The 126,093-nt window shown below is 45.6% G+C and overlaps 5 protein-coding genes across 10 annotated transcripts; 1 reads left to right on the top strand and 4 right to left on the bottom strand.

Moving 5' to 3' along the window:
* Window positions 1–4,978: 4,978 nt before the first annotated feature.
* On the bottom strand, window positions 4,979–24,777 carry LOC139565330 (transcription activator BRG1). 3 transcript variants are annotated; one of them, XM_071385558.1, is made up of 31 exons: window positions 24,576–24,777; window positions 20,103–20,360; window positions 19,785–19,920; window positions 18,388–18,798; window positions 18,045–18,143; window positions 17,204–17,760; window positions 16,596–16,769; window positions 16,307–16,480; window positions 16,096–16,146; window positions 15,633–15,763; window positions 15,348–15,402; window positions 14,614–14,877; window positions 14,270–14,433; window positions 13,958–14,024; window positions 13,704–13,814; window positions 13,331–13,573; window positions 13,128–13,241; window positions 12,769–12,876; window positions 12,555–12,641; window positions 12,388–12,434; window positions 12,109–12,275; window positions 11,671–11,834; window positions 10,734–11,000; window positions 10,206–10,283; window positions 9,757–9,975; window positions 9,374–9,645; window positions 9,112–9,217; window positions 6,981–7,082; window positions 6,588–6,729; window positions 5,970–6,106; window positions 4,979–5,658 (listed from the first exon to the last, which is right to left on the bottom strand). In XM_071385558.1, exons 2-31 carry the CDS (start codon window positions 20,316–20,318, stop codon window positions 5,626–5,628), a joined length of 4,896 nt encoding a protein of 1,631 aa, XP_071241659.1. In that variant the 5' UTR covers window positions 20,319–20,360; window positions 24,576–24,777; the 3' UTR covers window positions 4,979–5,625. The 3 variants fall into 3 exon arrangements, with proteins under 3 accessions (XP_071241659.1, XP_071241657.1, XP_071241658.1); XM_071385556.1 differs by having other exon boundaries at window positions 9,112–9,220; window positions 16,096–16,143; XM_071385557.1 differs by having other exon boundaries at window positions 16,096–16,143.
* A 1,892-nt stretch (window positions 24,778–26,669) lies between these two features.
* Window positions 26,670–36,981, bottom strand: LOC139565331 (transcription activator BRG1-like). Of its 2 annotated transcripts, none has more exons than XM_071385560.1 (6): window positions 36,378–36,981; window positions 32,007–32,225; window positions 31,684–31,819; window positions 30,271–30,705; window positions 29,923–30,021; window positions 26,670–29,655 (listed from the first exon to the last, which is right to left on the bottom strand). In XM_071385560.1, exons 2-6 carry the CDS (start codon window positions 32,181–32,183, stop codon window positions 28,565–28,567), a joined length of 1,938 nt encoding a protein of 645 aa, XP_071241661.1. In that variant the 5' UTR covers window positions 32,184–32,225; window positions 36,378–36,981; the 3' UTR covers window positions 26,670–28,564. The 2 variants fall into 2 exon arrangements, with proteins under 2 accessions (XP_071241661.1, XP_071241660.1); XM_071385559.1 differs by lacking the exon at window positions 36,378–36,981 and adding an exon at window positions 35,601–36,342.
* Window positions 36,982–39,354: 2,373 nt separating this feature from the next.
* On the top strand, window positions 39,355–42,664 carry LOC139565314 (galactose-3-O-sulfotransferase 2-like). Its single transcript, XM_071385534.1, has 3 exons — window positions 39,355–40,907; window positions 41,189–41,506; window positions 41,704–42,664. The coding sequence occupies exons 1-3, from the start codon at window positions 40,789–40,791 to the stop codon at window positions 42,611–42,613; spliced, it is 1,347 nt and encodes a 448-aa protein (XP_071241635.1). The 5' UTR covers window positions 39,355–40,788; the 3' UTR covers window positions 42,614–42,664.
* Window positions 42,665–44,736: 2,072 nt separating this feature from the next.
* On the bottom strand, window positions 44,737–60,488 carry LOC139564808 (cysteine protease atg4da-like). Of its 2 annotated transcripts, none has more exons than XM_071384649.1 (11): window positions 60,371–60,488; window positions 57,320–57,560; window positions 49,891–49,974; window positions 49,587–49,760; window positions 47,542–47,818; window positions 47,373–47,440; window positions 47,131–47,279; window positions 46,943–47,021; window positions 46,780–46,856; window positions 46,402–46,521; window positions 44,737–45,870 (listed from the first exon to the last, which is right to left on the bottom strand). In XM_071384649.1, exons 2-11 carry the CDS (start codon window positions 57,552–57,554, stop codon window positions 45,685–45,687), a joined length of 1,449 nt encoding a protein of 482 aa, XP_071240750.1. In that variant the 5' UTR covers window positions 57,555–57,560; window positions 60,371–60,488; the 3' UTR covers window positions 44,737–45,684. The 2 variants fall into 2 exon arrangements, with proteins under 2 accessions (XP_071240750.1, XP_071240751.1); XM_071384650.1 differs by having other exon boundaries at window positions 47,575–47,818.
* Window positions 60,489–60,745: 257 nt separating this feature from the next.
* Window positions 60,746–121,210, bottom strand: LOC139564807 (microtubule-associated serine/threonine-protein kinase 1-like). 2 transcript variants are annotated; one of them, XM_071384646.1, is made up of 26 exons: window positions 120,251–121,210; window positions 104,545–104,576; window positions 79,768–79,865; window positions 79,572–79,647; window positions 78,978–79,050; window positions 77,015–77,251; window positions 76,444–76,653; window positions 75,740–75,841; window positions 74,190–74,322; window positions 73,879–73,946; window positions 73,389–73,465; window positions 72,875–73,083; window positions 72,612–72,750; window positions 72,354–72,486; window positions 71,567–71,732; window positions 71,352–71,453; window positions 71,001–71,123; window positions 70,363–70,472; window positions 68,916–69,076; window positions 68,473–68,744; window positions 68,144–68,374; window positions 67,697–67,926; window positions 67,387–67,509; window positions 65,195–65,331; window positions 64,863–65,050; window positions 60,746–64,739 (listed from the first exon to the last, which is right to left on the bottom strand). In XM_071384646.1, the coding sequence occupies exons 1-26, from the start codon at window positions 120,287–120,289 to the stop codon at window positions 63,067–63,069; spliced, it is 5,142 nt and encodes a 1,713-aa protein (XP_071240747.1). In that variant the 5' UTR covers window positions 120,290–121,210; the 3' UTR covers window positions 60,746–63,066. The 2 variants fall into 2 exon arrangements, with proteins under 2 accessions (XP_071240747.1, XP_071240748.1); XM_071384647.1 differs by having other exon boundaries at window positions 104,545–104,573.
* Between the last annotated feature and the right edge of the window lie 4,883 nt (window positions 121,211–126,093).

Here is a 126,093-nt window from a genome sequence, read left to right as displayed (position 1 = left end):
GAAGAAAAATAAATAGGATGTTAGTGAACCAAACAATAAGCACAGAACATGTGATCAGGTCTATCCTGATGGCCTTGAGGACTAATTCTCATCTAGTTTGTACTTGCTCTATCTATTTTTAATATTGATCTATCCAATGTCCATCAGTGTGCAATGACGCACCATCTCTTATACAAAACACAAAAATGCCACAGCCAAACGACTGTTTTTCCCTCATGGTCAGAGCAGCAACGCGTGACAACACAAATAATAGCAAAACAAGTAGTCAAACTGCTCTAGTTCTCATGGGTCTGCTGACCCAACCAGTATTAGTATGACATCCTGCCATGCCTCTGTCAACCAGTAACTGACTACAGCTCCCTATCTTATTTTGGATCTAATAGAACAAGCTAAAAACTGTAATCTAATAGTGGCTTCACATCAGAGTTGAGGATCTAGCTACACACAGTAGCTGGAAATAAGATGACAGGAGAAGCCAAGGCTTTGATGATGACAGCAAATTATATAGCTATTACCCTCTCCTTCTGAAGCAATGGTGTTTTATTTAGTAACAGGGAGTGGTAACACAGATGTAATCAAGATTATGTCAGGCAGATTTGGATCATACTACACCACATCAAGATGAAAGATTAACAATTCAATTTCATGTTACAATACCTTACAAAATAATCATTGCTAATTGGTTTTTACTCCAGGATTGAGATGTATTTCCTTCACATGGATTCTGAGAAAGCTAACATAATATTTGAGACCATTAATAGGAGTTGACAGTCACAGTCCTCTGGTGAGAGTGGGTCCTCTCAGTGACCGGCCCTTGAATAGCCCGCCATGGGGCATGAAAGCTTCTGAAACTGTGCAAAAGAGAACCACAGAAGTGCCTAATGAGACTGTCACTAATTATGCTGCCCTCACTGTTCCTGCTATTGGAATGCTGATTGAGCAGATATGTCTCATTGCAGGGAAAAGCATTCTTCAGATATCATCTATTCAGCTTCCTATAAACACAGTCCTTAAAGAGCAGAAACAAAGCCGTTAATTCAGAGTGGAGGTAAGGTGAGCATACTGTATCACCCCATCCTATTTTCACCTGAAACCAGAAAGTGCACCATCCCCACTGCCAACTAACCCATCTCTCCGCCCCCTACAGCATCTCACCATTTGCAATCCCTCCCACTGCAGCTTATGTAAACAATGAGGACAACAGTGGTGTAAAGTACTAAAGAAGAAATACTTTAAAGAACTACTTAAATCATTTTTTGGGGGAATCTGTACATTACTATTTATGTTTTTGACAACTTTTACTTCACTACATTCCTGAAGAAAATAATGTACTTTTTACTCCATACATTTTCCTGTACACACAAAATGTATTTGTTACATTTTGAATGCTTAGCAGGACAGGAAAATGGTCAAATTCACACACGTACTGTATCAAGAGAACATCCTATGATCTGGCGGACATCCCAAACAAAAATCCAAGTTAATGAATAGGACTAAATAAAATCAAACTGTAAATGCACTTTAAATAAAGTTTGATTTGATTTAGTCCTATTCTTTACCTTAGATTTTTGGTTAAGATGGAGACGTGAATCCAACATATCAATTATTAATTTTCAGACAAACTGGAAATAAAGACAGACTAAACCAGTGGCACAGATGGAGCTATCCAAGAAAAATATATTTCTCCTTCAAATTTTGATATTTGAGTGTTGATAACATTGCAAATGCTATATAAGCCTAAATAGCATCAATGATGATATATATAATTTTGTATTTAACTAGGCAAGTCAGTTAAGAACAAATTCTTATTTATAATGACGGCCTACACTAGTCAAACCCAGACAACGCTGGGCCAATTGTGTGCCGCCCTATGGGACTCCCAATCACAGCCGGGTTGTGATACAGCCTGGATTCAAACCAGGGTGTCTGTAGTGATGCCTCTAGCACTGAGATGCAGTGCCTTAGACCACTGTGCCACTCAGGAGAATATGAGTGATAAAGTATGGTCACATTTAATTTGCTCTGTTAAACCTACCCTTTGGAATGATTTTGTTAGCAATGCTGAATAAAAACACAACATGTGAAGTGTTGGTCCCATGTTTCATGAGCTGAAATAAAATATCCCAGATATTTTCCATACACACAAAAAGCTTATTTCTCTCAAATTTTGTGCACTAATTTGTTTACATCCCTGTTAGTGATCATTTCTCCTTTACCAAGATAATCCATCCACCTGACAGTTGTAACATATCAAGAAGCTGATTGAACAGCATGATCATTACACAGGTCCATGTTGTGCTGGGGACAATAAAAGCCACTCTAAAATGTGAAGTTTTGTCACACAACACAATGCCACAGTTCTTCCATGGGCTGCATACTCGCCAGATATGTCACCCATTGAGCATGTTTGGGATGCTCTGGATCAACGTGTATGACAGCATGTTCCAGTTCCCACCAATATCCAGCAACTTAGCATAGCCATTGAAGAGGAGTGGGACAACATTACACAGGCCATAATCAACAGCCTGATCAACTCTATGCGAAGGAGATGCATTAGGCAAATGGTGGTCACACCAGATGCTGACTGGTTTTCTGATCCACGTGCATACTTTTTTAAGGTATCTGTGACCAACAGATGCAGATCTGTATTTCAAGTCATGTGAAGTCCATAGATTAGGGCCAAATGTATTTATTTAAATTGACTGATTTACTTATATGAATGGGTTGTGATATGGGTATATGAATTGTCAATGGCTGACAAGTAAAATATTTGAAATTGTTGCATGTTGCATTTTTATTTCTGTTCAGTGTATTTCATTTTTCAGGTGGAAATCCCTCAACAATCATTCCTATGATAGCACATAGGTAGTAGTCAGTGACAAATACATTTTTTGTTTGGGATGAAGCAGGGCTGGGCTTGGTTAAAACCCTGGATGGGAGACCAAAGGGTAACTGTAGACGGAAGGGGTTCTGCCCAGCCTGTTCTTTTTTCTTCTGATAGTGGATATAACTTTGAAGATCTGACATTGTTTTAAAGGTATTCTACATATTTTATACACATTTTATCTATGTTGGAATTTGGTTACCATGATAACATAATCCTGTGGTTGAAATTTCACCCTCAAAACAACAGTTGATGACTTTTTTCAAATCCAATGTATTTTCCATGCAGATTCCACATCACAACACGTTGACAAATTACATTGGAAAAACGTTGATTCAACCAGTTTGTGTCGGCTGGGAATGAGAGTCGTTTCTCCCTCACAAGAGAGGAGACATGAGAGTCAGATCAGGTTCCTCCAATTGCAGTAGAGCCTGTTGGCCCAGTGATCCATCCTGACAGACCTGGGAAGCACATGCTGCGTAGACATCGGGTGCCTTGCACTAGATGCATTATAAAGTTAAAATGAGGAAAGCACTAGATTCTTGGCATGTAGCCTACTCTGATGTTTCACATGGAGGCCTTCACCTAGCAAAACATCAGTCTGTAGACTACAGGGCAATCCATCACCAACCAACTGGAAGGACTGCCATTATTTATTTGCCAAGACTTAACTGTCAAACTCCAGAAAACATATGGATCTAATATCTCAATACAAAAGCATGGTTATATTTCTAATGGGAGGGAAGCATATTGCTTTTAGAATTGTTTTACAATGTTCTGGCCTTGGACAATTGGATAAGGCCGAGATAAGCGATACGTTGGGTGGATACTGAATAATATATAGAAAATGACATTGTCCTCAAATGAGAGATTGTGTCCGACACTCAAGGTCACTTCTGTTGGAACCTTGCTATCCAGCTTTCTCTCATATGTCACGAGTCTTGGAGATATGACAATGTGAGACAACTTGTGCAGATACATGTTGAAACATAACCACTGGTTGCAGCACGTCTGCCTTGCCCTCCACTCAACCCCTCAAGACAGCTCACATCCATGACAGACCCCTTATTCATAACAGACCATCTCCTCTTCCTGCCTGCCTGCAGTGCAGTGAGAGGAACTGTTCCATTGGATACTTGGTTCTTCCACCCCTGTGGGGCGCCAGCTGTAAATCCTGTACACTGATCTGTTCTCCTGGTTTCAACACTCACATTCTTGTCCATCATCCATTATCTCTTCAGATTTCACCTCAACTTCACCACTTCTGACCATCATCCCTCCTAGCAAATAAGCTTTCTTATTGGAATGTATTTTTTATCGATGACAAAGTAAAAAAAACTACAAAATAAACTGCCCATGTTAACATAGAATAAGAAGGCTAGACAGAGGTTGGTCCCAGCGCAGTCAGAATCTCTGCCATCATGGTTAATGCAGTGACGGTAGCTCTTTAGTCACTTAAAATGAGTCGACAAACCATTTGAGGAGAGAACGGACTCCACTGCAGATCCATTCAAAAACATTCTACTGAAAAACGACTTTCCACACACAGAAAAAAGTATTTGTCCAGGTGTTATGACATGAGCCCATGGCTGGAACAAAGTAGTGTGAGGGGGAGCGGGTAAACACAGCAGGGTCAGTGAGTGACCTGAGGAAGAAGAAACTGGTGTATATCTGAGATCAGAGGCATGGAAGCCCTGGCAGGATCTCACACACGCCCAGAGTAACACTGTTTGAAATACAACTGTGTGAGTGCTACAAGCCTTTAAAAAGCACTGTGGCCTAAAATACATAATTTATATAATTCAGTTTATCATAGCAAACTAGCATTCATTTAGTAGTCAGCATGTTTACAGTTCAGACTCAAGGAGAAAATCTTAAACCTAAACATCAACAAAACAGCTCTTTAAACCATGGCTTTTCATCCAGAGGCATTCAGTACTGTTATCTGGTCAAGGTGAGAGGGCCATCTAGTGTACATACAAGATAACTACAATTAGTCAAAGATGGCTTAACAGTTCATTCCATTCAACACATTTAGGATACAGCAATCAATCATGTGTAGTGCATAAAGTGAATTAAGACAACAGCATTGAGGAAAGTTTAATTACGAGACGCCTTTATTGTACTTTTTGGAATCCAGTGACACAGACGTGAGACAGAGTCCCGCCCTTTCCTTCTCACTCGTAGCCGGAGGAAGGCCTAAGGGGGAACGTACCGTTATCTCACTTGTATTCTTAAATTAAACAGAGATATAATAGAACGACACACCCAGGTGCATTTCCACAGACCAAACGACATGCATTCAAGGGACTTAGAAACCACAGCGACTCCGGTCACACAGCTCCATCTCAAAGGAAACAAAACGACAAAACAAACTCACTTAAAAAGTCAGCAAACTCTCCCTATGGTCCACGATCAGTCTGCTAATCAAACCCTGTCCACCTTAAATCACTTCCAGGAGAAAACAACAAGGCAAAAAGACATACAGTCCAGCTATTCATACCAGGATTGCCTGCTTAAATATGTAAGTGGTTTTTTTTGTTATAATTTTTTTATTTTTTTATTGATGGTGTATTTTAATTATGGAATACATTTGTCTCACTAAAAATCAGCTCATCTAGGTAAAACTAGGCCCCTCTCCACTGGCTTGTCACCCTGCTATAGAATCTAGGTAAAATATATAAGTTCCAGTCGAGGGTCTCAGTGGGCCGTTGGTCCTCGCAGAATAGGAGTGGTTCAGTTCAGTTCTCCTCACTGCCGCTGGCCGAACCCACCTGGAACAGAAGGCCGAAGAAAAAACACTTAATCCTTCAACCCAATACAACATAGCTTGTTGATCACCAGCCTAGTCTACTGTAGACGTTTAAGATTTTTTTGTTTTTGTTTTCAGAAATGTTAAGTGTTAAAGTCAATTCAAATAAAATACTGCTGGTTTGAGTTACACAAGTTAATCAGTGTTGCTAGATAGCCTTCAGTGCAAAGAGCTCAGAAGAGGTCAACTTCAGTCAGGATAGTAGACAGCTTCGAATGGAAGCTTAAATTGACAGTTAAGTAGTGTCTCAATGTATTTGTGCATGTGTCTTACCTCCTCCTGTTCCTCCTCGCTGTCGTCGTCGCTCACTACAGGTTTGGCTCGGGAGCCACGGCCCCTCCGGCGCTGGCCCTTCCCTCTGCCCTCCTTCTCCTTCCTCCCCAGCTTAATCTTCACCTTCACTGAACGAGCTGAAAGAGAGGGAGAAAGAAAGAAGAAGCATGGACACAAATCCATGAGTATACAATTCTTCAAAAGTTCAACAAATTATTAAATAGTTTAAAGGGGCAATCCCTGATTGCAACATCTATTTTTGGAATTTTAAATTAATGATTTACACCCATTGATTCTTGAAGAATATAAGTTATAAATGCCTCATGTGCTGAGTTAAATTGTCACATTCCACCAGAATCAAAAATATAAACTTGTTTTACTCCTTTGTAAACAATGTAATTGTAAACAAACACTGTACAGCCTCAAAACATGGTTAAAACTATAATTATGCAATCATAGCTCAGTCTATGAATTTGAGAGTGGTTTCAACAGCCCCATCAGTCAGCTATTTACCAGACACTGGGGGGAGGGTGGGACGCATTGTTGTTAGAATGGCAGATTGCCCTTTTAACAGTGGACTATGACACTAAGTGCATATGTAAATACTGTAACACTCACATTCAGACTCAGAGCCTTCGTCCACCTCCTCCTCTTCTTCCTCCTCACTGTCCTCTCCCTCACTCTCCTCCTCCTTCTCCTTTTCAATCTTCTGCCTGACGCTGGTGAAGACTGACTGCAGTACGATGGAGTCCTCATAGATCTGGGGGGTGAGAGACGCCACAGAGAAATATAGAAGATGTCAGCAGCAGGGTAACAGGCTACTGTGACATTTCTTCAGAGTATGAGAGGTTCCATTCAATTCACCATAAAGGTTTTGACAAGTCTCCTCGGATCTGTAATACATTGGGCTGAAACAGGCCCTCCATATCCCAGCACCCACACAACGTTGTCTTATCATGCCCGACAACGGTCTGCCCTCCCCTCACTCCCTCCCTGTTGCCGGACACTCACCAGAGAGCCCTCCAGGTTGAAGGTCTGAGCGTTACTACACAGCAGCATCACATCCTTCTCCAGGTCATTCAGGCTGCGGTACTTATGGCTGCGGATCCTCTCCTGGAGGGAACAGATGAGAGGACATCAGAATAGTCATCAGACCAGCAAAGCACAACACAGGACAGAGAAGATCAGGACTAGACAGCTAGATGTCACTTGTCAGTCCCCTAACCTCCCATAAGAACTGTTTTACTGAATGCGATTCCCTAGTCGATTCCTGCGATGTCTAATACTAAAGAAGTCTCGATGTATTGCTCGCCTGAGGTAGATTACCTTATGATAAGCTGTAGACCACACTATCTACCAAGAGAGTTCTCTTCTATATTATTCGTAGCAATCTATTTACCACCACAGACTGATGCAGCACTAAGACCGCAATCAACCAACTCTATAAGGTCATAACCAAACAAGAAAACTTAAATGCAGGCAAACTTAAATCAGTTTTACCACATTTTTACCAGCATGTCACATGTGCAACCAGAGGAATAAAACAAATTCTAATACCACCTTTACTCCACACACACAGATTCATACAAAGCTCTCCCCCGCCCTCCATTTGGCAAATCTGACCATAATTCTATCCTCCAGATTCCTGCTTACAAGCAAAAACTAAAGCAGGAAGTACCAGTGACTCACCAACTGTCAAGTGTCTTCACTGACATTTTCAACATCTCCCTGAACGAGTCTGTAATACCTACATGTTTCATGCAGACCACCATAGTCCCTGTGCCCAAGGAAGCGAAGGTAACCTAAATGATTACCGCTCCGTAGCACCCACGTCGGTAGCCATGAAGTGCTACCCACCTGAACAAAAAGAACACCTATGTGAGAATGCTGTTCATTGACTACAGCTCAGTGTTCAACACCATAGTGACCACGAAGCTCATCACTAAGCTAAGGACCCTGGGATTAAACACCTCCCTCTGCAACTGGATCCTGGACATCCTGACGGGCCTCCTCCAGGTGGTAAGGGTAGGCAACAATACATCTGCCACGCTGATCCTCAACACTGGGGCCCCTCAGGGGTGTGTACTTAGTCCCCTCCTGTACTCCCTGTTCACCTACGACGCCAACACCATCATTAAGTTTGCTGACGACACAACAGTGGTAGGCCTGATCACTCACAACGATGAGACAGCCTATAGGGAGGTGGTCAGAGAACTGGCAGTGTGGTGCCAGGACAACAACCTCTCCCTCAATGTGAGCAAGACAAAGGAGCTGATTGTGGACTACAGGAAAAGGCGGGCTGAACAGGCCCCCATTAACATCGACGGGGCTGTAGTGGAGCGGGTCGAGAGTTTCATGTTCCTTGGTGTCCATGTCACCAACTAACTATCATGGTCAAAACATACCAAGACAGTCGTGAAGAGGGCACGACAAAACCTATTCCCCCGTAGGAGACTGAAAAGATTTGGCATGGGTCCCCAGATCCTATAAAAGTTGCAACTGCTTGGCATCTGACCTTAAGGCGCTACAGAGGGTAGTGCATATGGCCCAATACATCAGTGTGCCAAGCTTCCTGCCATACAGGACCTATATAATAGGCGGTGTCAGAGGAAAGCCCATAAAATTGTTAGAGACAACAGTCACCCAAGTCATACTGTTTTCTCTGCTACCACACAGCAAGCGGTACCGGAGCGACAAGTCTAGAACCAAAAGGCTCCTTAACAGCTTCTACCCCCAAGCCATAAGACTGCTTAACAATTCATCAAATGGCCACCGGACTATTACATTGACCCCCCCCTTCCCCTCCATTTGTTTTGTACACTGCTGCTACTCACTGTTTATTATCTATGCATAGTCACTTCACCCCTAACTACATGTACAAATTACCTCAACTAACCTGTACCCTCGCACACTGACTCGGTACCGGTACCCCCTGTATATAGCCTCGTTATTGCTATTTTATTGTTATATTTTATTATTTTTTACTTTAGTTTATTTGGTAAATATTTTCTTAACTCTTCTTGAACTGCACTGTTGGTTAAGGGCTTGGAAGTAAGCATTTCATGGTAGGGTCTACACGTGACAAATAAAGTTTGATTTGATTTAGTCTTATAACCGATACATTAATGGGTTAGCGCCATACCTTAATCTTCCTGAAGTCGACAGGCTTGCGGATGAGCTCGTAGTACTCAGGCAGCTCCTTGCGGGATGGCAGCTGGATGAAGACTTCACTCAGCTGGCGCCCATTGCTGCTGTGAAATAGGAGAACAGGAAAACTCTGGGATTAGTCCACCTCAACATGCTCTGCTCTGACCATTCCATGACAAAGTAGGTTGTCTATGTGTTTGTTGTCATGTGCTGACTTCACTGAGTTGTCATCCAGACATAGGAGCCCACCAACTCACCCGTCCTTGTACTTGATGACAGTGTCCACCACTTTCTTCATCTTCTTGGTGAGGGATGGGGGGTTAGGGGACAGTTTTTCAGCCGGAGGGCGCCCGCGTTTCTTGGCCTTCTTGACCTCCTCGTCCTTGTCACGGCTGCGACCACCACCACCACCGCTGGAGCTGGGTGTGGCCGGGCCGGGCATGTCGTCACGGTCTCGCTTGCGCTTCCGGGTCGTCTTCTTGTGACGCACCTCCTCCTCGAGGTCCTCCAGATTACCGTCCTCTATGGCCTGTTGGAGGGGGAACCACACATCAGCATTCCAGGTCATAGACCATAGATCTGTTATAGGACTCAATTATTAGCTAAAATCTTTTTCAACTACAACAGTTGGATAGCTGACCTTGAGCCACTGCTTCTCTGTGAGTGAGTCGCTGTAGTCCACCTCCTTGCGCTGGCGAGAGCCGCGACCAAACATCTTCTCCTCCTCCTCCTCACAGGTGAGCCTCTCCACCTCGGCATCATCCTTTATGATCCAGGTGGGTAGCTCGTCATCCTCCATCAGACGGGGCTTTCTCTTGGGGTTGCGGGCATCCTCACGGCGCCGGTCCAGGTCCATACGCTGGAGGGGAGAGGGGAGGTACAGTGTAAGAAAAGAGGAAAAAGAACAGTTGAAGAATAGTAGATTTCCATCGTAAGTCTATGCATGGATGTCATTTTATCAGACTTGAGGTTGTGTCAAAGCCTCCAACAGGGCAGTCTTCAGTCTAGAGATTGATAGTGAAGCCTCCAGTTGCCTCAAGCAAGACTCAGACTACATTACTCTAAATCTTGAAGAATTATGGGACTGACCATGAACTGGTCAAACTCCTCCTCGCTCCTGGCAATCATCTGGTTGACGGTCTCATCATCAGGCACCTCGTCCTCCTCCTGTAGACAATCGAAAGGGTGAGCACAGGGCTGTTAGTGGTGCCTCAGAGCCACGTCTCTGAACTAGAATGCTTATCAGTTATGTTAGTATCATATAAAGTGCATTGTAACATGTAGCGCGTGATGTATTGGAGTGAATATCCTACAATAGGTGTGATGCATACGTCTACCAGGAAACCACTGCTCCTACTAACTGTCAAGTATAGATAGTAGCCTTCCTAGCTGGAAGTCTGTTCTATGTTATTGAAAAAGAGCTTCATTAAATAAATAAAAAGTAAACATTTTTAAAGAAAAGGCAGGAAGAGGAGAAGAGGGGAAACCAAACCTAAAAAAAGGAACAGCCCCTAAATCCAGAAGGTAGAGAGGAGAGAAAAAAGTAAAGAAAGGTTAAATGGTAGGGAGGCGTGTGGGTGGTTGGGTAGTGTGGTGGACGGTCATGATCACACCCACCAACGCCCCTCCAGCGCGCCAGCCCCCCGGGGCCCCGACCTCGTCCTGTTCCTCATGCTCCAGGATGGCCTGCAGGAAGGCACGACGCTCATGACTCGACGACTTCTGGTCGAACATGCCGGCCTGGATGACCTTCTGGTCCACGTTCAGCTTGTACTTGGCCGCAGCCAGGATCTTCTCCTCCACACTTTGAACGGTGCAGAGACGCAACACACGCACCTCGTTCCGCTGCCCGATACGGTGGGCTCTGTCCTGGGCCTGCAGGTCCTGTACAGGGGAGGGAGAGAGAAAGAGAGGGGTGAGTGATCAGAGTTAGGGGGAGGGCAGGACATGGGAGTTGGCTATGTTACCTCACAAAAATCACCTCAATAGCCACTAATCCTAGCTGTTTTCTAAATATACAGTGCTCAAAAAAATAAAGGGAACACTTAAACAACACAATGTACCTCCAAGTCAATCACACTTCTGTGAAATCAAACTGTCCACTTAGGAAGCAACACTGATTGACAATACATTTCACATGCTGTTGTGCAAATGGAATAGACAAAAGGTGGAAATTATAGGCAATTAGCAAGATACCCCCAATAAAGGAGTGGTTCTGCAGGTGGTGACCACAGACCACTTCTCAGTTCCTATGCTTCCTGGCTGATGTTTTGGTCACTTTTGAATGCTGGCGGTGCTTTCACTCTAGTGGTAGCATGAGACGGAGTCTACAACCCACACAGGTGGCTTAGGTAGTGCAGCTCATCCAGGATGGCACATCAATGCGAGCTGTGGCAAGAAGGTTTGCTGTATTTCACAGAAGTGTGATTGACTTGGAGGTACATTGTGTTGTTTAAGTGTTCCCTTTATTTTTTTGAGCACTGTATATCAATAACTCCAGTGAGATTCCTAGATCAGAACACTACAGTAGACAGTAGAGGGTAATGAGCTGAACCTGATGTGGGTTCCAGTCGGAGTCAAAGATGACCACAGTGTCAGCAGACTGAAGGTTGAGGCCCAGCCCGCCGGCCCTGGTGCTGAGCAGGAACACAAAGTACTGAGAGGCGGGGTCATTGAAGGTCTTCAAAAGCATCCCACGATCCTCAGCCTTAGTGGTTCCTATGGAGACAAAGACCAATGGTGTTAGTTACCAGTTTCCACAGGACAACAGCAGGAGGGATATGCAAATAACATGAGCTCAGCTTGTGATCGTACATCAGCCTCCCCACACCACAATGTTGAGCCATTGTGTTCTAGTAAACTGCATACTGTAAGTACAAAACAAATCCTACACATAGTACTGTATTTCTCATAGTACAAAATAGTTCTGGAATTTGTCTTGAATTAATTTTCCCAGCACCAGACTAAATAACGTTCCTATCCCGCCTCTCACCGTCCAGACGCAGGTACTTAAAGTTGCGCCAGCCAAAGTAGTCCTCCATGATGGTCATGGTGGAAGTCATCTGACAGAAGAGCAGGACCTTGTGGTCGGTGACCATCAGCTTGGGCAGGATACGGTCTAGCAGCTCAAACTTCCCAGCGGCGCGGTACAGGTCAGGTCTGGAGGGAGCAGGGGACGAGAACAGAGGGGTGGATGAGGGAACGCGCCACACATAGCAAGATCAACCACAGCACCATGAAGCATCAACATGCAACGTCAGCAGATGCTTACCCAGACACTACGCCTCCAGTGAATCCCAAATGCTCAGAGAAGGACTCCTGTGAACAGACGAGTCACAACTATTCAGTTAAAATGAGAAGCTTTAACCACAATCTTACACTTCAGTCAACATCTCTTCTCAATTCATGGAAGAGTTGAGGTAGGCCCTTGCACTGTACCTCGATCTGCTGGAACATGTAGGGATGGTTACAGATCTTCCTCAGCTGCATGATGGTGTTCATCAGGGTCTTGGTGCCTCCTTTACCCTGAAACACGACATGCCGCACTTAATCATCCTGTAGTACCCATCTAAACAGCCCAGTATAACTGACCCCCAGTCAGTTGTTAGGGGGTGTATGGAGAGCAGTGAGCGGGTTCTCTACTCCTCCTTACCTTCTTGTCTTTCTCAGAGCCGTCGGTGAGCAGCACACCCTTAGCCTGCATGTGTCTGTACAGCACTCTCTGCAGGGCCGACATGTCACACTTGATCACATACTCCACCTGGGACACACACACACACACACACACACACACACACACACACACACACACACACACACACACACACACACACACACACACACACACACACACACACACACACACACACACACACACACACACACACGGAGAGAACAGGTTAAAACATTGCATTGATTGGACAGATATGAGTTTAAAGTACTGAAAGAATCAATTGATTGATCTTTATTGTCCTTGGAGACTGAAAGCCAAGTGATTGACAGGAGTCAGACCTTCTCAGGCAGCTGGGACTCCACTTCCTTTTTCAGTCTGCGCAGCAGGAAGGGGCGGAGCACTTTGTGCAAACGACGGATAATCAGGATGGTCTCTTCCTCGTTCAGATCCACCTAGGGTCGAGAGAGAGGGGGGTATGAGTCCAGCCATGATGACCCCAATGTCTCCAAAACACCCCTCTCCACAGCCCTGACTAACTCACCTTCTCTCCGGTCATGGCGAAGGGGGCGTTGAACCACTGCTCGAAGGTTGTGCAGGACTTGAAGATGGTCGGCAGCAGGAAGTTGAGCAGGGCCCAAAGCTCCGGCAGCTTGTTCTGCAGCGGGGTGCCGGTCAGCAGCAGACGCCGCGGGGCCAGGTAGTGGGTGTTCAGAACCACAGTCAGCTTACAGTGGTGGTTTTTCATACGGTGGCCCTCGTCCACTATCATGTACTTCCATCGCAGCTGAGAGGGAAAGAGTACAGGGGCGTGAGAAGTTGAAATGGAAGTTTCCATAGGTTTACCTGTCTGACTTGGGCCATTTCTAAGGCGGTGTACTATTTGCACAGGGTGATTTGAAGAGGTGGGTCCCTACCTTAGCCAGCACTTGCTTGTCTTTGATGATGTACTCGTAGGTGGTGAGCAGTACGTTGAACTTGCCGCTGCGCAGGATGGGGAGGAATGCCCGGCGAGCTTGTGGGGAGCCCTGGACAGAGACATAGTAGAACACACATCAACTTTCCATCTACAGAACACTATAATCAAAGGATATTCACATGTACATGCGGACCACCTACTACGCAATTGTCAAACTTCACCCTGGAAGAAGCGTTGAAAGGGGCTACTCACTTTGTAAGAGACTTTTACCACAGATGGAGCCCACTTATCAAACTCATACACCCAGTTGGACAGAGTTCTGAAAACAAAGACGGGAGATAAATTGATAAACATACACTTGCTCTGTCCACCTCAAGTAGCACTGACATAACACAAGGTAAAAATATCTATGACCGTGGAAAATACCCATAACAGCCCTTCTGGGCTTGTATCTGTATAATTACAGGAGAAAATCTCGATTGAAACAACAGAAATAGTGCATCAGTTCCGGTCCATAAAGGAGCTGAGTACCAACTAGAGGAAAGGAGAGGCAGAGGGACTCACGAGAGGGGCACGATGATAAGGAAGGGGCCGTTGATGCGCTTGTGCTCCATGAGGTAGGTGATGAGGCCAATGGTCTGGATGGTCTTGCCCAGACCCATCTCATCAGCCAGGATCCCGTTCAGGTTGTTATTGTACAGAGACACCAGCCACTCCAAGCCCTTGATCTTAGAGGAGAGAGGGACACAAACCAGTCATTCTACTGTCTCACATGGTCATCAGGTGTGTGTGTCATCTCTTCTTTTTTGACACGTTACTTCTTGTAAGTATTGTGAAAGGTAATGACACACTACAGCATGCATTGTGTATGGGAAATCATGTTACTGTGACGTGGGTAGACTGTGTACCTGGTAGCTTTTGAGCTGCCCGTTGACCAGCAGTGTGGACTGTTTGTCCACCGTCTCAGTAACGGCGTGGGCCACAGCGTAGTAAGACTGCAGACCTCGGGCGAACGCCGCCTCGGCACTGTTATACTCATCATCCACATCCTGCTTGGCTCCCTCGATGATGTAGCGGACGTCGACCTCGTTCACGTCCTCTGTGTCGGGGTCTGGGATCTTCTTTTTCTCCTCGGTGGGAGCCTGGGAGGGCTGGGGCTCCTCCTCTTCCTCCTGAGGTGAACGGAGCAAGAGGATGGACTCAGATACAGATGCCACACAGCCTGGCTCAAATTGTCTCAGCCAAGGTCAAGTCAAAAGACATGTTATCGAATCAGAATAAAATATTCTTTATGGAAACTAGAACACGGCTTGTCCCATGAACTGGTCAGGATTAAGATTAACCTGGAAAAGATCTCTGTTTCAGTAAAGATATTTACAGCACAATATGTTTGATTTACATTAATATAAGCTTCATAGTACACAATGCAGAGAAAGGGTTACATTAGTTTGGGCTTGGCAATGGCTTGGTTTCTGATAGCCCAAGGCAAGAGTGGTACGCCTCTGAACAGACTCCATATGCAAGGTCTCATCCACGGCGGTCTGCTTACATTTATTTAAGGCGACTTGAGGTTTACGATATACATATATTAAAAGGGGAAAGTGGGGGGTAAGGAGAGCATTGTGGTCTTTAAGGTATATACCTCCTCTTCCTCTGAGCCACTGTCCTCGCTGTCTGAACGAGGAGCCACTTCATACCTGCAGGAGAAAAGTTTAAATGATTAGTTGTGATGCCTGATGTCATTGTTTTGAGATGACAGTGTTTATGTACTTATGGCTAAGCAACAGTGTGAAAGGCATTTAGAATTGTACAATGTTCATCCTTTCCAAAGGAAAATGGTATTTCACATTCCTCAGGCTCTCGTGTCGTCATTATTCCCACAGTCGGGTAAACAAGCGTGTCTCCTAGCTAGCTGTGTTTAACTGACCCAGGGTTCATCTCCAGCCAGGCGTCCAGCTGGCCAGCCCGGGGCGCGTCCAGCCCCGTCAGGATCTTCCCACTGTCTACATGGATCACCTTCACAGGCAGGTCACTCATCTGACTGGTCTCATCCAGAGGCTGAGAGTGGAAGAGGGAGTGAGTGAGAAATTGACTGGAAACTGTGTGATATATTACCTGTCAATATGATCATTTCATGGTAAATTAAACAAGTATTCCTGTGGCCTTGTGAAAAACAGGGAGCCTGGAAACAATGCTACTTTTCAGTTTCTTATCAACACATCATGAGGCAAATGGCCTATTAGTTAAAATGTTGAATGATGGGGCTTACATTCATTCATTATATTGTCCTTCATGAACTGATGGCAGAGAAGATGACTTTGTAAAAAAGCTTGGTGGGAAATTGTCTGGATTTTATCGTACCAAATCTTTTACTGGGATCTGAAACTCACCTCTCCGTCGGGTCCCAGGGAAAGAGGCTGGCCCTCCCCACTCTCTGGCTTCTAGAGAACATGAACATTAGTTTCTCATATTGCAATGATAGGCTCAACAACGGAAACACGGGGGGCTGCATATCGCAGTAAAACACAAGGTAACACAATACAACAAATGGAACTTCAGAAAGATGCACTTTCAACATTTGTCCTTGGCCTCATTCTTCACCTTCTTCTTCTTCTTTTTCTTCTTCTTCTTGTCCTTGAGGGCCTGATCAGCCTTGTGAGCTCTGACCAGATCGGTGAGGTTGGCCACGTACTCGTCTGTCTGCTGCAGCAGGTAGGCCAGACGCTTGTCTTTCTTCTGGTCAATGAGCTTACGGTAGCCCTCCTCATCTTCAGCCTAGGGAAGGACACACACATTGTCGACAGATGTTAGAGGCATTGGGTGTGAGAGTAGATCTATGGATATTTAATAGTGAGTGTGTAAACGAGCAAGCAGCTGTGTGGTCACTCACCATCAGCCTCCTCATTCTCTCCTTCTCAATGCGCTCGTTCTCCTTCTTCTGCTCGCGCTCGGTGTTGGCATGGTACGTGGCCACAGCTTTGGTGGCCTTCTGGAGCTTGGCTGTGATGGAGCGGTGGTACTCCTTGAAGTCCTTAGCATGCTGCAGGATGCTGTTAAGGTATTCCTGTACAAAAACCTCAGAATATTAGTGTCTATACAATACAACGCAAAGCACTGGAGGTCTTACAGGAATGTGAGGATCACCTGACATCTAGGTTGGGAACTTTAGCCCCGACCCCTCTGTGTACCTGGCTTTTCTGTCCCGACCCCTCTGTGTACCTGGCTTTTCTGTCCCGACCCCTCTGTGTACCTGGCGTTTCTGTCCCGACCCCTCTGTGTACCTGGCGTTTCTGTCCCGACCCCTCTGTGTACCTGGCGTTTCTGTCCCGACCCCTCTGTGTACCTGGCGTTTCTGTCCCGACCCCTCTGTGTACCTGGCGTTTCTGTCCCGACCCCTCTGTGTACCTGGCGTTTCTGTCCCGACCCCTCTGTGTACCTGGTGTTTCTGGCCCGACCCCTCTGTGTACCTGGTGTTTCTGGCCCGACCCCTCTGTGTACCTGGTGTTTCTGGCGTCGTTTGCGCTCCTGTTCAATCTTCTGTTGCTTCTCCAGTTTCTCTGTGATGCGGGCCTCGCGGAGGGACTGGCGTTTGCTGCGCTTGTAGGCCTTAGCGTTGAGGGCCGTCTCCAGGGCCGTGTCACGACGCATACACACCACTACCTCCTGACGCAGCTGTCTCTGGAAATTTAGCAGCCTCAGGGCCTTGAGCTCGATGTTGGCTTTGGTGCGCAGGTCTCCGGCCAGAGACCCTGGTAGATGCTCCAGCTCCTGGATACGGTGGGTGATACGAGCCTGCAGCCTGTACTCTCTCTCCTGGAGTATCTCCACTGGGTCCAGACCACGGGGCTTCTGGATGGGCGTGATGCGGTTCTGTTTCTGGTGTAGCACCATGGGTGGGGGCTGGGGGGGCTGCCCAGGGGACTGGGTCTGGGGGGGCATGACCGGGGAGGCAGCAGGGGGCACGGAGGGGGGAGCAGGGGAGGGTCTCCCAGTGGGCTGAGGGGGAATCAGCTTCTGGGGGGCACTGGATGGAGCAGCAGCATTCACCATAGGCCCTAGAACATATGGCATTGAAAGAGTTATTAGTTCTACCATTGATTATACAGTGTTTTGGTGCAATTATTATCTGTTTAATATGTGTGTATTACTTGTTTATTTTTTATTTAACTAGGCAAATCAGTTAAGAACAAATTCTTATTTACAATGACGGCCTACCTTTGTGATAGGTCTGGTGAAATTATCAGCACAGGAAAGAGAAGAACATGGACTAAAAACACTATAGACTAGTGCCCTCTCACACACATGTGAATCACTGCCCAGGTGTCAAGAGGAGGCTTACCTTCGGGCCATTGTTTAGGGGGTCCATTGGTGGGCTGTCCCTGCATACCAGGGGGAACACCTGAGGGTCCTGGAGGAGGCATGTTCGGGCCTACCATTCCTGCAAGACGACATTAGAAATGATCAGACACTGCCTGGGCATTCATGCCTACGGAAGTCTAGTTAACGTAGAAAATGGTGCCTGAACTGAGAACATGTATTCAAGTTTCACCACCAGGGGTCCCCGTTCAGCATTCAAATTATATATTTTCTTTGTGTGAGAGACAGCATTTGTGTGTCATTCATAGGGTTGCAAAACTCATTGACAGGCTGTGTAGCATAACTTTGTACATTCCCCCCCTCACCATGAGGTCTGTTGTAGTTTGCTGGTGGCTGTCCAGGCCCCGCCCCAGGCCCAGAGGAAGGGGGCATGTTGGGCATCCCTGGCTGCTGCTGCATCCCTGGCATGGGCCTCTTGCCCTGCACGGCCATTTGCAGGTGGTCTGGCAGGGGCTGGCTGCGAGCCAGCATCTTGTAGGCCATGATCTGGGCCCTGAGCTGGTGCAGCTGGTTTTGGTTGAAGGGGGTGGGTCCACCTGGCCCAGAACCACCACTCGGACCTGGGACCCCAACGCGGTTCTGCTGGCCCATGGCCTGGGGGTCACCGCCCTCCATGGGGACACCTGGGCCAGAGGGCATCATGGGGCCGGGGGGAGGGCCGTTGGCTGGCACAGGGCTGGGAGAGTGCTCAGAACCCCCCAGTGGAGAAGGGTAGCCTGGGGAGGAGAGACAACAGAACAGGTGAGAAAACTCATCTTCCCTGGGAATGGTAGGGCATGACTGTCCCTTTAACTGAGAACAGTGGGAAACTGATTTGAATGACTAAAATAATGGCTAGATACATCGAAAATGGTGGCGAAATGGATGCTAACAGACCAGGAGAAATGTTAACCAAATAAAGACTGGTATTATGATTATGAGCTGGACTGGCGATACAAACACTTTACAAATCAGTCTCTAACAGACATGCACACATTACAGCTGAGCCTCGCGCTTTGTACATATTACCTCAATTACCTCAACACCCCCGTACATTGACTCTGTACCGGTACCAACTGTATATAGCCCTGCTATTGTTATTTACTGCTGCTCTTTATTACTTGTTAATCTTATCTCTTACTTTTTTTAAAGGTATTTTCTTAAAACTGCATTGTTAGTTAAGGGCTTGTAAGTAAGCATTTCACTTTAAGGTCTACCTACACCTGTTGTATTCGGCGCACGTGACAAATACAATTTGATTTTGATTTGTCACCAGTCAATACAGGATAGAAGAGTCAACAGAAAAACACCCTCTCCTGTGTTACAGTATTTCAACAGCCCCTCTGTCCCTCTCTCCTTGGTGACTGAGTAGTTTTGTAGCAGACAGCTGCCACCGACATTGTCTGAAAGGGGAAGCCTCATGCCCCGCCCCTCCACTGAGCGTGTGCTGCTCACGCTACCCAACAAAACGACAGAAGTGAAAGAGGAGAAACTAGCTGGTTGAGTTCACAGTACAAGTGCACACGCGTCTACACGAGTTAGCATTCTCTTCTCAGGTAATCAGCTTTAAAAACAATTGTGCTTAACTCTAAAATCATATGCACCATATTTAGATCATATGGAAAGCTAATAAGTTAACCTTTTGTGTAAAGCTCCTTCAATAACGGAGTCAATGTTTCCTCTATCCTCTATGCAATCTAATCAGTACCCCATGGTATGGTACCTTGGGAATGTTGGTCCATGGGGCTAGGAGGGGGTCCCATCCCAATATGGCCTCCACCTGGTCTCATGCCCATGCTCTTCATCGGTCCATAGCGAGGGTCATCAGACATGCCCTTCTCATGCATGCCTTCCATAGGCTGGGAGGAGACAACACACATTAATACATTGACATAAGATTGTCCTACTTAGATAGCACATACATTTCTTATGTACAGTAAAGGAAGAATAGATGAATGCTAATCTAGTATAAAAAAAAGTTGTATGTATAAAATGTTACCACATACATTACATTTAAGGATATGCCCATTGTCTGTCTTACTTTGTGCATCTGATGCATATTCTCCTGAGGATATACTGAGGGCCCCTGTTGTGGGTGGGAGTGCCCAGAGGCTGGGGGACCTGGGCTGGGTCCCATCATGCTATGAGCAGAGCCCGGGGAAGGGCTGGGGCCCATCATTGCTCCTGGAGAAGGCCCCGGTCCTGGGGAGGGGCCCGGCCGAGGCGTCCCTCCCATGGGGGGGTCTGGGGTGGACATCTCTCAGCTGAGTCTGAGAATGTGACAGCACCAAGCTCCACTCTGCAGAGAGGACAAATTACAGAAGATAGTGAGCAAATTGTAGGTGACAATTTTGCAATATTTGTTTGCGTTTGTTGGCTGTACCTGCACCAAATCTCCAGTGGTTTTCCTTCATAGCTTATCTTTTTTTTGGCAATTTTATTTCCATGACGGATCAAAAAACATGTTGTTTCCTCATGACGCTTGTCCCTCTGCAGCAGACATATGTTATTATAATTACATTTTAAGGCTTGTATGAATATCCTGCTTAATATAATATTTGTGCCATTATCACAAATCAACTGCATTATACTTAAATACTTCAACCAGTAAAATGGCTCTTTGGCTAGCTTTTGCCACAGCATTTATCAATGAGCGTTAGGATTCTAGCTAAGAATTGATGCACCCAAAAAAGTTATTTTGCAAAGACGACAACCAAATATAATCTTAGCAACTTCTCAAGCAAGAATCAAAAAATAATTGTAAGCGTATGAGAACCCCAAAAAGTTATTTTGTTCAAAAGTAATAAAAAAGTAAATCTCGGCTATGTTGAATGGGCGCAGATGGCAACAGATTCTTACTGCAGCCAAGAGACACACACATCTGTGTGTAACGATAGTGTTTCATGTACTGTAAAAGGGTCTATAGAATCATGAGATTCACAATAAATATTGTATCGGCACCTAAGTATCGTGAGGTCCCTGGCAATTCCCAGCCCTGGTGCGTACCAGATGATCTCTATATAGCCATCATCCACAAATGGACTGTGTTCTCTGAGCTTTGGGTTCTCGGATGTGCCCAAATGACCCAAAATACACCAGCTGGTCTGAATAACAAGATCCAATTCTCAAGATAGCCTTTTTGTAGTCATTTGAGTATGTTTTGTGTTAATATGCACAGCTGGCACAAAAATACACAAGTCGGATTAGAAAATAAGACACTAGACTGGTAGAACCTGAAAGCACAGCTCACACATCTCCTGAGTTAGTTAATTTGAAAGCCAGTTTCTGCTTGTCACAAGGTGGCAAATTTTGTCAAGATATTAGCCCAAGCATTCTCAACTTAAGACAAAAGTAGGAGCGTAGGCAAAAACACAGCAGCCACACTGACTCTCGAAATGGGGCCGCCCCAGGGGGGCGTGCTTAGTCCCCCCCTGCACTCCCTGTTCAGTCACGACTGCATGGCCGCGCACAACTTCATTAAAGAATGAACATGGTCCACACACACCAACACAGTCCCGAAGAAGGCATGATAATGCCTCATCCCCCACAGGAGGCTGAAAAGATTTGGCAAGGGCCCTCAGATACTCAATAAGTTATAGTGCTGCACCATTGAGAGCATCTTGACAGGCTGCATCATTGCTTGGCATCCAAATGCAAGGCACTACATAGGGTAGTGTGTAAGGCACAGTACATCAGCCGACCTCCCTGAATTCCATGACCTCTATACCAGGCGGGGTCAGAGGAAGACCCTAGAAATTGTCAGACTCCAGCCACCCAAGTCATAGACAGTTCTTTCTGCTACTGCACGGGAAACAGTACCAACGCTGGAACCAACAGGACCCTAAACAGGGCCCTTAACAGTTTCTACCCCCAAGCCATAAGACTGCTAAATAGTTAACCAAATAGCTACACAGACTGTCTGCATTGACCCCCTTAAGCACTAACTCTGACTCATGATATACACTGCTGCTACTGCTTATTATCTATCCTGTTGCCAAGTCACTTTACCCCTACCTATATGTACATAGATATCTACCTCAATTCCCTCGTACCCCTGCACATTGACTCGGTACAGGTACCTCTGTATATAGCCAAGTTATAGCCAACGGGTTCCAAATGGTCAAGACTATCTATAGCCTATTCTTACTGCCAGATCTGTTTTCCCCTATCAGCCACTGCATGTGCTTCAACTGTTTTGTTTAAAATGTATTTAGAGGCCTGTGAGCTAGGGTCTCTTTTTAAAGGAGAGGCCTATAATAAAAACAGTTATAAAACACAAATAGAATTCTACAATTATTCCGCAAGACACCAGTACCAAAATGATAGCCTACATCGCAATGCCTACAAGTTGATGGCCCATTGTTTTATTTGGATAGGCCTAAATTAAACATTGAATTATTAAAATGATAGGCTACTTGAGAATTTAGATACCTTTGAATACACACATGGATTTCAATAAACAAACATAAGACTGTTCTATTCACTTTGATTTAGTTCCTATTGGAACTCAGACCATAAACAGAATGGATGGCATACTGACTGAACTGAATGATGAATTAAATGTTGGAATGATGAGTTGCACGCATCGTGCATGCTCTGCACTTTATTTGGCTAGTAGGCAAATAGGCTTACATTAAGGTATAATGAGTATGGCTGCATGCCTCCAGAAGGGCATCTTCTGAGGCTGAGGGGTGCTTTTCCTAAGGCGCATAGTGCTGTGGTGCTGCATGGAGATCACAAGCTCTTCAACTGGGCAGCTGTCACACAATGGAGGGAATAGCCTACATGGAGACTACTTAAGACCACTGCAACAGAGTTATTGTAAAGTGTTGGAATAAGATCATGCTAGACTTAGCCTACGTTTAACCTCTCCCATGTTCATTTTAAAGGCCACATGTTCATGACCCGCTGCTACTGCTTATTATCTATTCTGTTGCCAAGTCACTTTACCCCTACCTATATGTACATAGCTATCTACCTCAATCCCCTCGTACCCCTGAACATCAACTCGGTCCGGTTACCTCTGTATATAGCCAAGTTATCATTACTCATTGTGTATTTTGGCTATTCCTCGTTATTATTTTTTATATTTTTCTCTGTACTGTTGGAAAGTTAGTCTACACCTGTTCGTTGTGAAGCATTTGATTTGTTGAAAGACACCAATGTTATGTTTATCTTCAGTTTGCACAGGCCCACCTACAGACCTCTAGATGATTACATAAAGAGTGGCCCGCCTTTGATAATACAACCCATATCACAAATAAATTGCAAAGGGTATACTTTTATTAATAATTGCTTTCCTCAAATATAATAACTGCACCTAGATAGTTGGAGAGAAATATGCTCTAATGACTAAATATTTTTCCCAGTGTGTGGCGATTGACAGAATGAGGAGAGTTCTTGTTTGGAAACCTTAGACGAGGTGATTCAGATGATGCTGCCCAGCAGCAGCTGCATGCATAAAAAGAACCCCAATACACTCCCGACAGAAGAAACAAAATAAAAGGTAAACAGCAACCATGATGTGTGGGTAAAGTTGTCGACATCGTGACATTCATGTTAGTGAGACGAGTAACGTTATAGCTAACTATTTAAACGATTGATAGTGGAATCTATTGTCGTTCCTCCTCACTAGAGATTGAACAGTTATGTCCAAGGAGTGATGCATTCTCTTTGGTGAGACAGTAGTAGCTTGGTACTGTAAACCCGCTACCGGCGACTTGACTTAAGCTAGCTAGCTTTAGTAAAACACGGATATTTAGCTAGCTAGTGGGACATGGTTGCAGTTGGTAATCGTAGAAATTGAATTACGGTAGTTAACTGGGTAACGTTAGCTAGCTAATTAATTAAAGACTTCGTTCGTTAACTACTTGCTAAATATTTAGTTATAGACGCTAACTAACCAATGTTTTTTTTTTTTTTTACCGTTTACGGATGCTAAGCTAATGTGGTGTACGGTGTAGTTAGCATAGCTTGGCTAGAAAGCTAGCTATGTATAGTAACTCAGTTCCGTTTACAACACAGGTCAGAAACCATTCACTCATGTGATGTGCTAACAAACATTGTTTTCTAGCTACATAAGTGTATAAAATTAAAACTAAAAACACAAAGAAACACTGCCAGACAGTTGGCTAACGTTAGCTGGTATAGTCTCTACTAGCCGAACATGCTGTCGTTACAAAATGTATGGTGAGAATTGGGATATTTTGCTGACTTTGGAGATGCAGCAAGAGAGTAAAAGTTAAACAATCCTTTCAGTTGATTGATCCAACCTGCATCCCGTACCCCCGCTCTAGCTAGACAGATACATTTACCAAAAACACAATTCATTCATTTCACTCTGCCGCCAGTCTGCACTGCAGACAAGACTAATAAATATGTCGGTCTAGATGCTAACGTTCCTTCCAACCCAACGATAAGCAAAGGGTATTAGAAACTGAAATTACGTATCAATAATCTGAATAAGGATACCATCGACGAAGTATTAAAAATAAAACTGTTGAATCTGACTTACATTGAAATCACCCTTCGCCGATAGGTCCCTTCGATTTCCAACGCTAGCCAGAAACAAAGAGCGACCTAGCCTGTTAGCTTTTTTTCTCACCACCCCCACTTCTTGTCTGATTGTATCGCCAAGGAACGGCCTTCACTACAGCAACCGTGATACAAGAGCGCCCCCCCCTACACGTTCATCCCCCACGAACGACTGGAAAATCAACGCATGCCCAGTCTAGGCCCCATTGCAGAGAAGAATGCGGGCGAAGTATCTCGACGTGGGGGATGGGTGTACACGTTATTATAGAACAGCACTACTACATGTAGTAAAATAAGATAATAAGCGATCCTTGTTGATAGTAGTAATTGACAGTAACAATGAAATCAATTGAGCTCCGTTTACATACATTTTTGTGCCAGAATAAAATGTGCAATGTCAAAAAAGCATGTGCCGATATCAATACTAGCTTTTTTATTTATTTAACTAGGGAAGTCAGTTAAGAACAAATTCTTATTTACAATGACGGCCAAACCCGGACGACACTGGGCGTATTGTGCGCCACCCTATGGGACTCACAATCACAGCTGGATTCGAACTGTAGTGACGCCTCTAGCACTGAGATGTAGTGCAGGCGCAGCCGTCTAACACCGAACCCAAACCGGCTGCGCGCGTGCGCTATCGTGCATACATGTATTTTGTCCGCCTACACAAAACGCGATCACGACACGCAGGTTAAAATATCAAAACAAACTCTGAACCAATTGGTTCAATACATTTATGCACGATAGCGCACGCGCGCAGCCGGTTTGGGTTCGGTGTTAGACCGCTGCGCTGCTCAGGCTCGCCACTCAGTAGATGGCGTAGTATAGGCTTGGGCCTTCAGCAAATGACTTGTGTGAGAATGATACTATTAAGACACAGAAGAGCCTTGTCTAGAATAACTCCTGAGCTGCAAAATAGAAAGTAAACATGATTTGGGCTAGGCCTATTCCACTATCTAAATATGTGTGTTATTTAATGGACATATAATTGCATAATTTATTTTTATAGCCACGTGGGGCTACTGTAGTGATCATATAACCTAATGAATCACACTTTTTCCAGTATTTGGGAGCACAGACTGTAGGCCTTATATTAGGCATTTTGACGGTTGTATTTGCAAATTCCAGTCTGTATGTAGGCTTGTTATATCCATTTGCATTGCACAACCCCATCACACAGAGGCTATATCCATATCAAATAACGAGACAAAATATTGATTAAGTGTTGGCTATAACCTGTCTTGAGCAAAATAGCCAACGGGTTCCAAATAGTCAAGACTATCTATAGCCTATTCTTACTGCCAGATCTGTTTTCCCCTATCAGCCACTGCATGTGCTTCAACTGTTTTGTTTAAAATGTATTTAGAGGCCTGTGAGCTAGGGTCTCTTTTTAAAGGAGAGGCCTATAATAAAAACAGTTATAAAACACAAATAGAATTCTACAATTATTCCGCAAGACACCAGTACCAAAATGATAGCCTACATCGCAATGCCTACAAGTTGATGGCCCATTGTTTTATTTGGATAGGCCTAAATTAAACATTGAATTATTAAAATGATAGGCTACTTGAGAATTTAGATACCTTTGAATACACACATGGATTTCAATAAACAAACATAAGACTGTTCTATTCACTTTGATTTAGTTCCTATTGGAACTCAGACCATAAACAGAATGGATGGCATACTGACTGAACTGAATGATGAATTAAATGTTGGAATGATGAGTTGCACGCATCGTGCATGCTCTGCACTTTATTTGGCTAGTAGGCAAATAGGCTTACATTAAGGTATAATGAGTATGGCTGCATGCCTCCAGAAGGGCATCTTCTGAGGCTGAGGGGTGCTTTTCCTAAGGCGCATAGTGCTGTGGTGCTGTATGGAGATCACAAGCTCTTCAACTGGGCAGCTGTCACACAATGGAGGGAATAGCCTACATGGAGACTACTTAAGACCACTGCAACAGAGTTATTGTAAAGTGTTGGAATAAGATCATGCTAGACTTAGCCTACGTTTAACCTCTCCCATGTTCATTTTAAAGGCCACATGTTCATGACCCGATTCATATAAATCATGTCAAATTATTTTAATTCATATTAACCCCTCCTACAGAATGTGCTTTAGCAAGATTGAGTGATTAAATAAATGTCAAAATACTTTGAGTGTCAAAGGCTCCAGTGGTCATACATAATTCATAGATTCACCAAACATCTGTTTCATTATTCCATAGAAAAACTACGACATCTACCTGGATCACACTCTGCAAGTAGCACTGCTGGTGATTTGAAAAGTCAGTCAATCAATCAATAATAATACTCTAAGCAAAATTGTTTATATTTAATTTACAATCTGTAGAAACTATGACAATAGAAAGGTTCCGAACTTTTGTGAAACCTCACAGTACAGCTGAAAAATATATGGCAAATAGACATCAAAACTGGATGGTGTTCAGAGATAGATGGGAGGGGTTGAGAGGAGCTAAAGGGTGGGACTAAACATAACAAAAAACAAGATAACTAAAGTAAAATGTACTGTGTCCATAAATTGTACAGTATGTATAAGCTGAAAGTAGAAGCCTAAGTGTTGTTGTCCATTAGTTGAATCCAATTAGGGGAGGGGTGGTAGTGTTATGGGAAAATAATAAAATGGACAATATATATATATAAAAAAAAATCTAAATTTTGGACACACCTACTCATTCAAGGGTTTTTCTTTATTTTTACTATTATATACATTGTAGAATAATAGTGAAGACATCAAAACTATGAAATAACACATGAAATCATGTAGTAACCAAAAAGTGTTAAGCAAATCAAAATATGTTATATTTTTCAAAGTTGACACCCTTTGCCTTGACAGCTTTACACACTCTTGGCATTCTCTCAACCAGCTTCATGAGGTAGTCACCTGGAATACTTTTCCAACAGTCTTGAATGAGTTCCCACATATGCTGAGCACTTGTTGGCTGCTTTTCTTCACTCTGCGGTCCAACAAATCCCAAACCATCTCAATTGGTTTGAGGTCGGGTGATTGTGGAGGCCAGGTCATCTGATGCAGCACTCCATCACTCTCCTTCTTGGTCAAATAGCCCTTACACAGCCTGAAGGTGTGTTGGTTCATTGTCCTGTTGAAAAACAAATGATAGTCCCACTAAGCGGAAACCAGATGGGATGGCGTATCGCTGAAGAATGCTGTCGTAGCCATGCTAGTTAAGTGTGCCTTGAATTCTAAATAAATCAGTGTCACCAGCAAAGCACCCCCACACCATCACACTTCATCATCCATTTTCCGGATTGACTGACCTTTGTGTCTTAAAGTAAATATGGTCTATCTTTGCTTATTTGAGCTGTTCTTACCATAATATGGACTTGGTATTTTACCAAATTTGGCTATCTTCTGTATACCACCCCGACCTTGTCACAACACAAGTGATTGGCTCAAGCGCATTAAGAAGGAAATAAATTCCACAAATTAACTTTATCAAGGCACACCTGTTAATTGAAATGCATTTCAGGTGACTTCCTCATGAAGCTGGTTGAGAGAATGACAAGAGTGTGAAAAGCTGTCATCAAGGCAAAGGGTTGCTACTTTTGACAAATCTCAAATATAAAATATATTTTGATTTGTTTAACACTTTTTTGATGATTCCATATGTGTTATTTTGAAGTTTTGAAGTCTATACTATTATTCTACAATGTAGAAAAGAGTAAAAATAAAGAAACTCTGGAATGAGTAAGTGTGTCTAAACCTTTGACTGGTACTGTATATAGACAGCCAAAAAATATATGTGGGATTGGAAATGATGCAGATATTTACACTGATAGAAGCCACAATCAATTTGCAACATTTGAGCTGATCTAACCCCCCCCTGCCAAAAAAAATTGTGTACACTACTTGACCAAAAGTATGTAGACACCTGTATGGGGACACTCCTCTTTGAACATATAATTCCAAAAATCATGGCCATTAATAGGGAGTGGGTCCCCCCTTTGCTGCTATAACAGCCTCTACTCTTCTGGGAAGGCTTTCCACTAGATGTTGGAACATTGCTGCGGGGACCTGCTTCCATTCAGCCATAAGAGCATTAGTGAGATCGGGCACTGATGTTGGGCGATTAGGCCTGGCTCGCAGTCTGCGTTCCAATTCATCCCAAAGGTGTTCGATGGGGTTGAGGTCAGGGCTCTGTGCAGGCCAGTCAAGTTCTTCCACACCGATCTCAGTAAACCATTTTTGTATGGACCTCACTTTGTGCATTGCGCCATTGTCATGCTGAAACAGGAAAGGGCCTTCCCCAAACTGTTGCCACAAAGTTGGAAGCACAGAATCGTCTAGAATGTCATTGTACGCTGTAGCGTTAAGATTTCCCTTCACTGGAACTAAGGGGCCTAACCCGAACCATGAAAAACATCCCCAGACCATTATTCCTCCTCCACCAAACTTTACAGTAGGCACTATGCATTCGGTCAGATAGCTTTCTCCTGGCATCCGCCAAAGCCAGATTCGTCCGTCGGACTGCCAGATGGTGAAGCGTGATTCATCACTCCAGAGAACACGTTTCCACTGCTCCAGAGTCCAATGGCGGCGAGCTTTACACCATTCCAGCCGACGCTTAGCATTGCGCATGGTGATTTTAGGCTTGTGTGAGTCTGCTCGGCCATGGAAACCCATTTCATGAAGCTCCCGACGAACAGTTCTTGTGCTGACGTTGCTTCCAGAGGCAGTTTGAAACTCGGTAGTGAGTGTTGCAACGGAGGACAGACGATTTTTACTCGCTACGCGCCTCAGCACTCGAGCCTGCAGCCTGTACTCTCTCTCCTGGAGTATCTCCACTGGGTCCAGACCACGGGGCTTCTGGATGGGCGTGATGCGGTTCTGTTTCTGGTGTAGCACCATGGTTGGGGGCTGGAGGGGCTGCCCAGGGGACTGGGTCTGGGGGGACATGACCGGGGAGGCAGCAGGGGGCACGGAGGGGGGAGCAGGGGAGGGTCTCCCAGTGGGCTGAGGGGGAATCAGCTTCTGGGGGGCACTGGATGGAGCAGCAGCATTCACCATAGGCCCTAGAACATATGGCATTGAAAGAGTTATTAGTTCTACCATTGATTATACAGTGTTTTGGTGCAATTATTATCTGTTTAATATGTGTGTATTCCTTGTTTAATTTTTATTTAACTAGGCAAGTCAGTTTACAATGATGGCCTACCCTTGTGATAGGTCTGGTGAAATTATCAGCACAGGAAAGAGAAGCACATGGACTAAAAACACTATAGACTAGTGCCCTCTCACACACATGTGAATCATTGCCCAGGTGTCAAGAGGAGGCTTACCTTCGGGCCATTGTTTAGGGAGTCCATTGGTGGGCTGTCCCTGAATACCAGGGGGAACACCTGAGGGTCCTGGAGGCGGCATGTTCGGGCCTACCATTCCTGCAAGATGACATAAGAAATGATCAGACACTGCCTGGGCATTCATGCCTACAGAAGTCTAGTTAACGTAGAAAATGGTGCCTGAACTGAGAACATGTGTTCAAGTTTCACCACCAGGGGTCCCCGTTCAGCATTCAAATTATTTATTTTATTTGTTTGAGATGGACAGCATGTGTGTGTCATTCATAGGGTTGCAAAACTCATTGACAGGCTGTGTAGCATAAACTTGCATGTGCCCACCCCACTCACCATGAGGTCTGTTGTAGTTTGCTGGTGGCTGTCCAGGCCCCGCCTCAGGCCCAGAGGAAGGGGGCATGTTGGACATCCCTGGCTGCTGCTGCATCTCTGGCATGGGCCTCTTGCCCTGCACAGCCATCTGCAGGTGGTCTGGCAGGGGCTGGCTGCCGTCCAGCATCTTGTAGGCCATGATCTGGGCCCTGAGCTGGTGTAGCTGGTTTTGGTTGAAGGGGGTGGGTCCACCTGGCCCAACACTGCCTGGCCCAACCCCACCTGGCACAGAACCACCACTCAGGACATCACTGAGGTTCTGCTGGCACATGGCCAGGGGATCACCGCCCTCCATGGGGACACCTGGGCCAGAGGGCATCATGGGGCCGGGGGGAGGGCCGTTGGCTGGCACAGGGCTGGGAGAGTGCTCAGAACCCCCCAGTGGAGAGGGGTAGCCTGGGGCGGAGAGACAACAGAACTGGTGAGAAAAGTCTTCCCTGGGAATGGTAGGGCATGACTGTCCCTTTAACTGAGAACAGTGGGAAACTGATTTGAATGACTAAAATAATGGCTAGATACATCGAAAATGGTGGCGAAATGGATGCCAACAGACCAGGAGAAATGTTAACCAAATCCAGACTGGTATTATGATTATGAGCTGGACTGGCGATACAAACACTTTACAAATCAGTCTCTAACAGACATGCACACATTACAGCTGAGCCTCGCGCTTTGTACATATTACCTCAATTACCTCAACACCCCCGTACATTGACTCTGTACCGGTACCAACTGTATATAGCCCTGCTATTGTTATTTACTGCTGCTCTTTATTATTTGTTAATCTTATCTCTTACTTTTTGTAAAGGTATTTTCTTAAAACTGCATTGTTAGTTAAGGGCTTGTAAGTAAGCATTTCACTTTAAGGTCTACCTACACCTGTTGTATTCGGCGCACGTGACAAATACAATTTGATTTTGATTTGTCACCAGTCAATACAGGATAGAAGAGTCAACAGAAAAACCTGTGCTCTCCTGTGCTACAGTATTTCAACAGCCCCTCTGTCCCTCTCTCCTTGGTGACTGAGTAGTTTTGTAGCAGACAGCTGCCACCGGCATTGTCTGAAAGGGGAAGCCTCATGCCCCGCCCCTCCACTGAGCGTCTGCTGCTCACGCTACCCAACAAAACGACAGAAGTGAAAGAGGAGAAACTAGCTGGTTGAGTTCACAGTACAAGTGCACACGCGTCTACACGAGTTAGCATTCTCTTCTCAGGTAATCAGCTTTAAAAACAATTGTGCTTAACTCTAAAATCATATGCACCATATTTAGATCATATGGAAAGCTAATAAGTTAACCTTTTGTGTAAAGCTCCTTCAATAACGGAGTCAATGTTTCCTCTATGCAATCTAATCAGTACCCCATGGTATGGTACCTTGGGAATGTTGGTCCATGGGGCTAGGAGGGGGTCCCATCCCAATATGGCCTCCACCTGGTCTCATGCCCATGCTCTTCATCGGTCCATAGCGAGGGTCATCAGACATGCCCTTCTCATGCATGCCTTCCATAGGCTGGGAGGAGACAACACATATTAATACATTGACATAAGAATGTCCTACTTAGATAGCGCATACATTTCTTATGTACAGTAAAGGAAGAATAGATGAATGCAAAAAAAGTATCATAAAATGGTACCGCAGACCATAGCAGACATTTGACATACATTACAGTTATGGATTTGCCCATTTTCTGTCTTACTTTGTGCATCTGATGCATATTCTCCTGAGGATATACTGAGGGCCCCTGTTTTGGGTGGGAGTGCCCAGAGGCTGGGGGACCTGGGCTGGGTCCTATCATGGCTCCTGGAGAAGGCCCCGGTCCTGGAGAGGGGCACGGCCGAGGCGTCCCTCCCATGGGGGGGTCCGGGGTGGACATTTCTCAGGTGAGTCCGAGAATGTGACAGCACCAAGATCCACTCTGCAGAGGACAAATGACATAAATACTGACCACTATTTACAACAAACCAACCCAGTAGTGTGGAGTAAAATTTACTGTGTACTAGTGACGGGGGGATTGATACCGTTACATATCGGGATATTGTTTACGATATATTGTATCATTTTGACAATATCACATTAGTTGGCTGTACCTAGGGTTGCAAAGGATTGGAAACTTTCTGGTAAATTTCCGCAATTTTTTCCTGGGAAGTTAAGCCCTGGAATTTGGGGGATTTTGCTTAAATTCTTCAAAAAGTTAAATTAAAACAGTGAACCTTTTTAATCTAACCGCTTAACTATTTATCTGTACATGGAATTGTATTTGTTGTTTTTTTACAATTTTTTCCCTAATCTTTACAGGAAAATGTCACGGGCACTATCTGATGTGTGGAGACATTTCACTGCAGCTAACGTAGAAGGAAAAGCTGTGTACATTTGCAAATACTGTGCCAAATCATATGTGAAGAATGCAACAAAGATGCAGAATCATCTGGCCAAGTGCATAAAGTTACCTCAGCGCTCACAACAAGCAACCTCTGACAAAAGTCCCTCTACTTCTATTTGAGGTGAAAATTATGAATCAGACACCTTATCGATAGGAACAGCTCATGGTCCTCCTGGAATCAGAAGTTTTTTTGACCCAATGGAGGAACGTAGTCAGAGAAATGCTGATGAATGTCTTGCTCGAGCTGTGTATGCAACTGGTTCACCTCTGATGCTCAAAGGCAATGTGTATTGGAAGAGATTTCTGAATGTTCTTCGCCCAGCATACACCCCTCCAACCAGACATGCTTTATCTACTAATTTGCTGGATGCAGAGTTCAACAGAGTTCAAGTCAAGATCAAGCAAAGCATAGAAAAAGTAGACTGTATTGCAATCATCTCTGATGGGTGGTTGAATGTTCGTGGCCAAGGAATAATTAACTATCATCTCCACCGCTCAACCAGTATTCTACAAGAGCACATGGGACAACAGACACACCAGTCTCTACATTGCAGATTAGCTGTCATCAATGACCTTGGACCACAGAAGCTATTTGCACTGGTGACAGACAATGCTGCGAACATGAAGGATGCTTGGTCTAAAGTGGAGGAGTCCTACCCTCACATCACACCCATTGGCTGTGCTGCTCATGCATTGAATCTGCTCCTCAAGGACATCATGGCACTGAAAACAATGGATACACTCTACAAGAGAGCCAAGGAAATGGTTAGGTATGTGAAGAGTCATCAAGTTATAGCAGCAATCTATCTCACCAAGCAAAGTGAGAAGAATAAGAGCGCCACATTGAAGCTGCCCAGCAACACCCGTTGGGGTGGTGTTGTCATCATGTTTGACAGTCTCCTGGAGGGGAAGAAGTCACTCCAAGAAATGGCCATATCACAGTCTGCCGATATGGACAGCCCCATCAAGAGGATCCTCTTGGATGATGTATTTTGGGAGAGTGGTAAGCAGCCTGAAACTCCTGAAACATATAGCAGGATTGAGGGTGACAATGCCATCCTGTCTGATGTTCACACTCTGCTTGCAGATGTAAGAGAAGAAATCCGTACTACCCTGCCCACTTCACTGTTGCTCCAAGCAGAGGAAACTGCAGTTCTGAAATATATCAAAAAGCATTAAGACTTCTGCCTGAAGCCCATACACACCGCAGCGTACATGTTGGACCCCAAGTATGCTGCCAAGAGCACCCTGTCTGGTGCAGAGATCAACAAAGCCTATGGTGTCATCCCTACCGTGTCTCGCCACCTTGGCCTGGATGAGGGCATGGTTCTTGGCAGTCTGGCGAAGTACACTTCCAAGCAAGGGATTTGGGAGCGCAACTGGTCCTTGTTTGGGAACACACACACCACAGCACGCAACAGGCTGACCAATACATGGGTTGAAAAATTGGTGGCCATACAGGCAAATCTTTGGCTTTTTGAGCCTGACAATGAGCAATCCTCAACAAGGTGGGAAAGTAACAGTGAAGATGAGGCCTCAGAGTCTGATGATCAAGAGGTGGACATTGAGGCGGTCCAGGGAGAAGATATGGAAGCCTGAGAGGAAGACAACCAAAGCTTTAGTTTCATTTTAAAGATGTATGTTGAAAACGTTTTTGGGAGATGCGATGGATCATCGGGGATCATTCAATATTCCCTTTCTTTTGTTGTTCATCCCATGTGAAGAGTCAACTCATTTAATGAAAGTTCAATTCATAACTAATTTTAAAAATATATTATTCTATTGGAAGGATTTGATAATTTTCAATTATGTCTACTCATGATAAGGTAAAAGGTTTATGTTTCTGTCTCCATATGATGGTAAATATATCCAATGCAAAAAACTACATTTAAATGGTATTAATTTGCATATTCCCGTTAATTCCCACGGAAAGTATCCACCTCTGAATATTCCCCAAAATGTGAAACTCTAGACACACCTACTCATTCAAGGGTTTTTCTTTATTTTTAGTATTTTCTACATTGTAGAATAATAGTGAAGACATCAAAGCTATGAATTAACACATATGGAATAATGTAATAACCCCCAAAAAAGTGTTAAACAAATCAAAACATATTTTATATTTGAGATTCTTCAAAGTAGCCACCCTTTGCACACTCTTGGCATTCTCTCAACCAAAATTCACCATGCCTTTCTGCACACCTAGGAACCTCCCTCATACACTGCTGCCACATATAGCATGACACACATGTTACGTTAACATCGTAATGTATTCGGTACAAAAGCTCGTACAGGGATAACTGATATCATAACATCACTTTCCCGGCAAAGACTCAACATCAAGACTCTTCTGTTTCTCCACTCAAGCCACCCAGTCTGCGTCGCACCAAACGAAGAGCATCACAAACACCGGGAATCTTCCCCTGGCTTCAGGTGGTCCACTTTCACATTTACCGCTACCCCAGTAATCACTCATTTTAATGGCGCCCTATACTTGAGAGCAAAACAATTCACATATCCTGTCCCCAGACGTTTGACGCGGAGCGCCTGCTTCATCTGACCCAACAGAAACACAAACAATTACAAGACCACTTCGGGTTACCTTCACCGATTCCACACCACCCAACTCCATTTTCACCCACCCTGAAACCACAAATGGATCAGCCAAAAGGCAAGGGTCCACTTTTTCCTTAATTTCACTCCTACGGTCAGACTCATCTTTATCCTGACCCTCCGTGTAATCCTCGGGCTCCGAGAACTTCACCACACCTACCACCTCCGATACTTCGCCCTCATTCACTTTCATTTCTCCTCCTCTCCTGTCTTCGATCCAGTGTACAGATCACACTTTCTACCATTCTTCAACAAACCATCTCCCTTTTCCTCCACTTTTGACCAATTCAAGCTCACCTTCCTCTATTTTCCCTTCCATTCGTCCTCCGTAATCCAAGTATATGTCTCCTGGTAAATCTAGGACGCCATTCCTCGCTCGCTCCAGCCCTCCGCATCCAGCTGCGACACACACTTCCAGTTTGATCACCCCCAAACATTTCCCTTACCAAAGATAATGGCAACTCCTTATCGGTCACCGAGGCCGTTAACACTTTCAAAACTGCGGAGATCTACAGTATTGCAGCGCGCGAGGCACCTAGTGTGGTGTATAGCTTGACTAGAAAGCTAGCTAGCAGCAAAACAACCTCCGTTTACAACATAGTAGCACGCTATATTTGTTTGAGGTCAGAAACCGTTCACCCATGTGATGGGCTACATTCCAAACATTGTTTTCTACATAATAAATGCGAATCTACTGGAACACTGCCAGACAGTTGGCTAATGGTATGGTCTCTGCTAGCCGACCATGTTGTCTTAACAAAATGTATGAATGACGTTGTTTTGCTGACTTTAGAGATGATGCAAGAGTAAAAAAAATATATATATTTCAGTTGATTGATCCAACCTGCATCCCGTACCCCGGCTCTAGTTAACTAGATACATTTACCAAAAACGTATTAATTTCAGTCTGCCGCCACTGTCTGCAGAGACAGACGAGTAATGTCGGTCCTGACAACCGTTCCTTCCAACCCAACGATAACCAAAATGTACTAGAAAGTGAAATTACGTATCATTCATCTGAACAAGGATAACATCGACGAAGTATTAAAAATAAAACACCTGAATCTGACTTACATTGAAATCACCCTTGGCGAGTAGGTCCTTTCGAACTATGTCGACGTGGGGGATGGGTGTACAAATTATTATAGAACAGCATTATTACACGTAGTAAAATAAGATCATGAGGCATCATTGTTGATAGTAGTCATTGACAATAATAATGAAAGCAATTGAGCTCTGTTTACATGCATTTTTCTATCTAAATAAAATGTGCATGTCAAAAAATCATTGACGTTATCAACACTAACTATATTGACTCGTTTAAAAATCACAACCAAAGGCGCTGTTTTGTTGATTGAAATATGTTACAGTCCGCTTTACAGTAAACAAAAATATGATGGTACAGGTTATTGAAATTAAATGCATAGGGACAGATAGAACCACGGAGAGAACTGGGTAGTGGTGGATAGTCGACTCCAAAATAATCGATTCCTCGACTCCTTGCCTGTCGACTCCCTTTTCTGGGTGTCAAGCTTCGACTCCTAAAATTCATTATTTTTGCAATGGAGGAAACTATTTTCCGTAGAACACAAACTCGCATCTTTCACCGCAAAGAAAGAGCGAGGGAGAGATGGGAGGGGCACAGCCAGGCATGTCCGCCACCAGGCAGAACTGTGCATCCGTTATCAAAATATGTAGGCTATAGCAATGCTGTATTTCACAATTTATTGCCTTGTAATGTCTCGTGCAAATTCACTAAAGTAGGGGCTATCAATGAGTAGGCTGAGCTATTCTACACGCAACAGACCGAAGACCAAACACACACCAGCGTTTTTCATAGCGAAGGAAAAGAGGAGCAAGCGAGGGAGAGAGAAGATAGGGTCAGGCAGAAAGACTGTTAGAACCATGCGCATAGGCTGTATCTTGGTCATCTGTATCTAGCTATGCCTCGTAAATTACCAAAAGTATATTAAAGTATTAGGAAGGACGTCTACCATGAATGGATCGCAAAAATAATGGTTATGATCACACTTCCTCAATATAAATATTATGGGGAGACCTATATTTTTTGTCAACGCACATACTTGGATAATAATTACAAAACCAACGTCTCTAGTAATACCCGTCCGAATAGGGCTATAACATGTCAAAGAATTGGCTTATCAGCATCGAGTGCGCAGTATCATCGCATGGGATCCGTCGAGGCTGCACACGGCAGAAATATCACTGAAATATTATAGATGTAACTTCTTACACATCACCTTCTATAGTCAAACAAAATAGTCCTTTAATATGCAACTGGGGGGCATCATGCTCTTGCCAGTCCTCTGAAACGCAAATGTAATCTTCCTAGTTAGGACTGCAATAATGAGGTTGCGCGTATGTGTGTGTGCATCAGTTTCAGCGTGTTTTTGGAGTTGGGCAAGAGTCGGAGTGCAAGAGTCGGACTCCAAAAATCCTTAAATCGCGCACAACTGGAACCGCGTTCATCAGGACAAAACTTTTTAAATTGTTTTATTTTATTTAACCTTTATTTAACTAGGCCAGTCATTTAAGAACAAATTCTTATTTACAATGACGGCCTACCAAAAGGCAAAAGGCCTCCTGCGGGGGACAGGCCCTGGGATTAAAAATACAAAATAAATTCAATATAAATATAGGACAAAACACACATCACAACAACAGAGACAACACAACACTACATAAAGGGAGACCTAAGATAACAACATAGCAAGGCAGCAACACATGACAACACAGCATGGTAGCAGCACAAAACATGGTACAAACATTATTGGGCACAGACAACAGCACAAAGGGCAGAGACTACAATATATCACACAAAGCAGCCACAACTGTCAGTAAGAGTGTCCATGATTGAGTCTTTGAATGAAGAGCTTGAGATAAAACTGTCCAGTTTGAGTGTTTGTTGTAGCTTGTTCCAGTCAAAATTTTGGCCAACGCTCAGATAGAAATGTATGATGTAGAACAAACAATCAAATCAAATGTTATTTGTCACACACATGGTTAGCAGATGTTAATGCGAGTGTTGCGAAATGCTTGTGCTTCTACTTCCGACAATGCAGTAATAACCAACGAGTAATCTAACCTAAAAATTACACAACAACTACCATATACACACAGTGTAAAGGGATGAAAGAATATGTACATAAAAATATATGAATGAGTGATGGTACAGAACAGCATAGGCAAGATGCAGTAGATGGTATCGAGTACAGTATATACATATGAGATTAGTAATGTAGTGTATGTAAACATATAAAAGTGGCATTGTTTAAAGTGGCCAGTGATACATGTATTACATCAAGATGGCAAGATGCAGTAGGTGGTATAGAGTACAGTATATATGTAACAGTATAACTTTAGTACGTCCCCTCGCCCCGACACGGGCGCGAAACAGGGACCCTCTGCACACATCAACAACTGACACCCACGAAGCATCGTTACCCATCGCTCCACAAAAGCCGCGGCCATTGCAGAGCAAGGGGAAACCCTACTTCAGGTCTCAGAGCAAGTGACGTAACCGATTGAAATGCTATTAGCGCGTACCCGCTAACTAGCTAGCCATTTCACATCCGTTACACTCACCCCCCCTTTCAACCTCCTCCTTTTCCGCAGCAACCAGTGATCCGGGTCAACAGCATCAATCTAACAGTATAACTTCAGACCGTCCCCTCGCCCCGACACGGGCGCGAACCAGGGACCCTCTGCACACATCAACAACTGACACCCACGAAGCATCGTTACCCATCGCTCCACAAAAGCCGCGGCCATTGCAGAGCAAGGGGAAACCCTACTTCAGGTCTCAGAGCAAGTGACGTAACCGATTGAAATGCTATTAGCGCGTACCCGCTAACTAGCTAGCCATTTCACATCCGTTACATATACATATGAGATGAGTAATGTAGGGTATGTAAACATTATATGAAGTGGCATTGTTTAAAGTGGCTAGTGATACATTTTTTACATCAATTTTTACATTATTAAAGTGGCTGGAGTTGAGTCATAGCCACTTTAAACAACGCCACTTCATATAATGTTCAATGTTAGTGGTGGCTGTTTAACAGTCTGATGGCCTTGAGATAGAAGCTGTTTTTCAGTCTCTCGGTCCCTGCTTTGATGCACCTGTACTGACCTCGCCTTCTGGATGATAGCGGGGTGAACAGGCAGTGGCTCGGGTGGTTGTTGTCCTTGATGATCTTTATGGCCTTCCTGTGACATCGGGTGGTGTAGGTGTCCTGGAGGGCAGGTAGTTGGCCCCCGGTGATGCGTTGTGCAGACCTCACTACCCTCTGGAGAGCCTTACCGTTGTGGGCGGAGCAGTTGCCGTACCAGGCGGTGATACAGCCCGACAGGATGCTCTCGATTGTGCATCTGTAAAAGTTTGTGAGGGCTTTTGGTGACAAGACGAATTTCTTCAGCCTCCTGAGGTTGAAGAGGTGCTGTTGCGCCTTCTTCACCACGCTGTCTGTGTGGGTGGACAATTTCAGTTTGTCCGTGATGTGTACGCCGAGGAACTTAAAATTTACTACCCTCTCCACTACTGTCCCGTCGATGTGGATAGGAGGGTGCTCCCTCTGCTGTTTCCTGAAGTCCACGATCATCTCCTTTGTTTAGTGTATAAAATCAAGTCTGCTCTAGTCATGGTATTTCTATCTGCAATGTTTTTGTAATGAACATGGCCTGCTCACAGGAGGGTAAGGGTTTCCCGTTTATCACCGGTTTTATTATGAGCTAATAGTATCTTGACATGTAGCATTTTAACCAATTGAATGATAATGCACATTAAGGGTTGATGAGGAAAGCAACATCAGACCCGTGCCTTTCAATGAATAGCACTGTCAATGTGTTTGCCACAGTCATATCACACACATTCATATCAGACAATAGTGAAATACCATAAAAACAAGGGTGTCATTAACTTGTTTGTAGATGTGTAGGCTATTCTTATAATACATTTCCATTGTTGCACACATTGATTTAGGCCTAGGTGGTTTTACTATTCTTTGTGTTGGGGAATTTTCTGTTCTTATTTATTTTAATTGTATCTAATTTATTGTATTTATTTATTTTCCTTAATGTCCTTGTCTCTTGTCCAATTGAGCTTTTAGTATTTGGCATCCCTAATATACAAAACCAGTGATTGCTGCTCTTAACATGTGAATAAGGACATTAGCCTTGTCATATTGCAGTTGCACCTTATGACTGTTTACAGCAGCAAAGCTTGAGAATAGACCGTCTCAAATCTTATGTTAGTCAAAAACTCAATCACGACTTCTTGGCTGGAGAGTTGCTGGCTGGCTGCGTGACGTCTCGCTGAGCCAGCTTAGAGGGTGAGGTCAGGTCTCTCTCAGTTTCCTTAAGCTCCGGAACCCAGTCTCACCTTCAAAGTCCCAGAGCCTATTTACCATGCTAGGAGGGAAGAAGGTCCCAGAGGAAAGTGTTTCGGGTGGGCCACAGAAAGGAGATGACCCTCCGCTGGTTGTCCACCCAACTTTGGAGACACCGTGTGATGTGTCTCCTGATGGCTTTGTGTGTCACCTTGTTACTCATGCTCCTGGCTACTCAGTCATTGCAGCATCCAAGGTAAGGGACAGTCTGTCTCTCTCTTTCTCCCCACACCATTATGCACTGTCTGTAGCTGGTGGTAAAACTAATAGATTTAGCTCAGTGGTTATTGTGAATGTACCAGAGAAATTCTACATATATTTGTGAAAATGCATTACGGATTAAACAACCTTTTAAATACAGAATTGATTAATGAGGAGTTGTTTGTCATGGCATACAGCTAAGCTGTATAAGTTCTGTTGAGACTTTATTTACCTAGATGTCTGATGAAATCCTCTGTCTCTTTCCTTTTTCGAAAGCCACTATGCTGGGCACAAGGGCCATAAGGTGGAGGAGAGGGGAGCACTTTCCGACAATGCTCCTCCAAACACCCCTGTCCCATCCCACACTGCCCCTAACAGGAGGAAGGAGGTTCAGACACCCAATCTGCAGCATCAAAGAGACCCCAATGGGTACACCTTTATGAGGACAAGGAGGAGCCCTCCACCTGTAGCTTTCCTCAAAACACACAAGACTGGAAGCAGCACTGTTCAGAATCTGATGTTCCGCCTTGGGGAGAAGGAGAACCTCACTTTCGCCTTCCCCTATTACGCATACCAGTTCAGCTACCCAGATAGGTATGGGCACGACTACTATCTCCTGTAAGATATGGTTACCTCTATTCATCTGATGAGTAGATATGTTCTATTGCAATGTTCAGATTATCAAATTTAGTGTCAGGTCTCTGGTACATTTGGAGCCCCTCCATTTGGTGGATATTAACTGCAGATAACTTTCACTGCTTTAACGTGCTTAACCGTCCTTATGGCTCCAGGTTCCGAGCAGACTTTGTAGATGAGCTGCCACCGGGTTCCTCTCAGTTCGACATGCTCTGCAGCCACATGCGGCTGGACCTGGGACAGCTGAAACAGGTGATGCCCAGGAACACCATCTACATCACCCTGCTGCGTGATCCTCTACAGACCTTCGAGTCCGTTTTCAGCTACTACACTTCCACTGTACCCGCCTTCACGCTAGCCAAAAAGGCAGCTGACACAGCTAACAGGAAGTCCGCCCTCTCGGTCTTCCTGGAGTCCCCAGAGTCCTACTGGGACCCTACAGACCCCGGGAATGGCCTAGCCAGGAACCCTATGAGCTTTGACCTGGGCCTCAGCAGCCAAGAGTGGAACGCATCCTGGCCCATGGAGCTGACTCAGCTGGAGGAGGCCTTCCAGCTGGTGATGATCGCTGAGCACTTTGATGAGTCCCTGGTTCTCCTGGGGGCTCTGCTGCAGCTGGAGCCTGAGGAGCTGGCCTATGTGCACCTGAACGTCCGCGCCCCATCGGACATCACCCCGCTGGAGGAGGACACCAAGGCCAGGCTCTGGGCCTGGAACAGTCTGGATGTGCTGCTCTACAACTTATTTCTGCAGGTGTTCTGGGAGAAAGCTGAGCAGTATGGCCTGGGGAGACTGAAAAGGGAGGTGGCCCTACTGAGGGCCTCCACACAGAGGCTCAGACAGAAGTGTGTGGCCAGAGAAGGAGTCCCCCCTGGTGAGCTGGAGGACCTGGTCAGGCCCTGGCAGACCGACACAGTCACCATCCTGGGATACGAGGTACGAGGGAACCTGACTCTGCAGGAAGAGGGGCTCTGTGTGCGACTAGTGCTGCCTGAGCTACAGTACCACTCTCATCTGTATTTCCAGCAGTATGGCCATGACATGAGGTCCATACCTACAGACTAATGTGCAGCACTTTCCCTTTTAGATACTACACCACTCAGAATTTCTGCTTTTGATGTACAGTGGGGAGAACAAGTATTTGATACACTGCCGATTTTGCAGGTTTTCCTACTTACAAAGCATGTAGAGGTCTGTCATTTTTATCATAGGTACACTTCAACTATGAGAGACGGAATCTAAAACAAAAATCCAGAAAATCACATTGTATGATTTTTAAGTAATTAATTTGCATTTTATTGCATGACATAAGTATTTGATACATCAGAAAAGCAGAACTTAATATTTGGTACAGAAACCTTTGTTTGCAATTACAGAGATCATACGTTTCCTGTAGTTCTTGACTAGGTTTGCACACACTGCAGCAGGGATTTTGGCCCACTCCTCCCTACAGATCTTCTCCAGATCCTTCAGGTTTCGGGGCTGTCGCTGGGCAATACGGACGTTCAGCTCCCTCCAAAGATTTTCTATTGGGTTCAGGTCTGGAGACTGGCTAGGCCACTCCAGGACCTTGAGATGCTTCTTACGGAGCCACTCCTTAGTTGCCATGGCTGTGTGCTTCGTGTCGTTGTCATGCTGGAAGACCCAGCCACGACCCATCTTCAATGCTCTTACTGAGGGAAGGAGGTTGTTGGCCAAGATCTCGCGATACATGGCCCCATCCATCCTCCCCTCAATACGGTGCAGTCGTCCTGTCCCCTTTGCAGAAAAGCATCCCCAAAGAATGATCTTTCCACCTTCATGCTTCACGGTTGGGATGGTGTTCTTGGGGTTGTACTCATACTTCTTCTTCCTCCAAACACGGTGAGTGGAGTTAGACCAAAAAGCTCTATTTTTGTCTCATCAGACCACATGACCTTCTCCCATTCCTCCTCTGGATCATCCAGATGGTCATTGGCAAACTTCAGACAGGCCTGGACATGCACTGGCTTAAGCAGGGGGACCTTGCGTGCGCTGCAGGATTTTAATCCATGACGGCGTAGTGTGTTACTAATGGTTTTCTTTGAGACTGTGGTCCCAGCTCTCTTCAGGTCATTGACCAGGTCCTGCCGTGTAGTTCTGGGCTGATCCCTCACCTTCCTCATGATCATTGATGCCCCACGAGGTGAAATCTTGCATGGAGCCCCAGACCGAGGGTGATTGACCGTCATCTTGAACTTCTTCCATTTTCTAATAATTGCGCCAACAGTTGTTTCCTTCTCACCAAGCTGCTTGCCTATTGTCCTGTAGCCCATCCCAGCCTTGTGCAGGTCTACAATTTTATCCCTGATGTCCTTACACAGCTCTCTGGTCTTGGCCATTGTGGAGAGGTTGGAATCTGTTTGATTGAGTGTGTGGACAGGTGTCTTTTATACAGGTAACGAGTTCAAACAGGTGCAGTTAATACAGGTAATGAGTGGAGAACAGGAGGGCTTCTTAAAGAAAAACTAACAGGTCTGTGAGAGCCGGAATTCTTACTGGTTGGTAGGTGATCAAATACTTATGTCATGCAATAAAATGCAAATGAATTATTTAAAAATCATACAATGTGATTTTCTGGATTTTTGTTTTAGATTCCGTCTCTCACAGTTGAAGTGTACCTATGATAAAAATTACAGACCTCTACATGCTTTGTAAGTAGGAAAACCTGCAAAATCGGCAGTGTATCAAATACTTGTTCTCCCCACTGTATTTTTCCAATAAACCAAAAATACTAACATTGTTAGGTCCCTTTCCAAATGTATTTTTATTTTTTAAATGTGGATCTTCTTGTTAAAATACTATAACGACCTTAATTCAACTCCTAGCGACCTAATCAAGAGATGTTAGCCTCTTGGGGAAGCTAAAAGAGGCATAGTTCAGCCATAATCCAAGAGGAAGTGGCGTGTCTTTTTACTAGAAGCTCAAGGACATTATTTTAGCTATAATCGTTACATTTTTCAGTAGAATTTTCAGATTCTTTGGGTGGGGAGAAACCCCTCTTCAGTTATCAAACAAATGTATTTATAAAGCCCTTTTTACATCAGCAGGTCAAAGTGCTATACAGAAACCCTGACTAAAACCCCAAATAACAAGCAATGTAGAAGCACTGCAGGGTATCCGTTAAACATGTCATTCAAATTTGTATGGCCTAAACGAAATCAGTCTGATGAAGTTGAGTGATTTATTTATTTTTACTGAGCTTTTATTGAATGCATTGTGCTACTCTTTTTCCATGTAAAAAATATTAATAAAAAAAAAAACAGGGCAAATGCAACCCCATATCGCTCAGAATGTGCCTCTTAATTGACTGATAGCAATTTTAAAATTATTATTTTATACTCTCCCCACTCAACCACATAAAACCAACATCTCTAAGAAGACAAATTGATTCCTTCACCGGTTCCATGTGCACGTCACAAGGTCTAAGGAATCCAATTTCCTAATCCATTCACAGAGCAGACATCCTGTCACATGACGTCAAACAGCAGCTCAGAGTCTAATGCTGGACAAAGTAGTTCAACAAAAGGTTGTAGTGGAGAGGACTATGGGATGAGCAGCCTATCTACACAATGATGAAATAGGGTCAGTTAGTGTCTTTCAGCCAGGCATACAGTCACCCATGACTTCATGTAGAATAGTAAACAACGAAGTTGAAGGCAGGTTATTTAACGTAAGAACCTCAAAACCATACTAATATCAAAACCTTAAATTAAAAACAATTATAGAGAAACCTTCATTTAAAAACATTGTTACATTCATAAACACGTCCCCTTAAAACAAATAATTAGACCAAACTAATAAATACACAAGAATAGTGTCATTGGCCTGTTCTATTCAGCAACACCTCACCCAGCCTGTTTATTGCCTGTGGAGGTTGGGGATAAAGGCTAATGCTGGAGCATGTGCCCCGTCAGTAGCTGCCACTGATAAAGCTCAGTTCAGTAACCGTGTGTATGAGTTGGTATGTGAATTATGTTCCCTGCTGGCCACTCAGGGCACATTCAGTCAGTCTGTTCACAGCACCCTTATCGGAGTTGCCAACAACCGGATGTTCCAGTTTTCAGGGATACAGCTAATTCAACCTAGCTTAGAACTTTTATACCTGCTACGTTAGTTCACAATAACACAAACTCATCCATGCTGTTGCTGTTATTGGTCCTTCTCAGCCTCGCCTTATCCTTGGTCAGGATGTGGGTGATAGCGTTTGGGGGTGCATCGCTCTCATCCTCCTGCCCCCCATCCTGTCCCTGACCCTCTGCAATGGTGAAGATGGGGTACTTTTCTGTTGATGATGAGAGAGCCTGGGGAAGAGAAAGAGATGAATGAGAGAACCATCTCTAGGAGAGCTCTTATATTTCCCCTCATCTCAATTTAACCATTAACCAATGACTGTATTGCAACATACTGTAAAAGCAATAATGTACTTGGCTCCTTGCAACTAAAACATGTTCTGCATCAGTTATACAGCATACTCTTCATATATGTATATTTGATCTCAAGAGTAAACAACAGCATCTTGTCCAGGGTTCAAATCCATAGCCAGCCTATTCCCCTGACATGGACACCACAAATAAAATCAAGTTGGTCACATTCACAGGATACATGGTGTAAACGGTACAGTGAAATGCTTACTTGCAAGCTTTCCTCAACAGTGCAATACCCATTTATAAAAATAATACACAGTAAGTAATACAAAGTAGTAACAAAATAACAATTTTAATGTTTGGAATTTTTATGTTTGGAAATATATACACAAAAATAATATACAGTATAGCTTAGATAAATAATAAATAGTAGCAGCAATATTGCCTGTGTGTGTGTGTCCCACATACCGTGTTAACAGCTGAGCACAGTAACTCAAATTCCTTCTGGCTCTTGGCATAGAAGCCTATAGTGCAGCTGGGATCCATGCGACTGAAGGAGATCTTCCTGGGACACTTACAGTGAAATGACTGCAGGGGGAGTGGAGAGAAGTCCCCATTAAGGCGAGAGATGGTGGATAGCCCAGTTTCTAGACCGAGATTTTATCTTGATTGTGTCACGAAAGCGTCGCCAACAGGCACAGACAGGTCGGTAAATAAGTGGCTTAGTGTTACACTGCTAGACCGAGATACAATCTTGGTCTAGGACCTGGTCTAGTGTCATGGATATAGAATAATGTATAGGGTTTGCAAACACAGCCAAAACAGGAAGAGAGCGCCTTCCATTACCTCTAAGGGGAAGTTATCCTGTGTGATATCCACTGTGGACTGGCTGTAGTGGGGGTCCAAGCACAACAGCTGTTCGTCTAGCACAGGAGACATGAGCATGGTCAGAGTGAGGGTACAAGGACTGTAAAATTACAGAATGACAACAGGAAGACCATACACCTACCTTGGTACCCAACGAAGAACAGAGAATGCTTGGGTTTGCCACCAATGATTCCAATGCAGCATTCTAACCTCAAGAGATTCTTTGGAAAGATAAAAACACAAGAATGGTTTACCAATCTCTCACTGTGTTTTGTTGTTGTCAGTGTCTGTGTGCATGTCTCTAGCATGTTACTCTGACTTGACACATACTTTGACACATTTAATGTAGGTGGGGTTGAGGACTTCTCCTCCCAGGCGCACAGGGACCAGGATGATGACAGACTTCCAGGCTGGACTGGGTCCTGTGGAGCCCTCAGATAGAGGTCTCTCACACAGCCTCACCACGTCATCTATGTACACTACACAGGAACCACATAATGATACAACCTATTACTATGGTCTGATGGGTGCCCTGCCAAATAGTGGGAATGAGATAACAAGGGAACACTCACCAGTGCAGTCCTGTGCTACATACACTGTCAGATTGGACACCTCTGCTGATGCTGCGTCAACAGCCAGACTAAAACAAACAGACAACCCACATCACTAAGGGAAGATGTATTGTATGGAATGCAGATGGCTGGGGGGGGGGGGGGGCAGGTTTAGATTCTAAGTTCTCACCGAAGTATGTGTGCTACAAAGGAGGGGCCATACCAGTCCCCTGCCTTCTTCCCTGAGCTTGTGCCCTGTTCCACCAGCTGATGCAGCCCGAACGGGGCGATGGGATGATCCCCAAACCAGGACACCACCCGTCTGTGAGTGACCTCAGTCTGGCTCTCCAGGAAGGACACTATGCTCTTCCTCCTTCCCTTCTTCGTCAACTCTGGACCCAAGGAGCGAGACTCCTGTACCTCCATGTCATCTTTGGACACATGGTTGGCAGAGAGCCAGATCCAGCCTGGCAACAATAGAGAGACAAGGGACAAGGCTAAGTAGTGATAAACTGTAGTAGTGTGTTACTCAGGACATACTTTGAGATGCTACTGGAAACATGTACCTGTATGTATGTACAGTGGGGCAAAAAAGTATTTAGTCAGCCACCAATTGTGCAAGTTCTCCCACTTAAAAAGATGAGAGAGGCCTGTAATTTTCATCATAGGTACACTTCAACTATGACAGACAAAATGAGAAAAAAAAATCCAGAAAATCACATTGTAGGATTTCTAATGAATTTATTTGCAAATTATGGTGGAAAATAAGTATTTGGTCAATAACAAAAGTTTATCTCAATACTTTGTTATATACCCTTTGTTGGCAATGACAGAGGTCAAACGTTTTCTGTAAGTCTTCACAAGGTTTTCACACACTGTTGCTGGTATTTTGGCCCATTCCTCCATGCAGATCTCCTCTAGAGCAGTGATGTTTTGGGGCTGTTGCTGGGCAACACGGACTTTCAACTCCCTCCAAAGATTTTCTATGGGGTTGAGATCTGGAGACTGGTTAGGCCACTCCAGGACCTTGAAATGCTTCTTACGAAGCCACTCCTTCGTTGCCCGGGCGGTGTGTTTGGGATCATTGTCATGCTGAAAGACCCAGCCACGTTTCATCTTCAATGCCCTTGCTGATGGAAGGTGGTTTTCACTCAAAATCTCACGATACATGGCCCCATTCATTCTTTCCTTTACACGGATCAGTCGTCCTGGTCCCTTTGCAGAAGAACAGCCCCAAAGCATGATGTTTCCACCCCCATGCTTCACAGTAGGTATGGTGTTCTTTGGATGCAACTCAGCATTCTTTGTCCTCCAAACACGACGAGTTGAGTTTTTACCAAAAAGTTATATTTTGGTTTCATCTGACCATATGACATTCTCCCAATCTTCTTCTGGATCATCCAAATGCTCTCTAGCAAACTTCAAACGGGCCTGGACATGTACTGGCTTAAGCAGGGGGACACGTCTGGCACTGCAGGATTTGAGTCCCTGGCGGTGTAGTGTGTTACTGATGGTAGGCTTTGTTACTTTGGTCCCAGCTCTCTGCAGGTCATTCACTAGGTCCCCCCGTGTGGTTCTGGGATTTTTGCTCACCGTTCTTGTGATCATTTTGACCCCACGGGGTGAGATCTTGCGTGGAGCCCCAGATCGAGGGAGATTATCAGTGGTCTTGTATGTCTTCCATTTCCTAATAATTGCTCCCACAGTTGATTTCTTCAAACCAAGCTGCTTACCTATTGCAGATTCAGTCTTCCCAGCCTGGTGCAGGTCTGCAATTTTGTTTCTGGTGTCCTTTGACAGCTCTTTGGTCTTGGCCATAGTGAAGTTTGGAGTGTGACTGTTTGAGGTTGTGGACAGGTGTCTTTTATACTGATAACAAGTTCAAACAGGTGCCATTAATACAGGTAACGAGTGGAGGACAGAGGAGCCTCTTAAAGAAGAAGTTACAGGTCTGTGAGAGCCAGAAATCTTGCTTGTTTGTAGGTGACCAAATACTTATTTTCCACCATAATTTGCAAATAAATTTATTAAAGATCCTACAATGTGATTTTCTGGATTTTTTTCTTCTCATTTTGTCTGTCATAGTTGAAGTGTACCCATGATGAAAATTACAGGCCTCTCTCATCTTTTTAAGTGGGAGAACTTGCACAATGGGTGGCTGACTAAATACTTTTTTGCCCCACTGTATATGTGTGTGCGTGTGACCCACGTGCACAAGTGTGTTTTTTCTTTTACCTGGCGGCAGCAGGTGTAGCAGCAGCCCCTGTGCCAGGAGCATCTGTCCACTGCGCAGCATGCAGCCCCACCCACTGTCTGTGGTCAGAGAGGAACCATCCAGCTGTGGGAAGCCCCGCCTGTACGTCAGCCACAGCAGAGTGGCAAAGGCCCGGCGAAAGCACTCCCTCTCCACTGACAAATCAAAGGACAGACACTGGCCTTGAATATACAATTTTCTCAAATCCAGTTACATACCAGTTTACCATTAGGTGTGGGTCTTTTTAAAAGGGTGGAGTTACCCAACCAACAGAACATCTCTCACCTCCATGACTGAGCAGATAAGACTGTCCAAGCATGGTCAGAGGAGAGGTCTTGCTGAAGCGGGCCTTTGACTTGAACGACCAGCCTGGATGGGCAAAGGAAAACAAACTATAAAATTACAAACAATAACTCGCCCAAGCCTCCCCCATTTCCCCTTCACCCAAATCCAGATAGCGGATGTTCTGAAAGAGCTGCAAAATCTGGACCCCTACAAATCAGCTGGGAAAGACAATCTGGACCCTCTCTAAGATTATCTGCCGAAATTGTTGCAACCCCCATTACTAGCCTGTTCAACCTCTCTTTCGTATCGTCTGAGATTCCCATAGATTGGAAAGCTGCCACGGTCATCCCGCTCTTCAAAGGGGGAGACACTCAAGACCCAAACTGCTACAGACCTATATCTATCCTAACCTGCCTTTCTAAGGTCTTCGAAAGCCAAGATTACCGGCCATTTCGAATCCCACCTTACCTTCTCCGCTATGCGATCTGGTTTCAGAGCTGGTCATGGGTGAACCTTTCTCAAATTATTGCCTCGCCTAGTTCACCAACTACTTCTCTCTGATAGAGTTCAGTGTGTCAAATCGGAGGGCCTGTTGTCCGGACCTCTGGCAGTCTATGGGGGTGCCACAGGGTTCAATTCTCGGGCCAGCTCTCTTCTCTGTATACATCAATGATGACGCTCTTGCTGCTGGTGATTCTTTGATCCACCTCTATGCAGACGACACCATTCTGTATACCTCTGGCCCTTCTTTGGACACTGTGTTAACTAACCTCCAGACGAGCTTCAATGCCATACAACTCTCCTTCCGTGGCCTCCAACGGCTCTTAAATGCATGCTCTTCAACCGATCGCTGCCCGCACCCGCCCGTCCAGCATCACTACTCTGGACGGTTCTGACTTAGAATATGTGGACAACTACAAATACCTAGGTGTCTGGTTAGACTGTAAACTCTCCTTCCAGACTCACATTAAACATCTCCAATTCAAAATTAAATCTAGAATCGGCTTCCTATTTCGCAACAAAGCATCCATCACTCATGCTGCCAAACATAGATGGCGTAGCAGTGTAGGCGTGTTTTGTCCGTCCTCCCGTGTACTTTTGTATTTTTCGTATTTTTTGTATATATACAAATAAAAAAAATCTATCTCTTTTCGATTTTTAATTCGATTATACCTTCCGGTAACCTGCCTCACCCAACGTGATACGGAATCGCTATTATTTTTAACTTTGGAACACATTCAAGAACCTCCAGTAGCTAACCAGCTAATCAGCTACAAGCTATTTAGTCACTTTTACCTTCTGCACAGACACCAGCCCTGTTCTTAGCCTGGATATTACTCGCCAATCTACCAGCATCGGACTGTCTCTCCACAACAACGCCGGATTCCTGCCGTAATCCCTGAGCCACTACTTCTGATCCTCACAGCTAGCTTGCACCCTCCGTGGCACCCAGTACCGAACCTATCCCCTAACGCCACTGCCACGAAGCTAGCACCAGTTAGCAAACAAAATTCTACAATACCTCTTTCGCCATCTGGCTTGAATTCTCTGTCGACACGGCGCCCCGCCGCACCACCACGTCTGGTCTGCCGACGAATACTCCATCCGCTGTGCCCTCAACCGGCCTCCGTCTGAGCAGACCACCCCCGGGCTACTAACTTTAAACGCCGCGTGCTAGCGTGGTGACGGCTTCCCTGCTCCATCCACTGCTCCCCCCTGGACACTATGATCACTTGGCTACATAGCTGATGCCTGCTGGACTGTCCATTAATCACAGTACTCCATTCTGTTTATTTGTGTTTATCTGTCGGCCCCAGCCGCGAACTCAGGCTCTGTGTGTAGTTAATCCGACCCTCTCTGCCTAGTCATCGCCATTTTACCTGCTGTTGTTGTGTTAGCTGACTAGCTGCTGTTGTCTCACCTGTTGTTTTAGCTAGCTCTCCCAATCAAGACCTGCGATTACTTTATGCCTTACTATATGTCTCTCTCGAATATCAATATGCCTTGTATACTGTTGTTCGGGTTAGTTATCATTGTTTCAGTTCACAATGGAGCCCGTAGTTCCACTCCTAATACCTCTGATACCTCCTTTTTCCCACCTCCCACACATGCGGTGACCTCACCCATTATAACCAGCATGTCCAGAGATACAACCTCTCTTATCATCACCCAGTGCCTGGGCTTACCTCCGCTGTACCCGCACCCCACCATACCCCTGTCTGCACATTATGCCCTGAATATATTCTACCACGCCCATAAATCTGCTCCTTTTATTCCTTGTCCCCAACGCTCTAGGCGACCAGTTTTGATAGCCTTTAGCCGCACCCTCATCCTACTACACCTCTGTTCCTCGGGTGATGTGGAGGTAAACCCAGGCCCTGCATGTCCCCAGGCACCCTCATTTGTTGACTTCTGTGATCGAAAAAGCCTTGGTTTCATGCATGTCAACATCAGAAGCCTCCTCCCTAAGATTGTTTTACTCACTGCTTTAGCACACTCTGCCAACCCTGATGTCCTTGCCGTGTCTGAATCCTGGCTTAGGAAGGCCACCAAAAATTCTGAGATTTCCATACCCAACTATAACACTTTCCGTCAAGATAGAACTGCCAAAGGGGGAGGAGTTGCAATCTACTGCAGAGATAGCCTGCAAAGTTCTGTCATACTTTCCAGGTCTATGCCCAAACAGTTCGAAATTCTAATTTAAAAAATGAATCTCTCCAGAAATAAGTCTCTCACTGTTGCCGCCTGCTACCGACCCCCCTCAGCTCCCAGCTGTGCCCTGGACACCATCTGTGAATTGATCGCCCTGACCAACTTGCCTTCCAGATACACCTCTGCTGTCTTCAATCAGGATCTCAGCGATCACTGCCTCATTGCCTGTATCCGCTACGGGTCCGCGGTCAAACGACCACCCCTCATCACTGTCAAACGCTCCCTAAAACACTTCTGCGAGCAGGCCTTTCTAATCGACCTGGCCCGGGTATCCTGGAAGGATATTGACCTCATCCCGTCAGTTGAGGATGCCTGGTCATTCTTTAAAAGTAACTTCCTCACCATCTTAGACAAGCATGCTCCGTTCAAAAAATGCAGAACTAAGAACAGATATAGCCCTTGGTTCACTCCAGACCTGACTGCCCTCGACCAGCACAAAAACATCCTGTGGCGAACTGCAATAGCATCGAATAGTCCCCGCGATATGCAACTGTTCAGGGAAGTCAGGAACCAATACACGCAGTCAGTCAGGAAAGCAAAGGCCAGCTTTTTCAAGCAGAAATTTGCATCCTGTAGCTCTAACTCCAAAAAGTTCTGGGACACTGTAAAGTCCATGGAGAACAAGAGCACCTCCTCCCAGCTGCCCACTGCACTGAGGCTAGGTAACACGGTCACCACCGATAAATCCGTGATAATCGAAGACTTCAACAAGCATTTCTCAACGGCTGGCCATGCCTTCCTCCTGGCTACTCCAACCCTGGCCAACAGCTCTGCCCCCCCCGCTGCTACTCACCCAAGCCTCCCCAGCTTCTCCTTTACCCAAATCCAGATAGCAGATGTTCTGAAAGAGCTGCAAAACCTGGACCCATACAAATCAGCTGGGCTTGACAATCTGGACCCTCTATTTCTGAAACTGTCCGCCGCCATTGTCGCACCCCCTATTTCCAGCCTGTTCAACCTCTCCTTCGTATCATCTGAGATCCCCAAGGATTGGAAAGCTGCCGCAGTCATCCCCCTCTTCATAGGGGGAGACACCCTGGACCCAAACTGTTACAGACCTATATCCATCCTGCCCTGCCTATCTAAGGTCTTCGAAAGCCAAGTCAACAAACAGATTGCACAGCGGAGAATCCCACCGTACCTTCTCCGCTGTGCAATCCGGTTTCCGAGCCGGTCACGGGTGCACCTCAGCCACGCTCAAGGTACTAAACGATATCATAACCGCCATCGATAAAAGACAGTACTGTGCAGCCGTCTTCATCGACCTGGCCAAGGCTTTCGACTCTGTCAATCACCATATTCTTATCGGCAGACTCAGTAGCCTCGGTTTTTCTAATGACTGCCTTGCCTGGTTCACCAACTACTTCGCAGACAGAGTTCAGTGTGTCAAATCGGAGGGCATGTTGTCCGGTCCTCTGGCAGTCTCTATGGGGGTACCACAGGGTTCAATTCTCGGGCCGACTCTTTTCTCTGTATATATCAATGATGTTGCTCTTGCTGCGGGCGATTCCCTGATCCACCTCTACGCAGACGACACCATTCTGTATACTTCTGGCCCTTCCTTGGACACTGTGCTATCTAACCTCTAAACGAGCTTCAATGCCATACAACACTCCTTCCGTGGCCTCCAACTGCTCTTAAACGCTAGTAAAACCAAATGCATGCTTTTCAACCGGTCGCTGCCTGCACCCGCACGCCCGACTAGCATCACCACCCTGGATGGTTCCGACCTAGAATATGTGGACATCTATAAGTACCTAGGTGTCTGGCTAGACTGCAAACTCTCCTTCCAGACTCATATCAAACATCTCCAATCCAAAATCAAATCGAGAGTCGGCTTTCTATTTCGCAACAAAGCCTCCTTCACTCACGCCGCCAAACTTACCCTAGTAAAACTGACTATCCTACCGATCCTCGACTTCGGCGATGTCATCTACAAAATAGCTTCCAATACTCTACTCAGCAAACTGGATGCAGTTTATCACAGTGCCATCCGTTTTGTTACTAAAGCACCTTATACCACCCACCACTGCGACCTGTATGCTCTAGTCGGCTGGCCCTCGCTGCATGTTCGTCGTCAGACCCACTGGCTCCAGGTCATCTACATGGCTATGCTAGGTAAAGCGCCGCCTTATCTCAGTTCACTGGTCACGATGGCAACACCCACCCGTAGTACGCGCTCCAGCAGGTGTATCTCACTGATCATCCCTTAAGCCAAAACCTAATTTGGCCGCCTTTCCTTCCAGTTCTCTGCTGCCTGCGACTGGAACGAATTGCAAAAATCTCTGAAGTTGGAGACTTTTATCTCCCTCAACAACTTTAAACATCTGCTATCTGAGCAGCTAACCGATCCCTGCAGCTGTACATAGTCCATCGGTATATAGCCCACCCAATTTACCTACCTCATCCCCATACTGTTTTCATTTATTTACTTTTCTGCTCTTTTGCACACCAGTATCTCTATTTGCACATGATCATCTGATGATTTATCACCCCGGTGCAGTGGCGTGCCGTGGGCCTGGGGCCTAGGCCTTCAGTGAGGTACTACACAGTCCCACCCGAATTAATCCACCTCTTATTACCATCATTATGCCATGGCTCTAGACACTATACATTTAGACAGAAACGCAGTATAACCAGGCGTTGCGTCACCTTGAAATTGACAAATTGACATTTTTGGGTAAACAGTGTTTAACAGACAACTCAAGTTTGCAAAGCCAGTGTGGCTCCAAACACCAAATCGATCACTTGCAAATAATAGGCATTCCCAGCAGTACAGTTTGCAGTGCTTCTCGGAGCCTGTGAGCCATTGACAGCGCTCGTAGTTGAAACTTTGAAAGTGGCGAGCGAACGAACCCCTTTCCCGCCTGTGACAGGCTTTGTGGCGTCGGGCGACCTCTCCTTACAATGTCTAACTTTTCTTGAAAAGTTCGTCTTGAGAATGGCGTTATAATTATATCCTCGACCAAATCGATATCTTCTCCTCCTTCCGCCATTGTGGGTTGAAAAAACAGCTTAGTAGAATGCGAATTAATTCGTTTATCAAATTCAGTTTCCTAGATCTGCATAGACCTGCCCATAGGACCTGCCTCTCAATATTGGTAATCCAATCAAAAGACGTGGACGCACTACGCCTGCTAGCTGGCTCCTGTGTAACACTGGAGCCAGCCAGCAGGCGTACAATAGCCAACTCTAAAGCTGATTGGTTGACACAAAATTTTAATTTCCATTCACTTTAAGCTACAAGCGCCCGCACTGTTGATTCTGAAGGCCTGAGGGCAGATTTTAGACCCCTGGCAACACATGATGGCTGAATATGATTGGATAAAAGATCTAACATAAAGACCAGCCCTCCAAATCTCAACCTGGGGCTGGAAGCAGTGCAACCAAGAGGAAAGCTATGAAATGAAGAGTATAACTCTTACTCTGGGGAATAATTTAATACATATTTGTGGGAAAATATATTTTAAAAAAAAATTATATTCTGATGATGTTTAGGCCAGCAGAGAAGGCCTTGCAGGCCCTGACGGCCCACCACTGCCCCAGTGTTAATCTGCTAAATTGTAATTATTCGCTCCTATGGCCTATTTATTGCCTACCTCCTCATGCCTTTTGCACACATTGTATATAGATTCTCTTTTTTTTCCCCCTACTATGTTATTGACTTGTTTATTGTTTACTCCATGTGTAACTCTGTGTTGTTGTCTGTTCACACTGCTATGCTTTATCTTGGCCAGGTCGCAGTTGCAAATGAGAACTTGTTCTCAACTAGCCTACCTGGTTAAATAAAGGTGAAATAAAATAAATAAATAAAATACCCTCGTAAAACTGACCATCCTACCGATCCTCGACGATGTCATTTACAAAATAGCCTCCAACACTCTACTCAACAAATTGGATGCAGTCAATCACAGTGCCATCCATTTTGTCACCAAAGCCCCATATACTACCCACCACTGCGACCTGTACGCTCTCGTTGGCTGGCCCTCGCCAAACCCACTGGCTCCAGGTCATCTACAAGTCTCTGCTAGGTAAAGCCCCGCCTTATCTCAGCTCACTGGTCACCATAGCAGCACCCACCCGTAGCACATGTTCCAGCAGGTATATCTCACTGGTCACCCACAAAGCCAATTATTCCTTTGGCAGCCTCTCCTTCCAGTTCTCTGCTGCCAATGACTGGAACGAACTGCAAAAATCCCTAAAGCTGGAGACTCTTATCTCCCTCACAAGCTTTAAGCACCAGCTGTCAGAGCACCTCACAGATCACTGCACTTGTATATAGCCCATCTGTAAATAGCCCATCCAACTACCTCAGCCCCATACTGTATTTATTTATTTATCTCACTCCTTTGCACCCCAGTATCTCTACTTGCACATTCATCTTCAGCACATTCTACCATTCCAGTGTTTAATTGCTATATTGTAATTACTTTGCGACCATGGCCTATTTATTGCCTTACCTCCCTTATCCTACCTCATTTGCACATGCTGTATATAAACTTTTTCTACTGGATTATTGATTGTATGTTTGTTTATTCCATGTGTAACTCTGTGTTGTTGTATGTGTCGAACTGCTTTGCTTTATCTTGGCCAGGTCACAGTTGCAAATGAGAACTTGTTCTCAACTGGCCTACCTGGTTAAATAAAGGTGAAATATATATATATATTTTTAAGTGACTGGTCACTGTTAGGTCAAAACGGTTTTAGGCACACATACCATATTTGACATTGTTCCATGCTGACACCAACTTGGACTTGAGTCTGCCTCTCTTCTCATGTTCCTCTGGGTCATCCCGGCTCCCATCAGAGCCCTGAGTACCCAGAGACATGGTGGAAAGGTGGAACCAATCGTCTGGAGGGTCACCCTCAGGGCTCTGGCCCTCACAGGGAGAACTGGGATTCATGACTACTGGGCTTGACCAACTGTCTGGAGGTCGTTTCCTTATCGCCATATCAACCTGAGAGTGGACACAGCATTGAGTATTCAGCCAAGAAGAAACCTTGATTACCATCAGGGGCAAAGCTCAGATGTAAACTGAGAGATATTGACTGCACAGATCATAATAGTAGCTTATACTAAGTCTTCTCTCCAGGAAGTAGCTACAAACGTATGTTAAACTGCATGACATGTGAATTATTCCCCTCAGTGAGTTAGACTGAGGGCATGTGACTAGCTTGTGATGACAGTAGGAATTTCAGACATGTATGGGTTTCTTTCAAATAGATAGACTATAGTAATGTTGCTAGAAGATACCAACCCTACCGTTACGCTTGTTTACACTGAGCTCCACTGGGGTCGAAACGCAATCATGATTAAATTAAGACAATGGGGAGCCAGCGCGAGATATGGGTCGGAATATAAATCTCAATGTAGGGATGGGATATGTATTATTACTAACGTATGCTAGCTAGCAGTAACCACGGTAGCCATTTTCGAATGGCAGTGTCAGCCAATCAGCTCCTTTGTTGTTCAACGCCATTCCATAATGGCTGCTGTGGTTATAATCCTGATTGCGTTCCGACCCCAGTGCAGCTCAGTTTAAACAATCGTAACGGTAGGGTCAGTATCTTCTAGCAAATAATTGTGGAGCAGCACTTTCTTTTCAGCAGACACTGAAAATGCAGTTACTCACACAGTACAGCTCCATCTGCCTTCGCATGTAGCAAGTATCCAACTGTTTAATATACATTGAAAGATTTTATAGCTGGCTAGTCTACAGGGCATTCGAAAAGTATTCAGACCCCTTGACTTTTTCCACATTGTTACGTTACAGCCTTTTTCTAAACTGGATTAAATAGTTTTTTCCCCCCTCATCAATCTAAACACAATACCCCATAACGACAAACCAAAAACAGGTTTAGACATTTTGGCAAATGTATATATAATTTTTTTTTTAACGAAATATGACATTTACATAGGTATTCAGACCCTTGACTTAGTGCTTTGTTGAAGCACCTTTGGCAGCAATTAAAGGCTCAAGTCTTCTTGGGTATGATGCTACAAACTTGGCAACCCTGTATTTGGGGAGTTTCTCCCATTCTCCTCTGCAGATCCTCTCAAGCTCTGTCAGCTTGGATGGGGAGCGTTGCTGCACAGCTATTTTCAGGTCTCTCCAGAGATGTTCAATCGGGTTCAAGTCCGGCCTGTGGCTGGGCCACTCAAGGACATTGAGACTCGTCTCGAAGCCACTCCTGCATTGTCTTGGCTGTGTGCTTAGGGTCATTGTCCTGTTGGAAGGTGAACCTTCACCCCAGTCTGAGGGCCTGAGTGCTCTGGAGCAGGTTTTCATCAAGGATCTCTCTGTACTTTGCTCCGTTCATCTTTCCTCGATCCTGACTAGTCTCCCAGTCCCTGCCGCTGAAAAACATCCCCACAGCATGCTGCCACCACTATGCTTCACCGTATGGATGGTTCCAGGTTTCCTTCAGATGTGACGCTTCGCATTCAGGCCAAAGAGTTCAATCTTGGTTTCATCAGACCAGACAATCTTGTTTCTTTGGAACGCCAACCGGGCTATTATGTGCCTTTTACTGAGGAGTTGCTCCAGTCTGGCCACTCTACCATAAAGGCCTGATTGGTGGAGTGCTGCAGAGATGGTTGTTCATCTGGAAGGTTCTCCCATCGGCACAAAGGAACTTTGGAGTTCTGTCAGAGTGACCATCGGGTTCTTGGTCACCTCCCTGACCAAGGCCCTTCTCCCCCGATTGCTCAGTTTGGCCGAGAGGCCAGCTCTAGGAAGAGTCTTGGTGGTTCCAAACTTCTTCCATTTAAGAATGTGTTCTTGGGGACCTTCAATGCTGCAGAAATGTTTAGGTAGCCTTCCCCAGATCTGTGCCTTGGCATAATCCTGTCTCGGAGCTCTATGGACAATTCCTTCAACCTCATGGCTTGGTTTTTGCTCTGACATGCACTGTCAACTGTGGAAACTTATATAGACAAGTGTGTGCCTTTCCAAATCATGTCCAATCAATTGATATTTACACAGGTGGACTCCAATCCAGCTGTAGAAACATCTCAAGGATGATCAATGGAAGCAGGATGCACCGGAGTTCAATTTTGAGTCTCATAGTAAAGGGTCTGAATACTTATGTAAATAAGGTATGTTTTTTATTTTTAATACATTTGCAAACATTTCTAAATACCTGTTTTTGCTTTGTCATTATTGGGTATTGTGTGTAGATTGATGAGGAAGCTCATTTATTTATTCCACTTTAGAATAAGGCTGTAACGTAACAATATGTGGAAAAAGTCAAGGGGTCTAAATACTTTCTGAATGCACTGTATATCGATAGAGCGCTAAAAATCTGTGATACGTTGTGTGATAAGTCAGCACCTGAATTGTTTAACGTAAGTAATACAATTCGTGTTGACAACCAGCTAACATTACAGTGACACGACTAGGGTTGAGGTAACTACATGTCTCAACATTACAGATGAATCGTCAACATTTTTTCCAACACAATGCCAATGGCAAGCACGTTGGCATTAATTTGTCACTGACGAGCTTCTTGCTGGCTGAATGAATGTGTTCTAACGTTGCATTGTAAAAATATAGCTAACAAAAATATTGTATATTGCTTTCAAATCTTAAGCTAACTCAATGTAGGCTAACTTGCTAGTGAGTGAGCTAATAGCTAATTGACAGCGGGTTAACGATATCTAGCAAGCCAACGACGTCCATGTCTTTATTATATTCTGTAAACAAGCTAACATTAGCTGTTCTTCTCTCCTGAGCTCTTTATAGTTGGTTATAATTTGTCCTCTTACCGTTATTTACATATCTGTCATCTTGTATGTTTCACTTACAAACTACTGTCAACGAAATAATCGTCTGAATTCGGTATCGTGATTGGTCAATAAAGGTCCAATGTTTCTTTTACCCCCATTGATTTACTCCCTCCACAGCGGCGTGTTCAGCATGACGCAACGTTTTGGAACTTTCATGTATATGCTACGTAAAACAAATATTCCTCTCTAACGTATAGAATAAGGATTTATGTATTGCTCTATTCCTGAAATGTCTATCTGCAAGGTTGGACAAAGTTTTGCTGAACGTGGCCCTGTTGTAGACCCCTCTGATATCCATTTAGAAGTTGTCTGTCAAAGTTATGTCTCACAACAAGAACACAAACAGGCACATGGTAATTTAAGGATTCTCTTGAAGGATTTTATTACTCTATAGGCTTTTTTTTTGCATTGGTTTCATAACAGTGCCTAGGGAATAAAATGACATGGACAACAATAATCCCCAGTTTACAATTGGCTCATTCATCCCCCTCCTCTCCCCTGTAACTATTCCCCAGGTCGTTGCTGCAAATGAGAACGTGTTCTCAGTCAACTTACCTGGTAAAATAACGGTAAAATAAATAAAATAAATAAAAAAAAATGAACTGTCATAAAAAAGTCAAAACTCACAAATAAGTCAACATGGACAGAGGCCATGGTGTATTGCAACTCTCTTATGGAATGACAGAAGTATAACTGCACAAAATAGGACAACCACACAGATTTGGTAAATTCTCTCATTTGTAGACTTACAATTTATAGATATAAATAACAATTCAAAGAACAATGCACAAGTAAACCGTTTGAGAGCAATTGACAAATAATCAAATACAATAAATAAAGTGTAATAAATAGATAAATAAATACATATGACACAAAATAAAGTGCAATTTCCACGCACACCCCCACATACACAAACACAAGCTTTTAACTAGCATTCATCTAAATATGAGCTGTTTGTCGTCTCCTAGGAGCACAGTATCAGTATCATACATCTCTCTTTATCGGTCATAATACACACAACAAAAGTTTTTTCAAATTGTATTTAGACAAACAAGTTTCTAGTAGCTATATGAATGGAACAGTGGTTACAATAGAAAATCATGAAGATATGAGGGTAATATCTCGGATAAAATCTAATCTTGTGTCATTAAATTGTGAATTGATTATGTGTAAATTACATTTTTACCTCAAATACTATGTTCAGGACAGTCGTGTGATGACCACAAGATGGCAGTCTGATACAGGTATGGGCATGAACATATTAAGTTACGTCCCTGATGAGAGTGCTGCCTAGGTCTACGGTGGGCTCTCAGATCTCACTAGGAATTCTACATAGAACTTGCATATCATTACACATCACTGTAAACAACATATCCCTCAAATAAACTGGCACTTTTATTCGCACATTACATTATACAACGCTAATTTTGCATACATTGAAAAGGGAGAGAATTCTAGCCTACGTTGCCAGAGTACGAGTAAGTCTCAAACAAGACTCCCATTCTATAGTATCAATTTCATCACCTGACCACACTTAATTCACACACAGAGACATATGGGTTCCTCTTCTTTAGTTCAATTCATTAGCACTGTATTAATTTCAGAACCTAAATAATTGCACATTTCACAATGCCCACTGGGCACAGATGTCAATTCAATGTCTATTCCATGTTGGTTCAACGTGGAAACAACATTGACTTCAACCAGTGTGTGCCCAGTGGGTTGAGTCAATGCAGACAATTCGTAGAACAATATATCTGCTTGCTTGGCTTATTGCAAACCTTTACCTCCCTAACATCCGTTCATGGGTACATTGTAGGGGACACAGGAAAATACTTAAAAAGCCCATTGCATAGTGTCCCTGTGCAAGTTCAGATAGTCCACCAAAATCCAACCAGGACTCAGCCCTTAAAACACTCAAACAAATTCATTCAGCTCTCCTTTACACAATACAATTCCAAGTTCCACATTTAGCAAGCAGGTCATCTTCTTAGTCCAGTTAGGAACACATCTCAATGTGTTACACCAATGCATGTTACACCAATGCATGTTACACCAATGCATGTTACACCAATGCATGTTACACCAATGCATGTTACACCAATGCATGTTACACCAATGCAACAATTCTTCTCTCAATCTATTTTCCAGGTACTGTGTGAGAAAAAGAACAAGGTGCTATCTTTAGGTATTTTAACTGAGTGAAAAGATGGCACCGGAGTTGACGGACATGGGTAATGTTCCTTGTGGTGACAGACTGTGACAGAAGCCTGCCTATTGACATGCTGTTTACATTGGGAACATGTGGGGGCTGTTGACATGATGTTCACAGTGTTCACTACCATCAGGTCTGTTAGATTTTTTTCCTAATCTCTTTAAATATTATCTTTTATCTCTCATGTACAATTTGGAACATGCAAGAAGACACGCTATATACATTACACATATAGTACATACATACACACATTTGAGAACAGCATTAAAGCACATTCCTCCACATATTCTTGTTTTATCTACAGGTCTGTATTTTCTAGCTATTTGGTGTGTGTTTCTTTAGGTGTACATGTTTTTGTCCCTTTTTTGAGGGTGCCCTGTCCGTGCCTGATATGGTGGCATGATATTCTGATCCAAAAGGCATTTTCCAGGAGATCCCAGGTTTGTCTCTCACTCGCAGATCAGGAGTGGTGCTTACCTGAATTCCTCGTGTTTGCCTTTTCAGGCTGAGCTGAGCCGGTAGGACCTGGAGATGTCCCCTGAGCCCCCCGTTGACTACCTCCAGACGGAGCCTCAGACTTTCCTGCTGAACTTCCCCGTTTCTCCTCACCGCCCTTGGGCCCTTCCTGGGATCCCATCTTCATAGGCCCCAGCACGTTTTTGGCCACACTGGTCAGCTGAGTCACAAAGCTTGGCTTGTCACCAGGGGAGACGGGGCATGACTTGCTGGAGCAGGGGGAGGCAGCGGTGGAGGAGGGGGACATAGGGTTCTCCTCCACCACCTCCAGGTGACTCCTCTCCTCCTTTTCCCCTCGGTAGCAGCTCAACGGGACAGAAACCTTGTCTGCTCTGGATTTTGTTGAAGCAGGAACTGGGCCTATGGTAAGAGGGGATGGGGCCGGGGTTGGGGCTGGTGCTTGGGTTGGGACTGAAGGAGCAGGTCCTTTAACTTTGGTCTCAGTGGCTTTGTCAATGCCACCCATCCCTCCTTTCAAAGTGCTCTCTCCCATCTGTGTGTCTTTACTTGCCTTGGCCAACTCTGTAGCTCCCGCCCTCTGTGTAGTGACTTTGTCTGGGCCCACACTCCCTTTCTTCTCACTCTTCTCCTGGTTTCTGCTTGCTGGGGTGGTGTCTGTCTGGACAGCCTGGTGCTTACGCTCCTGGGAGAGCGGACTCTGGGATGTAGCCTTGACTGGGGCCCTGTCAGTGAGTTTAGGGCCTCCACTGGCTGTCTCAGAGCTTGGAGCACTAGAGCTTAGAGGTTTGTCTGCTGGGCTGGACTTGGCCCCTGGAGTGGAGGGGGTTGAGGCTGGGCTAGGCTGGGCCTCACCTGGTACTGGGGAAGCATTTCTCTTCAGAGCCTCGCAAGGGGTTAATGTCTGAGCTGTCTCACCAGCGCTGGTCTTGGGCTCCACTTTAACAGGTGTGCTGTCAGTGTGAGGGTCAGATGCTGTAGTCTGGGCAGCTCTCTCCCTCCCTGTCAGCAGTGTGTCCCGGCTCAGGGGCGACTCCTGTCTCCCCAGCCTCCTCGCAGGCTTCAGGCACCCTGTCTCTCCAACCGTGGGGGGAGAGGGGGAGGAGGAAGACGAGGGAGAGGGGGGAACGGGCCCGTTCTCTCCCTCCATCTCCAACAGACTCTGCAGGCTGTGCTCGCAGTGGTAAGACTCCCTCCTGTAGTCCCCATGTGACACCTCCAGGCCGTGCTTACGCATTGACACCCCCCCTGCAAGGGGTGAGGAAGCTGACGACGAAGATGAAAAGGAGGTCAGGAGTGTCGCGCCCAGTTTCTCTGACGACTGAACCCGCTGTAGCAAGGGTGAGCGGGGAGGCTCTGCGCTTTTGGGCCTGGGACGGGCCACAGGGGGAGAGGAGTGGAGCTTTGCTGGGAAGGCCTGAGTGGTGTTGGAGCTACCCACTGTGTGGCCAGATAGGGGTGGGGGAGAGGAGGTGGTGGGGGAGGGTGTGTGGGCCAGGGGGGATAGGGGGATGTTGCCAGCTGACTTGCAGCGGGCTGAGCGGTACTGGCGGTGCAGCTTGGGGGAGAGGCCGTGCAGGGAGCTGGGTCTCATGTGCTGGGAGGCAGCCGGGGAGTTAGGGGTGCTGGAGACTGGAGAGCTGCTCTGAGAAGTGTTGCCTGAGGAGTGAAGAGGAGACATATAGCAATAATTCAAACTGTATTATTTTGTTATGTGAGGGTGCAGATGCTAAGAGGAGTGCTGTACAGTAATGTAGGTAGAGTAATGCCCTTCATACTGACCCAGGTAGGTGGAGTCGGGGCTGGAGCGGTAGCTCTGTGTGGGGGAGCGGGAAGAGAGGTTGTGGGTGGGGGAGCCTGGGAGGCTGTCCCCTGATGACAGAGAGCGGTTCAGAGAGGACAGGCTGCGGCTGGTGTGGAGCAGGTTCGACTGCTTAGTGATTTTCCTGAACAACGAGCTGCGCTTCTTACTGCGAGTGAGAGGTGAAAAGAGAGAGGTGGGAGGATGAGAGGAGAGAGAGAGAGTTAGAAAAACAGTCAATGACATTGATTTTCTAGAGCGCTCATCTGAAATCATAGTGTAGCATCTGCTGTGCAGAGAAACCCACTTGTACCTTTCTTGTCCCTCCTTAGCCCCTGTCTTCTTGTTGCGCCGTGCCATCTTGGACTTGTAGCTGGACTTGCGGGCAGGACCAATCTTGATGGAGGTGTTTTCAAAGGGCGTAGTGGTCACCGTCACATTGTTTCCACTCTGGAGAAACAACGTAAAAAAAAAACGTACAGTATGCACTGCTTGCACAATTATTAGGCAAATTGTATTCCTCAGGATTCCTTTTATTGTTGAACAAACACAATGCTCTCAGTCAATCCAAAATGTTATTGAATCTCAAACCTGAATGTTTAACAAAGGAATAGTGAGTTTTGTCTATCTCAGGGGAATATATAAGTGTGCACAATTATTAGGCAACTATTAGTGTGCACAATTATTAGGCAACTACATTACAAAAATAATTTCTCCCAACTCACTTTTTATTCTCAATTTGTAGAGTAAGTGTAACAAATAAGTAACACAAAATGACAATTAAATAACATTTTTGGCCTTTCAAAAATATTCAGTGACCAATATAGCCACCCTCCTTTTCAATAACTGTCATGAGCCTTCCATCCATGGAGCCTGTCAGTTTCTTGATCTGTTCCCGATCAACTTTCGCTGAAGCAGCAACCACAGCCTCCCAAATGTTGTTCAAAGAGGTGTATTGTCTTCTCTGACTGTAAATCTCACGTTTGGGAAGGACCCACAAGTACTCAATAGGATTTAAGTCAGGTGAGGAAGGGGGCCAGGTCACTATTTGTGACCTTGCTGGCTAGCCAAGCAGTGGAGTACTTGGATGCATGTGATGGAGCATTGTCCTGCATAAAGATCATGGCCTTCTTGAATGCTGAGGACTTCTTCCTGTACCACTGCTTGAAGAAAGTCTCTTCCAGTTTCAGTCCATCTTCAACCTGAAAAGGTCCAACTACCTCATCCTTAATGATAGCAGCGCATACCAGTACCCCTCCTTCACCTTGCCTGACTCGAAGTGGTGCCCTGTGTCCATTACTGATCCAGCCACGGGCCCATCCATCTGGTCCATCAAGAGTCACTCTCATTTCATCTGTCTTCAGGTATTTCTTTGCCCAATCTTGTGAATCTTATTCAGTGGTGGTTGTGTTTCAGCCTTCTTGACCTTGGCCATGTCTCTGAGCACTTCACACCTTGTACTTCTGGACACTCCAGGTAGGTTGCAGTTCTGGATTATGGTGGCACTGGAGGATAATGGGTTCCTGGTAGCTTGACATTTAATTATTCTCAAGTCTTTTGCGCCTTTTCTTCTCCCTGCGTTTTATGCGCCCCAGTTGACTGTTCGCAACAAAACGTTTGATTGTCCGGTGGTGTAACGGCGTTCCTCCTCCTCTTCATACGAAGAGGAGGAGCAGGGATCGAACCAAAATGCAGACTTGTGATTTGACATGATATTTATTAAAGTAAAGACGACAACACGAACTTCACTTAAAACTAAACAAAACAACAAACGGAGTAGACAAACCTGAACGTAAGGACTTACATGTAACGCAGAACGAACGGACAGGAAAATGACTACATAAAACGACGAACGAACGAAACAGTCCCGTATGGTGCAACATAGACACAGACACAGGAGACAACCACCCACGACAAACAATGTGAAAACACCTACCTTAATATGGTTCTCAATCAGAGGAGATGAAAACCACCTGCCTCTAATTGAGAACCATATTAGGTACCCATTAACCAACATAGAAACAGAAAACATAGACTGCCCACCCAAACTCACGTCCTGACCAGCTAACACATAAAACAACTAACAGAAAACAGGTCAGGAACGTGACAGGTGGTCACGCCTCAATAGTTTAGCTATTTCAAGAGTGTTGCATCTGTCTGAAAGGCAATTTACAATTTTAGACTTTTCGGTGTTAGTTAAATCTATTTTTTGGCCCATTTTACCTGAGGTAATGAAGCTGCCTAATAGTTATGCACACCTTGATATAAGGTGTTATTCACTTTCACCACACCCTCCCTCATTACACATATACATATCACCTGAAAATGATTACATCCCATAAGCATTCAAGTTTATATAGTTTGGAGTTGGAAAATGTGCATAGAAATAATGAGAAGATCAGAATACTCACTTGCCTAATAATTGTGCATGCAATGTATGATAGGCTTCACCTGTATTCTATACTGTAGAAAAAAACACCTGTTGTTTCTTTCTTTTCCTCTCACCTTCAGAATGAGCTCCACCACCTCAGTGTGCACCAGCCCGTGGACAGACTCCCCGTTCACATGAGTGATGAGGTCACCAGCGCAGAGTCCCGCCTCCTGGGCAGGGCCTCCGTCCTCCACATGCTGTGATTCAAACAGATCAACATCAATCAAACAAGTCATCATGCTATTGGACAAGTCTGTTTTTCCACTACAAATTGTAGCGATGCTTTGTTATGATACAGAACTTCTTCAAATGAGTGATGTCTACTTAACACTACTTTCTCCATGGAAATGAACACAGAACATATCATCTCTATCGCTGTCTCACCCAGACCACGTGGTGTACGCTGTAGACATCACTGTCTCCCATGTAGACTCGAATGGCTCGGAGGGTGAAACCGTACTTCTTCCCAGAGCGGTGGATGGTGATGGGAGAACGCAGCACGTTGACCGTGGGCGAGTAGTCTCGGCTGGGGGAGGAGTCACGAGACGACAGGTCGGAGGAGATGGATCGAGGAGACATGGGGCTGGCCAGGGGGGACGTACCATGCTGCTCCACTGAGGAGGGGGGAGAGAATCACAGGAATAAAGTGTGAGAAAAAACATCTGAATAAGTCAAATGAAGGTCAAAGCAATAGATAATCTTTAAGAAATGTACTATTTTCCATAACAAGCCCAGTTAACCGTTTTACTGTTTTACTGTTTAACATTAATATTGTCATTAGCAACAGACAGCCCCGCTCTTCTCACACTCCCTTGCCTTCCAGCTCCTCACCTGTAGGTATGATGACAGACAGGGCTGTGGTGGAGGCAGACTTGATGACCTTGGTCACAGGTCGCGAGTTGCGTTTCTCTCCCTCAGCTGAGAGCTGGCTGTGGCGGACCCTCCTCAGGACCAGTTCGTTGGTGGCCCGGGACCCCTGGGGCTCTGTGGCCCCAGCAGTCACAGTACTGCTGGGGCTGGGGATGACTCCCATTAGTACATCAGCTGGCCTCAGCAGCTTGTCTGGAGCAGAGCAGAAAGATGGAGGAATAATATCATGTAGGTATCAAAGTGTATGTCAAGCCAGGATTCATCCATTATCCAATGCCAAATGCCCTCACCTCCAGCAGTCAAACCATTGCCCTCCTTTTCCTTCCTAAAATCCCCCTGGCTGGATGTGGTGCCCATGGATGTGGTGCCCATGGCCCCCTCCAAAGATGTGCCCCTGGCCTTCACTGGGGGCTGTCTGGTGGGCACGGGCAGCTCAGGATCGGCCTCTAGTGGGGAGGCGAAGCGGTGAGTGTCCATGAGTGCAGAAAAGCGTCGCCGGGCCCCAGATGGAGGACTGGAGTCACTCTCAGTGAAGGAGGACTCTGAGCATGACAGTCGCTTCCTACACACAACAACACAGCACAGAATAGATTTATTGTATTTATGAAATCAAACCATGAGTAATGATAATGAGAGCCTTGATAATGAGAACCAACAATGTCACATTTCCAACTTGTTATGCAAGGTAAGAGGGCACTAGTACTAGTCAGAGTACAGTAGTGGTCATACTCACATCTCAGGTGATCCTGTCCTCCAGCTCTTATCTCTCAAGGTCAGGCTACCCAGGCTCTCTCTCTTGGCTGCCCGGTCCTCCCTGGGGCCCTTGTGCTCCCGCCGGGTCACCGTCGAGGGCTTGTGCTCTAGCTGGGACAGGTGCTCCATGCTGCTGTACACCTGTAGTTCCCAGCAGAGAGAACCAATAAGCTTTCTGCACCCACAGAGGGATAAATTACACATTTTCCCATGATTCTTTCTTTTACAATAGGTTCAGTGGCACAATTAGCTTTCACAGATTAGTCAAGAAGGGGAGATCTGAGCAGAAAGAGACATATGTCTGAGGCATGTGTGTCAATAAAATCCAAGGTTACGAAAGAGGTTCTTTCATGACTTAGTCTACCATGTGTGATAGTCACATTAAGTCACTTGGCTCAGAGGTATGTCTCTTTCTGCTCATCTCCCCTTCTTGACTAATCTGTGAAAGCTAATTGTGCCACTGAACCCATTGTAAAAGAAAGAATCATGAGAAAATCTTTTTAATTTAGGATTATGAGATTTACTGACAGGCTTTAGGGAAGACACGTTTACATGGCCTAGACTTGTACAATGAGGGGCATCAAGTTAATCTAGCTCAGCAAGGAGTGTTGGAGAAGGGAGGTGAGACAGAAGAACTGATTAGGCCGAAATATAGGTTTTACCATTAACATCAATTAATAGCCCAGGCATTTATTTGCTTGAATCACTGAACACAACATGCGCTTATTAGACACTGGCTTCTATTTGAGTCAGGTGTCTTTCCTTAATGCTCACAGCGTTTGCTCACTTGCATAGTTAATTGTTTAATTCCTGAATTCACTTCCAGTATTTTAATCAATATCTTAATTTCCTGCACCAATGTGCTATCATTTACACACTGTGCCACGTTTATTTTGTCTTAGTATGCCTCTAATAAAAAATATATTAAAAAACCCACCCTTGACAGAATAATTATTCTCCTTCTTGAATGTGCATTTTTTTCTGCAGTTCTTACTTTCGTCACTAGAGCGAACAGCTGATTTCTGGGGGGTCTGTATTCCTGAAGTTGTTGACAGTTTTTGTGCTTGCCAGTTAGCTAGCAGTTCTCATCTGTTAGCAGCCAATGGCTAGCAGTTCTCATCTGTTAGCAGCCAATGGCTAGCAGTTTCTTACTGGCGATAAAAACTGATGATTGCCATCACTTTTTCGAGCCATTACTGAATTATTTAATGTAACAAATTAAACATTAAACCTTGTAAACAATTCATGGTAATTCATGGTAACGTTGTAAACAATTCATTTAGACCCAGTGTTTATTTCAAACAGGCGTTTATTTGCTGAAATCTGTAGTGTTGGCCGGCTATTAAAATGGACTGGTCGGCTATTTGAAACTGTGTTTAATTGAAGTTTTAAGGTAAGTTTAAGGATGAGTAAGTGTAGAGTTTGACCTTGCTGAAGCGAGGGGAGCAGGAGGAGAAACGACGGATTTCGACAGGTTCATCATCATTGGTGTCGTCCTCATCATAAGAGTGGACGTGGTGGTAGCGGTCCGAGCGTGCTGGGGACGGAAGAGGACATGACACAAACACACACACACACACAAATGCAAACAGACAAATAGCATGGACAAGTGCCTCAAAGCTCCAAACACAGCTAGTTCTTATCTCTATCCCATATGCCAGTGGTATTCAAAGTTGGGGTTGCGACCAAACTGCAGTTATTTTTTTAGGAATAGAGTAAAGATTATTGTATGGGACAATATGCAAACCTTTTTGAGAAATACAATTTTATTAAGTAAATGTATTTATTGGTTTCTTTGATAAGAGATTCAAATGTTATTGAAGGTTATTTGTTGATGTAAAAATCAACATTTTTGTCAATAGATTAGGGGTGGGGTGGGCTGGGGTAACGAGAAATTGTTGCAAAAATATGGGTTCCCCAGAAATTCTGGAGAAGAGAATGGGGTCCCCGTTGAAAAAGTTTGAATACCACTGCCTTATGGTGATTCTATACATTAAGAATGCAACAAGTCAGCACAGTTCTCCTCCATGTGACCAGGGGGCAGTGCAGTTAGAGACAGACTCACTGTCGAAGTAGCTGGTGTCCTCCTCTGACTCTAGGTGGGGGATGAACTCAGCCTTCTGTCTCAGCAGACTGTTCCAGTCCAGTTCAGTGAAGAACGAGTGCTGCTTCACCTCAAATGCACCGCCTGGGGCAGCGAAAGAGAACGAGAGAGAGAGAGCGAGAGAGAGAGAGAATGAAAGGGAGAGTGAGAATGAAAGGACGAGCGAGAAAGGGGGAGAGAGAGGGAGAGAGAGATAAGATGTGTGTTGTTGAGTGAATCTATATTTTCACTATGAATAGGCAGTTTAGTCCATTTCTGCTACAGCACACGTCTGATGTTAAGCATGTTGTCAACATGCACGTGTATACTGACCTGTGCCCAGTCGGACCAGTGGGTTGGTCTGAAGCAGAGTAGAGATCAGATGTTGGGCATCGGCAGGAAGAGCATCCTCACCTTCTGGCCACACTATGTCATCTACAAGAGACAGACAGAGATAAGTTGCATTGGACAATGTAGACGTGAGAAAGATGGCTTCAAAATGGCTGTAAGATGCTGCTCAATGAACCCACCAACCCCCGACCTCTCACCTGTGATGACCTGTCCAAAGAGCTCCTCAGGCGTGTCTCCAAAGAACGGCACACAGCCCACCAGGAACTCATAGAGGATGATGCCCATAGCCCACCAGTCTACTGGCTTCCCATAGCCCTGTCTCAGGATCACCTCCGGGGCGATGTACTCTGGCGTGCCACACACCTGATGGAGGACAGAACCACAGCACTCCTATGAGAGGTTCTATAGTCATATCTATGGATAAAACACTACTGGTGAGATGCTAAGGCCAGTCTCTCTCAAAACGTGAGTGAGAGACATGTGTGGCCAATGCACGTGTTTTCCAACCTGATGGGATCAATGCGAGAATGCCAGGATAAAACATGAAAGCTTTGGACGTTGTGTTTTCATGTGTAGATGGGTATTCATCAAATGCTAACAGATCTGTGGCTGTGAGAAAGCCGAGCCAATAAATAATTGGGGATTTAATTGAAGCAGCACCATTCAAAGGGTGGGAAAAACAAAACATCTGAAAAGACAGTTGATTATAATAACTGAGGCATATTTGGTTATCATTTTGTTTGATGTTGATCATTTCATTTCTTCACGCTTTGACAACTATATGCACACATTTATAAACTCAGCATATATTTATTATATTTGTCTGGAAATAAATACATAAAAAATGTATTAGGTATAGTTTTTTTGGTCTGAATGGTTATGGAAAATGTAGAAATGTAAATATATTACTGAAAATTCATTTTGAATTTCTGCCAAGGTTGTGTATGCTGTGGTGGGTTTCTCTGCTCTATATACAGTGCACACCTGTTTGTCCAGGAACTCTCTGGTGTCCTTCTCAATGTGTCCCTCGTACAGGTTAGTGGTGAGGCTCATCAGACCCATCTTAGACAGGCCGAAGTCAGTCAGCTTGATGTGCCCCATGGAAGTGATCAGAAGACTGGGGACAGACAGGTCAAAGGTTACAGGAAACACTCTTCGTGTTTGTAATATAATACAACTTTGAGTTCACTCCAATGAGTCCCATATGATAATTGTTCAATGCCAACCCAAGTGAGGTCTTACTTGTCTGGTTTGAGGTCGCGGTGCACGATGCCATAGTTGTGGATGTACTCCAGTGCCAGGACGGTCTCGGCAAAGTACATGCGTGCCATCTCCACAGGCAATGCCCCGATGTTTTTCAGCAGGGTGGCACAGTCTCCCCCTGGTAACAGATAACACGTGATCAGACTGACTGCTAACATTCCCATCATCAGCAATGTCCTAAATGCTGCTCTTGTCCTAAATAGACAAGTAATGGTGTCCAGTATATTATTGTGTTAACTTACCCTCCACATACTCCATGACCATACAGAGGTGCCTGCGGGTCTCAAAGGAGCAGAACATGGAGACCACGAATGGGTTCTCAGCGAAGGTCAGGATGTCTCTCTCTACAAAGGCCTGCTGTATCTGGTTCCTCAGTATCAGGTTCTGCTTGTTGATCTTCTTCATGGCGAAACGCTGACGGGTCTCCAGGTGACGGACCAGGTAAACAGCCCTGGAGACACACACACACGCATACACACAGTTAGTAATCAGATTTTTTACACATTTTACTGAGTAAATCCAGTGTTTTCTCCTAAAACCATTTAATGGACATCAACAAGATGGCTCAGAGACATGTACTAATGTAACATTCATATGCATGAACACACCCTCACACCCACACACACACACACACACACACGCACACTCACCCACATCCACATCCACACACACCCTCACCCACACCCACACACACACACACACACTCACACCCACACCCACACCCACACCCACACCCACACCCACACCCACACCCACCCATAAGCTCCATTGCTGATCAGCTTTATGGTCTGGAAGTCAGCCTCTTCGGGCGTCTTCATAGCTCTCATCTTGCCCTGAGGGAGAGAGCATGACAGCAGGGTAAGACGAGACTGGATCTGGCCAGACCTCCAACACCAGGCCCACAGGAGTGACGTTGTCTCTTTTTTTCCCAGTGCTACCCTTGTCTTCCTGAATTCTTGTCCAGTTAGCTGAATTTTGGCACCTGTCCTGATGGTTGAAGGAGGGCTGATTGCAGGCCTACAAGGCACTAGAGGATATCCTGCTTTGACTTCAGACTCTAATCAAAGCAAATGGACTCAATTACGTAGAGTATTGTCCACTGTGCCAAGTAATTAGTAGAGGAAGCAGTCATATTCATTAGAGTCAGCACGGCCTTGGACTACAGTTTGACTTAACCCAAAGGGACAGAGAGGGGGGTTGATGGTGGGTGGGCTGGGAAGAGGTGGAGTAGGGACAAGGTTCTCACCTCTGTTGAGTCGTCTGTTTCTGGGGTGAGAGGTCCCTCACTGTCATAGCTGTCTAGGTTCACCATTTCTGGGGACATACAGAGGGAGTACATATGAGCTGTATTTCAGCAATACATAGAGTGAGAAAGCAACAGTAGTCAACACAAGTTAAGTTTTTTTCTCTCTCTCTCTCTCTCTCTCTCTCTCTCTCTCTCTCTCTCTCTCTCTCTCTCTCTCTCTCTCTCTCTCTCTCTCTCTCTCTCTCTCTCTCTCTCTCTCTCTCTCTCTCTCTCTCTCTCTCTCTCTCTCTCATTCTCATTCTCTCGCTCACCCTCTATAGGGTCTCGTGTCAGTCCCAGCTGGCTGATAATGTAGCGAGGGATGTCCGTCTTCATCAGGTGTCCCTCCTTGGCGTGGTCCTCTGCTGCCTCCAGCAGGTGGTAGAACTCCTCTGGATTAAACTCCTGAGGCACAGGAACATGGGGACCACATTCAGTGTGACACAGGTATAACACTACTTGAATCAAGATATAACACATTTTATTGCACGCACAACAGACGCTATATCGGTCCGCTAATACAGGACCAGTAAAGGCCCAGTGCACTACTTTTATGAAGCTATTCTTTTCAAATAATTATTCTGATTTTTCAAGGGGGCTCTCAGCACCCCTACTTCCCGCGTCTATGCATGTACCAAATAAAAAATACAATTTAAATGGGTTTCCATCACATTTTCAACTCTACTGATGATTTTCTCACAATTTGTTTTGTATATAGCGAGTGTGCCCACTCTGGTATTGGCACAGTACTGTATCTGCGCCCTGCGCGCTGTTGGCTAGAGCACAGCCTGCATCATGGGTATTCAACTCTTAACCTACGAGGTCAGAGCCTGCTGGTTTTCTGTTTTACCTGATAATTAATTGCACACACCTGGAGTCACAGGTCTAAATCAGTCTCTGATTAGAGGGGAACAATGAAAACATGCAGTAGAACTGGCTTCGAGGTCCAGAATTGAGTTGATGAGTTTATTGTGGACAAAAGAGCGACATCATTTTTATTCGTCAAACAGCACCCAAGCATCGATGATGACGTCACCAGAATAAGACCCTGGATATTTATTGGTAAGGAGCATCAAGTTCATCACCTTGCACTTTCACCACCCTGTGAAGTTCATCATACATTATTTAATCTGTAGCCTAATAAACTGCATGCTTCCCTAATAAACTGCATGGACCATACAACATGTCATTGCAAGACACTAAGTTTACTTCGATATGATGGGTTATTATTTCAATATTTGAGCATAAAAGAGTCAGAGTGCAGTATAACTACAGTATGCTGCAAATACTGCGTCCAGTTTCCATCAGGCCTGTCATGACATTTTTTTATCCAACATGTACTTTACGCACATAAAAAGGTTGGATGGAAGCCAAGTTTATGAGGCCTGCTGGCTGCGGTCACCCAGAGGACAGGACTACTGCTCTGCCAGAGACCCTGAGTCAGTCTGGGCTACACACACAGGCTCAAACTTTAAATGACACAGTCACGGTCTGTGAGACTCAGACAGCACTTCAGGGGGCAGCTGCTATTTGTAATACTGTAGCGAGGCAAATGGAATTTTAATCTAAATGCAAATCGAATGGCTAGCCAGTCAGATTGGGCCTTTTATCAAGGTGCTTAGTTGGAGCTCAGTATTTTTGCCCTACTGTGTAATAAACCCCCTGTTTAAATGTTCATAATGACTGTTTGTGCTCATATTTATTTAAGGAAATGAATTTGTCTTTGATCCAGGCCAGGGATATGGTCTGTTAAATAATTAGTGGGGCCATGGACCGTGAATGTGACTGTGATTGTGTTGAGAGTTCTGTGTTCTGTTCTCACCAAGCACTCCAGCAGCCTTGCTGGGCGAGAGATGATGATGAGGAGTTTCTTCACCAGCTCTGTGACGAAGGCCACCTCTGAGCTCTCTGATCGCGCATACGCCTGAGAGAGAGAGAAATAGATGGAGGAAGAGAGACAGAGAGAAAGAAATGTTGAGGTAGAGAGAGAAGTAGAGAGAGAGAGAGACAGCGACAGACAGAACAAGACAAAATAAATCAAAGCTTGGCAGCGACGTCGGATGTGAGAACAGTCATATTCCAGGCAAAACTAATCCTATCAAACAGAATACTGGCAACCCAGAATAATCAGACCGATTTAATCAACCCGTCAAACCAAGGGTGCAGATGAAGTTCCTTGATAGCTTCTATCTGCTCAGACAAATCACACACACTATTACACAATTAGCCTTATTTTACTCCTTTACTCGTTCTTATCCTTCTGAAGGGCGTAGTGCTGTCATTTGAAATGAGACGATAGGAACTAAATGTGCCTCTCAGCAGCCTGCAGCATGGCCACCCAGACCTGAGAAGAGCCTGATATTGAGACAATGTGTCTCCCATTCAACAATTCCACTCAGGGCTATGCTGATGTTATACACTGCAACATAAGAGTGGCTTATGGGCCGCTCTATAACCCCAGAACTGACCTGTCCTGGCACCTATCATGACATCTTAACCTATAGTTGCAGTGCTTCTGTGACTCACGTCATTGAGCAGCTTCTCCAGGTTCTCCTGCAGCTCAAAGAAGTAGACAGTAGTGATGAGGCCCTCGCGAGCTTTGGACAGGCAGTCCCTGGACAGCTCTGCTATCTGATGGTGGATGAAGCTGATGACCCCGTCGGCCAGCGGCAGCACGCTCTCAGGGGAGAAGGTATTGATGAACTCTGCTAGATGCTCCTCCATCTGAGCCGTGGCCTGGGAGAGGGAGATACAGGAAACAGAGTTAGGAGAGTTTAATCCATTTCATATTTGACATTCAAAACTGAAATAGTTCAGTTGTGCTCCACTGAGCCATGGTATTTCCATCATTCTCACTTCCACCTGTTTAAAAGTAGACATAACTCCTGACATACAAATCAGAGAGGAGACAGCCTCGTTTCCCCTCAATTTCCATAGAAGAGAGTTTTCTATCTCTGACATACAGTACCACACTGAGCAAACACCATAATCTGCTTCCTTTTGATACCAGTCTGCTCTAACCAATCCTTACTTGCACTTGAAAGTGTGAGAGAAAATTATGTTTTGTGTGTGTGTGTGTGTGTGTGTCATGTCTTACTTTGGGGAAGCGCTCCTTGTACACATGGTTCATCATGACGATCTCATTGTCATAGCAGGAGGGGGAGCGTCCAGGACTGAGGCTGCGGGAGCGCGGTCGCATGTGTGGTGAGCAGCGGCCCCCATCATCGTCGGTGATGCTCTCCGTGCTGCCAAAGTGCTTGGACAGGAAGTGCAACTCGTCCATGGTGGGCTGGAAGGGCAGCTGGTGCAGCCGCTCCTGAGACGAGCTGGAGGACTGGAGGGGGAGGAAGAGAGGGAGAAGGAGGAGAAAGAGAAGGGAGGAAGAGTGGAGGTGTTGGACAGAAGACAAAAGAGGATGAAAAGTGATGTTCTCTCATACATGAAATCCAGTTTTTGTATTGGCCAGAACCATAGCTAATCGTGTCCTCTGGTGGCTCTGGTAGTGGCTATACTGGGAAGTGGGGACAGTTACCCTCATCCATCTGTCTCAACTCTGAGAGACAGAGAGAGACACTAATGAAGTGAGCCCAGCACCAGGGTCCGCTACATTAATCTGTCTCTTTCAGAATCAGACTCATTTACCTGCTGAGTCAAAGCAATCGGACTTGACATTCCCCACAGGATCAATCCCAAATCAATCCCAATTGGCATCCCTGCTTAAAACAATCAGGACAAGGTTGGATGGAAGGACGGGAAGATTATCTCTGTCACTGCATTTCATGGTTATAAATGTTCTGTTATTCATCGATGCTGCTTTCTCAATATGTCTGCCAGGGTATTGAAAAAGCACAGTTTTCACTCCCAAATGGATCTGTCTCCACCATAGCCATGATCAGACTCAGTCCAGGGGAGAGGAGTATATAGCCTCGTTATTGTTATTTTATTGTGTTACTTTTTACACTTCGTTTATTTGGTAAATATTTTCTTAACTCCTTCTTGAACTGCACTGTTGGTTTGTTAGGGGTTGTAAGTGAGCATTTCACGGTAAGGTCTACACACGTTGTATTTGGCGCATGTGACAAATAAAGTTTGATTTGAAGCCACCCTGCCAGCTCCATACTAAGTTCCATGTCTCATTCAGATATATATGTGTTGTTTGTTGAGGTATTATTTCCAGTGGGGATATTTAGCTAAATAGAGCCTATGGTGAATTGGGCACCGAACAGGGTGTACTATCTATTTTCTCCTCTTTTCTACTCTCCTCTCTCATCCCACCGGTCTGGTACTTATCTAGCTACCCTCCTCTGTTCCTCCCTCTCTCCCTGGCCAGACGAGAGCAGTCCCCAGGCCTCTGATGTTGTGTTACATAAGTGAGAAAAACAGCGAGAGAGAGAGAGAGAGAGAGAGAGAGAGAGAGCGCGAGAGAGAGACAGAGAGAGGAAGAGACCTGAGGGAGAAGAATCAAAGACAGAGAAAATGTGGGTAGAGATGATGTGTGTGCCGGTATGTGTGTGTGTCTATGAGTGTGTGAATGAGAGAGAGAAACTGAAGAAGACCTTGAGGCAATGACAGAGACAGTAAGAGTGTACCATAGTGTTAGAAAGAGAAAGGAGACAGAGACAGTAAGAGTGTACCATAGTGTTAGAAAGAGAAAGGAGACAGAGACAGTAAGAGTGTACCATGGTGTTAGAAAGAGAAAGGAGACAGAGACAGTAAGAGTGTACCATAGTGTTAGAAAGAGAAAGGAGACAGAGACAGTAAGAGTGTACCATGGTGTTAGAAAGAGAAAGGAGACAGAGACAGTAAGAGTGTACCATAGTGTTAGAAAGAGAAAGGAGACAGAGACAGTAAGAGTGTACCATTGTGTTAGAAAGAGAAAGGAGACAGAGACAGTAAGAGTGTACCATAGTGTTAGAAAGAGAAAGGAGACAGAGACAGTGAAGTAAGTCAGACAAAGGAGAAAGAGAAAGTGGAAGAAAGCGAGTTTTGAAGAAAATAAGCTTTTTAGGAAAAGGCCATTGATGCATGAGATGAGACAAAGCAGGGTGAATCTGTGTTACCGTGGAGCTGGGCGTGTTGGTGCCATATCCAGAGGAGGGCAGAGATGCCAGGGACCATCGGCGACCATCCGCCCTTCAGAGGAGAAAAACAATGTACAGTATTAAACCTGAGAGCATTAGACTTATGCCCAACATCCTCAATGCATCCACCAATGGAACTAATATGGAAATATGCAAAGGAGGCGGCGCCCACATCCTGTATAACACAACTGATCCCCCGTATTGTATTAGTCATAACAGCCATCCGAAGGGAGAGGGAATAGAGTGGAGTGGCCTGGCCATTGTGTTTCTATGGGGCTGCAGCATGCTGCAGTGACAGACGGCAGAAGGATTTGATAAACGAGAGCAGTGAGTACAGGAAGCTATTACTGCTCCTGCCTCTGCTCCTCTAACTCTGACTGACTGACTGGGAAGAGATGGGATGACCTCCTGGCTAAGCTCTTTAGCTTCCTCTCACCACTCTCTGAGAGGTGTGATCATTCTCACTGGGAGGTGCTAGACCTGCATCTAACTGGTATTCACCTCTCCCTCCCTCCCTCTCTCACACACACATACACACGCATGCATACACACACAGTGTCAGGGAGCTGTTACCTTCTGGAGGAAGCGAATGAGAAGTGTGCCGGGGTGCTGGAAGAGAAGTTGCGTGGGCTGTCCAGAGGGCTACTTCCTGGAAACATAAAGGAATGGGAATAGAGAAACAGACAGAGCATGAAAGAGGAGGAGAGGTACTGTATGATGACGTGTTTACAGTAAGATGTTTGCAGTCCGAGATGGCTGTAGTACGTACCGAGGTGTCCAGGGAGGGGCAGAGGAGAGTGTGGGCGGTGGGGCAGAGTGGGGGAGGTGGTGGACAGGATCAGACTCTTCCTGTTACTGGTACGACAACTGGAAACACAGAGAAAGAGAAATAGAGGGAGTTTTATGAACAATGATATATTAGCAGGAGACCTTCTGTGAAGGTTTAGTGTGGTACATAAAATAGAGAGTGTGTTACTGCAAGTATGTGTGTGTGTTTGTCTGTGGTTTAGTGTGTTCAAGTGTGTATGTGTGTGTGTGTGTGTTCGTGTGTGTGTATGTGTGTGTGGACATGTGCGTATGCAGGGCTCACTGCAGGAGGACCAAGGCGATAAAGAAAATTCAATTTGCCATCAATCCTCAGCCGTCTCCTCTCATGCAAGATAAGGGTGAAGAGTAGGAAGGAGGGAGAGATACAGAGCGAGAGAGAGAGAGAGAGAGAGAGAGAGAGAGAGAGAGAGAGAGAGAGAGAGAGAGAGAGAGAGAGAGAGAGAGAGAGAGAGAGAGAGAGAGAGAGAGAGAGAGAGAGAGAGAGAGAGAGAGAGAATGGGAAGACAACAGGATCCTCTCAAATCCATGGGAGAACCTCAATTCTAATTGGAATCTCCACTCCACACACTCTCCTCCATGTCGTACTACACATGATGACTCTATCTGAGTCACACACAGACGTTCTCAGTAATGGCATGAGGCCTCTTTAACGACACTCTAATAGCCCACAGCTCAGATCCATTTAAAACACACTCAGATAGCTCCATCACCAGCACTATGGCATATTGCCCCATCCACTCCTCTTTAATACTGTATGCACTACTAGTCAGTCAGTGTGACTTGGCTTTACCGTCAAGGAAAGGAGGAGAGACACTGCGTTCATATGCTGGTCGGAAATAAGAAACTCGAAAATGTCCGACTTGCTGATTTGTGGAATGCGGCAAGTGTATAAATACAACCAGTTAGCAAGATATTCCTAGTTCCATATAGCATGTGAATGCGGGAAGAGTCCTGCTGTTTTTCCACATCCTACCTCCGTCACACAGGGGAGAGGTTATACAGACATGCTTGTTGCCATAGCCGCAGGAAGTAGGGGTGTTGAGGGTTCAGAAGCACCCCCTAAGAAATCTGAATTTAAAAAAGATATAAATAACAATAAAAAAATAGATATTGTTTTTTCTCCACAAAAGTGGCACACTGGGCCTTTACTAGTCCTTTATTACCGGACCGGTGTAGCCCTCTGTAGCGCAGATTTTAAAAATTCTCCCATAAAGTGCCTCAAGCCTTGAACAATATAACATTTAACTGATTGAAAGTAAGGGGAAATCAGTGAACAAATTCCATGGTCAAGGCTACGACGGCGCCAGAGCAATGAATGAAGCTCACTCACGTGTTCAAAAGCGCATATCAGACCGGGAGCCTAATGGTTCTCAGGCAGGCCTAGCTCTTTATGTGTTTAAGTTTAGAAAACTCTCTCCGCAGAAGCAACAGTTACAGGGTTGGTGAAACAGCTTGATTGCTCTAGCAACATCCGAGAAACTGGGCAGAAGGGAATGGTACTTCAAATACAGCAATTGAACAACATCTTTAATTGAGCCTCTCATTCTCCTTCCACACGTTATTGAAAGAGATTAATTGCATCGAAAAGTTATTTAACAATCTGCAATGTTTGAATTTCCAACTTCAATTACTGAACAAGTAATTACATTATTGCCGCCAGCAAGCAGTCTAAACATGGCAGCATTGCGACACCATGTATAGTGTTGTGAAATGTTAATATGAGGAAAGGATGACCAAATAGCAGGCTACCAACTGCCTAAACAGTTGTAGCTCAATCTTGGGTGCAATGATCACGTTCCCGCACTGACTGACTGTGTGGAGGCTCATTGATTTAACGTTACGTTAGCCTACATGCTATACTAGCAAATATATACATTATATAGCTGTCGGCTGTATTAGCCACGACTTACCGTTCTTTGTGCAGCTTCAAATGTCGAACAAAGTTGGAAGTTGTTGAGCCTCCATCTGTAATTTCCTTCCCGCATGTTTTGCAAGTTGCAATCCGTTTTTTGTTGATACAGCGTAGTCTTTATATCCGAAAATAATAATTTTGGGCATCATCTTTCCAAGGGCTCCATCTGAATTCACCCGACGACATTCCTCTGCACTGCCACGAACAACTTTTTCTCCGCTGGCACAATTTGATTGGCTGCTGTCCGATTCAAACTGTAATCTGTTAAATGAGGAGTTGATGCGCTGCACACTTTTTTAATAGCATCATTTTTAATATCTGAGCTTGGGGAGGGTATCAAGTCAGGTCGAGTCAAAAGGCTCAAGTCCAAGTTAAGTCACAAGTCATTGGTGTTAAAGTCAAAGTCGAGTTGCAAGTCATCATATTTGTGACTCGAGTCCACACCTCTGCCAAATAGGTCTACCAATAAACATTTATCCATTAGCTAAAGCTCTAGGCTACATTCTTTGGCACCACAGAAAGCCCATCATCGAATAGATGTCGCAATTTCAGCACCATGGACAGTGATCAGCAGTCTATACTTTGTTAGTGCCTGTCTGGTTAACGGGAGGACGAACTCCTACCTTGTGGGGATCCAGAGAAGCTGCTTTATGCCAGTGGCACAGATAGGGGGGTCTACCTATGTCAGAGGACCTTCCCCTTTGCCCTCCCACTCCTCAAGTGCCCTTTTGGGTATTTTTCTGAACCCACTGACCCCAAGTAGTCGTGATGTCATCACCCACTCCCTACCCTGTCTGTTGGTTTGCACTGTACAGAGCTCACATACTGCCGGTTGTGCCTTTTACCAATCTGCTCTATATGGAGATTGCGTGCTCATGGTATCCAAACATGCATGGCTTGAAATGCAGTCACCGTTCGAGTGTGTGTAGCAAGCAGTGGAGGCTGGTGAGAGGAGCTATAGGAGGACGGGCTCATTGTAATGGCTGGAATAGAATAAATAGAATGGAGTCAAACATGGTTTCAATTTGATGTGTTTGATACTTTTACATAGGTAAAGGCGACAAGCCGATGCTGATGACCAGTGCAACAGTGGTGCAATTCCATCGAGGTGCAATTCCCACTCTTTCTTCCTTCCGACTGGGCAGTAGCAGAGAGGCAGCAGTTGGTTCCCATACCTGTGTGAAGCTAGCCACAATAAGGATTAGCCACAATAGTGGAATTTGTGCTTCGCCTTAAAAATTAAAGTCCCCAATTAATACTGACCAAAACAGATACAGAGAGTGGAATAATGCCATATTTGGACTAGATATTAATGCTAAACAAGGTTGGAATGTTGTTATATAACTTAAAAATAAATACAATAATTTATTAATTTGACAATAAACAGTAAAATAAACTGTTAATTGGTGGTATACATACATGCACATGTACAGCCTTGCCTATAGAGTGTGTACCCATGAAATGGGGTATCAGACTACTCAGTGACACCTACAGATTACAATTCCAAAGAGTTTACACAAATATTAGAGTCTTAGCTCTTAATGCAGGACTTTGACTGTGTGAAATCACCTCCCCAGTCAACCTACTACTTTTAGTGGACATTCATATTGGACTGTACAGGCTTGCCTATAGAGTGTGCACCCATGAAATGGGGTATTAGCCTACTCAGTGACACCCACAGAACACAACTATGTCTCGGGTCAGATCTTGGGTATTCGGGTTATGAGTGGACCCGAGAAAGAATTCTAATCCCCACTCAACTATTGCTGAACGACATATGTCATCAATTTAGGGCACCAGGCATATCCATTCAGCCTTTCCCAGCACACAGGCAGATACGCGAGGAACTCTCCTTGACCACACACATACACCCCCCCCACACACTATCACCACACCCCACCGCCACACACACAGTTTCTTTGATGTTGTTTCAGAGGAGTGTTTTTCCGTCTGAATAAATGCAGAGTCACTGCGACTAATAGGCTGATTGCTGAGTCATGACGTGAGCTGACTGTAGGATCACCCAGTCGAACAGACACAGAGGCAGTCGCAGAGACAACCCCCTGTATTCCATTGGGAGACAGTGACAGAGTGCTGCTAGCAACCAATCACAGACAGTCTAGTCAGGCTGCAGGTAATGCTAATGATTAGCATGACTCTGCAACAAATCAGTTCAATCAACCTGTGTTTGCTCTATCTGTTTGTTTCAGTTGTGAAGATTGTACTCCTGTGCTTGTGGTTATTACTGAGAATGTTGATAAAGAGTTGATCACAAAACCAGCTGTTAGGCTAAACCCAAATATCACCAACCACTAACCAGAGTGAGTTCATTCATTTTTGTTTTCATTACCTATCCTATAAAATATGATCCATCACCAAGCTTTATAGTTATGCTCATTTCCAGTCTTGACTCTTTAGCCTTTGCTACTGATGGATGCCTCTGTAATCCTAATTTGTGGTCCTCATCCCCAGCACTGGTTCTTTCCAGATTCAATCCTAATTAAACGTGAGGAAGAAGCTTTGGAGACGTATTAATTAACGTTTCATTTCACTGCAGATGATGGTGGGAGCAGAAAGTGCCGGCGAGCACATTAAACACTGTTTCACTTGGCTTTCATCACGTTCGTGGTTAATTGTTTCTTCAGCGACTGGGACTATTTAAAGGAGTGCAGGGCGCTCTGAGGCATCAGTGAGAAACCCTGAGTACAAAGAGCCTCACTGGCTGAGATTCTACTTCTGTGGTTCTCAGACTAGCAGGGTAAATGCACTCTCAATGCCGTGGGAAATAAATAGGGCTAAGTGTTCACACAAATATGTACACACACACACAAAGGCACGCACGCAAACGTACACACATGCAATTTAAGATGCACTACATGGCCAAAAAGATGTGGACACCACTTCAAATGAGTAGATTTGGCTATTTCAGCCACATCCGTTGGCTATTTCAGCCACCATGCAATCTCCATAGACAAACATTGGCAGTAGAATGGCCCATTCGGGAGAGCTCAGTGACTTTCAATGTGGCACCGTCATAGGATGCCACCTTTCCAACAAGTCAGTTCGTAAAATTTCTGTCCTGCGAGAGCTTCCCCGGTCAACTGTAAGTGCTGTTATTGTGAAATGGAAATGTCTAGGAGCAACAACGGCTCAGCTGCGAAGTGGCCATACAAGTGCACAGAACGGGACCGTCGAGTGCTGAAGAGTGTAGCGCGTAAAAATCATATGTCCTTGGCTGCAACACTCACTAATGAGTTCCAAACTTCCTCTGGAAACAGCGTCAGCACAAGAACTGGGTTTAGGGGATCCAGGAGAACGCTACCTGCCCCATAGTGACAATTTTAAAGTTTGGTGGAGGAGGAATAATGGTGTGGGGCTGTTTTTCATGGTGAAGGGAAATCTTAACACTACAGCATACAATGACATTTTAGATTTACATTTTTATTTAACCTTTATTTAACTAGGCAAGTCAGTTAAGAACAAATTCTTATTTACAATGACGGCCTACCGGGGAACAGTGGGTTAACTGCCTTGTTCAGGGGCAGAACAACAGATTGTCAGCTCGGGGATTCGACCCAGCAACCTTTCGGTTAGTGTCCCAACGCTCTAACCACAAGGCTACCTGCCGCCCTGAAGGATGATTCTGTGCTTCCAACTTTGTGGCAACAGTTTGTCGAAGGCCCTTTCCTGTTTCAGCATGACAATGCCCCCCTGCACAAAGCGAGGTCCATACAGAAATAGTTTGTCGAGATCAGTGTGGAAGAACTTTATTGACCTGCACAGAGCCCTGACCTCAACCCCATCGAAGTCCTTCAGTACACCCCCTTACTCATTATTTTAAAGGAAAATTAGTGTTGGTGTAATGGCTTTATAATTTAGGACCAGTCCTCCATGGCCCAGGCACATTCTCTGGTTGCTCATTCAGGGTCACAGCCAGACAGGACAGTGGGGAGATGTGGCTGTTTGTTTCAACCCCAGTCACTAAGGCTGGACTGAACCGGCTGACTCCACACAACCTCCCAGCTGACAGGCTGCTCCCTGCCTGGGGCTTCTCACTGAAGAGGAGGGAGGGAGGGAGATTGAGAGGAAGGAATAAATTAGGAGGGATGGAAAGGAAGGGAGAGATGGAGACAGAAAGATAGGTGGGGAGAAGACATGGAAAAGAACAAGGGCAAGGGAAGAAAGGGATGGATAGAGAAAATCAAATCAAGTGGAAGAGAAAAAAACGAGGGAGGAAAGAGAGAGGGAGACAAAAACAAATGAAGGAGGGAGGAAAGAGAGAGGGAGACAAAAACAAATTAGGGAGGGAAAGGGAGGATGTTCTCCCAGTGGTGCTCATCATCCTTGCAGGTGTAACTGGTGTGAAATGGCTAGCTTGTTAGCGGTGCGCGCTAGTAGCGTTTCAATCGGTGACGTCACTCACTCTGAAACCTTGAAGTAGTTGTTTACCTGGTTGTCGATGTGTTCAGAGGGTCCCTTGTTCAAGTCCAGGTTGGGACGAGGAGAGGGACGGCAGCAACACTGTTACACAGGTGTAAGGTAAACATGACCCAGTTCTTTCACAGTGCTGTACACACACACACACACACACTATAATGTAAACACATGGAAACATAGCGAACACACACATTCACAAAAAAACACAGGCCCTTCTGCTTGAACAACACACCTGACAAATAGGAGCCCTCATCACCTTATTTATGCTTATCCTCTGCCTTTTCATCTATTCCCCCCCTCTCTTCCTCCATTCACAGCAGAGGGAACAGACCTCATTAATACTGAGCAAACCAAACCATGTCTCCCTCCATGCTAACAAACAGGCAGGTGCAACATTACATTTCTATGGATGTGATGACAAAACTTTGAAACTGATTATATTCTGAGGGACAAAGAGAATGCGAGAAAGTGAAAGAGAGCAAGAAAGAGAGACACAGAGCTGGGGTGGAGGGAGAAAAAGAGAGAGAGAGAGCAAGAAAGAGAGAAGCTGAGTATGAGATGGGGTGCAGCAGGTGTTTACATCTGGCACTGGAGAGATGGATAGAGGAGGGGGGAAAGAGATGGGTGGAGAAGAGCTGAGACTGGTAGAGGAAAGGAGGGGAAAGATGGGTAGCGTGAGCAATGGGTGGAGAAGGGGAGATATTAGTAGAGGAAAGGAGGGGAGAGAGATATAGGTAGAATAGGAGACTACTGGGTACAGGAGAGGTGGGAAGGAGGTAGAGGAGAGAGTTAGTGGAGAGGAGAGAGTACTGAGCGGTGGGCTCAGATCACATGTTGGCTTGTTGCTACGCAATGTGCAGCAGAGGAGACACAGATAAGATTTGAGAGAGGGTGACCAGTGAGACGAGGAGAGGAGACAGAGGAGAGAGACACCCGACTCCATAGTTATTCAAGTTCACAGACCATGTGAGATGAAAAGAAAATGACAAAGGAGAAGCAATAATGTGAAAGAGAGAAAGAACAAAATACGGTGAATGTATGATGTGGGTGCAATAAGATTTTTTTTAAATGGTGTAAACAATTGCTACAATAGTACCAAAAAGTTACCATTTTTGTAACTAACCCAAGATAGACCACAGCTTGTCGTTTCCATTGTGAGCAAATTAAGCATAGTAGGCCCATGGAGGTGGGCAGAGCCAATCACGAGCTAGCGAAATCCTATTGGCGTGGTCAAGTATATATTAGCATATTTCCGTTAAGGAACGCCTACTCTGCGAAGTGCGTGTGTGCAATAACTCAATTCGCCCCTGCACTCCTTCTACTGTACGTTATTTATAACTGTACGTTATTTATAATGAGGGATATCTGAAGACAATCGGCCCTCTCTTCAGTAAAATATATTTTACCCGACCCTACTTGAACTTTTGAAAAAAAACAATTGACCCTCCCCTATGCCCAAAATAATAATTAAAACATGAAGTGGATAGCAGAGGACATGCCTACCATTCACCCTCACTCAGAGCAGAGACCAGAGCCTTTAGATATGCAGTTTAGAAACTGTCCTTCATTTTGTAAGCATTAACCTACATGGCAAAGTATCCAGAAGGTTGTGGAGTCACATTACACCGCGGACAACGGTAGCTGTGAAAAGATCTCCATTATAATTAAAACACTGCATAAATGTATCTGAGAAAAAATTGCCTTTTATAAAAGCATTTCATGCAATTCTACATTATTTGACATGACTGGAGACAAGCAGAATCTTTTAATATCACAACAGCGCATGACAACTAATGAGCGCATGCTGCAGCACCGGAGAGGTTGTGATTTCTATACAGGATCATGTTTAAAAAAGAGGATGGTCTAAGTTTGGAACACTGCTAAAGTTGTCTATCAACTGTAAAAATTGAGCGACAACAGAACCAGTTACGACTGGTGTTTCTAAAAGTAAATTCAAAGGCTCTGTAGAATGACTGTATAGCCTAATAAGACATTTTTCATTTCATTATTATTTCATTCTACATAATTATTTATTTTAAACTGCAGAGGAGTATTTCTGCCTGTAATAATCCCCTTTTGTGGGGAAAAACGGTGCCCAGAAACTGTTAGGGTCTACATAAAGCTGTTCCAACAGCAGAGCTTTCTTTTCAGCACCATGGAGTGACTCCTTACCACTGCTACACCTGGCTATCAGTGGAGCTTTGTCTGGCAGAGAAACAGTTCATTCAGCCTCATTTACTGCCTTTAAAAAAAAATCTACTGACAATTTAGAAGTACAAACTATGGCATAAGGGGATGACGAGCGGATAAGAGGCAATCCATAATTTCGATTAAGACATTAATGAGCGAGCTAGGATGGACGTAGTCAATATAACTATTTGTTCAGCACTTTTGAAATGTACAGCCACAGAATTGACTATTTCACTAAAATAGGCTATAGGCTACATGTGCACCACCAAGTCAGAACAAATGGCTAAATTATGAGGGTAAAAGGGGACAAATTATTAGGGTGAGGCACATGGGCTAATAACAGCTTACTACACAACATACACGTAGTATTACTTTCTTAGCTACAGTATACATATCTCCCTGGCATATTACAGCATTTATGCAGCAGCATACAATACATTTTTTAACTCACCATGTTGTGCTGTGCTCACTTGAACAGAGGAGTGGAGCGGAGGTCCTTGGTGGGCAAACTTTGTCATCAAAGTCTGGCATTCTCTGGATTTATGGTGCTTTCAAGGCAACTGAAAACTTGAAGAAAAAACCCCAAAGTCGAATCATGATGTCAGTGATCTTCAGGTCGGAGCTCTAGAAAGAGGCTCAAGTTCCAGACTTGGAATTCCAAGTTGGATGACCGTTCAAAACGTATTTTCCCAGTGTGGCAAAATTGCAAGATTATGTTATAATACTTTTATTGCATCATGGTTGTTTTATTCACCAGAATAGAGTATTCTTAACTATTGTGTTCTACTGAGGATGGGCCTCTGGGAGATAAAACTGACAGGAGATTTACCATGTCTTTTGGGTGATAAAACCTAAAGAGCATTCCAGAGCATGAGTTAATGTTTCTGTTCTATACCGTACCAGGGAGAGATGGTTCCAGTTTGGAGTCGGAGGGTCAGACACTGGTCTATACAATGAAAACTGTTGACACAGCAGATACTGTCTGCTATGTATTATAAGTATCTTTCATACAAATCTTAACCTTGTGACCCATTCTATATATCTGTTGTTCGTCATGTAGGTTGAAAGGGGTGTATCTTGGCTATAAAAGACCTTTGTACTTTTGTCTCGGCGCTCTCAACGGATCATCAGAGATGGTGATTCGTCGACCAGCCATCGCTATTGCAAAGCTCTCACTATTAAAGATTTAGTTTGAGTATAACTCTGACTTGTGTGATAAGTTTGTCTCTCCTCATTTGATAGTAAAGAAATGAACCACCACACCAGTCGGAGCAAATTTTTTTCAGAGTTCCCACTTGTCTTGAACGCTCTGAAGTCTGAGATTTCCCAGTTCCGAGTTTCCATTTGTTTTGAACAAGGCAGAAGGCATGCTGGATTGACAGCATGACCAATGTATTCAACTTTTTCTGGCCCATCGTGTTAAATGTTTATCCTTTTAAGCTTGGAAAATAGACGCTTAAATCGAGACCACACACCCACTCCACTGAATCTATTCATCTAAACCCAGACCTTTTTGTGCCACCGCAAGCATTGCGCCGATCATTTTTGCCTGTGAGCAAACATATTTCTGGCACACCCCCGAATCTAAAGGTCTACCGCCAGCACTTAAATGTACTATTGCAATAGGTTTGGTTCTGTTTTTAACTAGGCAAGTCAGGTAAGAACAATAATCTTTACTCTTATTTACAATGATGGCGTACCCCTCCCATAACCCGGATGACGCTGGGTCAATTGTGCGCCGCCCTATGGCCAATCACGGCTGGCTGGGATACAGCCCAGGATCAAACCCGAGTCTGTAGTGACGCCTCTAGCACTGTGATGCTGTGCCTTAGACCACTGCGCCACTCAGGATCCCCGTTAATTGATTACAAATTAGATGACCCTCCTCTGGACAAAATAGAAAAATACTAAACCCTCCCCCTGACTGAAATTGTAAAAGTATGACCCTCCCCCATTTTCCACCAGGTAACAATTGTGTACATTTCGACCACTCCCTAAACAATTCAATTTTTTCTAAACTTTGGCAAAGGGTAAAGTCTACAAAACTTAGTCCAGTTTTCATCTATGAGAAAATGTGCAGAATGTCAGCCAAAACCCATCTTGCTACATCTTCTCCCACTGCCGGCCAGTAGGCTTCCTCTCATCACCATATTTGGTGGTGAGTGGAAATTCCAACCGTATGCTTCAGATTTATACATCCGGTGAAACATCTGGCTCATTGTTCTATCTGTGATAGTACTGTATAGGCTACACTGTGTGACCACAATCGATGACATACCAAGCAAAGAAAAACCAGGGCAGAGAGAAGAATATTACAGTGAAAAAGAGAGTGCCTTGTCTTGTCCTCTATCCTGACACTCAACACCTATACCCATCTAGAGCCATCAAGAATCTTCTCAGTCAATCCAAAGTCACACATTCCTTCCATCTCCCAGCATCCTCTCCACCTCCTGACCTCCATGGGCTGGGACAAAGTCGCCAGCGTCAGCACATCACAGCAACCCAATCTAGACAGACACCTGAGGAGAGGCGATGCCACTCCAGCCTGGAAGATGATGGATGTGGCTTTATTGTCCCGGAAAGTTTAAACACTGACTGACAGATGTTGAAATGGACACGCCAGCTCTCAAGCAGAGCTCTGACTAACACAGCTTTGTCACAGCTCCACTGGACCACATAAGGATGCTGTGTGTTAAATGTCAAATTGTGTGGCCTAATTTCATTACCGCCACCAGAGAAGTCAAACAGTGCGTAGTCACCTTCTACTGACCCTCTTACAGCTGTCTGAGACACAAGTTCCAGATCCATACGAGATGCCCTGAGGCACAGATCTAGGATCAGCTCACCTTCCCCAGATCCTTATAACTGTTCAAAACAAAAACAAACTTTGTAAGTAAGAAGTAGGCATTGGTCTGAAGCCGAAAAATAAAGGATATTCACAAGCACAACAATGGTAACAGAAATAATGTAGTTATTAGTACTTATTTAATATTAACAGCTGATTTTCCAGAGGGAAGTGAAAAACCAGAAACACATTTAAGCCAATATGGAGTAAACTGGAAAAATACCCCTGATCTCATTTAACATGACAATCGAGCAAGCTACTGGAAAATATACAAATAATCAACATGTAGCCTACCAATGAACTATTCACATACATTCTTGACTGTCACGTTAGGTGGTTCGGAGAGCAAGGCATGAAGTGGCACAAACTGCTCTGTGTTCTGCGCCAGCTCCCCCTGACATCCTACTTCTCCCCCTGGCATCCTACTTCTCCCCCTGGCATCCTACTTCTCCCCCTGACATCCTACTTCTCCCCCTGACATCCTACTTCTCCCCCTGGCATCCTAGTCTTTCACCTCGGTGGAAACGACTTGGGATATACCAAGGGGACGGCACTGGTGCAGCTGATGCATGGATTTAGAGGTGGTCATCCGAATGTTTCCCGGGACAACAGTGGTCTTCTCTGATATCGCGCAGCGGAGGAGCTGGATGTTCCAGTGGGGCCAGAGGATAAACAAGTGCATAGAGAGGGCCCGGCACTCTATCAATCATCTGGTATATGCATTTCAGGGAACACAATCCGCCACCCTGATGTTAAGCAATGTGTCCCTGGGATGTCCCGTAGGGATGGAGTGCATTTGACGGAGGGGCAACAACGTATTTCTTGAAAGTTTAGAGTTGGTCTCTCCAGTCTCTCCAGCGTGGCTGTTTACCAAGGTTTGGTGTTGACAATGAACTTTACTTAGCTAGCTAGCTGTGCTTTGTGGAAGAATGTGGGAGATATTGTCAACATTGAGTTGTGCCGGTTCATGATCAGTCCATACAGCTAATGTTAAAGCCTTGTTAGCTTGTAGCTAACATTACTGGCTAACATTAGTTGGCTAGATAACTGGCAATAGCAGCCAAGGACGTTCGCTATCTTAGTTGTGCTTATTTGTTTGTACTCTGATTACACGCAAGTTTCAAGGCCAACAGTTTACACAGATGACTTCAGCCACGTGAAAAACCTTCCATAGCAAAATATAGCTAGCTTCCTTAGCTTGTAGCTTGCCTCTCATATGACTGGTGAAAGCTAGCTACTAGCGCTGTTGCTGCGCAATCCAAGTGCTTTGGTCTGGTTTTAGAACTCCTGAGATTCGGCTTAAAAGATGCCCAGCTAACATGAGGAATCTGCCCAGAAGCGGCCCTTTTCCGGGGGGCCATAACTGATTGAATCGGCCTGGAATCGGGTGTCGGACTCGGCCGGAAATCAAAATGAATGATTGACCAGAATCGACACGATGTATCCGTCTAACGGAATTCAGCCGATTTTGCCGGCATTTTTCCAGAATCCCCCCAGAAGTGGCTTGATGCAATTTTAAATAAATGTATTTACAAAATTACCTGATTTAGTCATTTTTTATATTATTATTATACATTTTATACATACAAATTATACCCATCCACAATTTTTTTAAATAATTGTATTTATTTAGTACCCCCTTTTCATCATATTCAATTGTCTTGTCCCATCACTGCAACTCCCGTACGGCCTCAGGAGAGGCAAAGGTCGAGAGCCGTGCGTCCTCCAAAACACAACCCCGCCAAGCCGCACTGCTTCTTGACACAATGCACACTAAACCCGGAAGCCAGCCGCACCAATGTGTCAGAGGAAACACCGTACACCTGGTGATCATGTCAGCGCCTGACCCGCCACAGTAGTCGCTACAGCCTGATGGGACAAGGACATCCCGGCCGTCCAAACCCTCCCCTAACCCGGACTGTTATGCTGATGAATGAGGACCCAAAAGCGACGTAATAGTAACAGAGTCTTTATTCCAGTATTAAACAAATAATGATTCTCCTGGATATAATCAATGGTAATCCAAAACAGGAAACTGAAATCCTCTCGTCAATAGAGAGGAACGCCTGGAGACGCGACCACAGACTGCAGGTCGCTTCGGGAAGGCACTGGCCGTAGCTGACATTGACACCTGCTCACACGCAGCATCTGAAGAAGGCAAAGAACACGACAGGGCGAAACAAGGACACAGGAACAGCAAACATCAAACAAGAATCCGACAAGGACAGGAGCGGAAAACAGAGGGAGAAATAGGGACTCTAATCAGAGGGCAAAATAGGGGACAGGTGTGAAAGAGTAAATGAGGTCGTAGGGAGAATGAGAAACAGCTGGGAGCATGAACGGAACGATAGAGAGAGAGAAAGAGAAAGAACCTAATAAGACCAGCAGAGGGAAGCACAGGGACAAGACATGATCAAAGACAAAACATGACAGTACCCCCCCACTCACCGAGCGCCTCCTGGCGCACTCGAGGAGGAACCCTGGCGGCAACGAAGGAAATCATCAATCAACGAACGGTCCAGCACGTCCCGAGATGGAACCCAACTCCTCTCCTCAGGACCGTAACCCTCCCAATCCACTAAGTACTGGTGACCACGTCCCCGAGAACGCATGTCCATGATCTTCCGTACCTTGTAAATAGGAGCGCCCTCGACAAGGACGGGGGGGGGGGAGGGAAGACGAACGGGGGCGCGAAGAAAAGGCTTGACACAGGAGACATGGAAGACAGGGTGGACGCGACGAAGATGTTGCGGAAGAAGCAGTCGCACAGCGACAGGATTGACGACCTGAGAGACACGGAACGGACCAATGAACCGCGGAGTCAACTTGCGAGAAGCTGTCGTAAGGGGAAGGTTACGAGTGGAAAGCCACACTCTCTGACCGCGACAATACCTAGGACTCTTAATCCTACGTTTATTGGCGGCTCTCACAGTCTGCGCCCTGTAACGGCAAAGTGCAGACCTGACCCTCCTCCAGGTGCGCTCACAACGTTGGACAAAAGCCTGAGCGGAGGGAACGCTGGACTCGGCGAGCTGGGACGAAAACAGAGGAGGCTGGTAGCCAAGACTACTCTGAAACGGGGACAGCCCGGTAGCAGACGAAGGAAGCGAGTTGTGAGCGTACTCAGCCCAGGGGAGCTGTTCTGCCCAAGACGCAGGGTTTCGAAACGAAAGGCTGCGTAAAATGCGACCAATCGACTGATTGGCCCTTTCTGCTTGACCGTTAGACTGGGGATGAAACCCGGAAGAGAGACTGACGGAAGCACCAATCAAACGACAGAACTCCCTCCAAAACTGTGACGTGAATTGCGGACCTCTGTCTGAAACGGCGTCTAACGGGAGGCCATGAATTCTGAACACATTCTCAATGATGATTTGTGCCGTCTCCTTAGCGGAAGGAAGCTTAGCGAGGGGAATGAAATGTGCCGCCTTAGAGAACCTATCGATAACCGTAAGAATCACAGTCTTCCCCGCAGACGAAGGCAGACCGGTAATAAAGTCTAAGGCGATGTGAGACCATGGTCGAGAAGGAATGGGAAGCGGTCTGAGACGACCGGCAGGAGGAGAGTTACCTGACTTAGTCTGCGCGCAGTCCGAACAAGCAGCCACGAAACGACGCGTGTCCCGCTCCTGAGTAGGCCACCAAAACCGCTGGCGAATAGAAGCAAGCGTACCCCGAACGCCGGGGTGGCCAGCTAACTTGGCAGAGTGAGCCCACTGAAGAACAGCCAGACGAGTAGAGACAGGAACGAACAGAAGGTTACTAGGACAAGCGCGCGGCGACGCAGTGTGAGTGAGTGCTTGCTTTACCTGTCTCTCAATTCCCCAGACAGTCAACCCGACAACACGCCCTTCAGGGAGAATCCCCTCGGGGTCGGTAGAAGCCACAGAAGAACTAAAGAGACGGGATAAGGCATCAGGCTTGGTGTTCTTATTTCCCGGACGATAGGAAATCACGAACTCGAAACGAGCGAAAAACAACGCCCAACGAGCTTGACGTGCATTAAGTCGTTTGGCCGAACGGATGTACTCAAGGTTCTTATGGTCAGTCCAAACGACAAAAGGGACGGTCGCCCCCTCCAACCACTGTCGCCATTCGCCTATGGCTAAGCGGATGGCGAGCAGTTCGCGGTTACCCACATCATAGTTGCGTTCCGATGGCGACAGGCGATGAGAAAAGTAAGCGCAAGGATGGACCTTATCGTCAGACTGGAAGCGCTGAGACAGAATGGCTCCCACGCCCACCTCTGAAGCGTCAACCTCGACAATGAATTGTTTAGTGACGTCAGGAGTAACAAGGATAGGGGCGGATGTAAAACGCTTCTTGAGGAGATCAAAAGCTCCCTGGGCGGAACCGGACCACTTAAAGCAAGTCTTGACAGAAGTCAGAGCTGTGAGAGGGGCAGCCACTTGACCGAAATTACGAATGAAACGCCGATAGAAATTAGCGAAACCGAGAAAGCGCTGCAACTCGACACGTGACTTAGGGACGGGCCAATCGCTGACAGCCTGGACCTTAGCGGGATCCATCTGAATGCCTTCAGCGGAAATAACAGAACCGAGAAAAGTGACAGAGGAGACATGAAAGGCGCACTTCTCAGCCTTCACGTAGAGACAATTCTCTAAAAGGCGCTGGAGTACACGTCGAACGTGCTGAACATGAATCTCGAGTGACGGTGAAAAAATCAGGATATCGTCAAGGTAAACGAAAACAAAAATGTTCAGCATGTCTCTCAGTACATCATTAACTAATGCCTGAAAGACAGCTGGAGCATTAGCGAGACCGAACGGCAGAACCCGGTATTCAAAATGCCCTAACGGAGTGTTAAACGCCGTTTTCCACTCGTCCCCCTCTCTGATGCGTACGAGATGGTAAGCGTTACGAAGGTCCAACTTAGTAAAGCACCTGGCTCCCTGCAAAATCTCGAAGGCTGACGACATAAGGGGAAGCGGATAACGATTCTTAACCGTTATGTCATTCAGCCCTCGATAATCCACGCAGGGGCGCAGAGTACCGTCCTTCTTCTTAACAAAGAAAAATCCCGCTCCGGCGGGAGAGGAAGAAGGCACCACGGTACCGGCGTCGAGAGAAACAGACAGATAATCCTCGAGAGCCTTACGTTCGGGAGCCGACAGAGAGTATAGTCTACCCCGAGGGGGAGTGGTCCCCGGAAGGAGATCAATACAACAATCATACGACCGGTGAGGAGGAAGGGAGCTGGCTCTGGACCGACTGAAGACCGTGCGCAGATCATGATATTCCTCCGGCACTCCTGTCAAATCACCAGGTTCCTCCTGAGTAGAGGGGACAGAAGACACAGGAGGGATAGCAGACATTAAACACTTCACATGACAAGAAACGTTCCAAGATAGGATAGAATTACTTGACCAATTAATAGAAGGATTATGACATACTAGCCAGGGATGACCCAAAACAACAGGTGTAAAAGGTGAACGAAAAATCAAAAAGGAAATGGTCTCACTGTGGTTACCAGATACTGTGAGGGTTAAAGGTAGTGTCTCACATCTGATACTGGGGAGAAGACTACCATCTAAGGCGAACATGGGCGTGGGCTTCCCTAACTGTCTGAGAGGAATGTCATGTTTCCGAGCCCATGCTTCGTCCATAAAACAACCCTCAGCCCCTGAGTCTATCAAGGCACTGCAGGAAGCAGCCGAACCGGTCCAGCGTAGATGGACCGACAAGGTAGTACAGGATCTTGATGGAGAGACCTGAGTAGTAGCGCTCACCAGTAGCCCTCCGCTTACTGATGAGCTCTGGCTTTTACTGGACATGACATGACAAAATGTCCAGCAGAACCGCAATAGAGGCAAAGGCGGTTGGTGATTCTCCGTTCCCTCTCCTTAGTCGAGATGCGAATACCTCCCAGCTGCATGGGCTCAGTCTCTGAGCCGGTGGGAGGAGATGGTTGAGATGCGGAGAGGGGAAGCACCGTTAACGCGAGCTCTCTTCCACGAGCTCGATGACGAAGATCTATCCGTCGTTCTATGCGGATGGCGAGTGCAATCAAAGAGTCCACGCTGGAAGGAACCTCCCGGGAGAGAATCTCATCCTTAACCTCAGCGTGAAGTCCCTCCAGAAAACGAGCGAGCAACGCCGGCTCGTTCCAGTCACTGGAGGCAGCAAGAGTGCGAAACTCTATAGAGTAATCCGTTATGGATCGATCACCTTGACATAGGGAAGCCAGGGCCCTGGAAGCCTCCTTCCCAAAAACTGAACGATCAAAAACCCGTATCATCTCCTCTTTAAAGTTCTGATAATCGTTAGAACACTCAGCCCTTGCCTCCCAGATAGCTGTGCCCCACTCCCGAGCCCGACCAGTAAGGAGTGATATGACGTAAGCGATCCGAGCTCTCTCTCTTGAGTACGTGTTGGGCTGGAGAGAGAACACAATATCACACTGGGTGAGAAAGGAGCGACACTCAGTGGGCTGCCCAGAGTAACATGGTGGGTTATTAACCCTAGGTTCCGGAGACTCGGAAGACCAGGAAGTAGCTGGTGGCACGAGACGAAGACTCTGAAACTGTCCAGAGAGATCGGAGACCTGAGCGGCCAGGGTCTCAACGGCATGACGAGCAGCAAACAATTCCTGCTCGTGTCTGCCGAGCATTGCTCCCTGGAACTCGACGGCAGTGTTGAGAGAATCCATAGTCGCTGGGTCCATCTTGGTCGGATTCTTCTGTTATGCTGATGAATGAGGACCCAAAAGCGACGTAATAGTAACAGAGTCTTTATTCCAGTATTAAACAAATAATGATTCTCCTGGATATAATCAATGGTAATCCAAAACAGGAAACTGAAATCCTCTCGTCAATAGAGAGGAACGCCTGGAGACGCGACCACAGACTGCAGGTCGCTTCGGGAAGGCACTGGCCGTAGCTGACATTGACACCTGCTCACACGCAGCATCTGAAGAAGGCAAAGAACACGACAGGGCGAAACAAGGACACAGGAACAGCAAACATCAAACAAGAATCCGACAAGGACAGGAGCGGAAAACAGAGGGAGAAATAGGGACTCTAATCAGAGGGCAAAATAGGGGACAGGTGTGAAAGAGTAAATGAGGTCGTAGGGAGAATGAGAAACAGCTGGGAGCATGAACGGAACGATAGAGAGAGAGAAAGAGAAAGAACCTAATAAGACCAGCAGAGGGAAGCACAGGGACAAGACATGATCAAAGACAAAACATGACACGGACTGCACTAGGCCAATTGTGCGTCGCCTCATGGGTCTCCCGGTCGGCACGGGTATTAAACCAGCATCTGTAGCAATGCAGTTTGCATTGCAGTGCCTTAGACCGCTGCACCACTCAGGAGGCCCGATCTGCAAAGGTTTTAATGCTCATCAAAAGTATAAAAATACTAAAACACTACTTAAATAATAGTATTTTTTATCACAGAAACAATGAGAAAATATGGGAAAATAAATAAATAATAAAATGTTAATTATATAAAGCAGCCTGTGTACTCATCTGCCAGAGAGTAGCCACAATTTGCCCGAGCCCCAAGTAATACGTTTGGGCCAGATAACTGACACCGGAATTGGCCCAAGCTCAATCCCCACAACCTAGCCATAAGTAATACTGCTGAAGTCGGCCCAGACTCGGGCCACATGACTTCGGCTGAGTCTAGCTCTCAGCCGAGTGCCCCGACTCTCAGCCGGAATCGGTCCAGATCCACTGTGCTAGCTGGGTGTTAGCGTTGTCATAAATGTAACAAAAGGGTAGCACATCGTTTGTTCTTAATGGACAGAAACGAGCACGTGAGATTGATAAATTATACATTTAATCAAAACTGTTGCCCCTACAAACGTATTCAGTCCAAAAGGTGGCAAGTCTAATAGTCACTTTATGGACGCTGTAGTCTTGTTCTTATCCGACTCCTAGATATTGAGCTAGGTCGGGGCAATACATTTTATTGTTTTCCTAATTCTAACAACCCAGATGGCTCATGACCAGAGGCAGGGAGAGTGTTGTGTACCTGAATTTAACATTGAGCTTCAACCAATGCCATACTACTGTGGGGGCTGTAGGTAAATCACAACTGACCGTAGATCAGGGCAGTAAAATAAAATTTTAAAAAATGGACAAGTTTCTGGGCACCCCATCGACACTCCAATAAAAAAAGAAACCAATAAATACATTTACTCAATAAAATAACAATTTTCAAATGATCTTTCTCAAAAACGTTTGTATATTGTCCCATACAATAATCTTCACTCTTAATTTAAAAAAATTTAAATTACAACTCCAACGCTGAATACCACTGGTCTAGGTGCTTACTTCAAAGCTAGAACAGCTTTTGACGTTGCAGTCTCAGAGACAAAACATTAGCTTCTTGTTATTGTCTTTGATAAACAAAGATCCCTTATTTTGTCTAGAAACATAGAGGCTGACAGAGACACAGTGGACAGTGTCAAGAGTGGCATTCTTCAGATTCAGTATTGAGGGGGTAGACTTTTCCTGGAACTGAAGTCAGGCTCCGACGGGACTAAAGAAGATCAAAGAGAATAAAAGCCCCATTACTCCACTGAAATTATTTTTACTCTAAGAGAGGAGTAATGCTACCACTTCCACCAAAGCTACTGCTATTGAATCCAAACATCCCCTGAGAGACAGGAGACCACTCAGAAGGATGGATTCTTTGGACTGGCCCAGGTATCTTGACACCCCACTTACCTCCTTCGATGTGTGATATGTGTGGCATTGTTTGAAGGTAGATTCATCGAAATGACATTGGCACGAGCAGCACCGGAGATATATTGAGATAAATGAGATGCAAGACTTCACTCTCACAGTCACACACAGTATCTGCGTATGTGCACGGGTTTGCTTCACACTGTGAACAACGTGGCAGCCAGGGCACCAAAACAGTGGAGAAGTTGAGCCTTGTGCTTTAATGCTCTTAGTTGACCCACTACGCTCTTTACTTTCTGCATCTACCTCATATTACTGAGTCTACCTTTAAGTACTGTGTAATAGTGGTCTGATGGCCTTGTTTGTTTGTAATGGTTAAGGTGTGGCCATGAGAGAGAGGTGTGTGTGTGTGTGTGTGTGTGTGTGTGTGTGTGTGTGTGTGTGTGTGTGTGTGTGTGTGTGTGTGTGTGTGTGTGTGTGTGTGTGTGTGTGTGTGTGTGTGTGTGTGTGTGTGTGTGTGTGTGTGTGTGTGTGTGTGTGTGTGTTTTAGGGAGGGGTTAGGGATGGAGCAGTGTTGTTTTTGCTCTGATATTTTTTGTGATGAGGTACACCTGAGCCCAGCACCTGAGGGACATACACTGTCTGATTATCAACACTCATTATCTCTCCTTTTATCTCTCCTTCCCTCATTATCTTCTTTACCTCTCACTCCTTCCATCCTGAACACACCCACCCACTACATCTGTATTTAGCTAACACACACACACGGAAACACACACACCCCCACATAAAAAGAGGAGAGACTTGTGTGCACGCATGTGCCTGACTACAGCTGAATGGACACTCATCCCAGGACGTTCTCTCGCTCACTCGCTCTCTTTCTCTCTGTCATCCTCTCTTTCGTGTTTAAACTGTAAAGAGCTGGATACAGACAGAAAGAAAGAGGGAGAGGGAAAGAGAGAGATTGAGAGAGAGTGGGTAGAGAGAGATGCATGTGCATGTCTTCACTGCTCACATAACCCCCCAGTGTGTTGGTCCTTGATGGAGGCTGAGATAGAGATATTACCCCTGGGCCCTGTGCTCTTACTCACTCCCTCTCCCTCCCGCTCTCATTTTCTCTACCCCTTTCTTTCTCCCTCACTCTCTCTCCTCACTTGCTAAGCCACTTTGACTTGAGGATGTGACTGGAAGATAATGTAGTGTGATAATGGCATGTCCATTCAAAACAAATAGGGAATGCCATTGATGAACCTGCTGTAGCAGAGCACCAGCTAACATAAAATGGTAACAAAGTCTGACAGATCTATTACACTGCAGTGTAATGGGAAGATATACATTTGTTTGAAAGTAATTATATAGGGGCACTATGAGATGATTGAACACACAAATTCATATGAAACTACTACCATCAGCACAACAGACTTCTTGTTAATCAGCATGCTGACTAAGTCGAGTATCTTCTGTCTGGTGGGTGTTTGTGTGTGTTGGTGTGTGTGTTAAAACTGCAGTAATAACAGGCCAGAGGCAGCCTAATCCCTGGCCAATCAGCAGGAGAGAATGAAGTCATTGGGAGTCGGAGGGACTGGGGCACAGTAGGAGAAATTCTCTGAGATTAAAGTGAAATGATCTTGATCATGGCTAGAACTAACTGTTTTAGAATATTCTATGTGTCAGAGAGCTACATATCCCCTTACAGTCATCGCTCAACAAAGAGTTTATCTCAGCATCACTGAGTCAACCTGATTCAAACAGAGTCATGGATATAATCAAACAGTCACCTTTCATTTGAGTCACTATTTAGTAAATACTATATTAAGCCTCAAATAATGCTACAGTCCTATCTTAGCTGGTACATAGAGGATGTCTGTAGAACCACTGACACAGCAATCTTCATAAACACTACTCTAAGCCACTCGACAGCCTCACTCAGCAGAACTGAGCAGAAATACAAAACCAGATGGAGACTCACACACTCACGCACACACGCACACATGCACACACACACACACACACACACACACACACTCACACACACTCGGTGACCTTACAAGCACAAACACATCAGTTGCACTGTCAATGCTAACCACCTCCTCATGTACACTTAGCTGCTACACAAACACAGAGACGGAGAGAAACACAGATAGATGAGGTGATGGAGGGAGGGAGAGAAACACAGATAGATGAGGTGATGGAGGGAGGGAGAGAAACACAGATAGATGAGGTGATGGAGGGAGGGTGAGAAACACAGATAGATGAGGTGATGGAGGGAGGGAGAGAAACACAGATAGATGAGGTGATGGAGGGAGGGAGAGAAACACAGATAGATGAGGTGATGGAGGGAGGGAGAGAAACACAGATAGATGAGGTGATGGAGGGAGGGAGAGAAACACAGATAGATGAGGTGATGGAGGGAGGGAGAGAAACACAGATAGATGAGGTGATGGAGGGAGGGAGAGAGACACAGATAGATGAGGTGATGGAGGGAGGGAGAGAAACACAGATAGATGAGGTGATGGAGGGAGGGAGAGAAACACAGATAGATGAGGTGATGGAGGGAGGGAGAGAAACACAGATAGATGAGGTGATGGAGGGAGGGAGAGAAACACAGATAGATGAGGTGATGGAGGAAGGGAGGGATAAGAGAAGGATAAAAACAAGGACAGGGAACAACATCACGTATTACAAAGACAGAATCCCCCCATCCCTCAGGACACACTGACCTATTTAACAGTGCCCTTTGTTTTATATTGTACCTTTTGGTGCGTCGGAACATGTTGCTTGCGTAGTGAGGGTAGCTTAGCGTAATGCTAAGCAACGAGAGCAGTTGAGAACTGAGAGTCAGGAAGCAGCAGGGTCCCTTGAAAATGTCGTCGCAAACGCTCCCTCAACCTTTAGATGTGCACCGGTGTCTGAGTGATGTGGCGGTAGACAAACGACAGTAAAGGAGAGTGAGGGAGAGAGAGAGAGAGAGAGGGAGGGAGGGAGGGAGGGAGGGAGGGAGGGAGGGAGGGAGGGAGGGAGGGAGGGGCTGAGGCTGTCTTTGATTTTAAATAGGAACAAAAAATCAGACAGGGTATTGTGGATCGTGTCTCAAGGGTAAGGGCCATGGCAAGGGAAGGGCTTACCAAGAAAAACTTTCAAAAGGACTAATTTGAGACAGAAAGGAGTTGGGGGGGGGGGTAATGTCATAAGAATGCACTCTCTCTCTCGCTGTGTGTGTGTAGGTGTGTGTGTTTGAGAGGGAAATCTGTGTGAAAAGCTTTTTACTGGAGGCTACTGTAAATATGAATGAGAGAAAAGAGAGCGAGGGAAGAAGGGATGATGAATTCATAATCCCAGGGAGGAGGAGAAGACACTTAAAGAAGTCCAGAGCGTGTTAAGTGAAGCTGATGCTAGGAGGTGGTAGAGATGTGTGTGTCTGCAATATGTGTGTATACAAGTGGACGTGTCTTACATAACAAAAAAACAGATAGTTTAGATTAGATATGAGCACATCCATTCCATAATTCATCCAAGCAAATGTAAAACCTCAACAGTGCTGATAAATACAAGCCTACTGAGAACAATAGAGGAGACACCCCATCCAGATGAATAGATCAAGGCAGTAGATGAATGTGAGGTCTACTCCAGTGAGCTCATCTATAATGGATGATATGGATGATACTGGTCTATGGGGAGGGAGGCCTAGAATGGGAACCAGACTGAGACAGAATGAACCCAGATGGTACATCTCTGGAGGAGAGCATAGAGTTGATGACTAAATGGTGGACAAAATGAAAGCTGAATACCACTGTGAGGGAAAGATAGAGGAGATGACCAGTGGTCACTGATGTCAGAGGTCAGCACGGTCCCCAGGTTCATTTCCTGGTTTATTTCCCAGGGGTATGGTGTGGGTGATATGGGCAGGGGGAAGAGACGGGTTACAGAGAAAGGCAGAGAGGGACTGGATGGAAGTAGGGACAGAGACTACACAGAGAGACTGCTTGGGTCTGTGTTCTGTATGCTGTGATTATAAACACACACAAGCGTGCGCACACACACACACACACACACACACACACACACACACACACACACACACACACACACACACACACACACACACACACACACACACACACACACACACACACACACACACACACACACACACACACACACACACACACACAATGATAGAATGATGAAAGCTTCATTTACCACATTCTTAACATATTATAACATTTAATTAACACAATCAATTATGTCATCCATATCTTTGTCTTGCTGACACAGACAATAACACACTGGAGCTGTTTCCCTACCACACACAAGCTAGGGTATGAGAAAAGGAGGGTGAGCGAGAGAGACAGACAAAGAAGGAGGAGGAAGTGTTTCAGCACCATGGAAAGCGATCAGACGCAGAGCGCTGTCTACCCAGACAGACGGCAGGATTGCCTCCTCCATTCATTCTAATTCCCCTCTAAGTACCTCTCAAGTATCCTCAAACCCTCAATAGGGTGTTGAAATGCTAATCATGTCTCAACAGGGATTCAACAGGGATGAAATCTTCCAACCAGGACAGTAGAGCCCTCGGCTGATAAAAGAGTTGTTGTTTCCAAACACACACTTCCCCTGGCTCGGGGTGTGTTTCATAGGGAGTGCCCAGTTGGCCAGGAGGGAGGGAAGATGTACTAACCTGCTGTTCTTGCGGGGCAGTGGCAGATCCTTCTGGAAGAAAGGCAGAAAAAGAGAGGACAACAGAGATCAGGTACTGGTAACATTAGAGGGATTCACAGGTTACGAGGTGGTTAGAAGCAGAGAAACAGACATCAACTAAACCCCTGTACGTCACCTCACCACATTGGTACATAAGCTAAGCAATGGAATGTTATGATATGACACCTCCCTTCAGTCTCTTAGTCCACTTGGACCTCGTCTCTGCTATTAAGACTCACATATACAGTACATGAATATATTGATTTATTTCACCTTTATTTAACCAGGTAGGCTAGTTGAGAACAAGTTCTCATTTACAACTGCGACCTGGCCAAGATAAAGCAAAGCAGTGCGACACACACAACAACACAGAGTTACACATGGAATAAACAAGCGTACAGTCAATAACACAATAGTTTAAAAAAGAAAGTCTATATACAGTGTGTGCAAATGGCATGAGGAGGTAAGGCAATAAATAGGCCATAGTAGCAAAGTAATTACAATTTAGCAGATTAACACTGGGGTGATAGATGAGCAGATGATGGTGTGTATGTAGTGATACTGGTGGGCAAAAGAGCAGCAAAGTAAATAAAAACAATATGGGGATGAGGTAGGTAGATTGGGTGGGCTATTTACAGATGGACTATGTACAGCTGCAGCGATCGGTTAGGTGCTCAGATAGCTGATGTTTAAAGTTAGTGAGGGAACGATTTTTGCAATTCGTTCCAGTCACTGGCAGCAGAGAACTGGAAGGAAAGGCGGCCAAAGATGGTGTTGGCTTTGGGGATGACCAGTGAGATATACCTGCTGGAGCACGTGCTACGGGTGGGTGTTGTTATCGTGACCAGTGAGCTAAGGCGGAGCTTTACCTAGCATAGACTTATAGATGACCTGGAGCCAGTGGGTCTGGCGACGAATATGTAGCGAGGGCCAGCCAACTAGAGCATACAGGTCAGTGGTGGGTGGTAGAAGGCGCTTTGGGAACAAAACGGATGGCACTGTGATAGACTGCATCCAATTTATTGAGTAGGGTATTGGAGGCTATTTTGTAGATGACATCGCCGAAGTCGAGGATTGGTAGGATAGTCAGTTTTACTAGGGTAAGTTTGGCGGCGTGAGTGAAGGAGGCTTTGTTGCGAAATAGAAAGCCGATTCTAGATTTGATTTTGGATTGGAGATGTTTGATATGAGTCTGGAAGGAGAGTTTACAGTCTAGCCAGACACCTAGGTATTTGTAGTTGTCCACATATTCTAGGTTAGAGCCGTCCAGAGTAGTGATGCTAGTCGGGCGGGCGGGTGTGGGCAGCAAACGGTTGAAGAGCATGCATTTGGTTTTGCTAGCATTTAAGAGCAGTTGGTGGCCACAGAAGGAGTGTTGTATGGCATTGAAGCTCGTTTAGAGGTTAGTTAACACAGTGTCCAAAGAAGGGCCAGATGTATACAGAATGGTGTCGTCTGCATAGAGGTGGATCAGGGAATCACCCGCAACAAGAGCGACATCATTGATGTATACAGAGAAAAGAGTTGGCCTGAGAATTGAACCCTGTGGTACCCCCATAGAGACTGCCAGAGGTCCGGACAACATATATATACAGTACATGGTATTCTGTGCGTCTTTGTTTGTTAATTCCGTCGAGGGAGCGATACCAGGAAACAGCAGAACAGAGAGGATGGGTAAGTGCATTATGTGCTTGTATATGTGAGTGTGTGCTTTAGTAATGTGGACCAGTGCTTTGAAGTGGACCAACGCTCTCGCTACCTCTCCCTTTCTGTCTCTCTCTCTTTCTGTGTTCCCCCAGCAGAGCAGAACAGTGTGTCCACCCCCCTATCTCTCCCCTGGGTCCCAGATGGACCCAGAACACTGGGCTGGAACAGCAGCAAATGCTGAGAAGTGCCAAATCCTACACCAGCCCAGCCTGGCTCTTTGAAATGCTTCTAACTGAGGCACTGGTTTAGTTTCCCTGGCACTGTTTTAGCATTTGTGGCACAAATCCCATTCAAGTCATAGTACCGATATTTGCATTTTTCATGCATCATGTTCAAATCATCTATAAGTGACATTGTTGAGCTTCACAGTCAATTTGAGATATTTTCGGAGGATTTGGACATGCGCAAAAAATGCTAATATTGGTACCATGACTTGAATGGAATTTGTGTCACAAATGCTAAAACATTAGCATTTGGAAACAATGCCAGGAAAATAAAACTAACGCATGGATTGCTGTCATACCTTGTCTATAGACTGCTTACAGGGTAACCAATGTGTCATTTTGTAATTTGGGATGAACTATCCCTTTAAGCTCTGTGGTGCCTAGAGCTTCAGCCTCAACCAGAGCCTGATTCTGCCTCTGTCTGTGTCCCTGACTGCTTACTTCTTACACACACATTCACTGCAGCAGACTCCCACTCTCTCCAGACATACATGTAGAACATGAAAGAGACAGAGAAATTGCAAATTGACCAAGAGGTACTGCAAAATAAATTGGGGGAGAGAGGGGCCAAGAGAGACACTGAGCCCATTTACCAGGTGTGTGTTGTGTAGAGCGCTAATTAATGCATTAGCCACTCCACATCCACTCCTGTCAATGAGGGGCGACTCCGTCAAGATGCCAGTAGCATTGACTGACAGGCAACCAGTGACAATTAATACAATATTTGGTTAATCTTGAGCTAAAGTGTACATGTTTGTTTGAGAGAGTGTGTGTGTGTGTGTGTGTGTGTGTGTGTGTGTGTGTGTGTGTGTGTGTGTGTGTGTGTGTGTGTGTGTGTGTGTGTGTGTGTGTGTGTGTGTGTGTGTGTGTGTGTGTGTGTGTGTGTGTGTGTGTGTGTGTGTGTGTGTGTGTGTGATCCTCTTCATAAGGTTCTCCCTCTGGAACAACTAGAGAAACCCTCTCCACAGTATGTGCTTGTCTAGTGGAATGTTTTTGTATCCCAGGGACAAACCTCCCACATAGCAGAATACGTTCAACACTCAGTTACCTTGAAGTGCCAAATGGAACACTCCACAGATTTAGTCTTACCCCAGAGAGAGCTGGTAAAAGCTATGAATGCTTGGGAGAGAAGGCAGTAGGGCCTTGATTGAGGAGTGAATATGAAATAAATAATTTTGGATCAAAAGAGAAGTAACTTCACCATTGTAAGGTCAGATTCTGACATGAGTTTTACACCCAGCACAAGCCGAAGGTCATCGATAGTTGTTGGTGTATATTAAGCTCCTCCCATGGGTTTATGTGTTAATAGAAACAAATCCCTCTTTACAAGGACAACCGAATATTCAACCTATTGATTCCTCCTCACTCCTCCATTGGTCAGACTAATTGATCCTGAGCCATCAGAGCTCTGTACATTACTTGAAAGTGTGGATGGAGGGAAGACAGTGCAGAGAAAGACTGGTGATGGGGAAGGTGTATGAACATATCTCAGACACAACATCATAAAGATATCTGGCTCGTACCCGTCATACTACACATACCAGTAAATCACTTTATAATTGCCACTTTAAGAGCTGTGGCATAGATCCATATTGAGTCTATGTCTGTACTGAAATGCACTTTCAATAGATACTCTCCATTGCGCATACTTTTTCATCCAGGTCATGTAACCTCTCATAACATGATTATGAAGAGAACATAAAGTTCGCTTTGACACACAAGGAGTGGAAATCTTTTTATGCTACAAGTGCAGACTAGTTAGAGTAAGAAAGAATGAAGAGAAAACCTTCAAAATATAGAGGTATTAAACCAAAGGAACAAAGCAGGATGCACTACGCCGACTACGGCATTGCATCAAAATGAGTCTGCTCATTGTCTGATGTCCTCAGTAGGGCTCTTGACTGCTGTGGCGTGTCTGAAACATGTCTAGACAACAAAGAGAACAATGTGGTGCATCAAAGAGATTGCAACTTTCTATTTGTCTGTGAGGAAGGAATCAGAACCATGGACAGGGCCCTACATGTGTAGGATCTTAATTTGAGCCAGTTTTCTACTTCAGGAAAATAATCCAGCAGCCACAGGAAATGTGAATAATTATGTTGATTATAATTCATGGAATTGTTTGTCGGGGTTGATACATTTTAAGCAAGAGAAAATCAAGTCTGAAATTTCAAAATGTAAATTGCTGTCACGGATCCCTCCGTAACTTTCATCACGCATACCTGTCCCCTATTCCCATGATTCCTTTTCTATATATGTGCCCTTTGGTTTCCATTGGGGGGTCGATTATTGTTCCCATGACCGTCGGTGGTGTGAGTTACTATGCGTTGGTGCAGCTGTTATGCTGCGTGCTATATATATTGTGTATTACGGGCAGAGGTGTGGACTCGAGTCACATGACTTGGACTCGCGTCAGACTCGAGTCACAAATATGATGACTTGCAACTCGACTTTGACTTTAACACCAATGACTCGTGACTTAACTTGGACTTAAGCCGTATGACTCGACCTGACTTGATACCCTCCCCAAGCTCAGATATTAAAAATGATGCTATTAAAGAAGTGTGCAGCGCATCAACTCTTCATTTAACAGATTACAGTTTGAATCGGACAGCAGCCAATCAAATTGTGCCAGCTGAGAAAAAGTTGTGTGGGGCAGTGCAGAGGAACGTCGGCGGGTGAATTCAGATGGAGCCCTTGGAAAGATGATACCCCAAATTATAATTTTTGGATATAAAGACGACGCTGTATCGACAAAAAATGGATTGCAACTTGCAAAACATGCGGGAAGAAAATTACAGACGGAGGCGCAACAATTTCCAACTTTGTTCGACATTTGAAGATGCACAAAGAGCGGTAAGCCGTGGCTAATATAGCCGACAGCTATATAATGTATATCTTTGCTAGTATAGCATGTAGGCTAACGTAACGTTAAATCAATGAGCCTCCACACAGTCAGTCAGTGCGGGAACGTGATCATTGCACCCAAGATTGAGCTACAACTGGCTAGGCAGTTGGTAGCCTAAATCCTGCCTGATGTTACTGCTGTTCCTAAAACCATTGACATACATTAGCCTACTGTAACCACACAGAGAGTGTGTGTGTGTGTGTGTGTGTGTGTGTGTGTGTGTGTGTGTGTGTGTGTGTGTGTGTGTGTGTGTGTGTGTGTGTGTGTGTGTGTGTGTGTGTGTGTGTGTGTGTGTGTGTGTGTGTGTGTCAGTGCGGGAACGTGATCATTGCACCCAAGATTGAGCTACAACTGGCTAGGCAGTTGGTAGCCTAAATCCTGCCTGATGTTACTGCTGTTCCTAAAACCATTGACATACATTAGCCTACTGTAACCACACAGAGAGTGTGTGTGTGTGTGTGTGTGTGTGTGTGTGTGTGTGTGTGTGTGTGTGTGTGTGTGTGTGTGTGTGTGTGTGTGTGTGTGTGTGTGTGTGTGTGTGTGTGTGTGTGTGTGTGTGTGCGTGTGTGTGTGTTAAGGTTGGGCGATTGTGTACAAGCCTACATTGCCCGATTGCGCCCCATAGCGATCCTCGATAGTCGACCACTATTGTGGGGGGGGGGGTCTTTATCATGGCTACCCATGTATTACCATGGAAATATAACGTTTACTTGGAAAGTAATAAATATATATATTTTTAAAAGCATTCATGATTTGCGTAAATGTAATATACTAACTATTACTCTTGTTAAAAATCTGAAATGGTATTACATTTGGTGAAGAGCACATTATGACTTGTTTAGGACTCGAAACTCAAAGTTTAGGACTTGAGACTTGACTTGATACCTGACTGTCTTGACTTGAGACTTGACTTGGGACTTGATTTGGGACTTGAGTGCTAAGACTTGAGACTTACTTGTGACTTGTAAAACAATGACTTGGTCCCACCTCTGATTACGGGTATTGTCCTGTGTCGTTCAGCGAGGTTTACCCTCGCTCTTTTGTTTGGGTACAGCCCAGTGTTTTTGTATACGTGTTTGTTTTGGGTGTATTAAAAACCCCTATTGTGTATTCCTGCGCCTGTCTCCAAAATCCTTTATACCAGCGTGACAATTGCAAACTTCTGAAGCCTTTTAAAACATCAAATACATTACAAGTTTTAAATGTCCTGCATTGCAGGAAGGAATCAGCACCATGGACAGGGCCCTACCTTGGAGGAAGGAATCAGCACCATGGACAGGGCCCTACCTTGGAGAATGGAAACTGGACCATGGACCGGGGATACTTGAACTCCCGGTTACAAGTCACTGTTCCACCGGATGCACCACAATATACTTGTGTATTCAGCCCAGAGCAGAACGTGGTGCGCTGGTGATCGTTTCAACACGGAATGGTGCATCTCAGGGGGTTATATCCTTTCAATAAGATTTCCTAATTAATAGAATACATGTGATTGTGATGTACAGCGCATTCCGAAACTATTCAGACCCCTTGACTTTTTCCACATTTTGTTACGTTACAGCCTTATTCTAAAATGGATTAAATAGTTTCCCCCCCGCATCAATCTACACATAATACCCCATAATGACAATGCAAAAACAGGTTTTTAGAAATGTATGCAAAATTCTTAAAAAATAGAAATATCTCATTTACATAAGTATTCAGACCCTTTACTCAGTACTTGGTTGAAGCACCTTTGGCAGTGATTACAGCCTCAAGTCTTCTTGGGTATGATGCTACAAGCTTGGCACAACTATATTTGAGGAGTTTCTACCATTCTTCTCTGCAGATCTTCTCAAGTTCTGTCAGGTTGGATGGGGAGCGTCGCTGCACAGCTATTTTCAGGTCTCTCCAGAGATGCTTAATCAGGTTCAAGTTCGGGCTCTGGCTGGGTCATCCAAGGATATTCAGAGACGTTGTCAGGTTTTGGCCAGGACTGTTCTGTTTTTTTGTCACTAGATGTCCCCATTGCACCTTTTTTGTACCTTTTTGTTTTTCCCTTGCTCTAATTATTGTTTGCACCTGTATGTCGTTCCCTTGTTAGTATTTAATCCCTGTGTGTTCCTCAGTTCCTTGCTCAGTGTTTGTATGTTAGCACCCAGCCCCAGCCCAAGCCTTGTTGTGAACTTATATTTTTCTCTTGTTGGATTTTCCAGAGGTTCTCTGGTTTTGTTCTTTTGTATTTTGGATTAGTCTTTTGAGGTTTGTTTTTCCCTTGCTGTTTTTACCACTTTGTGGATTTTCTTTGTATTTTGGAAGATATCTATTTTTTATTAAACCACCATCTCTAGTACTGCTGTGTCTGCCTCATCTTCTGGGTTCTGCCGATTTAGTGACTGTTTCTCGCACCGGGTCCTGACAGAAACACTGAGCCATTAAAATGAACCCAGAGGCAGCCAGTACCCAGGACTTTTTTCCCATGCTGTCCCACCACGAGGGGACTGTCCAACGTCACGAAGCTGCTCTGGTTCAGCAAGAGGCCTTAATGGCTGGACATTCTCAACTTCTGTCGGAGATGATGACTTCCATAAAGCAGATTTCTGATCAACTTTCTCCTGCAACCGCTTCTGCTCCAGTTCATCAGATTCAAGTGCCCGTGGCAGTTAACCCCCTGGCTGAACCTCGTCTGCCGCCTCCCCAACGGTTCTCAGGTGATCCGAGTGGTTGTAAGGGGTTTTTCACCCAATGTTCTCTCTCCTTCGAGCTGCAACCCTCGTCATTTCCCACCGACCGGTCCAAGATAGCATATATCATCACCCTGCTGTCGGAAAAAGCCCTAGCCTGGGCTACTGCTGTGTGGGATGCCCAAAGTCCCTGCTGTGCCAGCTACTCTACCTTTGCTGAAGAATTCAAGCGAGTGTTTCAAGGTCCTACCAGCGGTCCTGACTCAGCCAAACAGCTCCTGACTCTCCGCCAAGGTCGGCGCAGCGTGACGGACTATGCCATCCAGTTCCGCACGGTGGCAGCAGGGAGTGGCTGGAATGACGAGGCGCTCACAGTGTGCGTTTTGAAGGGTCTTTCCGACACCATCCAAGATGAACTGGTCACTCGGGAACCACCGGACAACCTCGAGTCCCTGATCAAGTTGGCTTCACGCATAGACCAGCGTCTGAGAGAGAGAGAGCTCAACCGTAGATCTCTCACCCTAGCTCCTATCGGTCCCAGCTCCGAGTCTCCACCTTTATCCCCGCTGACTCCACCGGAACCCATGCAGGTTGGACGCATCTCCCAGGCTGAGAGAGACCGCCGGATGAGGGAGCGATGCTGTCTATATTGCGGCAAACCGGGCCATTTCCTCTCCAAGTGTCCCGGGCTCCAGGGAAAACGCACTCTCCCGTGCAGGCCTGGGAGGACGGTAACGGGAAACATAACCTCCTCTCATCCATCCAACTCCCGCCTGCTCATTCCAGTTACCCTTTCCTGGGACAACCACGAGCTTCCCCTTCAAGCCTTGGTAGACTCTGGAGCCGCAGGTAACTTCATGGATGGTGTCTGGGCGAAGGAGAATGGCGTTCCCTCTGAACCTCTAAGTGACCCCATAAGGGTTACTACGTTGGATGGAAGCCCTTTGGGATCTGGACTTGTCACTCGTGTCACTACCCCCTTGCGTCTTTCAGTTTCCCAACACCAGGAAGTGATGAACTTTCATCTGACCTCGTGTTCCGAGTTCCCTCTCGTCCTTGGATACCCCTGGCTTCACAGCCATAACCCTCACATCGACTGGTCTGTGGGCACTATCAAGCAGTGGGGTCCTACGTGCCAAGCCACTTGTATCTTCCCAAGTTCCCCGAGTTCCCCTCCCGAGTCTCTAGAATCCATCGACCTGTCCCGAGTTCCCGAGTGTTACCATGACCTCAAACCGGTATTTAGCAAACAGAGGGCCACCAAACTACCACCCCATAGACCTTACGATTGCCCCATCGACCTGTTTCCGGGCACCTGCCCCCCCAGGGGTCGGATCTTTTCCCTATCTCCTCCCGAACGAGCTGCTATGGATACCTACATCAAGGACGCTCTGGCAGCAGGCCTCATGCGTCCATCCACCTCGCCGGCGGGAGCAGGGTTTTTCTTTGTGGCCAAAAAAGACGGGGGATTACGTCCTTGCATCGACTACCGGGGACTTAATGCCATAACCGTCCGTAACCGCTACCCGCTACCCCTTATGGCCACAGCCTTTGAGCTGCTCCAGGAAGCAGTGGTCTTCACTAAGCTTGACCTGCGGAACGCATACCATCTTGTGCGGATCAAACCCGGTGACGAGTGGAAGACCGCTTTCAATACGCCTACTGGTCACTACGAATACTTGGTGATGCCCTTCGGCCTGACCAACGCCCCGGCTGTGTTCCAAGCGCTCATAAACGATGTGCTTAGGGATATGCTTAACATTTTCGTGTTTGTTTACTTGGATGACATCCTCATCTTTTCGAGCTCCCTTCAAGAACACACTAAGCATGTCAGACAAGTGCTCAAACGCCTCCTAGACAGCCATTTGTACGTTAAGCCGGAAAAGTGTGAATTCCATTCCTCTCGAGTACAGTTCCTGGGATTTGTAGTGGAACCCGGTCGAGTCCAGATGGACCCCAAGAAGGTAGGGGCGGTAGCAGATTGGCCCACCCCCAAGTCCGTTAAGGAAGTTCAGCGTTTCCTGGGCTTCACTAACTTCTACCGCAAGTTCATCAAGAACTTCAGCTCGGTGGCAGCCCCTCTCTCAGCTTTAACCAAGGGTGGCAACACAAGGTTTCTGTGGGGAAGAGAAGCTGAGACGGCCTTCCAAGGACTCAAGCAGCGCATCCTCTCTGCTCCCATCCTGACACTACCGACGGCGGATGAACCTTTTGTGGTGGAGGTAGACGCATCAGAGGTTGGTGTTGGAGCTGTCCTGTCTCAGAGGGGTGAAGACAAGAGGCTTCATCCTTGCGCCTTCTTCTCTCACCGGCTTACCCCGGCCGAGAGGAATTACGATGTGGGGGATCGTGAACTCCTAGCGGTTAAGATGGCATTGAAGGAATGGAGACACTGGCTCGAGGGGGCTTCTCAACCGTTTCAAGTGCTTACGGACCACAAAAATCTGGAGTATATCCAGCAGGCGAAGCGGTTGAACTCCAGACAAGCTCGATGGTCTCTTTTCTTCAGCCGATTCCAGTTTATTCTCACCTATAGACCCGGGTCGAAGAATCTCAAACCGGATGCCTTGTCACGAGTCTACTCTCCTGCCATTCGAGAAGATACTGACATGACTGTTCTTCCTGCCGCTAAGATCGTGGCTCCGATCTCGTGGCAAGTGGAGGATACCGTGAAACAAGCTCAAGCCATCGAACCGGGCCCTGGAGGAGGCCCTGCTAATCGGTTGTTTGTTCCCAAGGCAGCAAGGTCCCAAGTCCTTCTGTGGGGGCACTCCTCTCGCCTCACCTGTCACCCGGGCGTAGGTCGCACCTTGGAGTTCATCCAGCGTAAGTTCTGGTGGCCCACCATAAAAGAAGACGTTGCCACTTTCGTCAAGGCCTGTTCCGTGTGCTGCCAGGGCAAATCTTCTCACCTCCGCCCTCAAGGACTCCTTCACCCTTTATCTATTCCAAACCGACCCTGGTCCCATATCTCGCTGGACTTTATTACTGGCCTTCCTCCGTCCCATGGTAATACTACGATCCTAGTCATCATCGACAGGTTTTCTAAGGCGGCCAGGTTTGTTCCCTTGACCAAATTACCTTCTGCCAAGGAAACAGCTGAGTTGGTGATTAACCATGTGTTCCGAGTCTTTGGCATCCCGCAAGATATGGTTTCCGACAGAGGTCCCCAGTTCGCCTCAAGGTTTTGGAAGGCCTTCTGCCAACTCATAGGGGCCACGGCCAGTTTATCTTCAGGGTACCATCCGGAGTCCAACGGCCAAACTGAGAGGTTGAATCAGGAGCTGGAAACCACCCTCAGATGTATGGTTTCCAACAACCCATCCACATGGTCATCCTTCATTGTTTGGGCTGAGTACGCGCACAACACCTTGTGCTCCTCCTCCACTGGTATATCCCCGCACGAGTGTCAGTTTGGCTATGCTCCTCTATTGTTCCCGGACCAGGAGGCAGAAGTCAGAGTGCCTTCAGCCTCGAGGTTCATCAGACGCTGTCGGCTTACGTGGAAGAAGGCCCGTCTTAATCTTCTGCGTTCCTCACAGCAGTACCAACGACAAGCCAACAGACGTCGCCGTCCCGGTCCTACCCTGTACCCCGGCCAGAGAGTATGGCTCTCAACAAAAAACTTACCGCTACGGGTGGAGTCTCGCAAGCTGTCCCAGAGATTCATCGGACCCTTTAAGATTGCCAGGAGAGTCAATCCCGTTACTTTTCGCCTGCACTTACCCAGATCCCTTAAAATCAATCCCACATTTCACATTTCTTTATTAAAACCTGTTGTTTTTTCTCCCCTTATTCCGGCAGGCAGACCTCCCCCTCCGCCCCGTGTCATCGGAGGCCAGTCGGCTTATACCGTCCACCGGATACTGGACTCCCGCCGGGTGCAGCGGTCCTGGCAGTATCTGGTGGACTGGGAAGGCTACGGTCCCGAGGAGCGCTCCTGGGTTCCTGCCAAGGACATACTGGACCCTGACCTCATTCGTCAGTTCAGGGCCCTCCACCCTGAGAAGGCTGGTAGGAACGTCAGGAGCCGTTCCTAGGAGGGGGATTCTGTCAGGTTTTGGCCAGGACTGTTCTGGTTTTTTGTCACTAGATGTCCCCATTGCACCTTTTTTGTACCTTTTTGTTTTTCCCTTGCTCTAATTATTGTTTGCACCTGTATGTCGTTCCCTTGTTAGTATTTAATCCCTGTGTGTTCCTCAGTTCCTTGCTCAGTGTTTGTATGTTAGCACCCAGCCCCAGCCCAAGCCTTGTTGTGAACTTATATTTTTCTCTTGTTGGATTTTCCAGAGGTTCTCTGGTTTTGTTCTTTTGTATTTTGGATTAGTCTTTTGAGGTTTGTTTTTCCCTTGCTGTTTTTACCACTTTGTGGATTTTCTTTGTATTTTGGAAGATATCTATTTTTTATTAAACCACCATCTCTAGTACTGCTGTGTCTGCCTCATCTTCTGGGTTCTGCCGATTTAGTGACTGTTTCTCGCACCGGGTCCTGACAGACGTGTCCCGAAGCCCCTCCTGCATTGTCTTGGCTGTGTGCTTAGGGTTGTTGTCCTGTTGGAAGGTGAACCTTCACCTCAGTCTGAGGTTCTGAGCGCTCTGGAGCAGGTTTTCATCAAGGATCTCTCTGTACTTTGCTCCGTTCATCTTTCCCTCGATCCTGACTAGTCTCCCAGTCCCTGCCGCTGAAAAACATCCCCACAGCATGATGCTGCCACCACCATGCTTCACCATAGGGATGGTGACAGGTTTGCTCGACGTGACGCTTGGCATTCAGGCCAAAGAGTTCAAGCTTGGTTTCATCAGACCAGAGAATCTTGTTTCTCATGGTCTGAGAGTCTTTAGGTGCCTTTTGGCAAACTCCAAGCGGGCTGTCATGTGCCTTTTACTGAGGAGTGGCTTCCATCTGGTCACTCTAACATGAAGGCCTGATTGGTGGAGTGCTGCAGAGATGGTTGTCCTTCTGGAAGGTTCTCCCATCTCCACAGAGGAACGCTGGAGCTCTGTCAGAGTGACCATCGGGTTCTTGGTCACCTCCCTGGCCAATGCCCTTCTCCCACGATTGCTCAGTTTGGCCGGGCAGCAAGCTCTAGGAAGAGTCTTGGTGGTTCCAAGCTTCTTCCATTTAAGAATGATGGAGGCCACTGTGTTCTTGGGGACCTTCAATGCTGCAGAAATGCTTTGGTACCCTTCCTCAGGTCTGTGCCTCGACACAATCCCGTCTCAGAGCTCTACGGACAATTCCTTCGACCTCATGCTTTGGTTTTTGCTCTGACATTCACTGTCATCTGTGGGACCTTATATATACAGGTGTGTGCCTTTCCAAATCATGTCCAATCAATTGAATTTACCACAGCAGGACTCCACTCAAGTTGTAGAAACATCTCAAGGATGATCAGTGGAAACAGGATGCACCTGAGCTCAAATTTGAGACTCATAGCAAAGGGTCTGAATACTTATGTAAAGAAGGTATTTCTGTTTTTTATTTTTAATACATTTGCAAAAAAAATTATAACTTTGGTACAAGACTCTGAATGTCCTTGAGTGGCCCAGCCAGAGCCTGGACTAAACCCCGATCTAACATCTCTGGAGAGACCTGAAAATAGCTGTGCAGCAACGCTCTCCATCCAACCTGACAGAGCACACCAAATACAGGTGTGCCAAGATTGTAGCGTCACACCCAAGAAAACTTTAGGTTGTAATCGCTGCCAAAGGTGCTTCAACAAAGTACTGAGTAAAGGGTCTGAATACTTATGTAAATATGATATTTCTGTTTTTCATTTTTAATAAATTAGCAACCATTTCTTAAAACCTGTTTTCGCTTTGCCATTATGGGGTATTGTGTGTAGATTGATGAGGGAAAAAACAATTTAAATGTGGAAAAAATCAAGGGTTCTGAATGCATTCTGAAAGCACTGTATATAGAACCTTCCACCCCCAGCTGGAATATGGATGCTGATGAAGACCTAATGTTCGAAACGTTGTAATAAAATCCCCTGGGAGCATGAGCAGCAGTGTGCAGTGTATTCCTTTCTATTAAACATAAATTCACCTAGAACTCCAGCACCTGCAAAAAGTACCTAGATGTACGTATGTTCTTCAGCTTTTGTACAACACCTCAATATCAGCAATATGGTGCTACTTTAATTATCTTCCCCCAGACCACTTCCTGGCAGTAATCTCTGTGAAGCTCTCTGATAATGAGATGGGCTAGCTAAGACACCAGCCAGCCATGAGGATCAGACAGAGGCAGGCAGAGAGTAATGCTGCTGCCGGACCCTGCCATGAGATAGGAGGAACAGCAGCACTATTAATGGTCGTCTGACGTCATGCCCTTCAGCTCCTCCTGTCTGAGCCGGAGGAGAAAGGGCTCCGGCTGTAATGAAACAGTACTGGCTGGACTCCCTGCCCACAGCTACACCGCCGCTGGCCCCATCATTTCGTGTAATGAAACAGTACTGGCTGGACTCCCTGCCCACAGCTACACCACCGCTGGCCCCATCATTTCGTGGACACACGAAGGACAATAGTGAGAAAGTGAGTCTGGGGGGCTGATCAGAACCTAGACAGGAGCCTGCTCATCACCTTAGTCAGTGTCAGTGATTGGCTCACCGTCCCATATCTGACAGATGGAGAGGGGCTGGAGAGGAGGGTGATGCTGTAGTATGGAAGTGTCATGTCATCCCCACAAGTGTCATGTCATCCCCACATGTCATCCCCACACCATCCTCAATACCCCACACATTATTCAGATCAGTCCTTCCCCTGTATGCTACTGTACATACTGTACATGTATATACATGTATATACGTGTGTGTGTGTGTGTGTGTGTGTGTGTGTGTGTGTGTGTGTGTGTGTGTGTGTGTGTGTGTGTGTGTGTGTGTGTGTGTGTGTGTGTGTGTGTGTGTGTGTGGCTGGAGGGATAGTGTCTGGAGCAGATACAAATATGTTTTTTTTAATGTTAGTCATGTTGAAGCAGTGCATTATGGGGCTGACCCTTGACCTGCTCTCTGTGGGAGTGGGGTGTTTCACCATATGGCGCAGAGAGATGAGAGTGCCAGAAGGGGGATTTTAAACAGACACTAACGGTTGTGAGAGTGGCTGGGATGATGAGACTCCAGGGAGATGAGCTGCTGGATGAATCTGAAGGATGGTCATCCAGACACTATCCATCCTCATAAACACACAGAGAGAAGCACACTGGCATACACACACATCTTCCTTATGTACATTCATGACTCATGCTTGTTGTTGAGACATGTAGATGTTTCTAGTGTCACCCGATGTCACTAGTTTGCTTTGCCTTATGTTTCACTTCACACACACATGCACTGTGTGTTTGCTGTTGTGTTTGTGCTGTTGCCAGTGTCTTCTGTCTGTGTTGTCCATTTTGTCTTACATTGCCTTTTGCCTCTTTCCAGGCCATCATTGTAATTAATGATTTGTTCTGAATTGAATTGCCTGGTAAAATAAAGGTAAAATAAAAAATGAAATACTGTGAAGTTAAGCCTATGTGCACAGACACATACCCCCCACACACAGGATGGAATTGAGAGTGTTGACAATGCCATTAGCTGGATTTTCCCAGCACAATAAAGAAACTGTGTAATGGTCAACCCCAGTCTCTCCATCCCCAGCTCTCTATCCTCCCTCCTCTTCATCACTATACTGCCCAACCCTAATGATGCCCTAAGGCCCTCTGCCTGCCTGGCTGACCGCTCAGCTCAGTTCACTTGACTGAATCACGCTCCAAGGGGGAGGGGTGACCCGTACTTAACCAGGCTACTTCATAATGGATGAACACGTAGGCTCCAGTAATATGAACATGTCATATCAATATGCATGGCGGTACATTTTCATTATGGAGATATTACCTTGAATGGCATTATAGACATAGAGTCGCCAAGTATCTTATGAATATGACCTCTGCTGAGATACATTAAATCAAGATTTCTGCAGCTGAGCATATGAAGTCATAAATGAATAACACAGTTGTTATAACACATGCTCTAAAAAGGATGTTGTGTGTGGGGAGTTGGTTATTAACGTATTAGCCTAAAAATTGTATTGAACATAATCGCAACTCAATGGCACATTGTGTACGATTTATATTGACATGAGTGTAGCCTACATGGAACTAACTGTCAAATGAGAGATACTATCAAGCACATTACACCCGAACCTCACCTGCAGCCTCCGACGCCGAATTATCCCCGAGTCATCCATGGTGTAATAACGCGCAGTCGGATGGGGAATTCCCAAAAACAGCCCCCTGACCCTTCACTTGTTTCGGTTTCGACCCAAACAACTCTGCGGCATCCACTGGCTGTCCGGTTCTCACTCAAATAACACAGCCGAGAGGGCGGCGTTGCTCACTTTGAGCCAAAGCGCACAGTGCGCGTGCAGTGTCACGTTGAGGAACCGCTTGAAAACCACCAAATGCCAGGATGTCCCGTAGCATCTGAAACAAGCAGGGTCTTCCGGCTTTTACTTCTCCAAAATAAAGTTATTCCGCTAATGCCTATAGGTTAATTAAATGTTTAAGTCAATGATTCATAAATCCCCATGTTGATAGTCGACTGTCACCTTCACTTCTTCCCGTTGTTTTTAGAGCATCTTTGTGCACCACCAACATTTCTTTAGAGACTTCACTTGCAATATAGTCTACTGCACCAATTCTTTGGCGGTGTCTAAAATAAGTTACACCTACAGCATTAAATGTTCACAATATACCAGAATGTTCATTTCGCGGTTAATGCTGCTTGAGCAATGGTGCAAGACGTGCAAAGATGCTTCCTCGAGCTCAGTCAGTCCCGTTGACATTGCCGCTGATTCGCCCAGGAATCCATCCACTTCTTTGGACTCCCAGGGCAATAACAGTCCATGACATAACAAAACACATCGCCTTTCCGCTCAAACTTAAAAAATTCGAGAGAATGTTCTTCTCCCTGGCTGCATATCGCGGTCCATTCATTCTTCCACCTTCACTTCCTTTGATAACGGACGACAACAGCGCGATATCTGTAACCCTTCCGTGCCCGGGATTCCCTCACGCCCCTCCTCCACGCGCAACTGGGCCAGTGTGATGAACTAAACATCCCTCTCCTCTCGCCACAGGCAAATTGGGGGGATAAGAAGGATAAAATGTGGTGAACTACTTCATTGCTGGGCAACGATGAGAACCGCATGCGTGTGAACGGCCGTACTGGTCATTCAGGACCATGGACAGCGCTACGTAGCCTACGAATGAGTGCCGCTTTTAAATAGTTTTACTGCGGGCCATTGCATTGTCATAACCATAACCAAAAAAGTGTTAAACAAATCAAAATATATTTGAGATTTGAGATTTTTCAAAGTAGCCACCCTTTGCCTTGATGACAGCTTTACACACTCTTGGCATTCTCTCAACCAGCTTCACCTGGAATGCTTTTCCAACAGTCTTGAAGGAGTTCCCACATATGCTGAGCACTTGTTGACTGTTTTTCCTTCACTCTGCGGTCCAACTCACTCTGCGGTCCAACTTCCATACTACAACTCATTCCAAATCATCTCAATTGGGTTGAGGTCGGGTCATCTGATGCAGCTCTCCATCACTCTCCTTCTTGGTCAAATAGCCCTTAAACAGCCTGGAGGTGTGTTGGGTCATTGTCCTGTTGAAAAATAAATGATAGTCCTACTAAGCGGAAACCAGATGGGATGGCGTATTGCTGCAGAATGCTGTGGTAGCCATGTTGGTTAAGTGTGCCTTAAATTCTAAATAAATCACAGTGTCACCAGCAAAGCACCCCCACACATCACACCTCCTCCTCCTCCATGCTTCACGGTGGGAACCACACATGTAGAGATTATCCGTTCACTTACTCTGCGTCTCACAAAGACACGGCGGTTGGAACCAAAAATCTCCAATTTGGACTCCAGACCAAAGGACAGATTTCCACTGGTCTAATGTCCATTGATCGTGTTTCTTGGCCCAAGCAAGTCTCTTATTATTCCTGGTGTCCTTTAGTAGTGATTTCTTTGCAACAATTCCACAATGAAGGCATGACTCACGCAGTCTCCTCTGAACAGTTGATGTTGAGATGTGTCTGTTACTTGAACTTTGTGACGCATTTATTTTGACTGCAATTTCTGAGGCTGGGAACTAATGAACTAATCCTCTTCAGCAGAGGTAACTCTGGGTCTTCTTCCTGTGGCGGTCCTCATGAGAGCCAGTTTCATAACAGCACTTGGTGGTTTTTGCAACTGCACGTGAAGAAACTTTCAAAGTTCTTAAAATTTTCCCGATTTCATGTATTTTTGCTTATTTGAGCTGTTCTTACCATAATATGGACTTGGTCTTTTACCAAGTAGGTCTATCTTCTGCATACCACTCCTACATTGTCACAACACAACTGATTGGCTAAAACGCATTAAGAAGGAACGAAATTCCACAAATGAACTTTTAACAAGGCACACCTGTTTATATAAACGCATTCCAGGTGACTACCTCATGAAGCTGGTTGAGAGAATGCCAAGAGTGTGCAAAGCTGTCATCAAGGCAAAGGGTAGTGTCACGGCCGTTAACAGAAGAAGACCAAGGTGCAGCGTGGTGAGCGTACATTTTCTCTTTATTTGAGAAAAATGACGCCGAACAAAACAACAAACACTACAAAAACAAACCGTGAAGCTACAGGCTATGTGCCCTAAACAAAAGTCAACTTCCCACAAAGACAGGTGGAAGAAAGGGCTACCTAAGTATGGTTCTCAATCAGAGACAACGATAGACAGCTGCATCTGATTGAGAACCACACCCGGCCAAACACAAAGAAATAGAAAACATAGAAATAAAGAAACTAGAATGCCCAACCTAGTCACACCCTGGCCTAACCAAAATAGAGAATAAAAATCTCTCTATGGCCAGAGCGTGACAGTACCCCCCGCCCCCCCCCCCCCCCCCAAAGGTGCGGACTCCGGCCGCAAAACCTTACTCTAAAGGGGAGGGTGGGTGGGCTCCCCCCACTTTGGTGGCACCTCTGGTGCAGGGACCCTCGCCGCCGACCCCGGACTGGGGACCCTCGTAGCGGGCCCGGACTGGGCACCCTCGTTGCGGGCCCCGGACTGGGCACCCTCGTTGCGTGCCCCGGAATGGAGACCGTCGCTAGAGGCTCCGGACTGGAGGCCGTCGCTGGAGGCACCGGACTGGAGGCCGTCGCTGGAGGCACCGGACTGGAGGCCCTCGCTGGAGGCTCCGGATTGGAGAACGTCGCTGGAGGCTCCGGACTGGAGAACGTCGCTGGAGGCTCCGGACTGGAGAACTTCGCTGGAGGCTCCGGACTGGAGGCCTTCGTTCCATGACTCCTCACTGGAGGCTTCGTGCCATGGATCATCACTGGAGGCTTCTTGCCATGGATCATCACTGGAGGCTTCGTGCCATGGATCATCACTGGAGGCCTCTTTCCATGGATCATCACTGGAGGCTTCGTGCCATGGATCATCACTGGAGGCTTCGTGCCATGGATCATCACTGGAGGCTTCGTGCCATGGATCATTACTGGAGGCTTCTTGCCATGGATCATCACTGGAGTCTTCGTGCCATGGATCATCACTGGAGGCTTCGTGCCATGGATCATCACTGGAGGCTTCGTGCCATGGATCATCACTGAAGGGAGGAGACGTATGGGCAGTCTGGTACGTTGAGCTGCCACAGGGCTCACCAGCCTGGGGAGACTTACGGGAGGATTAGTTCTAGGCGCAGGCACAGGACTCACCAGGCTGGGGAGACATACAGGAGGCCCTGTCCTTCTAGGGACAGGCACAGGATACACTGGGCCGTGGAGGCGCACTGGAGGTCTTGAGCGTAGAGCCTGCACAACCCGTCCTTGCTGGATGGTTATTTTCGCCCTGCAGATGCGGGGTACAGGCACAGGACGCACTGGGCTGTGCAGACGCACAGGAGACACAGTGCGCAGAGCCGGCGCAGGATATCCCGGGCCGTAGAGACGTACTGGCGGCCAGATGCGCTGAGCCGGCATCCTCCGACCTGGCTGGATGCCCACTCTAGCCCGGCCGATTCGGGGAGCTGGAAGGTAGCGCACCATAACACGATGCCTGACCAGTACGACACTCGCCACGGTAAGCACGGGGAGTTGGCTCAGGTCTCCAACCTGACTCAGCCACACTCCCCGTGTGCCCCCCAAATTTTTTGGGGGGAGCTGCCTCTCGGGCTTTCTTGCTAGCCGAGTCCCTTCGTAACGCTGCCGCTCTGCTCTTGCTGCCTCCAGTTCCTCCCGTGAACGGCGATACTCCCCAGCCTGCCTCCAGGGTCCCTTACCGTCCAGGATCCCCTCCCAAGTCCAGGAATTCTGGACACGCTGCTCCTCCTTACCATGCTGCTTGGTCCGTTGTTGGTGGTGGGAAGTTCTGTCACGGCCGTTAAAAGAACTGGACCAAGGTGCAGCGTGGTGAGCGTACATTTTCTCTTTATTTGAGAAAAATGACGCCGAACAAAACAACAAACACTACAAAAACAAACCGTGAAGCTACAGGCTATGTGCCCTAAACAAAAGTCAACTTCCCACAAAGACAGGTGGAAAAAAGGGCTACCTAAGTATGGTTCTCAATCAGAGACAACGATAGACAGCTGCCTCTGATAAAGAACCACACCCGGCCAAACACAAAGAAATAGAAAACATAGAAATAAAGAAACTAGAATGCCCACCCTAGTCACACCCTGGCCTAACCAAAATAGAGAATAAAAACCTCTCTATGGCCAGGGCGTGACAGGTGGAGAAGAATTTCAAATATAAACTATATTGTAGGTTACTACATGATTCCATATGTGTTATTTCATAGTTTTGATGTCTTCACTATTATTCTACAATGTAGAAAATAGTAAAAATAAAGAAAAACCCTGGAAAGAGTAGGTGTGTCCAAACGTTTGAGTGGTACTGTATATATTTATCCTTTTGCAATATCTGTTCATTGGTCTCAAAGCTCATATCAGGATACCATGCAAATGGAATCCAGTAAGTCTACTGACCTGTTGTTGATCAAGCATGAATCATCATTATCATGCATGGCATACCCAGGATTTAACCCCCCTAGGGATGACTGGTCATTCCTGGCCCATATCCAATATCTTTAGTTCCCGGTGTTTGATCAAATAGGCCTATGTGCAGCAAACAGGTTAGATCTCAAACATTTGTCATCCACTTTTTGCATAAGAAATTAGCATGAACGATTAGAGGGCTGGGAGCAGAAACCTTTGAATGTCTCTCTCCATCAGAAAAACGTTTTTCGTGGAGAAAATGTTTTACTCGTGGTTTGGTGCCCTCAACATTTGTGAACAAACTGAAACAGACAGTCAGACAGTGCATGACCTGAGTGAAAAGAAGCACAAACAATGGCCAATGTTTGCCCTTGGACAGTTGGCCATTGGATAGATCTACAGATCTACTATAATGAGTTCCTCTCATCATATTTGTTTGCCTGGGATGATGATGAGGGACAGATGGGTTGCCCTTTGGCAGAGAGAGGTTGTGTAATGCTTTGTGATCAAGGATTAGGACTTTCACGCTGTTTCTATGTAACATATGATCGGTCCGAGTGTATGGCGCACACAATGATGACCTCACCCTCAGCCCAGACATAGTCAGCCCACAGAGCAACACAGCACCACACACACACACACACACACACACACACACACACACACACACACACACACACACACACACACACAGTCCAGCTAGACCATCCCGTCCAAACAAATATACTGTAACCAATTTAAATGTATTCAACAGATTACTTCACATAGAATTGCGATGCCACTTGAATTAGTACATTGTGCTCATAATGCAAAATCATGGAGAAAAGCTGTGGTAAGCAGGCTTTGATTCATTTGATTAAATAGCAACCATCAGGGCTTTCTGGCTGGCTGGCACACTTTCCTAATGCTGATGGCTGCTCTTTATGTTCCATTTCTATGCAGCCAACATCCACCTCACAGAGACAAACATTCACAACACAATCAGGAAGCCATTAGAGTCCCA

This window comes from Salvelinus alpinus, chromosome 36 (genome assembly GCF_045679555.1).
Source record: "Salvelinus alpinus chromosome 36, SLU_Salpinus.1, whole genome shotgun sequence".
NCBI lineage: Eukaryota > Metazoa > Chordata > Actinopteri > Salmoniformes > Salmonidae > Salvelinus > Salvelinus alpinus.
The sequence above is the reverse complement of the archived record's forward strand: the minus strand, read 5'-3'. Positions and strand labels throughout refer to the sequence as shown.

Coding starts and splice junctions, on each gene's coding strand:
- LOC139565330 (XM_071385558.1), bottom strand. CDS start 20,318: ATGTCCACCCCAGACCCCCCCATGGGAGGGACGCCTCGGCCGGGCCCC. Junction 16,481..16,595: donor AGAGAATGAGGAGGCTGATG/GTGAGTGACCAC, acceptor GTCCTTCCCTAG/GCTGAAGATGAGGAGGGCTA. Junction 13,242..13,330: donor TCGCCATGACCGGAGAGAAG/GTGAGTTAGTCA, acceptor TCTCGACCCTAG/GTGGATCTGAACGAGGAAGA.
- LOC139565331 (XM_071385560.1), bottom strand. CDS start 32,183: ATGTCCACCCCGGACCCCCCCATGGGAGGGACGCCTCGGCCGTGCCCC. Junction 30,706..31,683: donor CATGGACCAACATTCCCAAG/GTACCATACCAT, acceptor TCTCCGCCCCAG/GCTACCCCTCTCCACTGGGG. Junction 30,022..30,270: donor AAACTACAACAGACCTCATG/GTGAGTGGGGTG, acceptor GTCATCTTGCAG/GAATGGTAGGCCCGAACATG.
- LOC139565314 (XM_071385534.1), top strand. CDS start 40,789: ATGACCCTCCGCTGGTTGTCCACCCAACTTTGGAGACACCGTGTGATG. Junction 40,908..41,188: donor CAGTCATTGCAGCATCCAAG/GTAAGGGACAGT, acceptor CTTTTTCGAAAG/CCACTATGCTGGGCACAAGG. Junction 41,507..41,703: donor CAGTTCAGCTACCCAGATAG/GTATGGGCACGA, acceptor TTATGGCTCCAG/GTTCCGAGCAGACTTTGTAG.
- LOC139564808 (XM_071384649.1), bottom strand. CDS start 57,554: ATGGCGATAAGGAAACGACCTCCAGACAGTTGGTCAAGCCCAGTAGTC. Junction 47,819..49,586: donor GCTACACCTGCTGCCGCCAG/GTAAAAGAAAAA, acceptor TATTGTTGCCAG/GCTGGATCTGGCTCTCTGCC. Junction 47,022..47,130: donor CCTACATTAAATGTGTCAAA/GTATGTGTCAAG, acceptor ATCTTTCCAAAG/AATCTCTTGAGGTTAGAATG.
- LOC139564807 (XM_071384646.1), bottom strand. CDS start 120,289: ATGGATGACTCGGGGATAATTCGGCGTCGGAGGCTGCAG. Junction 71,124..71,351: donor ACTGGTCCGACTGGGCACAG/GTCAGTATACAC, acceptor TCGCTGCCCCAG/GCGGTGCATTTGAGGTGAAG. Junction 65,332..67,386: donor TGGTGGAGCTCATTCTGAAG/GTGAGAGGAAAA, acceptor TTGTTTCTCCAG/AGTGGAAACAATGTGACGGT.